Source organism: Schistocerca americana, chromosome 9 (assembly GCF_021461395.2).
Source record: "Schistocerca americana isolate TAMUIC-IGC-003095 chromosome 9, iqSchAmer2.1, whole genome shotgun sequence".
Classification (NCBI taxonomy): domain Eukaryota; kingdom Metazoa; phylum Arthropoda; class Insecta; order Orthoptera; family Acrididae; genus Schistocerca; species Schistocerca americana.
The window spans coordinates 172,521,033-172,665,211 of NC_060127.1; the positions used below are offsets into that span (position 1 = coordinate 172,521,033).

At 44.3% G+C, this 144,179-nt stretch overlaps 1 protein-coding gene and 1 non-coding gene across 2 annotated transcripts; both read left to right on the top strand.

Annotated features, from left to right (window-relative positions):
• The first annotated feature begins 3,030 nt into the window (after nucleotides 1-3,030).
• LOC124550784 (homeobox protein unc-42-like) lies at nucleotides 3,031-99,360 on the top strand. Its single transcript, XM_047125508.1, has 4 exons — nucleotides 3,031-3,066; nucleotides 27,509-27,694; nucleotides 33,837-33,942; nucleotides 99,254-99,360. Exons 1-4 carry the CDS (start codon nucleotides 3,031-3,033, stop codon nucleotides 99,358-99,360), a joined length of 435 nt encoding a protein of 144 aa, XP_046981464.1.
• Trnas-cga lies at nucleotides 63,460-63,534 on the top strand. The gene has a single exon. It is a non-coding gene; the product is annotated as a tRNA-Ser (tRNA).
• Nucleotides 99,361-144,179: the final 44,819 nt, after the last annotated feature.

Here is a 144,179-nt window from a genome sequence, read left to right on the forward strand (position 1 = left end):
ACACCACGGCGCATTCTACACTATGCTGGCGCTGTACGTGCTACCTCTAAGGTCACTGGCCACCGACTGACTTTGTTCGCGCCCGCCAAAGCGCGCCAAACGTTTCCGCTCCCACCGTCTTCCTACGCTTACACAGCTTTCCGTTCCTGACGGAACTACTCCATCTTTTATACTACACATATCTCATACAGCCCTAAGTGAGTGCCAGTAACTATTACATACATAATTACATTATAGCACCTTTTTACATTTAATAATTATAACAAATAGATATCTTTATAATATTTAATAGTAAATATTGCACCTTTTTTCTTAATATGCACATTCACTTTAGTCTTATCAAAGAGTTTCAGTATCGATTTCGCTTCAAACAAGATGTCTCTACTTCTACTTTAACAGTTTCAATAAAATATTTACAAAAAATTAAAAAAAAATACGAACAATAATGTCACAACCGTATGAATGGCCACCTGTACTTGAGTTTCGTGAAAAGTGTTCTACTTACTTGTTGAAGAACGTCCCCATGGGTGATCGTGAGAGGATGCGGATACCACATGCCGGTGCACCACCTCACTTCATTATGAATGTCCGCAACCATCTCAGTGCTGCATGTCCTGGTCGCTGGACTGGAAGGGGAGGTCATATTCCATGGCCATCGAGGTCACCTGACCTGAATCTTTTGGTTATTTCCTAGTCACCTGTGTAAGAGACCGCAGTGGATACATAGATGGAATTAGTTGCCAGAATTGTAGCTGCCTGCGATGTGATCGAAACATACCACGGATATTTGTCAGGGTGCGTCAGAATCTTGTTCGCCGATGTCATGCTTGCATTGGGGTTGATGGCCGTCAGATTCAGCACATTTTGTAAGATAGAGAACAAATGGTGCGTTCTTTGTGTCAATGATGGTATTTGCAGTTAACTGTAACTGTTGTTGTTGTTGTTGTTGTGGTCTTCAGTCCTGAGACTGGTTTGATGCAGCTCTCCACGCTACTCTATCCTGTGCAAGCTTCCTCATCTCCCAGTGCCTACTGCAGCCTACATTCTTCTGAATCTGCTTTGTGTATTCATCTCTTGGACTCCCTCTACGATTTTTACCCTCCACGGTGCCCTCCAATACTAAATTGGTGATCCCTCGATGTCTCAGAACGTGTCCTACCAACCGATCCCTTCTTCTAGTCAAGTTGTGCCACAAACTCCTCTTCTCCCTAATTCTATTCAATACCTCCTCATTAGTTATGTGACCTACCCATCTAATCTTCAGCATTCTTCTGTAGCACCACATTTTGAAAGCTTCTATTCTCTTCTTCTCTAAACTATTTACCGTCAATGTTTCACTTCGATACATGGCTACACTCCATACAAATACTTTCAGAAACGACTTCCTAACATTTAAATCTATACTCGATGTTAACAAATTTTCCTTCTTCAGAAACGTTTTCCTTCCCATTGCTAGTCTACATTTTATATCCTCTCTACTTCGACCATCATCAGTTATTTTGCTCCACAAATAGCAAAACTCCTTTACCACTTTAAGTGTCTCATTTCCTAAACTAATTCCCTCAGCATCACCCGACTTAATTCGGCTACATTCCATTATCCTCGTTTTTCTTTTGTTGATGTTCATCTTATACCCTCCTTTCAAGGCACTGTCCATTCCGTTCAACTGCTCTTCCAGGTTCTTTGCTGTCTATGACAGAATTACAATGTCATCGCGGAACCTCAAAGTTTTTATTTATTCTCCATGGATTTTAATACCTACTCCGAACTTTTCTTTTGTGTCCTTTATTGCTTGCTCAATATACAGTTTGAATAACATCGGGGATACGCTGCAACCCTGTCTCACTCCCTTCCCAACCACTGCTTCCCTTCCATGTCCCTCAACTCTTATAACTGCCATCTGCTTTCTGTACAAATTGTAAATAGCCTTTCGCTCCCCTATGTTTGCGTGGTACAGTAATGGTGGTGTACCCCTGACACCTTCAGAATTTGAAAGAGAGTATTCCAGTTAACGTTGTCAAAAGCTTTCTCTAAGTCTACAAATGCTAGAAACGTAGGTTTGCCTTTCCTTAATCTTTCTTCGAAGATAAATCGTAGAGTCAGTATTGCCTGACGTGTTCCAACATTTCTACGGAATCCAAACTGATCTTCCCCGAGGTCGGCTTCTATCAGTTTTTCCATTCGTCTGTAAAGAATTCGCGTTAGTATTTTGCAGCTGTGACTCATTAAACTGATAGTTCGGTAATTTTCACATCTGTCAACATCTGCTTTCTTTGGAATTGGAATTATTATATTCTTCTTGAAGTCTGTAACTGTAACTAATGTAAATAAAAAAGTACACAGTGATTTGATTTTATCTCCCTAAGATGGCTCCTCCGGCCCCAGTTTCAGTTCCTCAAATTGTTCAGTGGAGCATCTTCTACGTCCTGTTAAATTTTTGCACGCTCTTACTGAAAAACTCTGTATATGGTCCAAGGCGGATGTTCCATCCGTCTTCTATTATTGTCTTATACTGCGTTTGTAGTATTTCATCTGTGTGCATGGGGTTCTCTGCCAAGTAGAAAGATGCGCGTCCGGTGTAGGGGAGCGAAGCGCAAGCCACACTGGGGGAAGTGCCAGCAAAGCGCCTACCCGGGAACTGCGGGCGGCCCCACGTCAGAAGGCAGAGGCCGCCAAAGTGCTGTATCCGTCCGCCAGCCCTTCCTTGCCTCTTTGTTCTTATTTCGCCGCCTTTTTCTCCGGCGCGGGGAGAGACGTCCCCGGCGGCCGCGGCGGGCTGCCTCCGCTGGGACGGAGCGCCGGAAAAACAAGGAGGGGGCGGGGGAAAGCCGCGTCCCACAGGGCTTCGTTCTGGGGCCGGCGCTACGGCCTCCATCTTGCGGCAGAGGCGCTCCGCTCCGGCTCTGGCTCCGCCGAACCACCCCTCCCCCCCCCCCACCCCCTCTCGTGCCCTTCCATCCTCCATCCCTTTTCCAGCAGGCCTGGGGCGCCGCGGCGCCGCAGTCGATAACGGCGCCGTGACGTCACAGCATGGCGACGACGCCGGCGGGCGAGGCTCTCCGGCGTGTACAGCTCAGAAGCTGTACGTCCTGTGTGCACAATACTACGGCACTACCACTAGTGTCCTTTCCAAATTAGCAAACTCTCGTCTAATCGATTTCTGTATTCCTTAATACCGTCCTCAGACAACCGGGGGTCCACAATATACATGTATGGTCATTAAGCCACTGTACTATGCATAGTGGACGGTGCTTCGTACCAATGTCATCTGTTTCTCGTACTATTCATTTTCGCATTAAGCGAAAGAAAAACGACTTTATCATATTCTCATAATTCCTATGCGAGATGTAGGGTGTTTGGAAATTCCCGTTGTAGACTTCTAGGACTTGTCGAGCGGATTGATTACATAATATTTTGGTGAGGAACCAATGTGGAAACGTACCGTTTGCGTTCTACGGTGGTTTCAGTTCAGATGTTTCACTCATCCACTTCTGCTTGAGGAGTTGAATTAGGCGTGACTCAGAACAATTACTAGGCAACATTAAGAAAGGAAATGTAACCAAACATCCATTTATCACTTAATCACGTTGTTTTCGTATTAAAACTTAGACATTATGTGTTTACATTAATCCAAAACAAAAAGAAACCATCCTACTGTACGTACAGAATAGTACTAATGCATTACAACAGTGGATCGATGTGGCGACCACCAACATTGCCCCACACATCGTACCTACGAAGCTTGTTCCGGTACACACAGCCGGCCGGTGTAGCCGAGCGGTTTTAGCCGCTTCAGTCTGGAACCGTGCGACCGCTACGCTAACAGATTCGAATCCTGCCTCAGGCATTTCTGAAATCCATGAACATGTTTGACGTAATGCTTTTCGTCTGCCCAGACATGGCTGTTTCGAGAATTCAGTGAGCTTACATTCATCTGTGAACAGAACTCGAAGTGGAAACAGGGGTGTTTCGATGCAGCGGTATAGGAACCACGTGCAGTAGGGAACGCGTTTTGGAATCGGCTTGGTATTCGTATGATGCGGGCTGTAAATGGAAAGTAATAGCATACGCAGAAAAACGTGGAAACAGAGCGACTGAGAGGCATTTCGGCCCTCCACTAATAGAAAAAAAACCGTTCGCGACTGGCGGGCTAGTAAAGAAGAACTGAAAAAAATGAGGTAGAGTAAACGTGCAAATAGTGGACTGAATGCAAAATGGCTAAAGCTAGATGATATTTTCTGGAACTTTAAAAGTCAGTTTTATAAACTAATAATTTTTTTAGTCCGGCTTGGTAGTCTAAAAATAAAAATGGTAAATATATATATTTCTTTAATTGCTTAAAAATTAAGGTGCGTCTTACAGTCCGTGAAATACGTTAACATCGAGTCAATTTGACAAACAACTTTGCACTACGTACCCATTTGTCAGTATGACGTTGCACCCCCTCTGGCCCGGATGCGCGCACTTATTCGGATGGATAGGGTGTAGCCGGCCGTGGTGGAAGAGCGGTCCTAGGCGCTCCAGTCCGGTACCGCGCGACCGCTCTGGTCGCAGGTTCGATTCCTGCCTCGGGCATGGATGTGTGTGATGTCCTTAGGTTAGTTAGGTATACGTAGTTCTAAGTCTAGGGGACTGATGACCTCTGATGTTAAACCTCATAGTGCTCAGAACCATTTGAACATCACGTAACGCTGTAAAACCATCTGAGGTACATACTAGTAGAAGTTATTCTCAACTAAATTGAATTCAGTTTTTTCAGTTTTAAATTAAATGTGCACTGATCAGCCAAAACATTATGACCAGTGCCCACCGCTGCGTTGGATGCCGTCTGGTGTGTCGCGGGCATGTGCCGCGGTAACAAAAGTCCGTAAGTGGAGCAGACGCGGGTGGGGGATCACCCAGGAGAAAATGTGGTATGCAAATGGGGAAATCCACTGAGATTAGCGACTTTGACAAAGGGCGGATTATTACTACGGAGAGACTGTGAACGAGTATCTGGAAAATGACGAGACTGGTCGAATGTTCACGTGCTACCGTCGTGAACATCAATGGAAAAAGGTAGGACAGTGAAACTACCACCAGGCGTTAAATGATAGGATGTCTACGACACTTCACGCCGGCCGCGGTGGTCTCGCGGTTCTAGGCGCGCAGTCCGGAACAGTGCGACTGCTACGGTCGCAGGTTCGAATCCTGCCTCGGGCATGGATGTGTGTGATGTCCTTAGGTTGGCTCGGTTTAAGTAGTTCTAAGTTCTAGGGGACTGATGACCACAGCAGTTGAGTCCCATAGTGCTCAGAGCCATTTGAACCATTTTTTGACACTTCACGTGGGGTTCGGAGGCTTGTCTGCTCTGTAAAGTAGGACAGATGGTGATCTGTGGCATTTCTGCCGAAAGAGCACAGTGCTGGTGCTCGCACATGGGTTTTCGAGCGCACTGTTGATCGTATGTTGTTGAACATGGAACTCCACAACAGCCCACCCCTAAAGTTGCACGTGTTGACCCAGCGATGTCGTCAGTTACGGCTGCAGGGGACACGGGACCATCTGGATTCGACCATCGATCAGTGGAAACCTGTAGATTTTTGGACAACATGGTTGTGGAGAGAAGCAGCGATTAGTATGATTAATCAATAATTCAAGAACAGTCTTAATGGTTGAAATGGCTCTGAGCACTATGCGACTTAACTTCTGAGGCCATCAGTCACCTAGAACTTAGAACTTGTTAAACCTAACTAACCTAAGGACATCACACACATCCATGCCCGAGGCAGGATTCGAACCTGCGACCGTAGCGGTCGTTCGGCTCCAGACTGTAGCGCCTAGAACCGCACGGCCACTCCGGCCGGCCAACAGTCTTAATCGCATTTATTATTGTTATAATACCGCCAACCGGTTTCAACCCGACGTAGGGGCCATCTTCTGGGCGTTTACACCATTGGTCGACTGCTGGTTTCCTGCCGTTATGTAGATAGGAGTGGCACCACGAGCAGTCGACGAATGGTGTAAACCCCCAGAAGATGACCCCCACGTCGGGTTGAAACCGGTTGGCGGTATTATAATAATAATAATAAATGCGATTAAGACTGTTCTTGAATTATTGGGGAAACCTGTAGGCTCTTTGGGTGAATTACAATTTTGCTACACAAGATCGAGGGTCGTCTGCACATACGCCGTCATCGAGGTGAACTGCGGCTGGAAACGTGCAGCGAATCACGGTCACAGGTTGATGGAAGCAGTGTTGTGCTATGGAAGACATTCTCCTGCGCTTGCATGGGACCTCTCTGGTAATCGAACACGCGCCGACACCCGCGACCCACTTGCATCCCTTCATGCTTGATGCCTTGCCGTATGGAAATGTTACTTTTGAGCTGTATTATTGTCCATGTCTCGGGGCCAGAACCGTATTACAGTGTTTTGAAGAGTACAATGGTAAACTCACATATTGTCTCGGCCACCAAAGTCGCCTGATTTAAATCCTAACGAACTCCTCTGGATCGGTATAGGGTGCCATCGCCGCGTATGCAAATCAGCGGCCCTTTATTTACCCGAATTACATGACAGGTGCGTAGGGATCTAATGCTACATACCTTCACAATCCTACCAAAATACTGTCGGATCCGTGATACGCAGAATCAGCGATGTATTTCGTCCCAAAGACGGATGAACAAGGTATTAAGCAGGTGGCCATATTGTTTCGGCTCATCAGTGTTGTTAAAGTGTACTGTCTAATATCATTTTCCACATGGATAATTTCCGTATTCTCGACGTTGCATTGACTCCCAACACTCTGAAATAACGTACTTCATCACATAGATTTCGAGATCGAGATTCGTTTCGTAATTTCATTCGAATGGCAGTGGAGATTCTACATCTACAGCTAAATGGATACTCTGAAAATCACATTTAAGTGCCAGGCAAAGGGCGCTATTTCATAGTTTAGTGACAAAGAAATGGCTAGGAACTGTTTATTAGCGTCCGTGAAAATTTCATGAACGGACCTAATAGAGTTGTTACTTATTTCAAGCCGGCCGCGGTGGCCAAGCGGTTCTAGGCGCTTCAGTCCGGAACCGCGCGACTGCTACGGTCGCAGGTTCGAATCCTGCCTCGGGCATCGATGTGTGTGATGTCCTTAGGTTAGTTAGGTTTAAGTAGTTCTAAGTTCTAGGGGACTGATGACCTCAGATGTTAAGTCCCATAGTGCTCAGAGCCATTTGAACCATTTGAATTTGAACTTATTTCAATGTTCGTATCATTTGCTAAACAAACTTTATACCTGATAATATTAGGCATGAAAGGTGCTGTGTTGGCAGAAGAGCCAACACCGTGTCGCTAGAGGAGGCCGAAATGCACGCGTTTAATTACACGCAGACTGGCGTGAGGTCTGGAACAGTTAACTGTGATTAATATAGCCAAAGAGGTACGCTGTTGCTGGAATATTTAACTTTAATCCATAATTGGTGAACATCGCTCTTGACGGTACATTAATATGCTCAATATAAACTGGTAATGGCGCCTTGCTAGGTCGTAGCAAATGACATACCTGAAGGCTATGCTAACTATCGTCTCGGCAAATGAGAGCGTATTTGTCAGTGTAGCATCGCTAGCAAAGTCGGCTGTACAACTGGGGCGAGTGCTAGGAAGTCTCTCTAGACCTGCCATGTGGCGGCGCTCGGTCTGCAATCACTGACAGTGGCGACACGCGGGTCCGACGTATACTAACGGACCGCGGCCGATTTAAAGGCTACCACCAAGCAAGTGTGGTGTCTGGCGGTGACACCGCAAAAGGTCATCGATATACACAAGAAAAAGTAAGATGGAACATTGGAGGGTCACCACATGTAATTAGTTCCCTGCCTAGCACATGTAGGATGCAGCGTTTTTCCTTCAAAACAGATTTGGTATGGTACTGCACAGAGAGCGACGCAGAAGTTAAACTTTCGTGCATACCTTGTTCGTAGTGTGCAGGAACTAAAGGCACTAGTTAAAGGAAAGCGTTTGGCGTACTGTAAACGGTTTCGATCGTTTGTTGACACCGATGGCATCGCGAGAACTAGGCCATGTTTGCTTCACTGATGACGCGTGGTTTCGCTTCAGTCGGTACGTGAAGGCACAAAACACAAGAATTTTATCGACCGCCCACACGTCTGTCTTGGAAACACCTTGCACTTGTTGGTGTGCCGTATCGCGTCGTGGAACAGTGAGCGCTATTTTCTTTGAAACTGCAGTGAAAAGTGTTGTGTTGTGAGCCATCGTTATTTCGCCTCTGCAGATTGCTCTGCGAGTTTTCCCGACTAGCCTTTATAAGTAATCGACGCCAGTGGAAAATGACGTCGCGACCGCAAATCCGACGCCGCGCCGAGTGTTTGTGCGCCTGCGCTGCGCTAACGCACCCTGACCGCTGCTTCAGCCCCCTCGCTCGAGCGTAGGAGGGCGCGGCGCTCGCCGGATACGTTGCGTGTACGCACTTTTTTCCACGCACTCCGCGGCTGGAGACGCACTGCTTTTAGCTCGCTCCGGCTTACCCCACCACCGCGCTCGCGGCACACGCACCGGCACCATTACAGCGCTAATGGGCCAATCAGGAGCCGCTGACGTCACTGCCTTGCGTGGCGGCCTGAGTCACTCCGCCAGCTCTAGCAACACCAGCGGAACTTCTGAGCCTTCGGGTTCGGTCAGAGAAACCATTGGGCCTGAACCTCACATTCATTCATAAATTTAGACCGTAGACAGGATAAACCGTGCCTGACATCGTTATGCTCTGCAACTATAAATCATACATCCGTTTTGCAAATATCACAAACGACTCTGTGGTCGGGACATCCGCAGATTCTGTTGTACATTTTACGCCAATAACTCCACCAACAGCTTTATTTTGAACAAATTTTACCGGTTTCGGGGCTTGTCTCGCCATCAGTTGCATATAAACATTCAAACGTGACCGAGCGATGTGGCGCAGTGGTTAGCACACTGGACTCGCATTCGGGAGGGCGACGGTTCAATCCCGCGTCTGGCCCTCCTGATTAAGGTTTCCCGTGATTTCCCTAAATCCGTCCAGGCAAATGCCGGGATGGTTCCTTTGAAAGGGCACGGCCGACTTCCTTCCCCGTCCTTCCCTAATCCGATGAGACCGATGACCTCGCTGTCTGGTCTCCTCTCCTAAACAACCCCATCAAGGCGAAGAATACAGGTGGCCAAGCCTTCCTAGTTAAAATATTTAGGTCCACAGGGCGGACAGTCAATGAGTAGTAAGTTAGGCGAGGAAAAATCTGCGTGCAATCATTAACCCATGGTAAACAATATGCTTGGACTGCTATATTCTTCACCATGCTGTTTACCATAGTTTGATGTTTATATGCAGATGTTTTCCCTCGCGCAACCTGTTATTCGTTGACTGTCCGCTCTACGGACGTCAAGGATTTAAGTAAGAAGGTTGGGCATTCTGCGAGGGGAGTTCAATAAGTAATGCAAAACATTTATTTCTGAAAGCAGGTTGGTTTTATGCAGAATTCTAATACGCCATATTATTCTCGACTGCTCTCGCTAGAAAACCCAATTTTTCAGCCCTTCACAAGATGGTAACTCAGATTAGTGGCAGTCCAACGAATGACTAATGATAATCTTGCTGAAGCTACTTGACGTCCAATAAAACAAGTGCAAGAATGGAACAACACGCCAAAGCCGGAACCGGCAGACTCCGCTATGCCCACAGAATACAGTGCTCAGAGTGCCTGGAACGAGAAAGGAATTGCTACCACCAGAGTAGAAGAATCACCAACCAGCTTACAATCAAGAAAGCTGTCAAAACTACACGCCTTACCGGACAGCAGCGGCAAGGCGAGGAAACGTACACTGCCATTACATACACTAACCCCCAGGGCAGGTAACTGGGGCGTTAGCGGCCACCAGGCAGGAAAAATACCGCTGGTTGAACTTAACAAATTGTAACAAGCTGAATGCAGTAAATAGTAATAAGAAGTCGAGGAAGGCTAATCAGATCCGCCTTCCCCAAGCACTCCACTCGCTGCTCTTCGCCTCGGCGACACTACGAACAGCAGCAACACGAACCCGAGTCACTGGAGAATCGCGGGATATCACAATGGTGGAGGTTTCTCTACTTGGATTGAAATTCACTCATCTTAAAGCTTGCTGGATCCGGTTTACGACGAGGTCGTGCACCCTCGTGACCACAGGCCTTCCATCCGGCAGTCCATGGGCGCCGTCAGTGGTCCCGGCGTGTTCTCGCACTGCGAGGACCTGGCTCCTCCTGAGTCCCCAACCGAAATGGCACACTCACACGACACGGAAAAACAATGGTGTCGCCGCAAAGGTAAGGTAACAGTTACTACATATCGATAAACACCGCTGCTGCCACTAGCAGACAGGCAATGCTTGCGAAACCGAGTGGCGTCAGTCAACACGAGAAGAAGACAAAGAACCGCAACCGTGCCAACTAAACGATACCGTCTGGCCTCCAACAGGAAATCTAAAAGCAGCACCACAGCACGGCTCAACAATAGCAGTCAGATTGCATTAGTAATGCGTATTTTAGTAGTGAACTAGAGAAATCGATTGTGACATCACAAAACACGAAAATTACCAGTTAGATCGCTCCATATTGGGCACCAATATTTTTTAGAGAAATTTTGTTTGAGATGTAACATAAAACTTATTAGTGAGATCGCCCCGCACTGGGAGCCAATAATTAATGCATATCAATAATTGAATTAAATCAAACACAAAAGGCAAGAAATTAAGGGGTTGATGTATGAAGGTAAAAGGATTGTTTAGATGGTTCAAATGGCTCTGAGCACTATGGGACTTAACAGCTATGGTCATCAGTCCCCTAGAACTTAGAACTACTTAAACCTAACTAACCTAAGGACATCACACAACACCCAGTCATCACGAGGCAGAGAAAATCCCTGATCCCGCCGGGAATCGAACCCGGGAATCCGGGCGTGGGAAGCGAGAACGCTACCGCACGAGCACGAGCTGCGGACGATTGTTTAGATGATTAAAACACCAAAGAAATCAATTTATTTCAGTGCTGTTGACAGAACAATGTTACAAATCTCAGGGCCGCTTTGACTGTGCGTGGACACGACCCAGTTATTAAGAGGCAGGACGGGGGGGGGGGGGGGGGGGGGGCGAATCGTCTCACCACTATTCGTTACGGCTCGTCGTGCAGTGCTGTCCGCGTTGTCTGCCCGTTGTCGGTTGCACGGCCGAAGATGTGCTATCACCGTGTCGGAAGGCGGATATTGGAGGTGGACGGAAGAGACCTCACGTCCTCTCGCTTCCGCATGGTCTCATCGACTACCTCTTCGCTCCTCACCCATCTCTCATCTCAACGGTTCCTCGAAATTTTCATTCTTTCGCCTTTCTCATTGGTGGACCAAACTTTCAATGCAGCCCAATGACAGTTCGCCGTTTCGTGGCCACGCCCCTCCGAGCAGGGTGGAAATTTCCTATCTGGCGGAGGCTGGCGTGTCCCTCGTGAATCGGCCTCTTCCTCATGATTTCACATTCGTACGATGTTTTCCTGCATTCCGAGGCTGTTAGGAGAGCGGATACACATCACTTCTTTATAACCGCTCTCTCTCTACGTGAGGCCTGGGGGAGCCTCATGTTTGGCCTCCGTCTCAGAGTCTGCTAGCGTCCGTCATTTACAAGGAACGTCCTTACTGATTTTGACGCGTACACTCTTGACGTTCCATCCTAATGGCTGCAGGCGTCCGTCAGTTCTCGGCACGCTTGTCATTGTGAGCCAGGCTCTTCACAACGTGTCCCTTCTTAACATGGGCGAAGACGTCCGCCGGCTACGCTCGTGTGCTTTGCAGAGTCCTCTCGGGCGCTCGCCGCGTGGGGTTCGGCTGCCTTTCTGCTGCGTCGATGGCGGTGTGTGTCGGCGAACTAGGCCCCTTGTGAAGGTATCAGTATCGTACAATGCCTGCGGGTATACATCAGGCCAGTATAGGAACATACTCGTTTAATTCGAACAAAAGCAATCCCAGGCTTTCACCTTTCTTGGTTACAATCAATTTTACATATATATGAAAAATAAAAGTAAAGTTCAAAACCTGCCTTCCCTTATGATCTGTAACACAGTATCACCGCTAAAAAGATTTTAAGTTGCTCAGTCATTAAAATCGGTGAACTGGAACACATATTTTCCACAAACGTAACTAGGTTCATCTTTCCAGGTGAACCAGGCATTTTCAAAGTAAAATTTTAGCTTCCGGACTGATTTTATCAGGATGACAAATGTCGAAAAAATATAACAACTCAGAACCAAAACACATTTATTCTTGTGATAGTAAAAAAACACAACATTCTTCAGCATGAAAATGGAGATGGCTTTGACCTGGCACATAACAATATTTCATATAAGGCTACCTTCCACTCGGAAAGTGGGTGCACTCAGCGACTGTTACGTGGCTTATAAATTATAGAGTGCAGTAATCCGTCGTCCTTTTTTAGATTTTATTACGCATTTCGGCTAGTGGCTAGCCACTCTCAATGCACTGTTTTCTATTCTCCATGCTTGTAAGTCCCTGTAGTTGGGGCGTCAGTCACATTCAGAGAAATGTAATAAAATCTAAGAAAGGACGACTGATTGCTGCGTTCTGTAATTTATAATATTTACTGTATTTTATGAAGTTCACCGAGTATATACTTCCCACTGAATACAAATTATGTGCGAACTAGCAAAATACGAGAGGATGTAGTAATGTTTCGAAACAATGTCTGTAATGTATAAGGAAACACTCAGTCCCTTTATAAAGTGGTGATTTATGTGATTTTCGTGAAACAGGCGCTCTGTGCCAGTTACATGCGCATTACGACGCATCTGATAGCACTCAGCGTTCTGTAATATTTTTCTCCAAGTTCTGAAAAGCTTTTGCTAGGTGGTAGCAAGGGACACGTACACAGGACATACGTACACTGTAAGACGAAAAAAATATAAAAAACGGCACATCACGAAGGAGTTGTGCACATTGGTCACTAGTTCATATTCATACAGGTATCGACGGAAACTGGTAAACTAGAAGCTTTATCGGCCGATGGACGAATTTGTGACGCTACAGTGAGATTTCACTGCACTTCTGGGAAGGATAGTCAACAGGAGAGTTGTCGATACCGGGACACAAAGTCTTCGCAAATTTCATTCCATGTATTCAGTTGGATAGTAAATATGTCTCGCAGACACGCACATGAAGAATATACCCAGATGTCAGTATTGGACAGAGGACGTGTAGTTGCACTCAAAAAAGCCTGTTGGAATAATCGGCGAATCGCTCGACGTTTGAATAGGAGCGATGAAACTATTCAAAGAACGCCTCGAGAAGGAAGTGGTTCACCTCCACTCATACTCATTGCAGAATGTAGTGCCACACAACGAGGCACTACACAAAACTGGCGCTAATAGCATAGGCACACAGGAAACACACACGACACAGATCTGTATGTCCACGGTATTGGTGATAAGTTGAGAAAATCGTCCCGAAACACATGTGCTATAAAACGCCGCTGTTTTCTGCGCATGTACCCCGACATCAATATGTGATATGATCACCATGCACACGTTCACAGGCCGCACAACGGGTTGGCATACTCTGGATCAGGTGGTCGAGCAGCTGCTGGGGTATAGCCTCCCATTCTTGCACCAGTGCCTGTCGGAGCTCCTGAAATGTCTTAGGGGTTTGAAGACGTGCAGCGATACATCGACCGAGAGCATCCCAGACGTGCTCGAGGGAGTTTAGATCTGGAGAACAGGCGGGCCGCTCCATTCGCCTGATATCTTCGGTTTCAAGGTACTCCTCCACGATGGCATTTCGGTGGGGCCGTCCGTTATCATCCATCAGGAGGAAGGTGGGACCGACTGCACCCCTGAAAAGGTGGACATACTGGTGCAATATGACGTCCCGGTACACCTGACCTGTTACAGTTCCTCTGTCAAAGACATGCAGGGATGTACGTGCACCAATCATAATGCCACCCTCCCCACACCATCAAACCACGACCTCCATACAGGTCCCTTTCAAAGACATTAAGGGCTTGGTATTTGGTTCCTGGTTCACGCCAGATGAAAACCCGGCGAGAATCACTGTTCAGACTGTACCTGGACGCGTTTATGAACGTAACCTGGGACCACTGTTCCAGTGACCATGTACTGTTCTTGTGAGCTTTACGGGCTCTCCTGTGCCCAGGAGTCAGTGGAATGCACCTTTCAGGCCTCCGGGCGAATGAACCATGTCTGTTCAGTTGTCTGTAGACTGTCTGGAGACAAGTGTTCCAGTGGCTGCGGTAAGGTACCGAGAAAGGCTGCCTGCAGTACTCCGTGGGTCTGCGGGCACTGACGGTGAGATATCGGTCTTCTTGTGGTGTTGTACACTGTGGACGTCCGGTACTGTAGCGCCTGGACACGTTTCCTGTCTGCTGGAATCGTTGCCACAATCTTGAGATGATACTTTGTCGCTCACGGGGGGCCCGTGCTATGACCTGCTGTGTTTAATCAGCCTCCAGTCGCCCTAGTATTCTACCCCTCATAACGTCATCAATATGTGTTCTTTGAGCCATTTTCAACACACTGTCACCATTAGCACGTCTGAAAACGTCTGCATACTAACTCGCTGCATCCTACTCTGACATGCACCAACACACTTCTGCGTATGTGGACTGCTGCCAGCGCCACCGTGCGACGACCTTAGGTCAAATGTATGGCATGGTCATACTTCGAGGTGATTGAAACCCGCAACTCGCCAACTAGAGTGTTCCTTCATCGTATATCAGCATTATCCTTAATTTATAAAAATGAATGTAGACAGATGACAGAACGTAAGGACCGAGTAATCGTCGGAGAGACACTCAGAGACCCAGGTCCGTCACTGTCATCGTTCCGACGTGCAACTTGTACTTCAGTGACCAAATGGTTCACATGGCTCTGAGTACTATGGGACTTAACTTCTGAGGTCAACAGTCCCCTAGAACTACTTAAACCTAACTAACCTAAGGACATCACACACATCCATGCCCGAGGCAGGATTCGAACCTGCGACCGTAGCAGTCGCACGGTTCCGGACTGCGCGCCTAGAACCGCGAGACCACCGCGGCCGGCACCTGTCACGCACCGTACGGCCCGACAATCAGGAGTGCTTGTCTGCGGTGCCATTTCTTCTCGTAGCAGGACCCCTTTGCTGTCAACCGCGGCGTCTTACAGTACAGTAGTAGGTCGACGATATTCTACAACCCGTTCTGCTGCCCTTCATGAGAAGCTAACCTGGACGTGCAGTCCAGCAAGATAATGCCGGTCCAAACACGCTGTGAGTTTCTACCGCTTGTCTTCGTGTTTCCTAAACCCTACCTTGGCCAGCAAAGGCGCCAGATCTCTCCACAACTGAGAACTTTTCGAGTATTGCGGGCAGGGTCCTACAAGCAGATCGGGATTCTAACACGCTAATTGCACAGAATTTGGCGCCATATCCATCAGGACATCGAAAAACTCTGTAAATCGGTGCCAACAAGAATAACTGCTTCCATGAGGGCCAGTGGTGGACCAAAGCGTTATTCAATTGCGTTTTCTCGAATAAATCATCCAATTTTTCTAAAATTGTAACCATTTGTTCATCCGTACATCACATCTGCTGAATTCCGTCTCATACGGACAGTTCCTTCGTACTCGTCTTTTTGTTCCATAGAGTGTATTATTTAATACAACACATCCCGTCAACAACGAAAGGTTTATCTGCACGATCTGCCATTCATAAGTAAACTTTATTACACTTGTACCTGAATTATTGTATTCCGATTCCGTGGTGATTCTAATCGGCCTTTCTTCGATCTTCGCACATCTTTTATCTTATGCCTGCTACAATTAATTGGGTTCCAGCCTTTACACTTATGTATCTTTCCGATGCGATTGGCCGCGCTCTTTACATGTGGCAGAAACATGTGTGAGAGAGCAGAAGGGGGCACTCCGCGGACTTCACGGACTTCGAACATGGTCAGGCGATTGGGTGTCACTTGTGTCATACGTTTGTACGCGAGATTTCCACACCCCTAAACATCCCCAGGTCCATTGTTTCCGATGTGATAGTGGAGTGGAAACGTGAAAGGACACATGCAGCACAAAATTGTATAGGCCAACCGCGTCTGTTGACTGACAGAGACCGCCAACAGTTGAAGAGGGTCGTAACGTGTAACAGGCAGACGTCTACCCAGACCATCACACCGGGATTCCAGACTGCATCTTGGTCCACTGCAACTACTGTGAAACTTAGGCGGGAGGTGAGAAAACTTTGAATTCATGGTCGAGTGGCTGCTCATAAGCGACACATCATGCCGGTAAATACCAAACGACGCCTCGCTTGGTATAAAGAGCGTAAACATTGGACAATTAAACAGTCAAAAAACGTTGTTTGGAGTGACGAATCACGGTACACAATGTGGCGATCCGATGGCAGCATGTGGGTATGGCAGATGCCCGGTGTACGTCATCTGCCAGCGTGTGCAGTGCCGAGAGTAAAATTCGGAGGCGATGGCGTTACGGTGTGGTCGTGTTTTTCATGGAGGGAGCTTGCACCTCCTATTGTTTTGCGTGGCACTATCTCGGCACAGGCCTACATTGATGTTTTAAGCACCTTCTTGCTTCCCACTGTTGAAGATCAATTCGGGGATGACGATTGCATCTTTCAACACGATCGAGCGCCTGTTCATAACGCACGGACTGTAGCGGAGTAGTTACACGACAGTAACATCCCTGTAATGGACTGGCCTACACAGAGTCCTGACCTGAATCCTATTGAACACCTTTGTGATGTTTTGGAACACCGACTTCGTGCCAGGCCTCACCGACCGACATCGATACCTCTCCTCAGTCCAGCACCCCGAGAAGGATGCGCTGCCATTCCCCCAGCACCTGATTGAACGTGGAGTGGAAGCTGTCATCGAGGCTAAGGGTGGGCCAACATCATATTGAATTCCAGCATTACCGATGGAGGGCGCCACGAACTTATAAGTCATTTTCAACCAGGTGTCTGGATACTTTTGATCACATTAAGTAGGTAAGTGTTCACTTACACCGACTGTCTTCAAGCACTGATGTGGTCTCAGATCCATTGCGATTACTAACATCACTTGCGTAACGTACAGTTTGACTCACTCCTTGATCCAATGAGGTGACTAACATCGTTTATGTAACGTACAGTTTGACTCAGATCCACTGTGATGACTAACGTCACTTGTCTAACATTCAGTTTGACTCAGTCCCAGAGCCAGTGAGATGACTAATATCACTTGTAATGTAAAATTTGATTCAGTCCCAAATCCAGTGAAATGACGAACAACACTTGTGGAATGTCCTGTTTGGCTCAGTTCCAGATCCAGTGCGATGACCAACATCACTTCTGTAATGTGCAGTTTGGCTCAGTCCCAGATCGAGTGAGATGACTAACATCACTTGTGCATTGTGCAGTTTGACTCAGTCCCGGATGCAGTGAGATGACTAACATCACTCGTCTAACGTTGAGTTTGACTCCGCCTGACGGAGTCTATAAATGTCCCGACACACTCAATGAGATATGGGATTTTATTGAGGTGCTATCCTGTGGTACTGTTTACTGCTGGGTGTTTATGTCCATGTTTGGCGGCTGGATGTCCACTTGGGAATAGTTGTGTGATGTAAGGCGCATGCATAATATAGTCCTTGTCGTATGCGCCCCCTCTGGAGTTTGTCCTTAAATTTGTTGCTACTGAGTTGCAGCCAGCTCCGCGCTCTTCTATGTAGGACACATACAGGGCTTGGACGAAAATACGGAAACACCAGAGGAATGCATGCTTGAACATAGATGCAGATCCTAGCCTAACAGCTTGTGCTGTTGTATTTGACCATGAATGTCGTCTGTGCAGTGTCCTCAATATGTTTGCAATGTCAGCTGCGGTCAGAACAATGTTCTGTGTGGCTGTTAGTGCATTATGCTGCAGCTAAGTGCGTTGGAATGCGGCCGAATTGTTGGTGCTTGTATCATGAGTGCTTCCGTACCAAGGTTGCCGAAACTTCCTGGCAGAATTCCCGAGTTCGAGTCTCGGTCCGACACACAGTTTTGCCGGCACGGTAGCTCAGCGTGTTTGGTCAAAGAGGTGGTTGGCCTCTGTAATAAAAAACTGAGTAGAAGGATCAACAAAACCAACTGTAACGGATGTCATATGACGTCCGCAACGACCAAACCCAACTATCAACAACGAACAAAAATGCAAAAAAAAAAAAAAGCTTGGTAGAGCACTTGCCCGCGAAGGCAAAGGTCCCGAGTTCGAGTCTCGGTCCGGCACACAGTTTTAATCTGCCAGGAAATTTCATATAAGCGCACATTCCGCTGCAGAGTGAAAATTTCGTTAAGGTTGCGGAAGTTTTTGTTATTTCAAGAGGCACCGCTGAGCGACAACGCATACGTTCAGTGATCGCGACAGACGGCACTTGAAGAGGATTGTGGCGAAAAATAAGAGGACGAAAGCTGTGAGATCACTGCAGAACTGAAACTTGCTCTCGGGAACCCTGTCAGCTCCAAAACAACACTAAGAGGGCGCAGTCAGCATGGATATACATGGCGAGCTGGAATCCAAAATCACTCATCAACTTCTGGCCGAGTTTACGTCGCAAGACTGAAACAAGATCGGGGTTCGGTGATGATTTTGGCAGCCATATCGTGGTATTCCATGGGCGCCATGGTTACTCTGCAATATCGTATTACTGCCAAGAACTATTTAGGTTGATCAGGTCCATCCCATGATACAATGGTTGCTCCCCAATGGAGATGCTGGGTTCCAAACGACAGAGCCAATGTTCACACAGCGAACATTGTCCAGGACTGACTCTGTCAGCAAGAGGGTGAATTGTTGCATCTCCCCTGGCCACCAGTCACTACATCTCAGTATTATTGAGCCTTTGAGGTCTACTTTGGAGAGCTGCCTTTGTCCCTCATCTCTACCCAAACTTGCCATTATTTTGCAGAATGAATGGTATGAGATTCCCTTGAAAACCATACTGGACCTATATTTATCTCGTTTCCCGAGCATTGGGTCCCGAGTTCGATTCCTGGCGGGGTCAGGGATTTTCATCTGCCTCGAGATGACTGGGTGTTTGTTTTGTCCTCATAATTTCATTATCATTCATGAATGTGGCGAGATTGGACTGAGCAAAGGTCGGGAATTTGTACGGGTGCTGGTAACCACGCAGTTGAGCACCCCACAAACCGAACATCATCATCAGTCATCATCATCATCTGTATTGTTCCATTACGCGACGCTTGGAAGCCTTTTTAAGTGTTGACGGTTTACCTGCAGTGTATTAGGCGTGACAATGTGTTTTTGCTGCTTCCGAATTCTTGTCCATTTCTGTAGCTCTTGTTTTAAATTGACTTCGTCATTAATGCTATAGGCTCTTTCTATCAGCCTTCTGAAAACTAAATATTCCTCTGCAGGGTGGGGATAGTGAGAACCCTGAAGCAGGTACCTTGCACCGCGCGGTTTTAGACGCCATGTCACGGATTGCGCGGCACCTCCCTTGGGCATGGCTGTGTGTGTTGTTCGTAGTATAAGTTGGTTTAAGTAGTGTGTAAGTGTAGGGACAGATGACCTCAGTTTTTTATCAATAAGGAATTCACACACACTGAACATTTTTTGAACAGGTATCTTGCGGCATGAATACATGTCCTCTGTTCTTTGAGCCCTAATTTTCGGTTGTGACTTTGCAGCGATATTTCGCCAAAAGCGTAATCGATCAGTAGCGGAAAACGCCTCATTTTTTCCGCTGCTAAGAGCTGTTGTAGTTCGCCCTCGGTCTGCATCCCTTGGCTCAAGGCCATGTACGTACGTACAGCTTCTTTCGGCGCCGACGGGGCACGGCGTACGCGTTGGCTGTTGAAATGCAGAAAACGACTGCCGGCAGCTGGAAAGTGGGGGGGGGGGGGGGGGGGGGGGGAGGGGGAGGGTAGAGGTAAGGGAGGGGGGGAGGTAGACATTTACCCCCACCCTGGGCCGTGCTCGGCTCTCTGCGCCCGTCGCCGTTTCTGGGCGAGAAAACGCCGGTCTGAATTTTACATCAGCCAAGACAGTCCGCTCTCCGCGAGGGGCACGCGCCCAGAATAATTAACAGCTGTGGGGGAGGGGGAGGGCAGGAAAGAGGCGGGGGACACTGCTGTGAGCCACTGCTGCAAACTAATCGCTCAAAATGTCTTCTCCTCCACCGTTATTCGCCATTCCGTCTGCTTCTATCTGTTCGATCAGCCCTATCATCTCTCTCTCTCTCTCTCTCTCTCTCTCTCTCTCTCTCTCTCTCTCTCTCTCTCGTACACAGTTACACATATACAGGTTGTTAGCAATGTAAGTACAGATATCTTTATTGGTGCATGAGGATAGTGTACTAGACAACCTTACCTTAGTATTTATTTCATTTACTGACCAATAACACAGGCCAACGATGGAAAAACTTTTTTCCTGAAAATACCTTATTCTTTTTAGGGTGGGAAATCCAAATATGATACCTAAAAATCTGTATCACCGACCACTTCTTTACATTTTACAGTTAAATTTATTAAATTAAGCTGTTTTTTAAAGAATTTAACAGCATTTATATAGTTAAAATAATTTAAAAAGGAGGTGTAATGAAGGCAGATGACGTTGGTAGCACTGCTGAAAAACATTTGCTGGCAAAAGAAAAGGTCGATTCCGTTTTTGCGTTAACCGATGGTGTTTTGTTTGCTGTCAATCTAACCTCACTTTCCCGTTTCCTGCGCATGTGCTCAGTACAATGTCAAATCGTGGTTGTAAAAACTCTGCTGACAGTTTTTGTTGTATTTGTGGTGAATTTGTGATTAAAAAACACCAAAGAAACGTTACAGACTTTGTGAAAAAGGTTTATCTATCATACTTTGGATTTAAACTTGGGCGCTGCATAAGGTATGTTATGTGTGTGTGTGTGTGTGTGTAAGATCTGAGAAAATGGTCCAAAAAGGAAAAAAAATGCTTTAGATTTGCTGTTCCTATGATACGAAGGGAGCCAAGAAATCTTTCTGACGATTGCTACTTTTGCAGTGTTGGTATTACTGGTCATAATTCGAAAAACAAGAAGGTAATAAGCTACCCTAACCTTCCGTCCGCCATCCGACCAGTAGGGCATGGTGTAGATTTGCCGCTTCCTGAACCACCAGATGAATTAAATTCTATTCCAGCAGAAGTATTTTCTGATGTACAATTTGATTTAGATGCATCATATGATGATGATGAATTTGTGTACTCAGACCGAGCTTAACGATTTGGTTAGGAATCTGGGCTTAACGAAAGAAAAAGCTGAATTGCTTGGCTCTAGATTAAAAGAAAAAACTTATTGGCAGTTGGAACCAGCATATACATGTATAGAAAGATAGAGCAGCAATTTTGCAAGTTTTTTCAACAAGAAGGTGATTCAGTGTACTGCTCAGACATTCCCGGTCTGATGAATGAGTTTGATATTGAATACTGGGGGCTGGTTATTGATTCATCCAAAACTAGTTTAATGCTGTTTTATTACACAATGGTAACATGTATGCATCTATACCTGATGGACATTCTGTTCATATGAAAGAAAGCTATGAAAACCTAGTAATAGTGCTAAATAAAATAGGCTCTTCTGCTCATGGTTGGATGATATGTGGCGATCTAAAAGTAATATGCACGCTCCTTGGTCAGCAAGGTGGCTTTACCAAATTTCCAAGTTTCTTGTGTGAATGGGACAGTAGGGTTAGGGATCAACACTGGTGCAGAAAGAACTGCCCTGTGAGAGAATCTTTAAAACGTTCTATGCAAAAACCTTTTAGATCCAAAAAACATACTCCTACCACCTTTACATATAAAGCTAGGCCTAATGAAACAGTTTGTAAAGGTTTTACCTAAAGATGGACCATTCTTTAAGTATCTCTGCCAACAGATTCCACACCTTTCAGAAGCTAAACTAAAAGAAGGCGTCTTTGTCGGACCTGACATTAGAAAATTGATGCTTGATGTTAACTTTGAATCCACAATGGCAATAAATGAGAAAGAAGCATGGGTATTATTCGAGTAAGTCGTTACAACGTTCTTAGGACATGAAAAAGACGCAGAATATGTTTCTATTATAGCTACAATGTTAACGAAATTTAAAACTTTAGGATGTTTAAGAGCCTGAAATTTCAGTTTTTAAACAGTCACCTTGATTACTTCCTGGGCAATATGGGAGATGTTAGTGAGGAGCGAGGAGAGCGTTTTCACGGGTACGGATCTTTCGTAGAGTGAACGGTTGTAAATGATTGTTAAGTATGGAGCTAATGCATCAGCATACTCAGAAAGGAAACTAACTGGTATACAGTCTGGACCAGAAGACCTTTTATTAACCGATTTAAGTTGCTTCACTACTCCGAGGATATTTACTTCTACGTTACTCATGTTGGCAGCAGTTCTCGATTCGAATTCTGGAATATTTACTTCGTCTTCTTTTGTGAAGGCTTTTCGGAAGGCTGTGTTTAGTAACTCTGCTTTGGCAGCACTGTCTTCGATAGTATCTCCATTGCTATCGCGTAGAGAAGGCATTGACTGTTTCTTGCCGCTAACATACTTCACATACGACCAGAATCTCTTTGGATTTTCTGCCAGGTTTCGAGACAAAGTTTCGTTGTCGAAACTGTTATAGGCGTCTCGCATTGAACTCCGTGCTAAATTTCGTGCTTCTGTAAAGGATCGCAAATCATGGGAATTGTGTATCTGTTTACATTTGGCATGTTAGTTTCGTTGTTTCTGCAACAGTGTCCTAACCCGTTTTGTGTACCAAGGAGGATCAGCTCCGTCGTTTGTTAATTTATTTGGTATAAATCTCTCAATTGCTGCCGATACTACTTCTTTGAATTTAAGCCACATCTGGTCTACACTTATATTGTTAATTTGGAATGAATGGAGATTTTCTCTCAGGAAGGCGTCAAGTGAATTTTTATCTGCTTTTTTGAATAGGTATATTTTTCGCTTATTTTTCTAGGATTTGGGGATTATAATATTCAATCTCGCTACGACAATCCCTGTATTGGTTTTGATACTCGTTATTAACTCAGGATTATTTGTTGCTAAGATGTCAACCATTTAGTATTCGCATGAGCTCATGAACTAACTGCTCAAAATAATTTTCAGAGAATGCGTTTAGCACATTTCGGATGATATTTTATGCGTACCTTCGGAATTAAACATGTATTTTCGCCAACATATCTAGGGTAAATTGAAGTCACCACCAACTATCATCGTATGAGTCGGGTACGTGTTTGAAATCAAACTCAAGTTTTCTTTGAACCTTTCAGCAACTGTATCATCTGAACTGGGAGGTCGGTAAAAGGATCCAATTATTATTTTATTCCGGTTGCCAACAACCTCTGTCCATACTAACTCACAGGAAGCGTCTACTCCAATTTCGCGATAAGTTAAACTATTTCTAACAGTAACAAACACGCCACCGCAAACCGTGTTTAGCCTATCTTTTCGGAACACCGTTACGTTCTTCGCAAAAATTTTTGCTGAGCTTATATCCGGCTTTAGCCAGCTTTCAGTGCATGTATCTAGTAAGCAGGAGATCCTGGCTTCCCATCCCTGTCCGTTGCACATTTTCACTCGCCGCCGCTGGTTCCGATTAATGTCCCAGTGCAGCTGACATCAGTAATCTCTTTCCTTTCTATCCCCCCCCCCCCCCCCCCCCACGCCCCAATCCTCTGTCTTCAGTTGACATATATTATATCACAGCTGTGGAATATGCGTGGTGTCATGTCAGAAAGAGCAGACACCACACGTTCATATAACTGTTGACGTTTCGTCACTGGCCCATACCTATGGCTCGCAGTGGTCTTGTATGCTGCCTGTGCCTGCAACCCATTGGAGTGTTTTGATGTATCCATCCAATTTAGGCGGTACTGGCAATTAGAACGCCATCCGAACGTTGGAAAAGCGTGTATTTTTAAAGTTGTTGCCGGCCGAAGTGGCCGTGCGGTTAAAGGCGCTGCAGTCTGGAACCGCAAGACCGCTACGGTCGCAGGTTCGAATCCTGCCTCGGGCATGGATGTTTGTGATGTCCTTAGGTTAGTTAGGTTTAACTAGTTCTGAGTTCTATGGGACTAATGACCTCAGCAGTTGAGTCCCATAGTGTTCAGAGCCATTTGAACCATTTTTTAAAGTTGTTGTTGTCGTGGTCTTCAGTCCTGAGACTGGTTTGATGCAGCTCTCCATGCTACTCTATCCTGTGCAAGCTTCTTCATCTCACAGTACCTACTGCAGCCTACATCCTTCTGAATCTGCTTAGTGTATTCATCTCTTGGTCTCCCTCTACGATTTTTACCCTCCACGCTGACCTCCAGTATTGAATTGGTGATCCCTTGATGCCTCAGAACATATCCTACCAACCGATCCCTTCTTCTAGTCAAGTTGTGCCACAAACTCCTCTTCTCCCCAATTCTATTCAATACCTCCTCATTAGTTATGTGATCTGCCCATCTAATCTTCAGAATTCTTCTGTAGCACCACATTTCGAAAGCTTCTATTCTTGTCCAAACTATTTATCGTCCATGTTTCACTTCCATACATGGCTACACTACATACAAATACTTTCAGAAACGACTTCCTGACTCTTAAATCAATACTCGATGTTAACAAATTTTTCTTCTTAAGAAACGCTTTCCTTGCCATTGCCAGTCTACATTTTATATCCTCTCTACTTCGACCATCATCAGTTATTTTCTTCTCCAACTAGCAAAACTCCTTTACTACTTTAAGTGTCTTATTTCCTAATCTAATTCCCTTAGCATCACCCGACTTAATTTGACTACATTCCATTATCCTCGTTTTGCTTTTGTTGATGTTCATCTTAACCCCTCCTCTCAAGACACTGTCCATTCCCTTCAGCTGCTCATCCAAGTCCTTTGCTGTCTCTGACAGAATTACAATGTCATCGCCGAACCTCAAAGTTTTTATTTCTTCTCCATGGATTTTAATACCTACTCCGAACTTTTCTTTTGTTTCCTTTATTGCTTGCTCAATATACAGATTGAATAACATCGGGGAGAGGCTACAACCCTGTCTCACTCCCTTCCCAACCACTGCTTCCCTTTCATACCCCTCGACTCTTATAACTGCCTTCTGCTTTCTGTACAAACTGTAAATAGCCTTTTGATCTCTGTATTTTACACCTGCCACCTTAAGAATTTGAAAGAGAGTATTCCAATCAACATTGTCAAAAGCTTTCACTAAGTCTACAAATGCTAGAAACGTAGGTTTGCCTTTCCTTAATCTTACTTCTAAGATAAATCGTAGGGTCAGTATTGCCTGACGTATTCCAACATTTCTACGGAGTCCAAACTGATCTTCCCCGAGGTCGGCTTCTATCAGTTTTTCCATTCGTCTGTAAAGAATTTGCGTTAGTATTTTGCAGCTGTGACTTATTAAACCGATAGTTCGGTAATTTTCACATCTGTCAACACCTGCTTTCTTTGGGATTGGAATTATTATATTCTTGTTGAAGTCTGAGGGAATATCGCCTGTCTCATACATCTTGCTCAGCAAATGGTAGAGTTTTGTCAGGACTGGCTCTCCCATGGTTGTCAGTAGTTCTAATGGAATGTTGTCTACTCCCGGGGCCTTGTTTCGACTTAGGTCTTTCTGTGCTCTGTCAAACTCTTCATCTACCTCCTCTTCCATTTCCATAGTATTGTGCTCAAGAACATCACCCCTGTATAGACCCACTATGTACTCCTTCCACCTTTCTGCTTTCCCTTCTTTGCTTAGAACTGGGTTCCCATCTGAGCTCTTGATATTCATCCAAGTGGTTCTCTTTTCTCCAAATGTCTTTAATTTTCCTGTAGTCAGTATCTATCTTACCCCTGGTGAAATAAGCCTCTACATCCTTACATTTGTCCTCTAGCCATCCCTGATTAGCCATTTTGCACTTCCTGTCGATCTGATTTTTGAGACGTTTGTATTCCTTTTTGCCTGCTTCACTTACAGCATTTTTGTATTTTCTCCTTTCATCAATTAAATTCAGTATGTCTTCCGTTACCCAAGGATTTCTACTTGCCCTCGTCTTTTTACCTACTTGATCCTCTGCTGCCTTCACTATTTCATTCCTCAAAGCTACCCATTCTTCTTCTACTGTATTTCTTTCCCCCATTCCTGTCAATTGTTCCCTTACGCTCTCCCTGAAACTCTGTACAACCTCTGGTTCTTTCAGTTTATCCAGGTCCCATCTCCTTAAATTCCCACCTTTTTGCAGTTTCTTCTGTTTTAATCTACAGTTCATAACCAATAGATTGTGGTAAGAGTCCACATCTGCCGCTGGAAATGTCTCACCAATTAAAATTTGGTTGATAAATCTCTGTCTTACCATTATACAGGGTGTCCCAGTTATCTTGTCCACCCAAAATATCTCTGGAACAATAACAGCTATTGGAAAACGACTTTCACCTGTATCAGTGTAGGGCTGGGGAAACATTCTAAAACGAAAGCATATGTGTTTTTTAACACAAACTTATATTTTTTTAAATGGACCTCCTGTATTTTTTCTTCGGCAATCCATAGCATGACAAAGCACATACACAATGGCGTTGATTGCATCGCAATATTCCCATTACATCGCGAGATATTAAGACGCGAAGTTGACACTTGAAACACCCGACATGCGCTGCTAGCGCACGTCCTGAGGCTCAGGCGTGAACCCCATGCTGCCCGTAATCGCAGCAGGATGGCAGCAGACCGTATTATTTGTTTCGGACCTCTTGATAAGTATGGAATCGTGATTACGCATGTCAATCACATCGCGATTACGGGCAGCATGGGGTTCACGCCTGAGCCTCAGGACGTGCGCTAGCAGCGCATGTCGGGTGTTTCAAGCGTCAACTTCGCGTCTCAATATCTCGGGATGTAATGGGAATATTGCGATTCAATCAACGCCATTGTCTATGTGCTTTGTCATGCTATGGATTGCTGAAGAAAAAATACAGGAGGTCCATTTAAAAAAACATAAGTTTGTGTTACAACTTCCGCTTTAGAATGTTTCCAAATATGTACATTCATGGGCCCCAGCCCTACATTGATATCGGTGAAAGTCGTTTTCCAATAGCTCTTATTGTTCCAGAGATATTTTGGGAGGACAAGATAGCTGGGACACCCTGTATAATCTATCTGAAACGTTCTAACCAATATTAAATTAGTTATAGAGATACTGTTAGAGATTCGATTAAATCACCACGAAACCAGTTGTGTACGATCGCTTAATAAAGAACTACTAACGGCTAAAACGGCTGCCCAAAAGTTTTTTTAGAAGATTATCAGTATTTAAAATATTTCCATCATCACACAAAGGTATTTCATGGTCCACACACACACAACCAGACTATTACTTGACCTGTTAGGGCTGCACGTGTTGCTGAGTGCGGCTCCTGGACGGCTGCTGAGCGGACGCGTTGTTGTCGTGTGTCGGCAGGTGTGGTTCCAGAACCGGCGCGCCAAGTACCGCAAGCAAGAGAAGCAGCTGCAGAAGGCGTTGGCGCCGTCGGTGCTGCCGGCCTGCAACGGCGCCATGATGCGCAACATCTACCCCACGGCGTCGCGCGGCTACCAGCCCTACCCACACCCGAACACCATCAACACCATGAACAGGTATCCCCAGGTGAGCCTCAGCAGCACTGCGTCACCACGACGATGCATTCCCTAGCTACCAGCTTTACACTTTGAATCACCACAAGGTCCATCCGTGATGGGTATCATCTACCCCCCCCCCCCCCTTATGTCACACACCTGCACACAAACGCTATCTAAACTACGAACGGATGAAACACAGCATTCACTGTGTCATAAGCACACCATAGCCCTTGCGAACAAGCATTATACTCTGTTATACTTTAACTACAAAGAGATACGGCCAAACTTTCAGGAAACATTCCTCGCACACAAATAAAGAAAAGATGTTATGTGGACACGTGTCCGGAAATGTTTAATTTCCATGTCAGAGCTCATTTTAGTTTCGTCAGTATGTACTGTACTTCCTCGATTCACCGCCAGTTGGCCCTATCCGCACGCAATTGTGCAATCACGTCATCAACACAGATTTTCTGCGAACGTTTGGGCAGGCATTCTTGGTGATGACTTGATTGGGCCCCATGTTCTTCCACCTACGCTCATTGGAGCACATTATCATGATTTCATACGGGATACTCTACCTGTGTTGCTAGAACATGTGCCTTTACAAGTACGACACAACATGTGGTTCATGCACGATGGAGCTCCTGCACATTTCAGTCGAAGTGTTCGGACGCTTCTCAACAACAGATTCGGTGACCGATGGATTGGTAGAGGCGGACCAATTCCGTGGCCTCCACGCTCTCCTGAACTCAACCCTCTTGACTTTCATTTATGGGGGCATTTGAAAGCTCTTGTCTACGCAACCCCGGTACCAAATGTAGAGACTCTTCGTGCTCGTATTGTGGACGGCTATGATACAATACGCCATTCTCCAGGGCTGCATCAGCGCATCAGGGATTCCATGCGACGGAGGGTGGATGCATGTATCCCCGCTAACGGAGGACATTTTGAACATTTCCTGTAACGAAGTGTTTGAAGTCACGCTGGTACGTCCTGTTGCTGTGTATTGCCATTCCATGATTAATGTGATTTGAAGAGAAGTAATAAAATGAGCTCTAACATGGAAAGTAAGCGTTTCAGGACACATGTTGACATAACATATTTTCTTTCTTTGTGTGTGAGGAATGTTTCCTGAAAGTTTGGCCGCACCTTTTTGTAACACCCTGTATAACCATCTTCAGACCTGTGAATTAATTTTAGAAAATACTAGAAACCAATCTTAAAATAACATGAAGTGTCTAATGACGACAAATTTTAACGGGTCTCTGCATTGGATCTGAGACTGTGAGAAAATATATATCGGCCAAACAGGTCGAAATTTTGCAGTAAGGTACAAAGAACATACGTCGGGTACCTCACGAACAAAATCTGTTTTCGGCCATCACATAACATTCAATAATCATGCTGAAGGGACAGTACAACAGAATCTACAAGTTCTTCATTATGCAAATAAAGATTTACTTATGAATATCTTAGAAGAAATCGAGATATATGCTCATTTGAAAACCAAATCATCAATGCTGATCAATGAACAATTAGATTTTCGCTAAAAATATTTTTACGACCTTTTTGACGAAATTTTATAATTAAGGTGCACCTACTCTTTTGTTCTAAAATATAAGATTAGTTATACCCATGACAAAAGCTACGTATGAAAAATATGCTATATAACATATAAAATATTTATTAAATTGAAATTGATTATTATAAAAACTATTAGACCGATGAGTTCTAAATATTTAATCAGCTGTCTCATCAGTTATTCAGAGAAACATAATGCGGAACATACTCCTGGCTGCTACCCTACTGTTATAAAGAATGTTGCTATGCAAACTGCAGTTAAAGTAAGACGATTCTGCAACATCCATCAAAGATGCAATTGTGATGTAGGCGACACGGTATAGTCGATATATACCACAATTCCAAGGACTTTTACATCTTTGATTTAACTGACACTGTAATAGTATTAAGGTTGCCCATAGAGGGCACAGCTATTACACATCGTAGTTTACCGTTTTTATCTAAAATACAAATAAGTTCAGCACATACTAACTATCTCTTAATCAGACATTTTAAATGAATCAATTTCACGTTATTAGTGTATTTCGTATTTTTACGGTTTGACGATAGTGTCATATTATGAACGCTGATTGGCAGTTGTGAAGTAGTGTAAGTGCATATTTAAGCTCATGCTCAGCACTCATAACCATCAGTTGACTTCGTAGCAGCTGAGGAGAGCTCCACCTACCATCCGCCAGGGAAGCCATGGGATAATAAGTTTTATTTTATTTTGTTAAAATTTGTCGTCATTAGACACTTTTCATGTTATTTTAAGATTGGCTTTTAGTATTTTCTAAAATTAATTCACAGGTCTGAAGATGGTTATATAAATATAACCGAAACCGGTCACCTATGTTATTGAGACATAAGTGTTGTGATCAAGACTGAACTTTAGTTAAAATACAATAATCTATTGATCACTGTATTCCAAAAAATGTTTACCAATGTCATACTCTGTCATGGCATGGTCCACCGCTGATGCACAACATCTACTCTACACTGCTGTCATACATCTACCATCCCTACCTGCGCCCCACCATCATCAGATCATGAAGAGGTATCTACATCATCATCATCATTAGGATTTCCCTTCCAGATATCTGGGTAGGAACTTTGTGAACGATATCCCTCCATTGGTTTCTGTCCTGGTATAGCTTTTTTCCCTCCACAGCATCCCACGTTATTCCCCTTGGAATCCTCATTAACGTGGTCTCACCATCCCTTCGTTGGCCACCCAATCGCTCTACTTCTGGTACCTCCATATCCAAGTACTGACATGGAGTTCGGATCGGGTGCATTCGCTCCACATGACCCAACCACTTCGATCTCGAAGCACTCATTCGTTCCTCCATCGTCGAAATCACCTCCAGGTCTCTCCTTACATATTCTACTATGTCACTCCTGGTTTTTGCAGAGCTGACCAAAGGGACTTCATTTCACATTCTTGTATGTGACTCCCTTCTCTCTTATTTATTACACAGGACTCCAGACTATAAGTCATGACTGGGAGGAGATTGGTTTCATACTGGTCTGATCACCTCTTAGGGGAACTCCCGAGATTAGGTTTCGCACTTTTGCTGCTCTGTTGAAAAGTTCTGGCTTGGCACTTCCATCACTTGATACAACACTACCCAGATAACTGAACCTTTTTACACATTCATCCTTCTCCCTTCTGGTATGATGTTACAAGGTGTGGGTGTCCTACTCATCTTCATTGCCACTGTCATGCTCTTAGTGACAGTCAGCTTGAATTCTTTAAAATTTTATACCAGTAATCCAGTCTCCTCTGGACCTCCATTTCTGTCTCTCCCCAAGTGGCTATGCCATCAGCAATAAGCAGAAGCACTGAGATCTTCATTTTCTAATTCCTTGATTTCCTTCGTGATTGTGTCTACAAATTTAATGATGGGTAATGGGGAAAGCGAACTCCTTTGCTGAACACCTCCCTTTGTAAGAAACCTTTTTGACCTTCCATTTCCTACTTGTACACTGCTTTCACAACCTTCAATAATATCTGACTTTTTTATTTAATGAGTCAGGAACATTATTTTTTCTCAAGCACTGTCATATTTTACCCTTTGGTATTCTGTCGCACTTACGCTTTTTCCAAATCAAGAAATACTACTATCAGGTTCTTTCCTTTTTCCATAACTGACAACTGGAAAAATGAGGACTGCATTTGCCCTGTTACTTCTGAATCCACACTGTTCTTCCTAAAATTGATGTTCTAGGATTTTCCTCAGTATCTTTTATATGATATTTTCCGTTATCTTAAGGCAATGTGATAGCAGTGTGGTTCCTTGGTATTCAGTGCACTTCGTTTTACTTCCTTTCTTAAACAACTGTATTATAATTCCCTTTTTCCAATTATCTGGCACTTCGTTCTCTTTCCATGTCACCTCCAGCAACCGATGTAACCACGGTATTCCTTGGATTACAGCTGCCCAATCATATCTGATATCACTTCATCTACTCCTGCCGCCTTCCCACCTTTCATCTGTTTCAGGCCATTTCCAGTTTCTGCAAAAGAAACTGGATTAAAACGTATCCCCTAGTAAACATGAGCATGCACTGTGCCGTTACCATGTAGTGATCCTTAGGTACCACCGTTATATTCTAAGTCTCAACATGGTCCATCCTTGATCCGCATTATCTTATGTCAGATGCCTGCTAGCCCCAGCTGCACACCAACACCGTCAAAATCTGCACCCACCCATCACACAACTGCCAGCCCTTCCCACATCCTAACACCATCAAACCATGAACAGGAATCCCCACGGGAACCCTAGCATCTACTGACCATAACCACACAGCCGTACTTGCATATCGGAATTATACCCTGTTTCGTGAATGCATCATCCACGATCAACCATCAACACTGTTAACAGGTACTCAGAAGTGAACCACAGTATGCACTGTTTCATAACCACGTCACAGTCGTCCTCTAAAGCCATTATACTTTGAGTCATGACATTGTTCACCCATGAGATACAATACATAACCCCACATTGTCACTCACCTGCTAGACCTACCCAAACACCAACGACATCAACATCAAAAATAGGTACCACAGGTGAACCTCAGTGTGCCTTGTGCCATCACTACATTACAGCTATTACTACTGTCATTGTACTGCGTCGGTACAAAGACGTACAGGGACCTGTTGAACGACCACATTCACTTCTGTGTACCAATGTACTCAGAATTTTTCGGAACACAGCTCACCAAACCATTATCCCTGCATTGCGTAATAGTTCTTAAGTGATCACTGACAAATTTCTTGAATTTTCCATGCGAAGCACTGACGCTGGCTGAGGCATTAATTTAATCACCTGTGGATATCACTTTATTTCCTGCACTCCCCAATATGGTTTTATGTTCTGTAGTTCTTAGCACACCAGATCGTTTTTCCTCCCTATGTTTCAGTACTTCAAACTAGTACTGTACATGTGTTTATTTAATCGTTCACTGTTTACTGAAAGATACTGCAGGCAACATCCAACACTCTCCTCAATAGTGGACTGTGGCAGTGGTTTGGACTTATTTTCCCACCGGACTTTTTAGAAATTGTCAATGACAATGAAATTCACCAACAGCCATGTAACTCAAGATGTTATTTTATTTTATTTTATTTTGAAGGTTACCAGTTTCATCATTTCACTATGCCATAAAGTAAAATAATATAACGTCTTAAGTTACATGGCTGTTGATGAATTTCATTGACACTGACAGTTATTTAGCCAACCAAAATCCTCTGTCCATAATGGACTAACAGAGATTGACTTTTTGGAGTCTCTTCAACCAAGAATCTTCCTTCAGAATGTCAATTGGTTTCCTGTTCCAGTAAAATGTTGCAGCAGAATTTGTGGATGGCCTATGAGAATCTCATGGTATTTATCACCAGCTGTCTAAGACACAATGGGGTTCTCTCCCTTCATACTCCATACTTCTGACTCACTCTACAGTAGATATCCACAGCTGGTGGTTTTTTAGTTGAGCCACGAGTAGCGTGCAGCACTTATGACACCATCTTATCGCTTCCTTTTAACCCCACACCCAGTTACCCCGTTTTGTTATTTGAACTATAGAGTGTGACCAGCTGTGAAGATGAACCTCAACTATCCATAAAAGGTGTCAGCATGAGAACATTTTCATAAACTACCTGCACTGTCACTTAATTTGTGATCCCCATCTTGGTGTGCCGCTGACTGTGTAGATGAACCTTGAATTCTTCGAAAAGTGTGTGGCGACCACCTTCCTGGATCATCACACCTAGATGGCCCATTTTGTTGCTTGTGACTGGAGTGTGGCAGACTGTGGGATATAGTCACAAATAGCCCACAGTGCATACGACTGCACAGTAGTTTTGACATCATGTGGTCACCTTCATAGACACCCAGCCTGACTGCAACTAGCCTGTTTTGTTGTTTGCATCTTGGTGTGTGAGTGATTGTGTGGGTGCGTTATGAGCAGCTCGCAGGGATGTATCGCCGTGTGATCACCCTTGTGCGTCTTTCACACCCAGTTGGCTTGATTCCTTTGTTTGGACCTCGGCGACTGGCAGCCAGTGTGGACGAGCCATGAGTAGCCCGCAGTACTTGTGTCCGCAGATGACGGCCAGCTCGTACCCGGGCATGACGCAGCCCTTCAGTATGACGCACGGAGCCACTAACATGACCGCGGCTGCTGTCTCAGGGATGCGGCAGGATGCCATGGGTGAGTTCACTTCCATTCTTTTCGCTTTCCTTAAAATGTTACATTACAGATCGTGGGCCTACTATGGCTTTACAAGTAGGAACAGTAGCAGTGTTCAAGTAGTACAGCCTTAGAGTGCACACTAATTGAGCCCCTACCTGCGGAGATGGCGTGGTAGGGAAGGTCACAACGGTAGTGTGTGACCGCTCAGTGTCATTCAATACGATCACGACGACACCCCTCGATCGGCGTTAGCACTCGTGGTGACACTCGCCTTCATACATGGCAGTGGACGTTTGAAAATTCGTGACGCTAGCTCAATGGTCGTCAATTGATTTAAATGTATTTGCCGGCTGACTCTTAATTCAATTACTGCCACAGGGGTGAGGAGAAAGAACACATCCTGGTGTTACTAGGATTATGCGTATTTAGATGTTAGATTAATCTGAATGGTTTGCATTGTTCCAGCGATTCTATTCGAACTCTATGCTGATGTACCGACGAGGACCATTTTCGCAGATAAACATGCAAGTACGTAATGGATAATCAGTTTCTCAATATAGTTCGTCGTACTCACACATTATACATCCGCTGTAAGAACAATTTCATGCATTTACATTTTTGGTGTCCCACAATATTGGTTGGCTAAATATTATGACGATACGTTGCATACAACTCCCACAGATATTGTTTATCATGTAGTCAAGACTACGTAATGAAGCCAAAATCGTGGATAAAACTGAAATGTTGTTTGTTTATTATCACTTTTCTTTTCACTAACTAAATATGAAATATCGATCGGGATTGGGGGTGATGATCCTATCCTTCTTTCCAGTATTAAAATGCTCGATATCGTGTTCTGAATAACGCGTGTCATATAATGTCCAAATATCGACACCATCCCGGCTATCAATTCGGCACTTAAATATCTATTCTTCGCTCTTGAAATGTTCGATGCGATTGTCTTTCACACGCAGGGTTCAATTTAACGGTGTATGCGCTGTTTTTAGTACTTTAGGTCCCAGTTAATTAATATCTGGTAGTTAATAAGCGAACTATTTTTATGTTGGCGCGTTGTTTGTATCAGTTACCCCCGCAACCGTCCAAGGATAAGATTCTCTTAAAGTTGCGCGCACACGCGTTCCACAATTTTAAAAAATGCAGAATTACGTAAACTATAGCTTTCCGTTGCGTACAACTTTCGTGGGTTCCACAACCATAATAGTTTCCCGCCGGCCAAAGTGGCCGTGCGGTTAAAGGCGCTGCAGTCTGGAACCGCAAGACCGCTACGGTCGCAGGTTCGAATCCTGCCTCGGGCATGGATGTTTGTGATGTCCGTAGGTTAGTTAGGTTTAACTAGTTCTAAGTTCTAGGGGACTAATGACCTCAGCAGTTGAGTCCCATAGTGCTCAGAGCCATTTGAACCATTTTTTTGAATAGTTTCCCAAGAGTATTTTTACCAGCTAACACAAAGTTCGAATTATGTTATCGGAATCATTTTCACTTCACCCGGCAATAAACGCCTCTGATCACTTCGTAATACGTAATGTATTTTAAACGCGCTTGAAGAGTCTTTAAATAATCTCCTTAACGAATTTCGCAGTCGCGTACCACTTTTTCATCGACTAGCCCGATCGCGATAACTGAAGGTAGAGAGCTCAATAATGTGTTACATGTTCTTTTATATGTATTAAAAACAAACGCGCCCCTATATCTTTCTGTCCGGCTTGATCTTTGCTACTTTGCTTTTTACTACTTTTCATTATATTGCTTCTTAGTAATACTGTGCAGTTATAAAAGTATCGTATTACTTTCCCCTTTTTAATTCTTCCAAAATTAAGTCTATTTATCCCCGATTTTAATTAATATGATGCTAATTGACACGCCTGCCCGCAAAGTACCGTTATAAGTGACTGTAGTGTTGGGGAAGAGGGGCTGGGGGCTCTGTCTTGAAAGATCACTGCATGGTACGTGAGGTGTAGTTCAACAGCTGAAGCCTATGCGGAAACACGTGCCATACATCGCCTGTAAGCTATAGCTAGCAAGTCTCCAAAGCGTCATATTAACAGGTTGTGTCATTATGACCAATAAAGTGGCAAATATAGGATTCAAAGCTAACAGTTACTCGCAAGAGCACAAAAAAATAGTTGCGTAAACAACTAACAGAAGCGAAACAAATCTGGCCATATGCTATCAAATTGAAATCTCATGAAACAAAAACGAGGTACAAATGCAATGTATCAGACAATCCCATTAACTATAGTACTGACCTTGCAATAGAAATAACACATAGAGCATTACAAAACAATACCGAGGACATCGTTTGAAATCTCCAGTGTTTTTTTCTTATATAGGAGAAAAATAAACTGTGGATGGAAACCTGTCTCAGAAACGGTCATCCACCGAAGATACAAAGCATCACATCCATAGCAGACAAGGCCTATCTACACAGCAGTTAGCTGCATCTTCTCCACTGCCGATTACCGAATAACGAACAACATTTCGAGACGTTCCGCCTACCGTCCGCCAGCGTACACAGTCACATTTTCTGCTGACTGTGTGTACCAGTGACAAGTGTTGGCGCCTATAACTTCGATACTCTGTAGCGTCGTTCGATGCCATTTGCGGGCACGGATTCCTATCGTCAGTTTGTTCCTCACGACATCTTCTAAAGCCCCTCCGAGTTTGTAGCTACCGTTTCATAACCTGTTCAGGAACGTTATTGCTGTATTCTGTTGTAGGGTATACTCCATAAACGAGATCTCCAAGGCCTCGGTGTACGACAAGACATAACACACGTAAAAGTGATTATATCTGTTCTATCAATGTGGCTGCGATTAACAGCACTACTAAGTGACCGTTCAGAGTCAAAGTTCATTTTGTTTATTACGGAACCAATACTTAGCTCTTATATGGAAGAGACCAGACGTAAGGTTCAGTAGTTTCTGCAGTCTGTTGCCCGCCGGGACTCGTCGTAACTAGAATGCTGTGTGTAGGCTGTGGGAGTAGACCTGCCAATTGAATCTCTACTCGACTCTGCTTGCTGGGCCGTGCAGCCCACATAAATATCCGGCGAACGGAATGATGCTGAGCTACGCTCTGTTTCCGCCCACGTGACGGGCGATGTAAAATAGCGCAGCAAAGGTGTCGTCCTCTGTAGGCCAGTCCAGAATCACGGCTGTCTCGCCGCTTAACGCCTGCTGCGTAGACAACCCAAATGACACTGCAGTACAGCGTGGAGCCTCTTTCCTCGTGGAATATCCCAATTACATAAAAATAAAATTGTACTCTCCCTCTTCGCGTCTTGCTGAATCAGTGAAGCATTGGGAAGTTCTAATATGTTTTCCACTTCGCTTATTGTGCGAGTAGAGTAGCTAGTAGTTCCTGCAACTCAGTCTCGCAGTTTTTAAAGATTGTTGAGGCTCTCATGCCCACCTGTTGATAAACTACCCCTTGGTTTCTGTCTCGGATTCTTCGGCCGACGTTCGTTTGGTGATTTTTCTGACGTTCCGCCAGCACGAATGGTTGTCATTTTCAAACCTCCTTCTGGCGGACTGGAGTCGAGCTCGCGGCCGTAGATTATACGAGGGTTGTCCAGAAGGTAAGTTCCGATTGGTCGCGAAATGGAAGCCACAGTGAAAACCAGAAACGTTTTATTTGCAACAGTTAGGTACACCTTCCACCTACTTCTCTACATAGTCGCAGTTCCAGCTTCGAGTTTTGTCGTAGTGTTCCAATATCCTCCTCATAGAAAGCAGCCGCCTGTGCTTTCGGCCAGTTATCTGCACTGGTCTACAGCTAGTTGTCTGTGGAAAAATTTTGTCTTCATGGTTCTTGTGAGCAGATATGAGACTGTATTGTGGGTGATCGATCACTTCTCATCGGAAACGCTGCAGGAGCGTCTTCATTGCCCCTGCAGTGTGCGGCCGAGAATCGGCATGAGGAAGGAACTGCTCGACAGATGTGTTATGTGGGCTGCATGACACAGGCGAAATCTCTAACCAGCCTCTCATACTTGGCGACAGATGCTATTCCCTACACATCTTTAAGTGCTCACTGTTCACTCAAAACTGAAAAGAGCGACGCGACACGGTAGACGAGCATGTTAGAGACACTGCCCAACACACCTGTGCAAAGCTTTACCGAATTTTAGCAGTGGTTTCCATTTCGCGACCGATCAGAACATACTTTTTCCATAACCCTCGTACCATATATTCATGGCGCGCCATCGCCCCAGGGCTTTCCTGTGGTTATTACCGCTGGGGCTCTCTCCTTGCTGCCTGCAACCGTCATTCACTGCAGCTTAGACTTCCAGGATGTGGAGCCATAGTGAGAAACAGCTCGGTGACTTCCCTATGCCAACATAAAATTTACCATGGAGATAGAAAAGACAAACAGATACCCTTCCTAGATGTGCTGGTCAGGAAGAATGGTTAAATCCTGGGACACAGAGTGTATCGAAAACCGACACACACAGACCGGTACCTGCACTAATTGTCAAATCACAACCCGAAAAAGAAACAAGGAATGGTCGGTTAGTAGATTTGTGGGAGGGGAGCAAACAGCGAGGTCCCATCGGATTAGGGAAGGGCTGATGGGGAAGGAAGTCGGCCGTGCCCTTCCATGGGAATCATCCGGGAATTTACCAGGAGCGATTTATCGAAATAATGGAAAACCTAAATCAGGATGGCCAGACGTAGGTTTGAACCGTCGTCCTCCCGAATGCAAGTCCAGTGTGCTAACCACAGCGCCACTTCGCTCGGAGGCATGATTAGTGCGCTCGTATAGCGAGCGAGGCCAATTTGTGAGCCGCAGCGCCGCAGAAGCGAGATGAAACACCTACAAAGCGTTCTGAGGAACGATGGGGACTCCACCAGTTACATGAGAAGTGTCACAGACTCAAACATTCGGCGAAGTGACACTTCGGAAAATGAAAGGTCGAGTACGGCCTTTCTGGCATAGATTCCCAGAGTGATGAACAGACTCGGCCCTATACTGTGCAAACACAGAAACACACCGCATACCATGTAAATGACAGAACTATCAATCAATACAGGGGTCTCCGAATATAAATTTCTTCACAGAAATGTTCGCATATTTCCCGTTCTGCCCCACCTAGGAACAGTATGAGATAACGCAGCTTTTTGTTGATATTCTTCCATAAACATTGAAATTATTAAAAATACCATCTTCAAATTAAGACAGAAAGTTGTTTAATAAACAGTTTATACTAAGGAATATGGCATCTTCTATAAGAAAATATTTTAATATAATTTTAAAAGGTACAAACATTGTTAATGCTTATACCATGTTACTTTTACTTTATTGACTGCCACCGCTCGTGCTCCAGATGAATTTTGTAGATCGTGAATGGACAACATACATCCTGTAACCCTGTCGCGCCCAGCTAGACAAGTTTGTTTCTTAAATCTGTGTGGGAAGCCATTTACTTCCGCTAGTTGATAGGCTACTTATCTGAGATCTTTCATCATCAGACCAAAGAGTCTTTTCCCCACTGACTCCAGATACGACACTAATTCGACTTCTTGTGCTGCCGTGAACGGCTAGGTAATGCGCCAATGGCGTAGAGTAGTCTTTCTAAAATCGAACTGGGATTCCATCCGGACCCGGTAATTTATTTGGTTTCAAATCTTTCAATTGTATCTCTACGCCAGGTATGCTTATTATTATGTGATCAGTACGGGAATCTGCGCGATGGTCAAATGACTGCATGTTTGTACGATTCTCATATGTGAACTATTTCTTAAACGTGAAATTTAAAACTTCGCCTTTCGTTTTGCTACCTCCAATTGTTACACGAGACTGGTCAACAAGAGGCTGAATGGAAGCCTTAGACTCGTTTAGCGATTTTATGTAAGTCAGTTACGACGGTACGAACTGAAGAGCAACACAACACGCAGTCGCCGAGCGAAGAAATATCTCCGAACCGGCCAGGAATCGAACACAGGTCCTTTCGATGACCAATCTGCCGCAATAACCGCGCAGATACCGACGCTTACATCTCGGAATTATATATCGTCACGATTGTACTGCTATCGTCATTATTATTATTGTTCGTTTCGGAAGAAAGATGCTTCGCCGCAGTGCTCCAAGCGTTTGGCAGAAGATTAGGAAAAAAAGATGTGGCCTGAAAGCAGTGAGGGTGGGCAGACTTGCAGCCGGTTGTTGATGCTTAACACTTTCTTCATACTTTGAATCTCGGTTTTCGAAAAAGTTCAAGAAGTACATCGTAAGACAGCATCATTCGTTACAGCTATGTATGTACGACAATCATGGGAAAGATGAGCAAAATTTCAGAGCTGCTGGGTGTATGTTTCCCTTGTTAGCACCAGAATAATTAATCACGAATTGGTTGGCCAGTTAGTCTCATATTCTATGGGTCATTTGCACGATTAATAGTAAAGATATGGAATGAGTCATTTTACATTCACATTACACAGTCATACGTATATATAGCTACATGTTGACCGAATACAAATGTCTGTTGTCTCTTTTCTTAGCCATTTTTTCATCACAGAGGCAATTAGTAATAACTACACACCACCTTTTACAGATTACCAAACGTAAATTATTCTATGGAATAGAAAAAATTGTCAAGGAGAAACTTTTTTATTTTGCTTCCAAATTTAGCTTTGTTGTCTAGCAGACATTTTATATCGTTGGGTAAACAATAAAAAATTTTGGTGGAAGCATTATGCAAACCTTCATGAGCTAAAGGCAACCTTAATGTGGAATAATGAATGTCATTTTTTTTCTTCTGGTATTGTTATTTGTTCCTTTTGAACTGTAGAGGGCTACATACAAAAAACTACATGAGAGAATCAATATACTGTGAAGCAGTAATCAAAATGCCTAACTCCTTGAATGGATGCCTACAAGATGATTGTGGCTGAGCACCACATATTATTCTTACAGCACTTTTTTGATTAGTGCAAACTTTTTTAAGATGAGTTACCCCAGGACATTATTTCATATCACAAATGAAATACTCAAAATATGTCAACGTGCTGATTTTTCTCCCCACAAGTCTTTTAATGATTCCAAGTGTAACTGTGGATGAAGTAAGCCATTTTAGGAGTTTCAAAACGTTTCTACAGGTTAAATTTTCATCAGTGTGGATATTTAAACATTTGAAGTTTCCACCGTAGTTATTTCTTCTTCTCCCCGTTTATACTTATATTTGGTGTAGTACCACTTGATGTGTCAACTGAATGTGTTGTGTCTTTCCAAGACTGAGAGTGAGATCATTTGCAGAAAACTTTTGAGGATATTTTCACCATTTCTTCTGTTGCTGTATGTATCTTTGAACTGATTACAACACAAGTGATGGTTTTTTTGTGCTTTTTTATATTGGATTGAAGGTCGTTCAGAGATGTGAGAAACAATACTGGACCTAAGACTAAGCGATTCCTCTCTAGTCTGAAGTATCGCCCGTGCCTACCCTAGCCGAATTATTAAGTACAGCTTTCTGCATTCTTTTGGTGATATATGACATTACCCATCGGTTGACTATACCATCACTTCTGTAAAAAGAAGTGCATTTCCATGAGCAGTACTAAATATTATAATGTGTTAATTAATGGTAATTGTTGTGGTTGGCAGGAGAGCCAACACCGTGTTACTAGAGGAGGCCGAAAGGCACGCGTTTTAGCTCACACAGGCTGGCGTGAGATCTGGAACAGGACAAGGAAATTAGAATTTAGAAAAACGGACGGAGCTGGTGGAATACTTAACTTTAATCCATTAATGATGAACGTCGCTCTTGACGGTACATGATTCACATTATCAACAGTAACTGGTGCTGGCGCCTTGCTAGGTCGTAGCAAATGACGTAGCTGAAGGCTATGCTAAACTATCGTCTCGGCAAATGAGAACGTAAGTAGGCAGTGAACCATCGCTAGAAAAGTCGGCTGTACAACTGGGGCGAGTGCTAGGAAGTCTCTCTAGACCTGCCGTGTGGCGGCGCTCGGTCTGCAATCACTGATAGTGGCGACACGCGGGTCCGACGTATACTAACGGACCGCGGCCGATTTAAAGGCTACCACCTAGCAAGTGTGGTGTCTGGCGGTGACACCACATTAATCATGTATACACATCCTGTAAACTCACATCATTTCGATAGAAGAATCGTTCAAATGATCTATGGAACATCTAACCATCCAGCTAATTAACTATCTAACTAACTATGTAGGAGAATATTCTGATTCATACAGAGAAATGCCTTAGATTTGTAACAGAAAATAGCACCTGGTGCTATTTGGTTATCATCATTTCGAGAGAAGAATCGTTCAAATTATCTATCGAACATCTAACCATCCAACTAATTAACTATCTAACTAACTATGCAGGAGAATATTCTGATTCATACAGAGAAATGCCTTAGATTTGTAACAGAAAATAGCACCCGGTGCTATTTGGTTATTTAATGCTTGTAAAATTTGATGAATGAAAGCGCAAATGGCTTTGTTAGTGGAGAAACTCTTCTGAAGTGAAAATTGTGATTTACTGAGAATATTAATGTTGCTCGGGTAGGGTATTATTCTTCGTTTCATCTGCTTCCCATGATCAATTAACCTAATTCAATGTCCAACTCGTAAGCGGTGAAGAAAAAGCGATATGCTCCTTCACGAACCCCGTTTTGTACGACCTATAATCCTATAAAATCCGTGGGTGAGGCCCTGGGACTCACCTTGTTACCAGCTTGAGTAAACGAGGCTAAGTTTTTAATTCCTTCCCATTACTACATTATGACTTTTATTCTTCCGCATTTAACACATTAGCAGTGGCGGTGTCCACTCGCCGGGGCAGCAGGGGGGAAAAGAGAGAACAATTGAGTAGTGAGAGGTACTTGGAGGAGAGAGGGGCCGAGCGGGCGAACAGGACGGAAGAAAGAAAGTGGAACCGCGGAGATCATTGGCCGAATTGAATCAGTGCCTCCACCCCCACCCCCCGTACCACCTATACCGCCCCTTCCCCCCCCCCCCCTTCCCACCCTGCCCCTTCCCTGTACTCGCTTCTCTTTCCCCCAACACTTTGCTCTGTCGCACTAGCACTGTTCCTTTTCCTTTGCTCCTGAGCCGTTTGCGCCGAGTAATCAGTTTATAATCGTTACCGTCCCGCGGATTATTGACTTTTAACGGACGGAAGGCGGAGGAGAAGGTGCAGAAAAAAAGACGCAGCGGGAATTCCATCTCTAATAAACGCAATCAGCTCCGAAAGAAAAATCGTATTGTTTGCACCGGAGAGGACTCCGCTTACGCTGGTAATGGATCCCTGCCCTTGACGGCGTCGCGTCTCGTTAATCTGTTTCCCCGGCTCGGTTGCTCATTTATCACTCGTTTCATTTTTAGAGGTGGGTGGACGTCACAGACTTCGGTTTGTTAGGGGATGTAACTGGCAGTATATTGCACCTTTCAGACGCAAAACAGCAGCAAAGGTAGAAGGGTTGGATAAACTGAAGAGCCAAAGAAAGTGGTACACCTACCTAATATGTCTGTTCATGTCTGAGGAGTTTGATGGCCAGCGGAAGTGTCATTCTCAGAAGAGTATTTCTGGAGCAACTCTGTAGCAATTCTGGACGTGTGGAGTGATGCTTTGTCCTGCTGGAATTGCCCAAGTCAATCCGAATGCACAGTGGGTATGAATGGATGCAGGTGATCAGACATGATGCTTACGTACGTCTCACCTGTCAGAGTCGTATCTAGATGTACCAGGGGTCCCATCTTACTCCAGCTGCGCGCCCCATACAATTACAGAGCCCCCACCGGCTGGAACAGTCCCCTGCTGACATGCAGGATCCTTGGATTCGTGTGCTTATCTCCATACCTCTGCACGTTCATCGGCTCGATACAATTTGAAACGAGACTGGTCTGACCAGGCAACATGTTTCCAATTGAGTGCCTCAGGGAAGTGTGGTAGGTCCGCTGTTGTTTTTTATCTACATAAATGATCTTTTGGATAGGGTGGATAGCAATGTGCGGCTGTTTGCTCATGATGCTGTAGTGTACGGGAAGGTGTCGTCGTTGAGTGACTGTAGGAGGATACAAGATGACTTGGACAGGATTTGTGATTGGTGTAAAGAACGGCAGCTAACTCTAAATATAGATAAATGTAAATTAATGCAGATGAATAGGAAAAAGAATCCCGCACAATCCCGTAATGTTTGAATACTCCATTAGTAGTGTGGCGCTTGACACAGTCACGTCGATTAAATATTTGGGCGTAACACTGCAGAGCGATATGAAGTGGGACAAGCATGTAATGGCAGTTGTTGGGAAGGCGGATAGTCGTCTTCGGTTCATTGGTAGAATTTTGGGAAGATGTGGTTCATCTGTAAAGGAGACCGCTTATAAAACACTAATACGACCTATTCTTGAGTACTGCTCGAGCGTTTGGGTTCCCTATCAGGTCGGATTGAGGGAGAACATAGAAGCAATTCAGAGGCGGGCTGCTATATTTGTTACTGATAGGTTTGATCATCACGCGAGTGTTACGGAAATGTTTCAGGAACTCGGGTGGGAGTCTCTGGAGGAAAGGAGGCGTTCCTTTCGTGAATCGCTACTGAGGAAATTTAGAGAACCAGCATTTTAGGCTGACTGCAGTACAATTTTACTGACGCCAACTTATATTTCGCGGAAAGACCACAAAGATAAGAGAGATTAGGGCTCGTACAGAGGCATATAGGCAGTCATTTTTCCCTCGTTCTGTTTTGGAGTGGAACAGGCAGAGAAGATGCTAGTTGTGGTACGAGGTACCCACCGCCACGCACCGTATGGTGGATTGCGGAGTATGTATGTAGATGTAGATGTCATCAACAATGTCGGTGTTGATGGGCCAAGGCTAGTCGTAAAGACTGTCGACGTCCAGTCATCAAGGGTACACGCGTGGGGCTTCGGTTACGAAAGCCCACATCGATGATGGTTCGTTGAATCGTTTCCACGTCGACATTTGATGGCTCGACATTGAAACCTGCACCAATTTGCGGAAGGTAGCACTTATGTCATGCTGAACGATTCTCTTCTGTCGTCGTTGGTCCCATTTTTCTTTGTCCGACCTCAGCGATGTCAGAGATTTAATGGTCTACCGGATTCCTAATAATCACGTCACGTTCGTGAAATGTGCGTACGGGTAAATCCCCATGTCATCCCTATTTCTGAGATGCTGTGTCCCATCCTGCGTGCGCCGGCCGTAACACCACGTTCAAACTCACTTAAATCTTGTTAATCTGGAATTGTAGAAGTAGTGACCGACCTAACAACTGCGCACATTTATGTATGTACGAAAACCATGGGAAAGATGAGCAAAATTTAAGAGCTGCTGGGTGTATGCTTCCCTTGTTAGTACCAGAATAATTAACCACTCATTGGTTGTTTAGTTAGTCTCATATTCTATGGGTCGTTTGCACGATTAATAGTAAAGATGTGGAACGAGTCGTTTTACATTCACACCACACAGTCGTACGTAAATATAGCTACATGTTCACCGAATACTAATGTCTGTTGTCTCTTGTCCTATCAATTTTTTCATTACAGAATCAAATTAGTTCAAATGGCTCTGAGCACTATGGGACTTGACATCTGAGGTCATCAGTCCCCTGCAAATTAGTAATAACTACATACCACCTTTTACGGATTACCAAACATAAATCCTTCTATGGAATAGAAAAAAATTGGCACACACATAACCATGCTCGAGGTAGGATTCGAACCTGCGACCGTAGCGGTCGCTCGGTTCCAGACTGTAGCGCCTAGAACCGCTCGGCCACTCCGGCCGGCCTATATTTGAATACGTATGCCTATACCAGTTTCACTGGCGCTTCAGTCTGATATACCTTCTGAATTACTGAAATCGCTGTGTGAAGGGGCAAAAAAATACTGTTATTCTTGTTGGTGTGTAGAAAGTATAAGAGTGCCAATATACCATCAGACTTCCCAAAAAACATCATCCACAAAATTCCCATGAGTGTAACAGCCAAGAAGTGCGAGTATTATCACACAATCATCTTAACAGCTCATACATGCAAGTTGCTGACAAGATTAACATATGGGAGTCAGGATCTGTTATATCACTATCACGATGGCTTTAGGAAGGATAAAGGCACAAAAGGGGTGGTTTTGAGGTTACGTTTGATAATGGAAGCAAGACTGAAGAAAAGTCGAAATACGCTCATACCATTGGTCGATCTACAACACAATATAAAATGGGGAAGACGTTCGAAAGTCTGAGACAGATAGGAGTAACCTATAGGGAAAGAAAGGTAGCAGACAATAACGGCAGGAACCAATAAGGAGCAATAAGATTGGGCGAAGAAGAAAGAAGTGCTCTGATTAATAAGCGTGGAAAGCAGGAATGCAGCCATTCGTCCCTACTGTTCAGTCTACACATCGAACAAGCAATGACGGAAGTAAAAGTAACTTTCCAAGCTAGGCTTAGTACTTAATATTCGGGGTGAAAGAGTATCAGTCATGAGATTCATTAATGATATTGCTGTCCTCAGGCAAAATGAAGAAGAAGTACAGGATATGTTGAATGGAATGAACAGTCTAATGAGTACAGAATATGGATCGAAAGTAAACCGGAAAAAGACAGGCAACAGAGACGAGTGGAGCGAGAAACTTAACATCAAAATTGATTATTACGAAGAAGATGAAGTTAAAGAATTCCGCTATCTTGGAAGAAAGGTAACCCACGATGGACGAAGCAAGGGCGGCATCAAAAGCAGATTAGCCGGTCACTGTGGCCGAGCGGTTCTAGGCGCTTCAGTCCTGAACCACGCTGATGCTACGGTCGCAGGTTCGAATCCTGCCTCGCGCACGGATGTGTGTGAGGCCCTTAGGTTAGTTAGGTTTAAGTAGTTCCAAGTTCTAGGGGACTGATGACCTCAGATGTTGTCCCATAATGCTCCGAGCCATTTGAACCATTTTTGAGATTAGTACCGGCAAAGATTGCATTACTGTACAAGACAAGTCTACTGGCATCAAGCGTAGGCTTTAATTAGAGGAAGAAATTTCTAAGACATTATGTCTGCAGCACAGAATTGTGTTGTAGCTAATCGTGGACAGTGTGACATCTGCAACAGAAAAGAATCGAAGCGTTGGAGATGTGGTGCTATGGAAGAATGTTGAAAACGGGTGGGCTCATAAGGTGAGGAATGAGGAGGTTCTGCACAGAATCGGCGATAAAAGAAAACTATGGAAAACACTGACAAGAAAATGGGACATCTGTTAAGACTTTAGAGAAAAACTTCGGTGGTCTAGATGGGGCTGTGGAGGATAAGAACTGCACAGGAGACAGAGACAAGAATAAATCCAGCAAATAACTGAGGATGTAGGGTGTAAGTTCTACTCTGAGACGAGGAGGTTGGAGCAAGTGACGGATTCGTGGCGGGGTGCATCAAAAAAGTCAGAAGGACTGACTACTCAGAAAAAAGGAAACAGCACCAATTCTGCGTACCACGGATTCAACTAGGCCTTGGCAAATTTCCGGAGGTATGTAGCACCAGATGTCTACGTAGAGGTCGCGGAATTCCCATGAGTTACGAGTCAGTTGTTTCTCATGGGTGAAGTTCAAATGTTCAAATGTGTGTGAATTCCTAAGGGACCAACCTGCTGAGGTCATCGGTTCATAGACTTACACTCTACTTAAACTAACTTATGCTAAGAACAACACACACATCCATGCCCGAGGGCGGACTCGAACCTCTGGCGGGAGGGGCCGCGCAATCCGTGACATGGCGCCTCAAACCGAGCGGCCACTCCGCGCGCCTGGCTGTAGTGCCCAAGATGTGTTACATTGCGTGAATTTGGTGAAGAAGCGCGTGAGAGTGAGTTCTCCATTATGCTTCTCAAACCACTGTAGCAAGGTTCTGGGTTTGTGACGCCGACAGTTATCCTACTGGAATATGCCTTCGCCTTTGGGGAAGGCAGCAAGCACGAAGGGGTGCGGGTAGTTCCCAATAGCGTTCACGCTGTTTACACCTGTCGCGCTACCTCAGTCCCCAAGGAGTCCCATGTGAATGTCCCGCAACGCATAATGGCGCCACCATGGGCTCAGGTCCACGTTCATGTTTCGAGCGGCCATTCGTTTGGCTGACGGCGTGTCAGGACTCGACCTGAAATACCAGGGTCGTGCTTCTGCTTCCCATCTATATGCCTTACTCGCTACGCCAGCGATAATTTTGTTTAACAGCGCATACTTTGTGAGTATATACACTACTGGCCATTAAAATTGCTACACCACGAAGATGACGTGCTACAGCCGCGCAATTTAACCAACAGGAAGAAGATGCTGTGATATGCAAATTATTAGCTTTTCAGAGCATTCACACAAGGTTGGCACCGGTGGCGACACCTACAACGTGCTGACATGAGGAAAGTTTCCAACCGATTTCTCGTACACAAACAGCAGTTGACCGGCGTTGCCTGGTGAAACGTTGTTGTGATGCCTCGTGTAAGGAGGAGATATGCATACCATTACGTTTCCGACTTTCATAAACGTCGCAACATTGCTGCTCGCGTTGGTCGAGATCCAATGACTGTTAGTAGAACATGGGTTCAGGAGGGTAATACGGAACGCCGTGCTGGATCCCAACGGCCTCGTATCACTAGCAGTCGAGATGTCAGGAATCTTATCCGCATGGCTGTAACGGATCGTGCAGCCACGTCTCGATCCCTGAGTTGGGGACGTTTGCGAGACAACAACCATCTGCATGAACAGTTCGACGACGTTTGCAGCAGCATGGACTATCAGCTCGGAGACCGTGGCTGCGGTTACCCTTGACGCTGCATCACAGACAGGAGCGCCTGCGATGGTGTACTCAAGGACGAACCTGGGTGCACGAATTGCAAAACGTCATTTTTCCGATGAATCCACGTTCTGTTTACAGCGTCATGATGGTCGCATCCGTGTTTGGCGACATAGCGGTGAACGCACATTGGAAGCGTGCATTCGTCATCGCCATACTGGCGTATCACCCGGCTTGATGGTATTGGGTGCCATTGGGTACACGTCTCGGTCACCTCTTGTTCGCATTGAGGGCACTGTGAATAGTGCAGCAGGATAATGCACGACCGCATGTTCGACTGCTGCCCGGGCCAGCACATTCTCCAGATCTCTCACCAATTGAAAACGTCTGGTCAATGGTGGCCGAGCAACTGGCTCGTCACAATACGCCAGTCACTACTCTTGATGAACTGTGATATCGTGTTGAAGCTGCATGGGTAGCTGTGCCTGTACAAGCCATCCAAGCTCTGTTTGACTCAATTTCCAGGCGTATCAAGGCCGTTATTACGATCAGAGGTGGTTGTTCTGGGTACTGATTTCTCAGCATATATGCACCCAAATTGCGTGAAAATGTAACCACATGTCAGTTCTAGTATAATATATTTGTCCAATGAATACCCGCTTATGATCTGCATTTCTTCTTGGTGTAGCAATCATAACGGCAGTGGTGTACATAGACTGAGCCGATTTACCCCTGATGGGAGGAATGGGCTGGGGTGTTCTCAGCCTCGCGTTGCCAATTGCGGAGCTGTCCCATTGAAAGGTGGCGGCTCCAGGGTCAGAATATCGACAATGGGTCGGGAGTGCGTTGTGCTGACCCCGTGTCTGATGATGAATGACTGAGGATGACGCGGGATTCGGTCGACTATCGGAGTAATCTTCGTGGCCTTATCGCAGGGTTTCTTTTTTAATACTTTTCATAAGATCACTTTCTTGTCTCTTTGTCTGTTGCGTACAAATCTTGCAATTGATTTTAAACTAATTTCCCAATGATCTAGACACTGGAAACATTCAGCACAGCTCATAAATGAATGACAATGTTATATTAGCTCGCTTTCTTGTCTGGTACGTGGCGGAAGGTACTTTGTGTACCAGTACCACTTCCCCGTTTCACTCTTCCAGTCACGAATGGTTCACGCAAAGAACGACTGCTGGTAAGTCTACATGTGACCTCGAATCACTCCAGTTTTTATCTTCGCGGCATTTTCCGAGTCATATTAGGAAGGAACGATATATTGGTTGATTCAGGCGAAGCGAAATTGAAATAAACCTGAAATTTACCACATGACTGTTGTAATCTCGTCAAAATATTTGAAACAAACTGAAAAATTTCACACACACAAAACTTAAAAGATCAAAATAATAGTTAAAACGTCTTTTTTAATACAACCTTTTTCTAAAACACACTCAAAAGACTAAAGTAATTTCCCCTAGCCCAATATAAAGTACATTCCCAAACCCATACATGTAGTTCTAAAAGTTTGTGTTGTGATTTTTTTGACAGTAAGGACAATATTTGTAAAATTTAAAGGAAAAACTTGGGATACATTGCCGGCCGTTGTGGACGAGAGGTTCTAGGCGCCTCAGTCTGGAACCGCAGATAGATACGGTCCAGGTTCGAATCCTGCCTCGGGCATGGATGTGTGTGATGTCCTTAGGTTAGTTAGGTTTAAGTAGTCTAAGTTCTATGGGACTGATGACCTCAGATGTTAAGTCCCATAGTGCTCAGAGCCATTTGAAACCGTGGGGCCGGCCGGTGTGGCCGTGCGGTTCTAGGCACTTCAGTTTGGATCCGCGTGACCGCCACGGTCGCAGGTTCGAATCCTGCCTCGGGCATGGATGTGTGTGATGCCCTTAGGTTAGTTAGGTTTAAGTAGTTCTAAGTTCTAGGGGACTGATGACCACAGATGTTAAGTCCCATAGTGCTCAGAGCCATTTGAACCATTTGAACCAAACCGTGGGACACATACAAAACATGACAATAAGGAAATGACTTTACGGGACCATCTGCATGGGGTTAGGAAGCTATGAGGAGCTAGGATAAATTATTTTCCTCTTTTTAGTCCTCTTTAAACGTATGTTATATTAAAAAGCTTTTTATTTAAATAATTTTCCATCACTGTGATAACTGTAATTCTGTACATAATCCTTCGTAGTGAGCAAGTCTGCCTATTAGTGGAAACCGTTTCAAACTCTCTACAGTAGCTCCCCAGATTAGGAGATTTCACAGGAAGAAGCTGCAGCGACGAAATTCGGATCATACATGTAGAGGTAAAGAAATTATGTTTTGCTCAAGGCAGAATCTTCAATACATATTTACTATTGAAACTGACTCAGAGACTAAAAAAACTTTTCTGAAGAAAACATAACTGAAGCTGTACTTCGCCAGCTTTTCTCTGCATATCACCCAGTGAGGACCAGTTGCAATGAAATGGGTGTACTTTCTGGAAGAAAAAGGAATCATGAATAAAGGGAAAATTTGAGAAGGCATGGAGGCAGAATGAGATATGTTGCAGATAGGCTGGCTGCGGCGTGGAAATGTCGACCGTGACAGGACGGAAAGGAGAGAAAGTTGGGGGAAAGCGATGTATAGGAAGTCGCAGGTAAAGGGGTGGGACAAAGAGGGGTGAGAACACACGTCTGCCTGGGGGGAACCCACTGCTGAAAAGAACAAAGGTAGAAGACTGTTATCTAAAGACTGGCGTGCGGTGATGGAAGCGGAACAGGACTGCGGAAACACAACTTTCGCTCTCTCCCCTCGCCCTTCCCAGCTTGTGCGGTTACGAAATTTGTACTGTCGCAAGATTGATCATACTTTGTGAAGCAAACTAAGGACTGCGCTGCATAATTAAAGTAATGAAAGTAAACAGTGCTGTTAACAGGATGCTAGTGGCCAGGGAAAATGTATAGAAACAGTAACCATCCTTGAACAGACACTGAGATGAAGTAATCGAACGAAGAAAGAGAAATGGATGTGTATGTAAATACAACATTAAGAGTGCAACGGGAATTCCACTGTTAAATGCAGAGGAGAGAGCAGATAGGTGGAAAGAATACATTGAAAGCCTCTATGAGGGTGAAGATTTGGCTGATGTGATAGAAGAAGAAACAGGAGTCGATTTAGAAGAGGTAGGGGATCCAGTATTAGAATCGGAATTTAAAAGAGCTTTGGAGGACTTACGGTCAAATAAGGCAGAAGGGATAGATAACATTCCATCAGAATTTCTAAAATCACTGGGGGAAGTGGCAACAAAACGACTATTCACTTTGGTGTGTAGAATATATGAGTCTGGCGATATACCATCTGACTTTCGGAAAAGCATCATCCACACAATTCCGAAGACGGCAAGAGCTGACAAGTGCGAGAATTATCGCACAATCAGCTTAACAGCTCATGCATCGAAGCTGCTTACAAGAATAATATGCAGAAGAATGGAAAAGAAAATTGAGAATGCGCTAGGTGACGATCAGTTTGGCTTTAGGAAAAGTAAAGGGACGAGAGAGGCAATTCTGACGTTACGGCTAATAATGGAAGCAAGGCTAAAGAAAAATCAAGACACTTTCATAGGATTTGTAGACCTGGAAAAAGCGTTCGACAATATAAAATGGTGCAAGCTGTTCGAGATTCTGAAAAAAGTAGGGGTAAGCTATAGGGAGAGACGGGTCATATACAATATGTACAACAACCAAGAGGGAATAATAAGAGTGAACGATCAAAAACGAAGTGCTCGTATTAAGAAGGGTGTAAGACAAGGCTGTAGCCTTTCGCCCCTACTCTTCAATCTGTACATCGAGGAAGCAATGATGGAAATAAAAGAAAGGTTCAGGAGTGGAATTAAAATACAAGGTGAAAGGATATCAATGATACGATTCGCTGATGACATTGCCATCCTGAGTGAAAGTGAAGAAAAATTAAATTATCTGCTGGACGGAATGAATAGTCTAATGAGTACACAGTATGGTTTGAGAGTAAATCGGAGAAAGATGAAGGTAATGAGAAGTAGTAGAAATGAGAACAGCGAGAAACTTAACATCAGGATTGATGGTCACGAAGTCAATGAAGTTAAGGAATGCTGCTACCTAGGCAGTAAAATAACCAATGACGGACGGAGCAAGGAGGACATCAAAACCAGACTCGCTATGGCAAAAAAGGCATTTCTGGCCAAGAGAAGTCTACTAATATGAAATACCGGCCTTAATTTGAGGAAGAAATTTCTGAGGATGTACGTCTGGAGTACAGCATTGTATGGTAGTGAAACATGGACTGTGGGAAAACCGGAACAGAAGAGAATCGAAACATTTGAGATGTGGTGCTATAGACGAATGTTGAAAATTAGGTGGACTGATTAGGTAAGGAATGAGGAGGTTCTACGCAGAATCGGAGAGGAAAGGAATGTGTGGAAAACACTGATAAGGAGAAGGGACAGGATGATAGGACATCTACTAAGACATGAGGGAATGACTTCCATGGTACTAGAGGGAGCTGTAGAGGGCAAAACTGTAGAGGAAGACAGAGATTGGAATACATCAAGCAAATAATTTAGGACGTAGGTTGCAAGTGCTACTCTGAGATGAAGAGGTTACCACAGGAAAGGAATTCGTGGCGGGCCGCATCAAACCAGTCAGTAGACTGATGTCCAAAAAACAAAAATAAAAAATAAAAAAAAGCCAATATCAGTCTCAATAAGGTCCGTCTGGATGTTCTCACGAATGTCGTTGCAACACAGCCGAAACGTTAATTACTTTCGCTGGATATCGGGTCTCAGTTCCAATCGGGACTCGTCACCGAAGACAACTCTACTCCAGCCAATGAGATTCCAAGCTGAAGACGTGCTTGGAGACGTCACAGTCAGCTCCGCTCTTACAAACGTAGGGACCTTCCTCTCCTGTAGGAATATGTCACTCTTTTTTCTTTTTGGAACTCCGTTTATGGGTGCACATAACGCGAAAAGTACCAACATAAGGAGCCAGGAAGTTTCTTAGACCATTATCAGTAAGTAAATCATCCCCTTCCTCCTACATCTCGCCGGCCGCTGTGGCCGAGCCGTTCAAGGCGATTCGGTCCGGAACCGCGCTCTTGCTACGGTCGCAGGTTCGAATCCTGCCTCGGGCGTGGATGCGTGTGATGTCCTTAGGTTAGTTAGGTTTAAGTACTTCTAAGTTCTAATGGACTGATGACCTCAGATGTTAAGTCCCATAGTGCTTAGAGCCATTTGAACCATCCTACATCTCCTTGATGAGTGTTCTGTGGACACTCCTGTCTTCCAGGATGACAATAGCATGTACACTATTTGATCAAAAGTGCCCGGACACCTGTTAGTGGACAATAATATGTCGTGTGTCGAGCCTTCACCATCATCACGGCTCAAAATCCGCTGGAGACACATTCAGTGAGGTGTCCTAATGACTGTGGATGAATGGCAGCCCATTCCTCCTCAACAGCCGAAACCAGAGTAGGCAGTAATAATACTGGACGTTCGCCAAGGAAGGAAATCACTTCGAAGGTGTTCCATTAGGCTTATACCGAGCCTCTGGCCAGGCCAGTCCATTTCTGCAATGTCATTATCCGCAAACCGCTACCTCACAGATGCTGCTTTAAGTCAGAATGCATTGTCATGTTCATAAAAACGATCAAGGTCTCCAAACACTTCTCCACTGTGCACAGTACACATTGCTGTAAAATGTCCTTCCGTAGTTAGCTAAGCACAATAAGGAGACCACACGTCCCAACCGGGAAAAACACCCCCAACCTTAACACCAGCTCCTCCGTCCTTTAGTGTCAGTACTACATATGATGGCAGGTAACATACTCCAGGCATCTGACAAACCCAAGCCCTTCCATCGGAGAGCCACAGGATACTGCGTGGTTTATCACTGTAACTCACTCGTTTTCAGTCATTTAGTGGTGTCGCTCTTTACGCCACTTCCAGTAAAATTTAGCGTTGTCTGAAGATATGAGTCACTTATGTGGATCTGCTCGTATCTCATTCTTTTTAAATCCCTAGCCACAGTGGTTGGGCTAGTTGCACTCCTGGTGTTGTTGTTGTTGTTGTTGTTGTTGTGGTCTTCAGTCCTGAGACTGGTTTGATGCAGCTCTTCACGCTACCCTATCCTGTGCAAGCTTCTTCATCTCCCAGTACTTACTGCAACCTACATCCTTCTGAATCTGTTTAGTGTATTCATCTCTTGGTCTCCCTCTACCTACTCTCCGCGCTGCCGTCCAATGCTAAATTTGTGATCCCTTGATGCCTCAGAACATGTTCTACCAACCGATCCCTTCTTCTAGTCAAGTTGTGCCACAAACTTCTCTTCTCCCCAATCCTATTCAACACCTCCTCATTAGTTATGTGATCTGCCCATCTAATCTTCTGCATTCTTCTATACCACCACATTTCGAAATCTTCTATTCTCTTCTTGTTCAAACTATCTATCGTCGATGTTTCACTTCCATACATGGCTACACTTCATACAAATACTTTCAGAAACGACTTCCTGACACTTAAATCTATACTCGATGTTAACAAATTTCTCTTCTTCAGAAACGCTTTCCTTACCATTGCCAGTCTACATTTGATATCCTCTCTACTTCAACCATCATCAGTTATTTTGCTCCCCAAATAGTAAAACTCCTTTCGTACTTTAAGTGTCTCATTTCCTAAACTAATTCCCTCGCCATCACCGGACTTAATTTGACTACTTTCCATTATCCTCGTTTTGCTTTTGTTGATGTTCATCTTATATCCTCCTTTCAAGACACTGTCCATTCCGTTCAACTGCTCTTCCAAGTCCTTTGCTGTCTCTGACAGAATTACAGTGTAATCGGCGAAACTCAAAGTTTTTATTTCTTCTCCATGGATTTTAATACCTACTCCGAAGTTTTCTTTTGTTTTCTTTTTTTACTGCTTGCTCAATATACAGATTGAATAACATCGGGGAGAGGCTACAACCCTGGCTCACTCCCATCCCAACCACTGCTTCTCTTTCATGTCCCTCGACTCTTATAATTGCCATCTGGTTTCTGTACAAATTGTAAATAGCCTTTCCCTCCCTGTATTTTACCCCTGCCACCTTCAGAATTTGAAAGAAAGTATTCCAGTCAACATTGTCAGAAGCTTTCTCTAAGTCTACAAATGCTAGAAACGTCGGTTTGCCTTTCCTTAATCTTTCTTCTAAGATAAGTCGTAAGGTCAGTATTGCCTCAGGTGTTCCAATATTTCTACGGAATCCAAACTGATCTCCCCCGAGGTCCGCTTCTACCAGTTTTTCCATTCGTCTGTAAAGAATTCGTGTGTGCACTCCTGATAGTACTTTCGAAATCCAGCGTGGTTCCTTCCGCTGATTTCATGCGATTTTGTACGACCCCACTCCGAGGCACTCGACGATCCCGATCCATCAGTAAATGAGGCCTGCCAGATCTTGGCTTACCTATGGTTGTTCGTTCGCGTTTCCACTTCACAATCACATCACCAACAGCCGACTTGCGCAGCTTTAGAAGAGTTTAAATGTCCATGGTGGACTCGTTACCCATTTGAGATCCAAAGACTAGTCCACGTTTCAATTTACTGAGCTGCCCTGGCCATCGTACACTGTGGTCACAAAAGTCTTGGGATAGTGACGTGCGAATCTACAGATGGCGGTAGTATTGTGTACACGATGTATAAAAGGGCAGTGCATTGGCGAAGCTTTCGTTGATTCATGTGAAAAGGTTTCCGATGTGGTTATGGCTTCGCGACGACAATTAACACACTTTGAGCACGAAATCATAGTTGGAGTTAGGTGCACGGGACATTCCACTTCGGAAATCGTTAGGGAATACCACGCTCTTAAGAGTGCGCGCGAGAACACAAAATTTCAGGCATTTACTTCTCACCACAGACAGCGCGGTGGGTGACGACATCCACTAAACGACCGAGTGCAGCGGCGTTTGAGTGCCGGTGCTAACAGACAAGCAACACTGCGTGAACTAACCACAGAAGTCAATGTGGGATGTACGGAGAACGTATCTGTTATGACAGGGCAGTGAAATTCGGCTTTATCAGCAGACGACCGACGCGAGTGTCTTTGCTAACAGCACGACACCGCCTGCAGCGCCGCACCTACGCTCGTGACCGTATCGGTTGGACCCTAGACTACTGAGGCCGGCCGAAGTGGCCGCGCGGTTCTGGCGCTGCAGTCTGGAACCGCGAGACCGCTACGGTCGCAGGTTCGAATCCTGCCTCGGGAATGGATGTGTGTGATGTCCTTAGGTTAGTTAGGTTTAACTAGTTCTAAGTTCTAGGGGACTAATGACCTCAGCAGTTGAGTCCCATAGTGCTCAGAGCCATTTTTGAACCTAGACTACTGAAAACCCGTGGCCTGCTCGGATGAGACCCGATAGAAGGATAGAGAAACAATTAAAATCGCTCAAAAGAGGAACGGCCGCTGGACCTGATGGGATACCAGTTCGATTTTACACAGAAAACGAGAAGGACCTTGCCCCCCTTCGTGCAGCGGTGTGCCGTAGGTCTCTAGAAGAGCGTAGCGTTTCAAAGGATTGGAAAAGGGCACAGATCATCCCCATTTTCAAGAAGGGTCATCGAACAGATGTGCAGAACTATAGACCTATGCCTCCAAAGTCGATCAGTTGTAGAATTTTGGAACTCGTATTATGTTCAAATATAATGACTTTTCTGGAGACTAGAAATCTACTCTGTAGGAATCACCATGGGTTTCGAAAAAAACGATCGTGTGAAACCGAGCTCGCGCAATTCGTCCACGAGACAGAGGGCCATAGACACGGGTTCCCAGGTAGATGCCGTGTTTCTTGACTTCCGCAAGGCGTTCGATACAGTTCCCCACAGTCGTTTAATGAACAAAGTAAGAGCATATGGACTATCAGATCAATTGTGTGATTGGATTGAAGAGTTCCCAGATAACAGAACGCAGCATGTCATTCTCAATGGAGAGAAGTCTTCCGAAGTAAGAGTGATTTCAGGTGTGCCGCAGGGGAGTGTCGTAGGACCGTTGCTGTTCACAATATTCATAAATGACCGTGTGGATGACATAGGAAGTTCACTGAGGCTTTTTGCGGATAATGCTGTGGTATATCGAGAGGTTGTAACAATGGAAAATTGTACTGAAATGCACGAGGATCTGCACTGAATTGACGCATGGTGCAGGGAATGGCAATTGAATCTCAATGTAGACAAGTGTAATGTGCTGCGAATACATAGAAAGAAACATCCAATATCATTTAGCTACAATATAGCAGGTCAGCAGCTGGAAGCGGTTAATTCCATAAATTATCTGGGAGTACGCATTAGGAGTTATTTAAAATGGAATGATCATATAAAGTTGATCGTCGGTAAAGCAGATGCCAGATTCATTGGAAGAATCCTAAGGAAATGCAATCCGAAAACGAAGTAGGTTACAGTACGCTTGTTCGCCCCCTGCTTGAATACTGCTCAGCAGTGTGGGATCCGTACCAGATAGGGTTGATATAAGAGATACAGAAGATACAACGGAGAGCAGCGCGCTTCGTTACAGGATCATTTAGCAATCGCGAAAGCGTTACGGAGATGATAGATACTCTGTAGGAGAGACGCTCAGTAGCTCGGTACGCGCTTTTGTTGAAGTTTCGAGAACATACCTTCACCGAGGAGTCAAGCAGTATATTGCTCCCTCCTACGTATATCTCGCGAAGAGACCATGAGGATAAAATCAGAGAGATTAGAGCCCACACAGAGGCATACCGACAATCCTTCTTTCCACGAACAATACGAGACTGGAATAGAAGGGAGAACCGATAGAGGTACTCAAGGTACCCTCCGCCACACACCGTCAGGTGGCTTGCGGAGTATGGATGTAGATGTAGATGTAGATATCAGATGGTAAGAGTTGATGATAGGGTTCGAGTATGGCGCAAACCCCACGAAGCCATGGACCCAAGATGTCAGCAAGTCATTGTACATGTTGGTACTGGCCCCATAATGGTATGGGCTACATGGAGACCATAAATAACCATTCATGGACTTTATGTTACCAGACAACAATGGAATTTTCTGAACAATTCGAGCTAATGATTTGGCCAACGAGATCGCTTGCTTGAATCCCATCGAACATTTATGGAACATAACCGAGAGGCCAGTTCACGCGCAAAATTCTGCACCGCAACACTCTCGTGGTTATGGACGGCTGTAGAGGCAGTGTGGCTCAAAATCTCTGCAGGGGACTACCAACAACTTGTTGAGTGCGTGCCACGTCACTTTGCTGCACTACGCCGGGGAAAGGAAATCTGACCCGATATTGGGACGTATCCCATGACTTTTGTCACCTCATTGTAATAATGGTGCATGCGCCTCTCGCAACATGTAGTGTGCAGTTCCGCATTGCATGGGAGTGTACGGATATTTTTGAACGGATAAGGTACACATGCCTGGTTTGACAGACTACACTTCCTAGCGACAGCCGTGTACCGCAAGTCTCTAGAAGAACGGAAGGTTCCAAATGACTGGAAAAGAGCACAGGTAGTCCCAGTTTTCAAGAAGGGTCGTCGAGCAGATGCGCAAAACTATAGGCCTAAATCTCTCACATCGATCTCTTGTAGAATTTTAGAACATGTTTTTTGCTCGCGAATCATGTCATTTCTGGAAACCCAAATCTACTCTGTAGGAATCAACATCGATTCCGGAAACAGCGATCGTGTGAGACCCAACTCGCTTTATTTGTTCATGAGACCCAGAAAATATTAGATACATGCTCCCAGGTAGATGCCATTTTCCTTGACTTCCCGAAGGCGTTCGATACAATTCCGCACTGTCGCCTGATAAATAAAGTATGAGCATACGGAATATCAAACCAGCTGTGTGGCTGGATTGAAGAGTTTTTAGCAAACAAAACACAGCATGTTGTTCTCAATGGTGAGACGTCTACAGACGTTAAAGTAACCTCTGGCTTGCCACAGGGGAGTGTTATGGGACCATTGCTTTTCACAATATTTATAAATGACCTAGTAGATAGTGTCGGAAGTTCCATGCGGCTTTTCGAGGATGATGCTGTAGTATACAGAGAAGCTGCAGCATTAGAAAATTGTAGCGAAATTCAGGAAGATCTACAGCGGATAGGCACTTGGTGCAGGGAGTGGCAACTGACCCTTAAGATAGACAAATGTAATGTATTGTGAATACATAGAAAGAAGGATCCTTTATTGTATGATTATATGATAGCGGAACAAACACTGGTAGCAGTTACTTCTGTAAAATATCTGGGAGTATGCGTGCGGAACGATTTGAAGTGCAATGATCATATAAAATCAATTGTTGGTAAGGCGGGTGCCAGGTTGAGATTCATTGGGAGAGTCCTTAGAAAATGTAGTCCATCGACAAAGGAGGTGGCTTACAAAACACTCGTTCGGCCTATACTTGAGTATTGCTGATCAGTGTGGGATCCATACCAGGTCGGGTTGACAGAAGAGATAGAGAAGATCCAAAGAAGAGCGGCGCGTTTCGTCACAGGATTATCTGGTAAGCGTGATAGCGTTACGGAGATGTTTAGCAAATTCAAGTGGCAGACTCTGCAAGAGAGGCGCTCTGCATCGCAGTGTAGCTTGCTGTCCAGGTTTCGAGAGGATGCGTGCTGGATGAGGTATCGAATATATTGCTTCCCCCTACTTATAGCTCCCGAGGAGATCACGAATGTAAAATTAGAGAGATTCGGGCGCACACGGAGGCTTTCCGGCAGTCGTTCTTCCCGCGAACCATACGCGACTGGAACAGGAAAGGGAGGTAATGACAGTGGCACGAAAAGTGCCCTGCGCCACACACCGTTGGGTGGCTTGCGGAATATAAATGTAGACGTAGATGTAAGCTCCCTCGTTAACTAAGTCTGTAGGCTAAATGTCGCCGTCACACACACTACTGGTCAGTCTCGATGGTGCAACACGGCGACGTATGCTGCGCTAGGAATAACTGCAGCGATAGCTGTTTTCCTGTCCGCGGCCACAAGCAGCGGCCCAATCGCGGAGCGCATTAGCGAGCGGCCCGTCCTCCAGGCTCCGTTATTTCCGGCAGACTCCTCAGGAGTGCCGACGGTGTGGGGGCGGCAGGATGGCGGGGAGCGGGGGTGGAGGGCAAGGCGGCGCCAAGACGTCCCATCAGCAGCCCATCTCGACGCGGAAATGACGTCGGCTCGGCGCCTCTTCTCAGAGTCGCAGCACTTCAGGTGTGGGAGGCGTCGGCTGCTGCCAAGACGTTACCGGGGTGTCGCACTTGCTTTACAGCAACACTTCATACTTGCCAATACGAAGGTCGTAGGTGTAAAGTTAGTTTTTGGGCTACCATCAGGGTGATATACAGAGTGGTCCATCTGGAGTTTCGTATGAGATTATCTCGAAAACGATACAGCGGGTAAAAATAGTGGGTAAGACAAGTTCGTAAGCTCAAAGGGGGACATCAAATGATACTAGACGTGACCCCCAGCCCCCGCCCCCTTGGAAACCGCCATTTTTTATTTCAGATTCGGTTTCTCCATAAAAAAATTTTGTCTGAAACATTTTTTAAACCATTGAAAGATGGCGCAGAAAATTAAAATTGGGGAAGAACTCCGATTTATTTAGAATGATCCGAGAAGCACGCATCAAATCGATACAAAATATGCACCAATTCTTTCACTATGAAAAATTAAGCTATTCTTTTACACACTGTATCCTACCCGCCAGCCGGCCGGTGTGGCCGTGCGGTTAAAGGCGCTTCAGTCTGGAACCGCGTGACCGCTCCGGTCGCAGGTTCGAATCCTGCCTCGGGCATGGATGTGTGTGATGTCCTTAGGTTTGTTAGGTTTAAGTAGTTCTAAGTTCTCGGGGACTGATGACCACAGATGTTAAGTCCCATAGTACTCAGAGCCATTTGAACCTACCCGCCACAGTTTTTCATGGAGGGAGGCGGAATGGTATTATAATCTCGTTAGGAAACTCTGCAGAACTGCATTACTCGCTCCACTGTGGCACTACTGTGGCCAAACTGCGCACTATGGCTCGGTATAAAGCTCGGTGCAATGCGGTCAGACGTCACGTCACTTTCAGATTGTGAACCATAAACATCAACTGACGAAAGTAAATTATTCTTTAGTGAAACATGGCTGACTGTCCTCCTACAGAGATTGTTGATATGGTGTTAATTTTAGGTGAATGCCATAAAAGTTACGCTGCAGTTGCTCAATTGTATGCGGATCGTTTCCCATACAGACGACATCCAAGCGAAAACATTACTCGAAATTGAACTCAACGAGCCTGCCGCGGTGGCCGTGCGGTTCTAGGCGCTTCAGTCTGGAACCGCGTGACCGCTACGGTCGCAGGTTCGAATCCTGCCTCGGGCATGGACGTGTGTGATGTCCTTAGGTTAGTCAGTTTTGAGTAGTTCTAACTTCTAGGGGACTGATGACCACAGATGTTGAGTCCCATAGTGCTCAGAGCCATTTGCACCATTTTTGAGGCAATGTAAAAAATACAGAACGTTAACAACTGCAAGATTCATACGGTAAACAAAAATGTTCCTCGTTTTTTTTCCCCAACTTAAACGATTTACACATACATTCCGACAACAGATTAGTGTGTTCAGTATGAGGTGTGACCGCCTCTGGCAGCAATACAGACCCGACAACGACGGGACCTGCTGTGACTGATATCAACAGTCTCATGTTGAGGCAGTGGCGCCCATTCTTCCTGTCTTGGAGAGTGGTTGGTGGATGCTGACGTGATGCCACTCATCTCGTTGATGCATCCCACACGTGCTCTGTGGTATTCTGGTATTCAAATCGGGAGAGCGTGTAGGCAGCACCATGTGTGCAATATCAATACCTATATTACAAAGCTATATAGGGTAGTTATAAAATGTAATCGACCATTAAAGCGAAATCTGGGGCTCGTTAATGAAACAGACCACTGAGAGCCTTCCTCGAAGCGCACACATTACGCCCACTCAATCCATTCCAAGAAAAAATCAACCACCCATGCTGTGTTGAGGCCGAGCATTGTCGTCGATCATTACGAAGTCTGCCGCGCGGGATTAGCCGAGCGGTCTAAGGCGCTGCAGTCAAGGACTGTGCGGCTGATCCCGGCGGAGGTTCGAGTCCTCCCTCGGGCAGGGGTGTGTGTGTTTGTCCTTAGGATAATTTAGGTTAGGTAGTGTGTAAGATTAGGGACTGATCACCTTAGCAGTTAAGTCCCATAAGATTTCACACACATTTGAACTTCTTTTTTTTTTAACATTACGAAGTGTGGGTCCACAGCACCTCGCAGCAACCGCATGTGAGGTCCCAAGACCTCGTCACGATACCTGACAGAAGTTAAACCTTGCCGATTATTCACCCATAGAAGTTCAGGAAGAGCTGAAACTTCCTGACAGATTAAAATTGTGTGCCGGACCGAGACTCGAACTCGGGACATTTGCCTTTCGCGGGAAAGTGCTCTAATAGTTGCTGTCAGTTGGTAGAGCACTTGCCCGCGAAAGGCAAAGGTCCCGAGTTCGAGTCTCGGTCCGGCACACAGTTTTAAATCTGTCAGGAAGTTTCATATCAGCGCAAACTCCGCTCGAGAGTGAAAAACTCATTCTGGAAACATCCCCTAGGCTGTGGCTAAGCCATGTCTCCGCAATATCCTTTCTTCCAGGAGTGCTAGATCTCCAAGGTTCGGAGAAGAACTTCTGTGAAGTTAGGACACGAGGTACTGGTAGAAGTGAAACTGTGAGGACGGGTCGTGAGTCGTGCTTGGGTAGCTCAGTTGGTAGAGCACTTGCCCGCGAAAGGCAAAGGTCCCGAGTTCGAGTCTCGGTCCGGCAGTTTTAATCTGTCAAGAAGTTCCATATCAGTGCACACTTCGCTGCAGAGTGAAAATCTCATTCAGGAGGAGCTGTTCTAATGGTCAACATTATCCCTGCTCACACCATTAGGAATACTCCTGGATATCAGTCTCTCTCTCCACAATGTTTGGTCCCGAAATTGTGTTCCACATCCCCTCCAGATGCGAATCCGTCGAGAATCAGTCTCCAGACCAAATCAGGAGTCATCTGTGAAAAGACCATTGGCCCACTGTTCGATCGTCCAGGTGGTACGGTGACGACTCCACACCAGACGTTCCCCTTTGTGAGGACGCGTCACAGGCAGACATACAGCACGTCTCCGACAATGAAGGCCGCTCTGCCGATGCTTCCGGTACACAACACGCCCAGTGGATGCTGCGATATCAGGTGCCAGTTGTCTTGCGGTACTAAGGCGGGACCGTCGTGCCCTCACAGCCAACTAACGGCCTTCTCTTTCTGATGTCGCACGTAGTCGGCCCTGCCGTGCTCTTCGGGTCAAAGTTTCGGTCTCTACAAATTGTGACCACATCCGAGATTCGACAGGACGATTCACATTTAGCCATCGGGCCACATCGGTTTTCGAGTGTCCTGCTTCCATTCTTGCTGTGGCCCTCCACCGCAGAGAGTCTGATAGGTTTCTTTTTTGTGCCACTCTCCACCGTCTGCGACTGTGAACCACTGTGCGATTCGCAGGGGGGGATGGGGGGGGGGGATTTGCCCCCCTGTCCATCAGACCATCCCCTCCTCTGGCTTTAGTTTATGCATCCCAACCTGGGATGTTTATTTCCCACGCACTGGAGTAAAACTTTACATATAATTTAAATTTGTGGAGCCGAACACTGAAAGTTCTTAATACAGTCTTACTTTTAATACTATTAATATGTTTGCTTATTAATTTTGAAAAAGTGTTATGTAGTAGTTAAGCATTTCAAAACATTTAGAACTAGATCGTCATTCTCATGTTGTCATTGTTGCTTTCGTCAAGGTGCGTCATCCGTTTACTCGCGAGCTTGCGAGGGAAGTAGTGTGGCAGTCATTCCGCATCAGTCATACCGTCGAGTTGGGTGAGCTGGGGGCTGAAAGTCCCACCGTTAGGCCACCTTTTGGCAACGGTATGGTGCGGACTAACGCGCCTGGGACGAAAGCACACATTACTAAATGACGCACCATCGTCTGCTTCTAGTTCCTAGGATACTATTTCGTGGACCTTCTTCAAATACTCTTATTTTCCACCATCGTTTTCTTTTCCTTTGGTTTTCATTTCCGTTGTTAGCTGCATGTGCAAGTACCAAGTAGGCCGCCGCTGCGATACTTTATCATCCTTCATACTGCAAGCCCGACACACGTGTGGCACAAATTCTGTTGCTTTGGTATAAATTAACCTTCCGCAAGCAACGTACGCCACATTTCCGTAGCATGCCACAATGTTTGCAAGACGTCGCCCCAGCATAAACGAGGCTTTAGAGCCAGGTCTGTATTGTATGGTGGATGTGATGTGTTGCGTACGAAACTAAAACCTGCAATCAGATCCAAACGTCGTGGAAAACTGTGAAGAGGTGTCATCCTGCAGCAAGATAACGGTCGCCCACATTCTGCCAAACGGACAGCCGACGCAATAAAGGAGTTGAGATTCGAGGTGCTGGAACATCCACCATACAGTCCAGACCTGGCTCCAAGTGATTTTCACATGTTTCGACCCTAAACAGAAGCACTACACGGAAGAAGATTTGAAAGTGATGAAGACGTCATTGCTGCGGTGTAAAATTGGTTACACATGCAACCGATAAACGTATTTTCTGATGAAATAAAAAAAAAGAAGTCGTAAAACGTCGTGAAAACTGCATTGAAGTCCAGGGAGGTTACGTAGAAAAATAACGCATGTTTCAGTTTTCTATCATCAGAATAAGTACAGCTTTTCACAAATGTGTCTTTACTTTTTGAATACATACCTGTATGTAGATGATTTTGTAAATAAGCTTTACCTATAATGTACTTTTAGAGATATAACAAGGGATGGCTTTTCTGATAGTGCATACGCGTGAATAGTGAGTTTCGGTATTAATATCTATTTATAAGCAATTGGTTAACCATGGGTAACGCCACGGTCCAAGCTAGTAACATACGTAATTATACTAACCCCGTAAGACATCACCCCCCACTGGTATAAGCACAAATCGCACACTGCTGTGGACACAGCCATTGTGGACGTGGGACTACCCAGCAAACACTATCCCGTGTAATAGCTGCCCTGACGCCAGCTTTGGCGTGGTCGTCTGTAGACCGGAATGTCATCTTCCGTGCAAAGCACGATCGTACGGACTTCTGTTGAGAGCTTGTATGATCATATCGTGAATTAGACACAGGACCGGGAAATAGCGGTTTGTTGCTTTAATTTTTGGCACCTGTGTATCAACTAATACAAATAAAGCACGTCACGGAACATGTTTTACATGCTATAACTCTGTTTCCCAACGACTTTCATTTACCGTTCTTTACAGCTGAGGTCTTCAGTTGTTTCAGCTGATTAGTTCTGACGTCATTGACCTTGATATTCGTTTGTGTTATATAGCTGTGATATTTTTATCTTCCTTACTACAATTGCTTTTGTTTTCCGTTGCATGATTCCTTTCCTTGAGCTCTGAAGTTTGTCTATATTTTATATTGTTTGTTTGTCCACCCCGGTAGCTGAGGGGTCAGCGAGACAGAATGTCAATCCTAAGGGTCTGGGTTGGATTTCCGGTTGGGTCGGAGATTTTCTCCGCTCAGGGACTGGGTGTTGTTTTGTCCTAATCATCATCATTTCATCCCCATCGACGCGCAAGTCGCCGAAGTGGCGTCAAATCGAAAAACTTGCACCTGGCAAACGGTCTACCCAACGGAAGGCCCTAGTCACACGACATTCATTCATTGTTTGTTTGACTTATGCGTCAAATCCGTTAGCGAGGTTGTCCTGTAAACTTGTGCAATCGTTATCTTTAAATAACTCTAGTGCCTTTTCTACTCCGTTTTTCATGTTTCCTATTCGCTGTTACCCTTATCTGCTTTCACTGTTCTTGTGTTATGTGTTGTTGGTTTATTATTTATATTTTTGAAAGCATTATGTTCACTACATGTATTGATATTGAAGCATTTTCTTTTTTGTACTTCTATTTCTATAAGTTTTGCTGTTTTTACCCTAAGATCATTCTGTTCTCGAACTGACAATTTTGCCACGTATTCTGCAGCCTTAGTTGTAGCTATAAGACGTTTTATAGTTCCATTATATAGTTGGAGTTGTATATTATATTTAAGACCTTTGCTGAGCTGTTGTATTTCAACATCTGTGGACTGCATGGTACTAAGGTTTTTTACACTTACGAATGTTGGTTAAATGTTGTAATTCATGTTGGCTATTGACTTGTTGCTCTTCTATTAGCTATTAAATTTTCTTTTTATATTTCTTTGGTGCATAAGCTGGTAGTGCTATTCCGTAAGTTTAATAAACACAACAGATACATGTAACACAGACCATAGTAATCAATAATATATTGTCATCCACTATTAACAACAGCCTGCGAACGCTGGGGTAAGCTTTCAGGCCAGAAAATGTAGAAATTACGTGGTTTTGGGACGAAGAACTCGTCGAGGCATATTCCGAGCGCATGTTTATGAGCGGAGGAAGTCACTTGAAGGTTGATCGACAGAGAAGATCAGGTGAATAAAGTGGATACAGAATGCCTATCCAACCCAACAACCGTATACTTATATGGATATGGTGTCTGTTCTTTCGGACATGTCCGAAAGAACAGACATCATTGATGACCTGCAGCCATCTAGAACGAAATTAGAATTATATTAATACCTTTAGCTGCTGACTGGCGTTGATATATATCAACGGGGACAGGTGAAAATGTCTGCGTGAACGGGACTCGAACCCCGGATCTTCTGCTTACATGGCAGGCGCTCTATCCATCTGAGCCACCGAGGACACGGAGGATAGTGCGACTGCAAGGACTGTCTCGCGCACGCCTCCCGCGAGACCCACATTCTCACCTTGTATGTCCACACACTACAAGGTGCATTCAAGTTCTAAGGCCTCCGATTTTTTTTCTCCGGACTGGAAAGAGATAGAAACATGCGCATTGTTTTAAAATGAGGCCGCGTTCATTGTCAATACGTCCCAGAGATGGCAGCACCGTACGGCAGATGGAATTTTACCGCCAGCGGCGAGAATGAAAACTGTTTTAAATACTTAAAATGGCGACGTTTTCCTTACTTGAACAGCGTGCAATCATTCGTTTTCTGAATTTGCGTGGTGTGAAACCAATTGAAATTCATCGAGAGTTGAAGGAGACATGTGGTGATGGAGTTATGGATGTGTCGAAAGTGTGTTCGTGGGTGCGACAGTTTAATGAAGGCAGAACATCGAGTGACAACAAACCAAAACAACCTCGGGCTCGCACAAGCCGGTCTGACGACACGATCGAGAAAGTGGAGAGAGCCGGCCGAAGTGGCCGTGCGGTTAAAGGCGCTGCAGTCTGGAACCGCAAGACCGCTACGGTCGCAGGTTCCAATCCTGCCTCGGGCATGGATGTTTGTGATGTCCTTAGGTTAGTTAGGTTTAACTAGTTCTAAGTTCTAGGGGGCTAATGACCTCAGCAGTTGAGTCCCATAGTGCTCAGAGCCATTTGAACCATTTGAACCAAAGTGGAGAGAATTGTTTTGGGGGATCGCCGAATGACTGTTGAACAGATCGCCTCCAGAGTTGTCATTTCTGTGGGTTCTGTGCACACAATCCTGCATGATGACCTGAAAATGCGAAAAGTGCCATCCAGGTGGGTGCCACGAATGCTGACGGACGACCACACGGCTGCCCGTGTGGCATGTTGCCAAGCAATGTTGACGCGCAATGTCAGCACGAGTGGGACTTTCTTTTCATCGGTTGTGACAATCGATGAGACGTGGATGCCATTTTTCAATCCAGAAATAAAGCGCCAGTCAGCTCAATGGAAGCACACAGATTCACCGCCACCAAAAAAATTTCGGGTAACCGCCAGTGCTGAAAAAAATGATGGTGTCCATGTTCTGGGACAGCGAGGGCGTAATCCTTACCCATTGCGTTCCAAAGGGCACTACGGTAACAGGTGCATCCTACGAAAATGTTTTGAAGAACAAATTCCTTACTGCACTGCAACAAAAACGTCCGGGAAGGCATGTGCGTGTGCTGTTTCACCGAGACAACGCACCCGCAAATCGAGCTAACGTTACGCAACAGTTTCTTTGTGATAACAACATTGAAGTGATTCCTCATGCTCCCAACTCACCTGACCTGGCTCCTAGTGACTTTTGGCTTTTTCCAATAATGAAAGACACTCTCCGTGGCCGCACATTCACCAGCCGTGCTGCTATTGCCTCAGCGATTTTCCAGTGGTCAAAACAGACTCCTAAAGAAGCCTTCGCCGCTGCCATGGAATCATGGCGTTAGCAATGTGAAAAATGTGTACGTCTGCGGGGCGATTACGTCGAGAAGTAACGCCAGTTTCATCGATTTCGGGTGAATAGTTAATTAGAAAAAGAATCGGAGGCCTTAGAACTTGAATGCACCTCGTACATTCGTAGTGTCCCTACCCAACACACTCATTAGTCGTGGAAGACATTCTTACCAAGTCCCGTAAGATTTCGGGAAGTATGTGTGCATCCTCACAGAAGAAGAAGGTCATGGCCAGTATTGCCAGAACTATATACTTAAATGGATATGGTGTCTGTTCTTTCGGACATGTGTTCGGTCAGAGGGGTTAGCTACCCTCTGTAATAAAAAAACGAGTGAACGGATCAACGAACAACCTGAACGAGTGTCATCGGACGTCCGCCACGAACAAATTCAACGAACAATACAGAACAAAATGAGATCAACAACAAAAAATGGATAGAGCGTCTGCCACGAAAGCAGGAGGTCAGGGGTTCGAGTCCCGGTTGGGGTACACATTTTCACATGTCCCCGTTGACATATATCAACGCCCGTCACCAGCTGATGGTATTAATACAATTGTAATTTCAACACCCGTATAGTGGTCTTTGTCAGTCTAGCAGAATGCCGGCGGGCGTTATCGTGAAGAAGAACCACTTCGTGTAGACTTGCTGTTCGTTGTTCTTGGTCTGCGTGTGCAGGATGTCTCAGTTGTTGACAACAGTTGTCAGCAGCCATGGTTACACCTTCGGGGAACTCTTCGCTTTTTCACCAGGTGCATAACATTATCTTTTGTGGGTGCTCCGAGGTCTTTGTACGGGGATTTGCTGCTGGGTGTGCGCTCAGTCAACCACTTTCTTTTCGTTAGGTTAGCATGAAGATACCATTTTTCGTCACTAGTAACGATACAGGACAGTAATGGTCGGTGTTTTTCACGAGGCAGCTGATGACGAGCGAGCAAAGATGCAAATATGACCACCCGCTGATTTTTGTGATTTTGCCTAGGAGCCTGCGGTACCCATATATCCGCCTTTCGACCCTTCCTCATTGCACGCAAATGTCGCAAAAAAATGGTTCAAATGGCTCTGAGCACTATGGGACTTAACATCTATGGTCATCAGTCCCCTATAACTCGGAACGACTTAAACCTAACTTACCTAAGGACATCACACAACACCCAGTCATCACGAGGCAGAGAAAATCTCTGACCCCGCCGGGAATCGAACCCGGGAACCCGGGCGAGGGAAGCGAGAACGCTACCGCACGACCACGTGCTGCGATCAAATATCGCACAATGCTGGAATTATCACAGTTCATTTGCCTGTTCTCTAGTACACTGACGTAAACCGTTGTGAATTAATGCTCTTAAACGATCTTCGTCAAACACCGAAGGTCTTTCTCAGCTTGGAGAGTCACTAATGTCAAAATGATCCTGCTTAAAACGAGAAAACTATTTTCTTGCCATGTTCTGTCCAATGGCATTATCACCGTACTTTCTTTAAACCCTGGAAATTGATCCCAAGCACTCTAGATAGAACCCTGAGCTGCCGGCCGGTGTGGCCGAGCGGTTCTAGGCGCTACAGTCTGGAACAGCGCGACCGCTACGGTCGCAGGCTCGAATCCTGCCTCGGGCATGGATGTGTGTGGTGTCCTTAGGTTAGTTAGGTTTAAGTAGTTCTAAGTTCTAGGGGACTGATGAGGCTGGTTCAAATGGCTCTGAGCACTATGCGACTTAGCATCTGAGGTCACGAGTCCCCTAGAACTTAGAACTACTTAAGCCTAACTAACTTAAGGACATCACACACATCCATGCCTGAGGCTGGATTCGAACCTGCGACCGTAGCGGTCACGCGGTTCCAGACTGAAGTGTCTAGAACCGCACGGCCACACAGGCCGGCGGGGACTGATGACCTCAGAAGTTCAGTCCCATAGCGCTCAGAGCCACTTTTGAACCCACTACAGAGAGCACATCACCAAGCATTCTCATTAAGTTGCTGCAAGGAACAACATACTGCATAAGCTCAGTGGTACCACCTGGGGAACCTCTGCTGACTGTCTGCTTTTAACTGGCATCAGTCTTGTGTACTCTACTGCCGACTACTGTGCACCTGCCTGGTTGGAAAGTGTACATGTGAAGAAGGTAGGCACAAAACTGCACAATGCGCTGCATTACTGGTTCCATCAAATCAACCCCCTGCCACTGGTTACCTGTATTAAGTCACATCCCTCCACCTCACTTAAGGCGGAAACAAGCTCTACTGAGTGAGGCCAAGAAAATCTCTGCATCGCCCTCTCTACCACTGCACCAGGAATTCTGTCATCCGCCACAGCAGCGTTTGTGACTAAGAAGACCAGCAAGTGTTCTGCAGGACAACTCATTGCGGATGGTTTTGATCTAAATGAAAGCTGGAAGCATGAATGGTCAACAAAAACATTGGGAACGAGGGCCCATCACTCTCATCCCACAAAGAAGCCAAAAGGTTTTGATCTATCGAGGAACCTCTGGTGCCACCTCAACAGGTTAAAGACTGGACGTCGTTGTTGTAGTTACTTCAGGTACAAATGGGACTGGATCAGTTCACCAATATATGAATGCAATCAAGAAGAGCAGACAATTGAACACCTAGTCCAACGCTGTCTACTTCATTCAAACCTGGAATTCCCGACGACTTGTTCACCCTCACACCCAGCTTAATTAATTGGTTGAAAAACACGGACTTTAGGGTTTAATCTTGTCTTATATCACACGTATATTGTATAAAATCACTTGTCTTAACCAACTGTATATTGTATCAAATCACCATACAATTAAATAAATAAAATAAATCACCGTACACGGTGCAAATGCTTCTGGCTTCCTCCGCTGCTGTCACCCCTCTATTGAACTCTGAAGAATATGTCGGAGATGTTCCGATTTCTCGATTTTGTCTCCATTTCCTAGCGTCTACAGCTCCAACCACAACCTCCAAATGATAAAATGACAATATGTAGACTCAAATAGCATCAGTGAAGTATTATTTTTCTTGTGAGAAACATGTTGTTGTATCTTCGGATTCCCAAAAGTTTTACCATTTTAATTATAACATGTAAGTATTCAAGGTATTTCCCATGCTTTCTGTTGGTGTTAAATCCAGAAGTTTTCTTTCCGATGGGCCCAGAGCACGTAATAAGTCCATGAACGACATACAGTACTGGCCATTAAAATTGCTAAACCAATAACAAATGCACATGATAAACGGGTATTCATTCGACAAATATATTATACTAGAACTGACATGTGATAACACTTTCACGCAATTTGGGTGCATAGATCCTGAGAAATCAGTACCCAGAATAACCAACTCTGGCTGTAATAACGGCCTTCATACGCCTGGACATTGAGTCAAACAGAGCATGGATGGCGTGTACAGGTACAGCTGTCCATGCAGCTTCAACACGATACCACAGTTCATGAAGAGTAGTGACTGGCGTATTTGGACGAGCCAGTTGCTCGGCCATCATTGACAACACGTTTTCAATTCGTGAGAGATCTGGAGAATGTGCTGGCCAGGGCAGCAGTCGAACATTTTCTGTATCCAGGAAGGCCCGTACAGGACCTGCAACATGCGGTCGTACATTATTCTGCTGAAATGTAGGGTTTCGCAGGGATCGAATGAAGGGTAGAGCCACGGGGCGTAACACATCTGAAATGTAACGTCCACTGTTCAAAGTGCCGTCAATGCGAACAAGAGGTGACCGAGACGTGTAACCAATGGCACCCCATACCATCACGCCGGGTGATAGGCCAGTATGGCGATGACGAATACACGCTTCCAATGTGCGTTCACAGCGATGTCGCCAAACACGGATTCGACCATCTCGATGCTGTAAACAGAACCTGGATTCATCGGAAAAAATGACGTTTTGCAATTCGTGCACCCAGGTTCGTCCTTGAGTACACCACCGCAGGCGCTCCTGTGTGTGATGCAGCGTCAAGGGTAACCGCAGCCATGGTCTCCGAGCTGATTGTCCATGCTGCTGCAAACGTCGTCGAACTGTTCGTGCAGATGGTTCTCGTCTTGCAAACGTCCCCATCTGTTGACTGAGGGATCAAGACGTGGCTGCACGATCCGTAACCGCCATGCGGATAAGATGCCTCTCACCTCGACTGCTAGTGATACGAGGCCGTTGGGATCCAGCACGGCGATCCGTATTACCCTCCTGAACCCACCGATTCCATATTCTGCTAACAGTCACTGGATCTCGACCAACGAGAGCAGGAATGTCGCGATACGATAAACCGCAATCGCGATAGGCTACAATCCGACCTTTAAGAAAGTCGGAAACGTGATGGTACGCATTTGTCCTCCTTACACGAGGCGTCACAACAACGTGTCACCAGGCAACGCCGGTCAACTGCTGTTTCTGTATGAGAAATCGGTTGGAAACTTTCCTCATGTCAGCACGTTGTAGGTGTCGCCACCGGCGCCAACCTTGTGTGAAAGCTCTGAAAAGCTAATCATTTGCATATCAGAGCATCTTCTTCCTATCGGTTAAATTTCGCGTCTGTAGCACGTCATGTTCGTGGTGTAGCAATTTTAATGGCCAGTAGTGTATAATATAGTTTATAGAAGGTGTTAGGAAATTCCCGTCACTTCTAAACGTATTAGAATGGAGCTCTACGGCCATTTGAAAATATGTTTGCTAGGTAGGTACACTGATCAGCCAGAAAATTGTGGTCACCGACGCACTGTCGATGTAACTCGCTCAGGAGATAGCAGCGTCACCTGGCGAGGAATGACTGCTGTCCGTGTACAGAATGGGGAAGGCTCGCGTTGTATCTACGTCTGACAGCGGGCGGATCGTGATGGCCTGCAGGTTTGGCACGACCATTTCGTAATCTGCACGACTTGTTGGGTGTTCCAGTAGCGCTGTGGAGAGTGTCGTCAGCACGTGGCGAAACCAATCTGAAACGACATCCAGACGTCGTGGATTTGGGTCGCCACCCGTCATTACAGATGTCGGACGTTTTAGGCTGGGCAGACTCGTAAAAGAGGACAGGCGGCGAACTGTGGCACAACTAACATTAGACTTTAATGCTGGGCAGAGTAAGAGTGTTCCTGAACACACAGCGCACAGAACACTACTAACAATGGCCCGACGTAACCGTAGACCAAGACGTTTGCCGAAAACTCCGAAATATTCCTTCGAGCCGGCAGGAGTGGCCGTGCGGTTCTAGGCGCTACAGTCTGGAGCCGAGCGACCGCTACGGTCGCAGGTTCGAATCCTGCCTCGGGCGTGGATGTGTGTGATGTCCTTAGGTTAGTTACGTTTAATTAGTTCTAAGTTCTAGGCGACTGATGACCTAAGAAGTTAAGTCGCTTGGTGCTCAGAGCCATTTTATTCCTTTGAACTGTGGTGTTGGATGATACTTCTCAGAGTTCCATGGACTGCAGAGAGAACCAACAGATCAGTATTGGAGCAAATAAAACTAGATTTGTCCCTGGAAGGTCTAATGTTGAAGCAATAGCTGACCTACTTTGGACACCCAATGCGAAGGCATGCCTCACTGGAAAAAAACATTAATGCTGGCGAAGATTGAAGGAACTAGAAGAAAGGACGTCAGAGGATGAGATGGATCGATGGCATCACAGAAGCAATGTGTTCCAACCTGGAAGGTCTACGGGAGAAAGTGCAAGACAGGAAAAAGTGGCGTGATTTGGTTCATGGGGTCACGAGGAGTCGGAACCGACAAAACGAATAGAGAGAGAGAAAGAATCCTTCTGAATGGCGAAGCTGACGGTAATGGGAGAACTGCTCGTCGCCTTTGTCGGTCTCCATAACGTCCGACTCCATCTCCATCGCATAACCTTTTCGCTACATTTAGGCAACGGCTTCGAGGAAAGGTACCTTCACCGTCAGCAGGGGTAACTGTGGTGCTCCAAGGAGACGCAACACCCCGGAACAGGAAAAGGCAGTACTGCATCACGTTGAAGAGAACACATCAACGGGTACATGAAGAATTTGGCTATTAATTAGTGAAGTTGTAAAACAATTGACGTACTGGGTCACACCAAATCAGTTACTTGTAAAACTGATCTGTTACCAGCATCTCAAACTTATCAAGCGACACAAAGCTTTCCAAGTCCAAAAAAATTGCAATACGATTGTGAACTCAAGAACGACCTGAGGGGGCTGTTTAAAAATCTTGTTATACCATCTGCTGCCGGCCGGAGTGGCTGAGCGGTTCTGGGCGCTTCAGTCTGGAACCGCGCGGCCGCTACGGTCGCAGGTTCGAATCCTGCCTCGGGCATGGATGTGTGTGATGTCCTTAGGTTAGTTAGGTTTAAGTAGTTCTAAGTTCTAGGGGACTGATGACCTCAGAAGTTAAGTCCCATAGTGCTCAGAGCCATTTGAACCATCTGGTGCTTCCCAATATATTTATTCCTTAGTGCAATTTGTCCTTAGAAATATATATAGTTTTTCAAACTAACACTTGAGTTCAAGGAATCAATATTAGAAATAAATTTCACAAAGATTGAAAGTCACTTACTTTGGTTTAGAAAGGTATCCACTGTTCGGCAATACATATTTTCAATACCATCAGCCATAAAATTTTTAACAAATTATAAAGTTCAGTTTGAGAAGAGTCTAAAAGATTTATTTGTGGCCAGCGCCTTCTATTCCACTAATGAATTTCTTAGCAGAGCCAATTGATGGGTGTGTGTTATTAATAATATCAAATATTGCGAATATTGCGTACAATCTGACTTCTTTACAAATTTTGTGCAGTAATGCGATCATTGTAAATAAATGCTGTAAAGTTTTTTATTCTATTGTTTATTTTATGACGCGTGGCTACAATAGCCTAAGAATTATCACACGCAGCTAAGTATATTAAACACTTAATATTAGGCGACAAGGAACCGGGAATAGACAACATTCCATTAGAACTACTCACAGCCTTGGGAGAGCCAGTCCTGACAAAACTCTACCATCTGGTGAGCAAGATGTATGTATTAGGCGACAAGGAACCAGGAGTAGACAACATTCCAATAGAACTACTGACAGCCTTGGGAGAGCCAGTCGTGACAAAACTCTACCATCTGGTGAGCAAGATGTATGAGACAGGCGAAATACCCTCAGACTTCAAGAAGAATATAATAATTCCAATCCCAAAGAAAGCAGGTGTTGACAGACGTGAAAATTACCAAACTATCAGTTTAATAAGCCACGGCTGCAAAATACTAACACGAATTCTTTACAGACGAATGGAAAAACTGGTAGAAGCCGACCTCGGGGAAGATCAGTTGGGATTCCGTAGAAATGTTGGAACACGTGAGGCAATACTGACCCTCAGACTTATCTTAGAAAATACATTAAGGAAAGGCAAACCTACGTTTCTAACATTTGTAGACTTTGACAACCTTGACTGGAATACTCTCTTTCAAATTCTGAAGGTTGCACGGGTAAAATACAGGGAGCAAAAGGCTATTTACAATGTGTACAGAAACCAGATGGCAGTTATAAGAGTCGAGGGACATGAAAGGGAAGCAGTGGTTGGGAGGGAGTGAGACAGGGTTGTAGCCTCTCCCCATTGCTGTTCAATCTGTATATTGAGCAAGCAGTAAAGGAAACAAATGAAAAATTCGGAGTAGGAACTAAAATCCATGGAGAAGAAATAAAAACTTTGAGGTTCGGCGATGACATTGTAATTCTGTCAGAGACAGCAAAGGACCTGGAAGAGCAGCTGAACGAAATGGACAGTGTCTTGAATGGAGGATATAAGATGAACATCAGCAAAAGCAAAACAAGGATAATGGAATGTAGTCGAATTAAATCAGGTGATGCTGCGAGACGCTTAAAGTAGTGAAGGAGTTTTGCTATTTGGGGAGCAAAATAACTGATGATGGTCGACGTTGAGAGGATACGAAATGTAGACTGGCAATGGCAAGGAAAGCGTTTCGAAGAAGAGAAATTTGTTAACATCGAGTATACATTTAAGTGTCAGGAAGTCGTTTTTGAAAGTATTTGTATGGAGTGTAGCCATGTATGGAAGTGAAACATGGACGATAAATAGTTTGGTCAAGAATAGAATTGAAGCTTTTGAAATGTGGTGCTACAGAAGAATGCTGAAGATTAAATGGGTAGATCACATAACTAATGAGGAGGTATTGAATAGAATTGGGGAGAAGAGGAGTTTGTGGCACAGCTTGACCAGGAGACGGGATCGGTTGGTAGGACATATTCTGAGGCGTCAGGGGATTACCAATTTAGTATTGGAGGGCAGCGTAGAGGGTAAAAATCGTAGAGGGAGACCAAGAGACGAATACACTAAGCAGATTCAGAAGGATGTAGGTTGCAGTAGGTACTGGGAGATGAAGAAGCTTGTACAGAATAGAGTAGCATGGAGAACTGTATCAAACCAGTCTCTGGACTGAAGGCCACAAAAACAACAATAACATTAGGTGAGAAGTTTTATATCGTTTGAAACGGTAATATGGTTAACATTTTTTTTCGATTCCATATCCACAAGAGGAATTTGATTTGGGATCTACTGAAGGTACAATAACATATGTGTTGTTATTTTTAAAATATTTAGTGTGTATTATTGTTTTCTGGCATATGGCACGTCCCAGAGGGTCTCTGCACTGTGAAGAAATTAGAATGAAAAGTAAATGCAATCTAATCTAAAAAAAAAAAAAAGTTTTCAAATGGCTGTAGCATGAAAACAGTACGTTTACGAACATGGGTTCCACTTCAAGATATTATCTACTCACTCCCCTTTACAATTTCTGGAAGTTTGTAACGGGAATTTTGGAACACCGTGTATGATATTATCGTATACTTTCATCAATGCCAGGTTTCGTTGTTAATTACGATGCGACCTGTATACAACAAACAGTTTGTGAGCTGAGAGGTGCCACCGTGCCTACACTGGAGAAAGGACGGTGAAAAAAGTGGACGAAGGGAGTCGAGAGATGGGTCGAGTGTAGACGGAAGAAGATTTCGCCCACGTCAAGGTCTGTGTGGCGCCCGGGGCGAGAGACCAAGTTGATGGACCGCCGGCAGCGCAGGGGCCCGCCCCGAGACGAGGAGGAAAGGGGAGCGACGGAAAAAAGAAAGAGGCGGGCCGCGACGAGGGGAGGCCCGGGGTAGCAAAGTGAGGGAGGCGGCGCGGCCGGGGAAACTTGTCTGCGCGGTGCGGTTTCTGCCAGCGGCGGGCGCAGCCCTCAATTTCTGGGAAAGGCGACGTAGCGTGGCGTGGCAAAAAATAAACCCTCATCTCCGGCGCGCCGTGGGCTGCCAGGAAATGTGCCGCCGCCGCCCCCAGGAAGAAAGGAAGAAGGGCCTCCGCGCGGCGCCGCCTCCAGGCCCGGGGGCGGCGGACCCCGGCGGCGAGCCTGTTAAATCGCGCGATCCTGCCACACCCCGCCGCAGCCGCTATCCATTCGATGCCTCGTTACACCAGCCGCGGGGGTAGCTGGCGTCCGCTTAAAAAATTCCCGAATTAGAAAAAAAAAGTCTGAGGCGGGGGCGAAAGAAGTTATCGCGGAAAATTTTTCGATTTTGTTCCATTTCCAGTGAGGTGTCACAAGGGTCTTCGAGCTCTACCATTTTTTTTCTTTCCACTTGCGTCATTTTTAATTTCGGAACTGTTAAAATAACTACTGATGGGGCAACTAATGAGTAGGTACGGAATCGAATTCGGAAGATAAAACATTATGTGACATCTTTACTAAATACAGGGTGGCACGAAATGTGTTACCATTTTGTTTGAAACGTCCCCTTGGAGAAATTATAAATGACTGTGCTTAAACTGACACACAATATTTTGTAGCGCAACGCAATCTGACTTTCAATAATCCCTACAAAAGAATGGCCCTGACTAACAATAACCTATACCTTTCATGAATCACTTACCTCACAAAAATCTTCGTTATTAGAACTACTGCAATACAACAAGCGCCAATACTGCCAGCTAAATAAAAGATTCTAACTACGGGAGGCACTAACTACTGATAGGCATACTTAGCAAGTGAAAGATTTTGATAGAGCACAAACAATGTATTTACCTTAATAGTGTTCAAAAGTCATTATATATATATATATATATATATATATATATATATATATATATATATATATCAGTTCATGACATTCAGTCTTACAAATTTACTGTCTATGATGGACACACGTCCAGATCATCCGCTCTCAAAACTCCGCCATCTCTCTCCCCACATCCACCACTGCTAGCGGCTCACCTCCAACTGCGCAACGCTACGCGCTGTTAACAGCCAACTGCCCAATACTACAATAGCAAATTCCAACAATGCAAACCAGCCACAGACTGCACACAGCACAGTCAGTGATTTTCATATGGAGCGCTACGTGGCGTTACCAACATAAAAACCTAAACAGCCTACTTACATGTTTTGAATATAATCTTTATTGTCAATACAAGCTGAAAGGAAAATATACTACAATGAAGAGCCGTCCATGGAGATTTGTTCTAACTCAGTACATGCTCGATATGTCCACCATTTCGTTTCCTAACTTACTTCAAACGTACACTGAAGTTAGTGATTACCCTACGGCACATGTCTTCCGTAATTTCACTGCAAGCTTGAAGAATAAGTCTTCTGAGCTCCATTAAATCACGTGGACGTTTCGGGAAATTTTTTTCCTTTAGGTACCCCCAAAGAAAACAGTCACATTGATTGAGGTCTGGAATATTCGGAGGCCAATTTTGTCTGTCATTGAAGCGACCTGGAAACCTGAGTGAAATGATCCGCATGTCGAAATGCTCGTGTAAAAACTCCAACACAGTGTTTGCAGTATGTGGCCTTGCTCCATCTTGCATGAACCACTGCGTGTTGAAGGGCAAGGCAGTAGCAAAAAGCTGTGGAATGGAGCTATTGCGAAGCATGCTCAAATAACGCTCGCTGTTCACAGTTTCTTCAAAGAAAAAGGGTCCAGTAAGTCCGTGACTGGAAATTGGTGCCCACGCTGTAATCCTCGGAGCATAATGTTGTCGTTCATGAAGCACTTGTGGCTTTTCAGTGGCCCAAAAGCGTACATTTTGTTTGTTAACCTCACCGTCTAAATGAAAGCGCGCCTCGTGTAAAAACCAAACGTCGTTGAGAGTTTATTCCCTATCCTCCGCCCACTGAGCAAACAGTAGTCTCTGCTTATTCTGTTCTTCAGTGAGCTTCTGTGCACAGGTCATCTTGTATGGGTACAGATGGAGGTCACTTTTAAGAATGCGTTGAACGGAGCGTCTGGATATTCCTAGTTGCACTGCTGCCTTTCTACACGATTTCCCGAGACTTCTCTGTACAGCAACTCGTACCGCTTCAATATTCTCCGGCGAACGAACAGGCTTAGGCCGACGTCGCTTCGCTTCCAATACTGTTCCTTCCTGTACAAATTTATCGTACAACATGTGGATGGTCTTCTTGGAAGGGACCCATCGTGTGTTAAACTGTAGTTGAAAACGCCCCTGAGTCACAACAAGGTTTTTCGTTTCATGAAAAAGTAACGCAATTGCCCATCGTTGCTGTGTCGCCAGTCTTCCATTGTCAGCCATTGCTGCTTACTAGTCTCCTAGCGGCAGTATCGCGAATTACACGTCATTTCGATCTCATTTGTTTTTCCAAGCTCTGCTGGTACTGCTGTAGAGATCCCAGCGGGATATCTAATGTGCGTCGTAAATTGTGAAAGAAACAATTGGTAACACATTTCGTGCGCCACCCTGTATAGGAGTCAGTTGATAGGAAGACATCAAGAAATGGTCAAGTTGCTATTGTTGGGAAGTATGGTGGAGTAAAAATAGCACGGTGAGACAAAAACTTTACCACAGTAATCAGCTTATTCACTAAGGCGACAGAAGTGACGGGATGGCGATGTGCACATACGGGGTGTACAAAACGTCTCTCCGCAGTGCCGTATGATTGTTAGCCGCGCGTGCCGAAATGAAACTCAATGAAATACGAGTTATTTATTGAATATTCATTTCTACTTACAAACTTAAACATTAAATGTTGAAAGTGTCTCTCATGTTGTTGAATACGCAATTCAATTCGTCTAATCATGTTTCCAGACACAAGCTGTGACATTTCTTCTGTAACAGAAGCAATGAAAGTGGATATTGCAGTTTTCAGTTCCTCGATTACACGCTTTTTATAAACAGGTGCTTTCCCTGCAAACCAGAAGAAAAAGTCAGTCAGGCGATCGTGGAGGCCAAAGTCCCTGTGAAATTATGCGATCACCGAAAACATCAACAAGCAGTGACATTGACACGCGACCTGTATGCGCGGTTGCACCATCTTGTTGAAAATAACCGTTCAGTATTTCACTTAACACAAGTTCTCCTATGAATGGGTACAGAATATCACGGCAGTATCGTTGTGCGTTTATTATTCCGTTGAAAAATATGGGACCCACTATCCGACGTCTAGAAATTGCAATTCAAACTCCTATTTTCACAGAATGAAGCCGATCTTTATGAATACACAATGGATCTGCAGTACTCCGCATACGAGAATTTTGCGAGTTCATGTACCCGGATAAATGAAACCACGCCTCATCAGTGAAATACGTTTCATTAAGAACATCCCATTTTGTTGAACGAAGTTTTTGAACCATTGACATTAATGCAGTCTCTTGCCATGATCAGTATTTTTCAGTTCTTGCTCGACTGTCACTTTGTATGGGAAAAGTTCTAATTTTTCCTTACAGCTGTGTGGGCCGTTCCGACACTAACATCGATTTCCTGGGCGAGTTTTCTTACTGACTTGTTCGGACTCATGGACATCTTATCGGAAATATCGAGTAATTTATCCTCAGACAAAACGCAAGGACAACCACTTCTCGGTGCATCTGTCACTGAACCCTTACTTAGAAATTTGTTAATCAAATCTCGCACAGTATCGCGATGTGGGAGTGTTGTCTCCGGGAAAACTGAATTAAATGTTTGATGAACTGAATCTGTGTATTTACCGCAAGCTTTGAACACTTGTTCGACTAAAAACAAAAGTTCTTCAATGGTTAGCATTTTAACAGTGACAAAAACGAAACAAACGAACAAAGGAACTAAACTTAAACGTTCACGTCAACACGTAACGACACACACCAAAGATACTACTGACGCTGGCTGAGATAAACGAAACAGTGGAACGTTGGGAGAGTCCACTTGAAGGGAAGTAACCCAGGCAGGCGAACAATCATTCGGCACGCGCGGCTAACAAGCAATCACACGGCACTGCGGAGAGACTTTTTGAACTCCCCGTGTATAGACAGTGGTAGTATCACCTACGCGAGGTAAAGAAGGGCAGTGCATTGGTGAAGCTGCCATTTGTATTCAGGCGATTCTTGTTAAAAGGTTTCCGAGGTGATTACGGCGGCACAACGAGTATTAACAGACTTTGAACGCGGAATAGTAGTTGGAGCTAGACGCATGGGACATTCCATTTCGGAAACCGTTTGGGAATTCAATATTCTGCGATTCACAGTGTCAAGAGTGTGAATCCGCAGCTTGTGGTCTCGCGGTCGCGTTCTCGCTTCCCGAGCACGGTGTCCCAGGTTCGATTCCCGGCGGGGTGGGGGATTTTCACCTGCCTGGAAATGACTCGGTGTTTGTGTTGTCCTCATCATTTCATCATCATTCATGAACGTGGCGAGATTGGACTGAGCAAAGGTTGGGAATTTTTACGGGCGCTGATAACCGCGCAGTTAAGCGCCCCACGAACCAGTCATCATCATCAAGAGTATGCCGAGAATTGAGGGATTATCTCTCATCACGGACAACGCAAGGGCCGACGCCCTTCATCTACATCTACATTTATACTCCGCAAGCCAACCAACGGTGTGTGGCGGAGGGCACTTAACGTGCCACTGTCATTACCTCCCTTTCCTGTTCCTGTCGCGTATGGTTCGCGGGAAGAACGACTGCCGGAAAGCCTCCGTGTGCGCTCGAATCTCTCTAATTTTACATTCGTGATCTCCTCGGGAGGTATAAGTAGGGGGAAGCAATATATTCGATACCTCATCCAGAAACGCACCCTCTCGAAACCTGGACAGCAAGCTACACCGAGATGTAGAGCGCCTCTCTTGCAGAGTCTGCCACTTGAGTTTGATAAACATCTCCGTAACGCTATCACGCTTACCAAATAACCCTGCGACGAAACGCGCCGCTCTTCCTTGGATCTTCTTTACCTCCTCCGTCAACCCGATCTGGTACGGATCGCACACTGATGAGCAATAGTCAAGTATAGGTCGAACGAGTGTTTTGTAAGCCACCTCCTCTGTTGATGGACTACATTTTCTAAGGACTCTCCCAATGAATCTCAACCTGGTACCCGCCTTACCAACAATTAATTTTATATGTTCATTCCACTTCAAATCGTTCCGCACGCATACTCCCAGATACTTTACAGAAGTAACTGCTACCAGTGTTTGTTCCGCTATCATACAATCATACAATAAAGGACCCTTCTTTCTATGTATTCGCAATACATTTGTCTATGTTAAGGGTCAATTACCACTCCCTGCACCAAGTGCCTATCCGCTGCAGATCTTCCTGCATTTCGCTGCAATTTTCTAATGCTGCAACTTCTCTGTATACTACAGCATCATCCGCGTAAAGCCGCATGGAACTTCCGACTCTATCTACTAGGTCATTTATATATATTGTGAATAGCAATGGTCCCACAACACTCCCCTGTGGCACACCAGAGGTTACTTTAACGTCTGTAGACGTCTCTCCATTGAGAACAACATGCTGTGTTCTGTTTGCTAAACACTCTACAATCCAGCCACACAGCTGGTCTGATATTCCGTAGGCTCTTACTTTGTTTATCAGGCGACAGTGCGGAACTGTATCGAACGCCTTCCGGAAGTCAATGAAAATGGCGTGTACCTGGGTGCCTGTATCTAATATTTTCTGGGTCTCATGAGCAAATAAAGCGAGTTGGGTCTTACACAATCGCTGTTTCCGGAATCCATGTTGATTCCTGCAGAGTAGATTCTGGGTTTCCAGAAACGACATGATACGCGAGCAAAAAACATGTTCTAAAATTCTAGAACAGATCGACGTCAGAGACATAGGTCTATAGTTTTGCGCATCTGCTCGACGACCCTTCTTGAAGACTGGGACTACCTGTGCTGTTTTCCAATCATTTGGAAACTTCCGTTGTTCTAGAGACTTGCGGTACTTAACGACCGAGAGCAGCGGCGTTTGCCTGGCGTCGTCATTGCTAACAGAGAAGCGAAGCTGCGTCAAATAACTGCAGAACTCAAAGTGGGACGAACGACAAACGTATCCGTTGGACAGTTCTGCTGAATTTGGTGTTAATGGGCTGCAGCAGCAGACGACCGACGCGAGTGCCTTCGCTAACGGCACGACATCGCCCGTAGCGCCTGTCTTGGGCTGGTAACCATATCAGATGGACCATAGACGACTGGGAAACCGTGGACTGACAGCATCAGCCCCGCTTTCAGCTGGTAAGAGCTGGTGGTAGGGTTGGAGTGCGGCGCAGACCGCACAGAGCCATGGACACAAGTTGTCAACAAGGCGCTGTGTAAGCTGGTTCCATAATGGTGTCGGCTATGTTTACATGGAATGGACCGTGTCCTCTGGTCCAACTGAACCGATGATTGATCATCTGCAACCATTCATGGACTTCATGTACCCAAACAACGATGTTTCGAACGAACGGTCTCACCGCCCTGGTCGACCGATATCAATCATCATCTTCCTCTTCTTATTCTCTTCAGGTATTACGCAGGAATTGCCTGTTATGGTACCCATCTCTGTCGGGGTCTTCCTCCGTCTCTTCTCCAATGGCACATAATTTCTTGCGTTTAGGGGAAGTTTCTCACTCTTCATTCTTTGTAGATGTTCGTTCCATTTTCTTCTGTAATCTCGAATTTTATCATTGGGGCTAAAGATTAGCAGTTCTTCTCTAATATCTTGATTTCCTAGCCTGTCTTCTCTTGTGCAACCTTTAATACTTCTAAGGATTCTCATTTTTTTTTTTTTTTTGCCTGAATCCGGCTTCGTTGCTCCTGGGTAACCACCCAGGTCTTACTTCCATAGAACAGTGTGGGAACTGCAACAGTTTTGTAAAATTTAATTTGAGTGTCTTTTGTTTTTTATGTTTCTGTTAATTCTTCCGCATACCTGGCTGGATTTACTAAGCTTAATTTCAATATCTTGCGAGGTGCCGTGCGGTTCTAGGCGCTTCAGTCTGGAACCGCGCGACCGCTACGGTCGCAGGTTCGAATCCTGCCTCGGGCATGGATGTGTGTGATGTCCTTAGATTAGTTAGGTTTAAGTAGTTCTAAGTTCTAGGGGACTGATGACCTCAGATGTTAAGTCCCATAGTGCTCAGAGCCATATGAACCATTTTGCGAGGTGCCGGGGCGAGCACTAAATTCTTCTAGAATCTTCATATGGAAATGATGCTCTAAGCCCCCCGTTTTCTAACTCCGACTTTTTCTGTTGCACATGGATTAAGAAGAAACGCGAACTGACTCTAATCGACCCTGCAAGTGGAGTAGAAAAGAGTTTGGCTCCTGCAATAATTTAATTTGATAGAAATTAATATGATAAATAAGTTACATTAACGTGATGAGAAATGAAAGCTTTGCTCTACCGATCTACAGAATGAAAGTTCTGTCCAAAATAACAATTTCATTTATTATGACTAAACTCAAAATAATAAACGCAACACATGAAACATTTACAATACGTCAAACTGATTACTCAAATAAATGCTGTGAAGGTGAAGCTGTCCGTAAACTAGCTTGTGACGTTTATGACCAAGTGGTATGTGGAGCCAATTCCTTGCAACTCAAATCTTAAGAGAAACAGGCAGCCAACCCAACATTAATTGCTGTTAAAGTAGTGAGACCTCAGACAATGAACACCCAAGACTGAACCACGTAAGAAAAGACGGGAAAAGGCGCGCTCTGCTGAGCTCTGATTATCACAGAGCAAAATTCCCTAATCTGCCGGTGCTGCAGACATACATTACCAAGCTGCCTTCTTAGCTGCAAGGACACGATGTGGCGTACCAGAAGCGATGGCTGGTTGCTTCGACGTCCAGTCGTGGTGATGATAAAGTCGCGAGTATAGCCCAAAACAAATTATCCTGGTCTGGTTGTTCCAGACCAAAGACTTCCCATCAATACAAATGCGCTCTGAGGGAGAAGAGGAAGGCTCGCCACACAATCACTGATGGTACAGTGATTGATTTTAACAAGCGAAGTCACACAGTAACCCCGATACAGTCAACCTTAGCCAAAACTGCTCAAGACAAACAACATAGGCCGCTTGTATGCAGAACACTCAATTGCCAACTGTACTCGGAAAGTTACGTTGAAGTCGAAACTTCAGCAACTTCGTCAAACAGTTACAATTAAATGAAAGTATATTAGGCAGCCAACAGAAGGCAGGCTGTCCAGAGCAGCGAGAGCTCAGTCTTGTAAACTACTCTGACCAAAAGGCGAGCGCTGACTCTCTCAAGAGCACCCGTACAAGCCGAACACAGAACATTCCCACCCCCACGACAGTGGCCATGGTTAAACGTTCCAATCCGCAACTCGAAAACCGGCGGAAAATTCCACTCTATTGCCGACGCACTATTATTCCACCAATGGAGATACTTGGCGCCAATTTCTGCGCCGATTTTGCTACGTCATGGAGCTATCTCCAGAGCAAGCCAATCACAGTTGTGATTTCGCAGAAAACGCGGGAATTTGCCCACCAAGACTAGCTGGGAACACAAGTCATTCCCACGCCTCGCTGGTAGCCCGCCAGAAAGTGTTTTCACTACGTTTCTGCGAAGTAACGAAATCTCTAGCCCAGCCGCTCTGTCAGGCCCCTGTGGGCGTGTTGCCCCCGCACTTATGACAATGTCTGAGTCTGGAAAGCATCCACTCAACTCCCTCACACCCGCCGGCTTAACCCTTTCAAGATCAGCAGATCCCACCTGTCAGAAACCACCCGGGTGACGAGAGACGCTGCGTGGGAAGTCCGCTTGTGAAGGAATAGCAACTTTTCACCGCATGCAATTAGAGAGGAAAATCGAATTACTCAGAGTAAGATAGAAATATGAGAGGGGGCTCATGCCACCTCTCAATCTCCGCTGTAGCGATATGTTTTTTCACATCCGAGGTAATGGAAATGGTTTACTTGGTCTAAAATCTTCTGATCTATCACTATTTTGGTTCTGATTCTTTCTTTCTCCATGAAGGCCATTGTCTTAGTTTTTTTATTCTGAAATTTCCAAGTTAAATTTTGCACTTATTTGTTTTAGCAAGTAGATTCCTTTCTGAAGGTCGTCTTCCTAGTCTGTTATGATGACTGTATCATAGGCATATAGTAAATTATTTAACAGAATGTTCCTGTCTAGGCACATGCCTTCCTGAAATTCTGATTTCCATACATGTATTATTTCATTAATGTAGATGTCGAACAAACTTGGAGAGATACAGCAGCCGTGTCGTACCCCTTTGTTAGTTGGTACCTCTTAGTTGCTTTACCATTGAGATCTAGAGTGATATTTGTGCTTTGATATAAACTTTTTATCGCATTTACTAAATGCTTTGGATATCCGCAATTTGTCATTATTTCTCAAGGTTTCTGACTACTGACTTTGTCAAAAGCTGTTTTCAAGTCAATAAAAACAAAGTGTGTTTCTTTATTATACTCTCTCCGTTTTTCTATTACTTGTTGTAGAATAAAAACTCCTTCTATTTCCTAAAACCCATTTGCTCCTCATGCAGTACTGCTCCTGCTATGTTTTAAGTCTTGTATTTATAATCTTAGCATACACCTTATATGGTGAGTCCAGTAAACTTATTCCTCTGTAATACCATCGATCATTTACGCGCCATAGTAGAGATGTCAGTTCGTGCCCCAAATTCAGCACCGGCAGCACTTTCCAAGTTATGGACCGTCATAGAGGCATCATAGCTCAGTGTTTCTGCAGGGGACTTCCAACAACTTGTTCAGTTGATACCACGTCGAGCTGCTGCACTACGGCTGACAAAAAAAGATGCGACACGATATTAGAAGGTACCCCACGACTTTTGTCAGCTCTATGTAATGTCCGCTCTCAGTTCAAAATCTTTCTACAAATTCATCAAGAAACAGGGAAACTTTAAGATGGTGGTTTCAGTACTTCTCCCTCCACCTGAGTACGACGCACAGAGACTTCATACAAGAATGTGAAACTGTCATAAAAGTCATTTTCTTGTATGTTCTTCAACTGATGTGTCACTCTGGCCTTGATGTTGGTTATGTCTTGGAAGCCGTGGCCCTTCACGCGTAGTTCTGCACTTTCTTGTTTTGTGACAGGTTCATACTGCTAACACCAATTCTCGTCACCAACGATGACTTTTCCCGGAAAAGAATTGTGTGCGTTTTGCATTTCGATCAAGGCGTTCAAATTCAAATGGCTCTGAGCACTACGGGACGTAACATCTGAGGTCATCATTCCCCTAGAACTTGGAACTACTTAAACCTAACTAGCCTAAGGACATCACACACATCCATGCCCGAGGCAGGATTCGAATCTGCGACCGTAGCAGCAGCGCGGTTGCAGACTGGGGCATTTTGTAGCTTCGGAAATGTAGGATTTGATAATAGGGTTGCATACTTCTATTGGATCTCGTGTAAGATCTGGAAGGCGATCTATCAGATAATAACTGAATTGCGGTGCTAGGTCCGCTTCTGTTGCAGTTTGTTAATTAGTCCATTATCGCGCGCTATTTTATAATGCTCGCTCCTTGAATCGAATTTGTATCTTGTCTTCTTATAATGTGTTGCCTATCCACACTCATAGCCGTTCAACAAAAAAATGGCTCTGAGCACTATGGGACTCAACTTCTGTGGTCATTAGTCCCCTAGAACTTAGAACTAGTTAAACCTAACTAACCTAAGGACATCACACACATCCATGCCCGAGGCAGGATTCGAACCTGCGACCGTAGCAGTCTCGTGGTTCCAGACTGCAGCGCCTAGAACCGCACGGCCACTTCATCCGGCGCCGTTCAACAGTTGCAAGGAAATCGTTGACGGTGTTGATTGCCTTTAAACATCACAAAGCATCGTGAAAGTCTGCCCAACGCTCATGTGGCTAACACACTGATAAAAAAAATTGCACCGCCGAGAAGGCGTCGTGTGACGTAAACGAAAGTCGGTAATTGTGTTTCCAGATTTGAAAAATGATGTCCTAACTCCAAGCCAGCGGCGTAAGAGCGGCACTAGTAGCGCCGTAATGAGGATGGAAACAGGTTTGCCTTAAATAGACGTTGTAACGGTCTTGAGCGTTGGCTGTTGGGTTGGGTTGTTTGGGGAAGGAGACCAGACAGGGAGGTCATCGGTTTCATCGGATTAGGGAAGGATGATGAAGGAAGTCGACCGTACCCTTTCAAAGGAACCATCCCGGAATTTGTCTGCAGAGGTTTAGGGAAATAATGGAAAACCTAAATCAGGATGGCCGGGCACGGGATTCAACCGTCGTCCGCCCGAATGCGAGTCCAGTGTGCTAACTACTGCGCCACCTCGCTCAGTCGCGAGCGTTAGTTTCCATTGAGGTGTACGAGGTGAGCTGAAGCTAGTCTGCCTTTAAGGCGACAAGCACGCCATTATCAATACTTCAACGAGAACGTGCAGCAGCTCTACGAAAAGCTGGGTGTTTCTTCCACGACACCGCAGAAAGAAGTGACAGGAACGTAGCCACTGTATATGATTGCTGGAAGCGGTAGTCACGGAAATTTATGGTCACAAGAAATCCAGGCTCCGGCCGGCCATGTGGCACTATCGAGAGGGGTCACCATCGTGTTTGGTGTATGGAACCTGAGCAGCAGGTGGCACCACCATGACACGGCGAACTGTTACAAATCGGTTACTTCAAGGGCAGCTCCGAGTCAGATGCTCTGTAGCGTACGTTCCACTGAACCCCAAACCACCGCCATTTGCGACTTCAGTGGTGTCAAGCGAGAGCTCATCGCAGGCTAGATGCCTGTTGTGTTCTCCGATGAAATCTGGCTCTGTCTCGGTGCCAGTGGTGGCCGTGTGTTGGTGAGAAGGGGGCTAGCTGAGAGCCTGCAGCCAACCTGCCTAGGTGCTAGACACACTGCACTCACACCTGGGGTTACGGATTGGGGTGCGATGTAATGTGACAGCGGAAGCTCTCTTGTGGTTTTCTCACGCACTCTGAATTCAAATTCGTACTTCAGTCTGATTGTTCAACCTTTCGTTCTGCCGTTCATTAACCGTACTCCAGATGATGTTTTCTAACAGGATTACGCTCGCCCACATACCGCTGGTGTAGTCCAACATCTGTCTCCAATCGACCACATACGGGACATAATCGGACGACGCCTCCAGCGCCATCCACAACCAGCATTAATCGTCCCTCTATTGACCGGCCAAGTGCAGCAGGCGTGCAACTCCACCCCACGAACTCCATCACCTGTACAGCACAACACATGCACGTTTGCACGCTTGCATTCAAACTTGTAGCCGTTACACCGGTTATTAATGTACCAACATTTCACATTTGCAATGGCTTCGCGCCTAATTAACCTTTGATCTTGCAATGTTAATCACTTTAAATATGTTATCTAGTAAAAGTTCCCAAAATTTCATTACTCTACAATAATTACTTTTTAGTGTTGCGATTTTTTCCATTCAGTGTATACTTATATTTTAAGTTACTAGTAAGCGCATTGTTATTTCAGTTACGATCTTACTTTTCAGATTCTCTTAAATAGCCTGCATTGTTTGCATGCGAATTATTTTTATGCTCAGCATACTAGTTATGGGGAATTTCTTTACTGCCTGTTGCCTACTTTTCTGCTTGCAAATTTCATCAGCAGGCACTTCTCTCTGGATCTGCCAGATGCACAATATATGCTGCTATTAGCATGCATGGTGCTTTAGCGTGGCAGTTAATGGTATTATTAATACATGGAAGTAGTCGCAAAAATCTTTGAATCATACAGAACAGTGAATTCAATCTAGTGGGTACTTGTTGAATCAGCTTGAAGTAGGAGTCTTTTCTTAACTCATCACTTGCTGCTAGACTTTGTTGCAATCCTTTTCATGGCGGTAACCGACTCAAGGAGCTCATCACCCTCTTCAATAGATTTTTATTGCCAAATTGAGCATGTGGGCAAAACGCGATACATGACTTTTTCTTCCGAATGCTGTTTGTATTCCTTTAATCACTGTTTGTATTCCTTTAACCATTGCAGCGACGTCGTTATGAGATATGGTTGGAAAAATATTCATTTAAATGATGCAATAATATATACAAATAAAAATGTAAGTATTCGTTTGTTCAAAATTGTGTGCTTCCGGAAGTCTTCGCAGGTTAGATACGAGGTTGCATTTGAATGCGGACGTATTTTTCCATATCTACTGGAGCGCTATGTAGATATGTAAAGCATGCACATATTCTAATGCAATGTTGTCTTAAAATTTCAAACGAATTGGTGAAGAACTTTCGGGAATTTAAGATTTTGAGCAAATGAACATTTATATCTACATAATTAAAAATGTTAATGTTCGCTTGTACAAAATCGTAAATCTCCGAAACTTCTTCACTGATTGCTTTAAAATTTTGACACGACGTTGCATACAAGTAAGCGCCCTTTTCTACACCCTTACTGGACCGTCACATGGTGATAAAGGCCATATTTTGCTAGCCAAAATCTTATGTTCGTTAGTTCAAAATCTTAAATCTCCAAGGTTCTTCACCGATTTCTTCTCTGATGAACATTCGAACAGACATAGACTATATACTTTTAACATATGTAACTTTCATATATATAAAATTATTATTACGAAAATTACAGTTACGAACAGCTCAAATTGCGAAGAATATATAGAAAATTATGTGGGGGAAGGCAAACCAAAGACTGTGTTTTATAACCAGGACACTTAGAAGACGCAACAGATCCTGTAAAGAGACTGCCTACACTACGCTTGTTCGTCCTCTTTTGGAGTACTGCTGCTAGGTGTGGTATCTTACCAGACAGGAATAACGGAGTACATCGAGAAATAGGGGAGAGAGCGTCACTGACATGATACGTGATTTGGGGTGGGGATCATTAAAACAAAGGCGTTTCTCGTTGCGGCGGTATCTTGACACAAGCTTTCTCCTCCAGGTGCGAAAATATTTTGTTGACGCTGAGCTACATAGGGAGAAACTGTCCTCATAATAAACTAAGGCAAATCAAGCCTCACTCTGAAAGAAATAGGTGTTTCTTCCGCGGGCCGTTCGAGTTTGCAATAATGGAGAATTGATGTGAAGGTGATTCGATGAATCCTCTACCAGGCACTTAAGTGTGATTTGCAGAGTAGTAGCCATGTAGACATAGGCGTAATACGGTAAAGTGACGCTTATCAGAGAAGAGAGCGTCTCTCCAAGTCTCTGTTCGAAAATCACAAGCGTCTCAGAACGTGTAGACAAATCATGCGATCCGTACTGTCACATAGAATTAGTTCGCGCCTGCAGACAGGCAATCCAATGAACAAATTTCCAAAGCGGGCTGCCGTCGTCCCATCACGTGTCGGCGACTTCATTTAACAGCACAACCGTTTTGGCGTTTGCCGTGCCACAAATGGCTCCTATACTCGGAACCTCTAGTGTGGCTTAAGTAAACTAGGAGAGAAACTCATTCCACTGGTAGGCGTCTTTTGATTTGTGCATCACATGATCAGTTATGGTCTGCGATTATAAAAAGAAAACGGGTTTGTTTGTAAAATAAATTTTTCTACTACAAGCCACGATTTTCTTTTTGCTCATTTTTTACAGTGTGCACTTCTGCAAACGATTCTCATTTCCAGGTACGTTTTTCATGTATTGTGGCATTTACTCGCGATGTTTTCCACATGTGATGTGCTGCATAATTATGTTGCGTTTACTGCAATATATAAAATCGTGCAATTCCGTAATTAACGATCGATCTTTATAGAGAGTTAATGAAGAATAGGGGAAAAAAGTACTGCTTACCTTATTCTTGTAGTCCACTTATTCAGAAACTCTCACATATTAAACAGCATACTCAATTTACTGTGCACAGTGCACATGGAAAACAACAAACCCACAAAAACGAAACAAAAATATTTTTATACGAGGGCTATTCGGAAAGTAAGGAATGATCGGTCGCGAAATGGAAAATACAGTGAAAATCTGATGAAGCTTTGCACAGATTCGGGGTTAGGCGTGTTTAGTACGCTCGTAGATTGTATCGTGTCGCTCTTTTCAGTTCTGAGCCCACAGTGAGAACGTAAAGATGGCACGAAATTAGCGTCTCCCGCCAAGTATGAGGGCCTGGTGAAAGATTTCGCCTGAAGCTATGCAATCCACATAACAGAACTGTCATATTGTTCGTTCTACACAATTCTCGGCCGCACTCTGCAGGGCCAATGAAGATGATCCTGCAGCGTTTTCGATGGGAAGTGTTTGATCACCCACAATACAACCCGTAATTGGCTACCCCTGAGGTTCATCTCTGCTCAAATGAACCGCTGGCACAGACAACGAGCTGCAATCCAGAGTAGAAAATTGTGAAAAGCACTGGCGGCCATCTTCTATAACGAGGGAATTGAAAAGTTGGTACAACGCTATGACAGATGTCTAAGTCTGAGCGGCGACTGTGTAGAGAAGTAGCTGGAAGGTGTAGCTAACTGTTACAAATAAAACAGTTTTGTTTTTCACTGTGGTTCCCATTTCGCGACCTATCGTTCCTTACCTTCCAAATAGCCCTCGTATGCTAACAATATCAGCCCTCCACAGAGTATGTTATTATAGACTTTCGTAATTATCTGGATCATTATTTGGCGATGTATATTTACAAAGATAGTTCTTCCTGCGTAACAACTTTTTCCTATCCAGCAATAGGCCCACTTCTGGAGCATCTAAAGACACCACAGGTTAACTTTCCTATTTTTCATTTAATATTTAGTCTTTATATTTTTTGTGATGTGAATATATCTCTAGCAGGCATATTTTATGACCTTAACGTAGTTAGTTGTTGGAGTACTTTGACATTTTGCTCGACGTTTGTAAATGGGTGTCCAGCATTGTGTATGTGCGTCGCTGGTGCTGATGTTCTGTGTCTGTTGTGTAGGTACGGGCTTTATACACATTTGTTTTTATCTTTTTCTTGCTTGGTGCAGTTTGTATATGAGCCCTCCTCTGCTTTAACTAGTTCTAAGTCAACCATAGGATCAGTGTAATCATTCGCAAGTGCGCTCTGTTTCAGTATGGCTATTTCCTGTTGCATGGTTGTTTCAAAGGTATTTTCCTTGCCTTGTGCAGCGCTGACATAAATCCCATTTGTTTACGAATGTTCTGGTGACATGAAGTTGGAGAGATTGTGGTGTCATTGTATTTTTCCTTTATGGTGCAATGTATATGATCCTACTGCTAGGCCAACTCGCTGCTTCTAAATTTTTTCATTAAATGTAAAATAGTTGTAACTCAGTGTTAGCTAAAAGAGTTTCTTGAATTCAACAGACTTTTTGTATGCAAGCTTCCTATGTTTCAAATCGTTCTTTTGTATTACTGCTACAGCTTCTTGCGTAGGTTTATTTGAGTAAAAGCTGGTGATGTTCACTGATAAAAACTGAGCATCCCGAAGGAGTTTTGTAGCTTTCAGTTCTTCAGCTAGTGCTATTACCACATTTTTTTATTAGGTGGCTTTTTGTCTCTACGTCTGTTCGCTGCAGATTTGGCAGTTGATTTTAAGCCAACCTCCGAACTGATGAAAATTCGATATTAATTCGCTTTCTCGTCTGGTGTGTGGCGGAGTGTACTTTGTTGTCAGTCGGTTTGTCTGTTCTTTAAGTATTTTTGCAGTTGACTTTAAACTAACCTCTGGATGACCTACAGACCTGAAACTCTAAACATAGCTGATGACTGGAAGTGACTGCAATATCAAGCTGGTATCTTGTCTGGTGTGTGGCGGAGTGTACTTTGTTCCACACTGTCGTTTCCCACTGAGCTAGAGCAAGGGAAACTTTCAACATAACTGAGAACTGGATGACACCACAGTGCTGATTCGCTTTCCCGGCAGATGCGTGCGAGAGACTACCGTACGCTGTGTACCAGTGCCTTTCCCAGCTTTACTGTTACCACAATGTCCAGCCCGTACCGCGTTTGCTTTCTAACTTCAAACCCGAGAAACACCAAGTGGCCTTTACGTCCCGCCGACCCCTGCTGACCAGCATTCCTCTAAATATTTCTGTGTGCCTTGTAGTTTTCGCACCGTCGCCTATTGAAATCCCGGAAGTACCTACGAACAACCTTGCATTAAGGACAGGATGAGGGGTCAAAAAATTGCCCAAATTCAGGATTATTTTTCTCCGTACTGGAATGTAATAGACAAATAGGGTTTGCTGCAACGAATAAAGCATACATTGAAGATTGTATTGGCATTTTTATTGAAAAATATTAATATCTTCACAGTTTAATTGAGATTTTTCCGAGGCAGCTCCACAAGGAGGTGGAGCAAAGGTTGTCGCCGTAACTCCTGTTGTGGTTATCTAAACATGAAATTAACGTATCAGTCTGATCCTTACAGATGTAATTTGAGTTTGCCGTAGGGATTTGTAAAAACAATGTTTTGGCGAAATTATAGATATTTGGAAAAAAATACCATTTTTTTGGATCCCTCTTTTTTGGTTGAAAAAAATATTAGATATCGACATGAAAAAATAGGCTACGATGAACTCAAGAGAATTCAGTTTGCTTCAGGGAGACCAAAAATCATTAAAATCGGATGAAAATTTTAGCTTGGGTGACGACAACTATGCCGAAAAACACGGTTTTGGGAAAAATTCGTTTCAAGTTTGACAAGTATTTATAATATAAAAAAAAGATAAAGCTTGAAATTAGCGGGATATCATCGTTGCCTGGTCCATAATAAGTGTCGCCCCGGCTAGTGGATGGCCGCTTTCTCCTACTTTGGCCCGATAAGCCCTCATTTGCTTCTTCAAAGCCCTTTCCGTCACTGAGTGCATATCTTCACGGAATCGGTGCATTTCATCGTCGATTTTGATTTGAACGGTATTTTCCACGCGCATTAATGCGGTGACGCCTACATTGAATAGACATAAGGCCAAATTTGAAGCAATGTTCACAATTTCGCTTCGGCTGAATGCCATTTTTGGAGCGTATCTCCAAATGAGACTATTGAAACTTTCGTTCACGTTTTGATTAAAACCACCCAAACAACGCTCCAGCAAATCAGATTTATTCAAATGTTTCAAATGGCTCTGAGCGCTATGGCACTTAACATCTATGGTCATCAGTCCCCTAGAACTTAGAACTACTTAAACCTAACTAACTTAAGGACATCACACACATCCATGCCCGAGGCGGGATTCGAACCTGCGACCGTAGCGGTCGCGCGGTTCCAGACTGATGCGCCTAGAACCGCTCGGCCACATCGGCCGGCTCAGAGTTATTCACATCGGTATAAATAGGGAGTGTGAGCGCGGAACCCGTTCTCTAACGCCGAGGAGTGCCATGCACGTTCGGCTTCCAATGTTCACAGAATCGTTACTTTTTGGTGCTCGTTTGTAATATTTTGGAGAAAATGCTCGAATGTATGTACATTCTAATTCCGTAATAAAAAAATTCGAGTTTTATCGACCCTCACCATGTTGCGTCCCCTTAATGATAATCGAACGTAACTATTCCCGATGTAATCCTACGGCGTGTCTGGTCGCTCATTGCAGGAGACTGGAGACTTCAGTTGGTCTGCGAAACACACACACACACACACACACACACACACACAGCTCGCGGCGGACGCGTTCCGCAGAGCTTGCGGCCATTTTAAGGAAACATTACGCCCCGAAATCGTGAGATGGTCCTCGGGGCTAGCCTGATTGCCTTCGGTAGAGTGGCTCCGTAGCGAGCCCGGGGAAAATTGCCGGCGAAACCTCGTTTGGCGAGCTGCTCGCCGTAAGTAATGGTCCGGCGAGATGACCCCGCCCCGTCTCCAGCCATCACGCTGCATCACATCACATCGCATCACGTAGCATCGCATCGCGTGACATCGCATAGCCCCGGGTAAGGCCAAGCTGTCGCTCAGAGATTACTTAGAGTCCGCCAGCCTGCGTCACACAGCCCAGTGCCCAGAGCATTTCTAGGCTAATACACACTGACGGCAGAGAAACTGCACCAGCAAACAATAATGTAGAGCAATCTGTAGGAATCAACATGGATTCCGGAAACGGCGATCGTATGAGGCCCAACTTGCTTTATTTGTTCATGAGACCCAGAAAATATTAGATACAGGCTCCCAGGTAGATGCTATTTTCCTTGACTTCCGGAAGGCGTTCGATACAGTTCCGCACTGTCGCCTGATAAACAAAGTAATATAAATTGAGATTATAAATCTAGATTACAACATTGTTTAATATAAATTGAGATTATAAATCTAGATTACAACACAACTACACATTGATCTTGCCAAAAGCCGAGAAGCGATTCTTCTTAGTGTTGTAGTTCCCTGGGGCACTCTGGGATGCTCTCTGGGGTTCTCTGGGATTCTCTGCGTACTCTGGTATTCTCTGGGTACTCTGGGATTCACTGGGTACTATATCTGTCCTTTCTCTAAATTTTTATCTTTATTTTCTTATCTCTTTCTCTAGTTTTGTTCTGTGTACTGTCTTTAGATGAGATCAGTTCGTTCTATCTCGTGAGATTTTTTTTTAAAAAGCTCAAAACACTAATTCAGCTACTGAAGCATCTTCTATGGCTTGCAGGGGTTGCGACCCCTGGGGAGGTGGGTTGGTATTCACGCATGGCTGTCTTCACTTAGCCGCTGCAGCTAACGCGAACCATACGCGACTGGAACAGAAAAGGGAGGTAATGACAGTGGCACGTAAAATGCCCTCCGCCACACGCCGTTGGGTGGCTTGCGGAGTATAAATGTAGATGTAGATGTACAGCCATCCATCGAAAGTGTTGCCGGTGCAGGATTTTATGCACGAACTGATCTCTCGATTGCGTCCCACATATGTTCGACGCAATTTGTTGACAACTTGCCCCAAGTGATTTCCATATCTTTGAACCACTCAAAGACGCAATGGGAGGAAAGAAGTTCCGTTCTGATGAAGAGGTACGCCACGCGGTGCGTGAGTGGTTGCACGGACTACCAAAAGAATTTTTTTTCTAAAGGAATTTATGCGCTTTGTAAGCGCTGGACGACTTGTATTGAGCGTGTGGGAGATTATGTTGAAAAGTGATACAGCTTTGTACCACTTCTGCCCAATAAATAATATTTAGAAAAATATTTAAGGTTTTCATTTGACTCACCGCCGTGGATATACCGGGTGACCAAAAAGCCAGTATAGATTTGAAAACTGAATAAATCACGAAATAATGTAGATAGAGGGGTACAAATTGACGCACATGTTTGGAATGACATAGGGTTTTATTACAACCAAAAAAATATAAACGTTCAAAAAATGTCCGACAGATGGCGCTTCATCTGATCAGAATAGCAATAATTAGCATAACAAAGTAAGACAAAGCAAAGATGATGTTCTTTATAGGAATTGCTCAATATGTCCACCATCATTGCTCAACAATAGCTGTAGTCGAGGAATAATGTTGTGAACAGCACTGTAAAGCATGCCCGGAGTTACGGTGGAGCATTGGCGTCGGATGTTGTCTTTCATCATCCTTAGAGATGTCGGTCGATCACGATACACTTGAGATTTCAGGTAACCCCAAAGCCAATCATCATACGGACTGAGGTCTGGGGACCTGGGAGGCCAAGCATGAGGAAAGTGGTGGCTGAGAATACGATCATCACCAAACGACACGCGCAAGAGATCTTTCACGTGTCTAGCAATATGGGGTGGAGCACCATCCTGCATAAACATCGTACGTTCCAGCAGGTGTTTATCAGCCAGGCTGGGGATGATGCAATTCTGTAACATAACGGCGTATCTCTCACCCGTCGCGGTAGCAGTTTTGCTGCCCAGCGGAATCTGTCGGACATTTTGTGAACTTTGTTTTTTTTTTTTTTTTGTTCGAATAAAACCCCATGTCATTCCAAGCATGTGTGTCAATTTTTACCTCTCTATCTACATTGTTACATGGTTTATTAAGTTTTAAAATTTAGACTGACTTTTTGATCACTCGGTATTTTCGAAAAAATATTTGCACCGCCGGCCCTAGTGTGTACATATGCAGCTGATCGAACTGTGCTGCCGTTTTGTTCACAGGCATGACTGCCGAGGACGAGTGGTACAACAAGAGCCTCTCCGCACTGCGCATGAACTCGACACACCACCCCAACCTGGCGGCGCCGATGCTGCAGTACCAGACGTAATGACGGCAGGCCATCTCGCCCCTCCACCACCTCCAAGCCGACGCTGACGCCGACGCCGACGCCGACCAGCAGCTCCACCAGCACCTCGCCACCCTACCCCAGCACCAGTACACCGGCAGTGGGAGCGGAGGCCGTCTCTTCTGATGCCGCTGCCACCGCTCTTCTCCTGAGGGGCCACCCCTGGTGGTTGGACTCTGCTTCAGAAGCTCGTGCTTCGAGGTGGTGCTTCGACCACTGCGCCCTGGTAGGTCCACAGGAGTGACCGACGGTGGCGGAGGTCCGCTCTTTTGGGCCTGGTGTCGGGACCGCGTCAGCCGGAACTTTGGATGAGTCCAGGGGCGACTGTTCTCCTGCTGGGGATCTCACCTGTTTGGGCTCCAACGGCGACGGCATCTCAAAAGTTGATAACTGTCACCGACCTCCCCAGTCCAGTATCAGCTGCGGCCAGTGTGTGGTGTTGGTGTTCGACGCACGTCTCCTCTGCCTACCGGACTTTCTCTGACTTCAAAGTGACCCTGCGAAGATCCACTTTTCAGAAGCCTGTTCCATGTTGCAGTGAATGGAGCTCAAAGAAAGGCACTGGTCGGTCTCTGACTGTGCATCACTGTGCTGGATTGCACCCTCTTTCTGCAGGCACACTGGGCAGCCTCTACTCATGTTATGATATGTGGAAATATGGAACTCCCCACTGTGGGCGAAACTGTGAACCTACACTGTTTTAGCAGAGAGGAACCTGAATAATAATAATAATCAACTTTGTGACCGCCTCGTCTTACCACTACAATTACTTTCACATAGTGACATTGCCATAGAACTAGTGCAGTGCAAGTGGGGTATTACAAAAGCTATTAATGTATTCCACACTAAAACTTCATTACAGGTAAAGATTCCTCTGCTAGCTTCTTCCATACAGAATATTATATCAACCATATTTCCCTTTTAGGCATCCCACATTCCCAGAAACGTTAAGCAATTCTTTCGTCAAACTGATCTTCTTTTCTATTTTTCTGTCTCGCATGTTACAGACAAACCTACAGTGAAATGTATTCGTGTTTAGGAAATATACCTTACACCTTTAGCAGTGAAGGAGACTTCTGCAAATTTTGAAAAGAGACAAATCTAGAGCGTTTCACTATGTATCTTCCGAGATTACAGTTTTAATGTATTTACGCTCAACTAGATAGTTCAGCTTGCTGTTATGTAAAACGTATTGCCATACACCGAAGAGCAAAGAATAACTCGAACACTGAAGGGAGTAAATTCATTTTCCTTTACTGTTTAGCGTCTCTCTGTAGAACTAACAATAAAACCAGGTGGATTCAGTTTAGAGTTACATTCCCTTGGCCTTTACATTATTGAAAATAGTCTTACTGATTTCAAAATTTTTGCAAACCGTAACACAGTTGTTCGCTGATATACCCCTCGCTTCCTTCTGCCATTGCATTCAAATTCAAACAGATGACACATCACGTAACGTTAGCGACAGCCCCGGACGGTGCACAAGTCCCGCCCAATCACCCCCCTCCACACCAATCCATATCCTAAGCTCCGCCCATGGTCTGGCGCATGTTCCAACATCAAAGTTGTCGTATCACAGATATGCCAGTCGTAACAAGGGAGAAAATCAGTAGTTAGTACGAAATACAGTTTTTCCGGTACCATTGCGAAAGGAATTAGAAATATGTTCATTGAATATGTGAGTTGAAAAATCATCAATAAGAATGAAAAATAAAAATGGTATCAACACTATCTTTTTTATTTCATGAGCTTTCATGTGCACTACATCAACAAGTCTGATATTTGTTAACTGCAGTGGGCGCAAATTTCCGTCACCTCGCGTAGTGTAAGAAATTCTGTTGGGAAATATTAATTGGTAGTATCGCCAAGGATGCTGTCATTATCTCGATTGTCTAAAGTCAATGTTGTGCATAAACAAGGCAAAGTCGATGTCTTGGTTTGTTTCTGATTACCTCATGAAGACTAAAGAATATAAGAGTGGGATAATGTAGAAGTGCGTAATGCAAGCAGTCAGATATTTATACAGTGACATTCTTCATTAATATTTGCCTGTGTAATGGGTGAATTTTAACTTGTGAACTCTTATGACTGCTTGCTTATAGCAGACACGAGGTTACTTTGAGTTCTTCTTCAGTGTTTGAGAGCTTTAGGGCTGCCTATTGTTAAACATATGTACATAATTTCGTCAGTGTCATTCCAACACATCTTAGCGTACTTTAATGTTTGTTAGATATCGGTTTTGACAGCAGTTGGCCACAACAGTCAAGATTAGGTACATTGTGTATGATAACTTTATTTCGAGTGCATACCTATGTTTCATTTTGACAGTATTACACAAACTGCTAAGAAGTACTAACAGCACAATACTGCTAGTATGATAAACCGCGGTAAAACAAAAAAACGACGAACAAAAACACGACAGCGACAAGGACTACCAAAGATCATATTGATGCGCTCTTGGTTGGTGTGGTCGGGGGGGGGGGGGGGGGGGGGTAAGTGTGGAGGGGGGTAAATGGGCGGGGCTTGTGCAAATGTCCGGGGCTGTCGCTAACGTTTCCTTGACACATCTCACACTAATTTCTTATGTAATCTCTGGAAGGAAACGACTGAAAAAATTATTTGAGAACTCAAGTGGATTGATTTCCCTTACGATGCCATAAGCACCATTTTAATCTCGCTTTTTTTTTTTTTTTCGGTCACACACGTAGGACTAACTCCTAAATCCAGGAGTACGTTTCATACCTTGATAGCGTTGATAAGATTTATGGACATTTCGAAGTTATTTTATGTGTTATTGCCCCTAATACTTTTCGCAGTTTCAGAGATATTTTCTACTTATTCCTTAGCTTCCTTACTTCGTTTCTAATAGCAGCTATTTCATATTAGCTTAAAACCAGGAAGGAGAAAAGATTTTGTATGTATGAAATGATTCACCATAATCTTGAAAACTATACCAAAGTACTCCTATTTCGAATATTCTGCTTCGACTGTATTCGTGAGATGTAGGAACTGTTGATCTCATGTTAAAAGACCACGACTATTGAGAGTAGTCAGACAAGACTAAACATTACGGCAACTTATTCTCATTTCTCCCCGGTATCATTAGAATAACTATGCTTATCATCTGGTACGAACTTTATCTTATATAATTTCAAAGTTTCGAAAAACTAGACATGAAATCCGTTTAAGAATCAGCGTTCGCAAACAATTTATTCGACAACATTTTTATTTTACAGTCTACAGAAGCATTCGTATTGTAGTTAACCACTTTCACCAGTAAATTGCCATTTTCAGATCTGTGAAAAGGAAATCTAGTTTCTGGTGCTAGTGGAGTACCACGTAACGTTTTTCTTAATAGTTTGAGAATTCCAAAGTAACTATGAACGTTTGTATCTACATAATGTGTCTATGAGAAAAAAAATGAAGTAAACTACTTTTGCAGTGTAAGGACGGAATGATGGGATTACTGACAAAGCGCAAAGTTGCATTGTTGGGAAAGAGAACATTTACGACGTATTAATTGTCCTGTGTTGGTTCGTCCTTGAGATGAATAATTGACAGCATGATATTACTAAAGTAATAAAATAGTTAAAATTTTAAAGTGGGTTGAGGAAATTTGCATTATAAAGGCCATGAAAACAGGCAGCACAAATTTTTTAAAAATCCTCATTTTAAAATTTACTTTACAGTTCTTGTTTTATTGATATTTTAAGTTTTTTTAGTCTCTGAAATGTTTATTTTTTTATCTTTGGGCTACACATTATCTGCTTTCATGATTTTTATTGAGACAGTTTTTCTTTGATAAATTTTAGTATAACTTAAAACAAGCACAGTTATGTCGCCACGTCTCAGTATATTCAGAAAAAAGTCCATTGTGCTCCCTCACCGCTTACACTCGATTTTTCTCCCTTTCTACAGACCATGAGTTGGCTGTATACGGCGAAACCGGTAATGCTGACTGAAATGTTGTGTTTCGATCGTTGAGTGTAGGGAAAACAGTTATGAAGTATATTGCAGCGATTAAATTCGTTGCTGCTATGCACACGTACGTGCCGATATGCCAACCCTCTCTCTGGAAATGTTATGACCGTTAAATATTTTAAACTAAAGCATTTTCCGTAATATTTGATCGTGAGCCAACGCCACTGAAATTTACATCTTATTGCTGAAAGTTATAATTTGCTTCTTCCTAACCAATGGCAATTCTTGTAGTGACAGAATACAGGAGTTCTGCTCGTAGCGTACACACCAGCCCACCACCAACAATGAAAATAGTGGAAGTTTAAATTTTCACCTGGCGATAAGAGTAAAACCTTCGAACTGCATCGTGACAGAAGCAAAATTTATTACCTTCACAATCAAATTCCGTTTCATTTGAGTCACGTATTATATTACTGTCGTAAAATAAATTATCCTGTTAGCTACGATATCGTCAGAGTCCTGCTACTAAAATACAGGAAACACCGCACTCCTCTCAAGTTATTTTTACCTCCGGGATTGTCAACTACTTAAAAAGAAAAAAAAGAAACAATTCCCTCAGTTAGAAAAATAATTCAATATATTGTCTCGCGCGACAAATTTTATGCCCTTCAAGCATTTGCCTGTCAGATTATAATGAAATTAAGTGAAAACTGACAGCTGAGTTGGGACGCAGTGTACCAAATACCTTAACTCGCAGTCGACGTGAAATTTCAAAACTGTCGCATCAAACACTCTGACAGCTACATGGCTTGCGCTGAAAAGTCGGAGCGAAGGGTGGCGTAAATAGGTTACTGTTTTGACACATCGGAAATTTTTAACTTTAATTTTATTTGTGTTCTTCGTAATGCAATTTTTGCAACGATTACAAACATTTTTCGCGTGATAAAAAAGGATGTGGTTTCAAAATGCAAAGCTCAGAGAAGACGGCTCCATGTGTTACACACCATTTATGTGTAGACATAGACTAGGAATGTCTAGGGAGTGAGTCCACATTATAGAATTTTTGTCGCTATTATGCATTGCCTTCAAATGTTATTGTGACTATAGTCGATGTAGGAGATGCCCGTAAGATTTTATGTTGCTATATAGTTAGCAAGGTCAGGGCTTGTTCTAAAGTGCCATAGATTTTATACATGCGTTTCATGGGCCCCTTAAGAATTTCATTCGATATCCATAATGACCTCGGTTTAACTGTTGAAGGAGAAACGCTAGAACATTTCGCTCGTTTACATGACAACTGTGATAATTCAGTTGTTGCAATATTTATTTATTTTTATACCGAAAAGTAAGTGATAGCCGCCGATATTTTTAGGTTTGTACTGCAGATGGTCGCATCGTCAGTTCCATATTTTAATCAATTGTGGTGCAGCGGCATACCGAAACGGGCTCCTAACCCACAATGAAATATTTTTAGGAATTAAGTTTTTCCTATTTTCCTTCCTGGTGCCATAAGCTTAAACTTCGTTCATTTTTCGCAAGTTAAATTATTTACCGTACGTACTCATTCTGCATGATATAACAACTAGTAGAGGAAAGTGTTGTACGCTGGAACACTTTACAGAAGTCTAACCTATTTTCTTATTCTCCTTTTTAAACTTCATGAGCACTCTAATCCTTTCCTGAAATTAGAAAAACTGCTCCATGGTCATGTTCCCACGTACAAACTTTCTATTCAAACTTAAAAGTGTTGCAGGAGAGAAACACTTTTCAGTACTTTATTTAATAGTCTGTGTGTTATATAATTACTCTACTACAGACCAACACTTAGTAAGTAAAATGAAATCAAGAAGGAGTATTAGCAAAAAACCAGTTACAAGTTAAAAACATTCTGAAATAGAAGCTATTAACAGCTAAGTGGCGGGCTAATAAACTTCAGAAACTGTAGTGAAGGAACTGTTTTTCATTCCCGTTAGTAATAATCAGATCCGTTTGGGAACACACTCTTAGATATTCACTAGATGACACTGGAATTGTCTTGATCGCATCTAACAACGGAAGCAAATTTGTGAGATACTTTGGTTTGTTTTCAGGATTTCCACCAAAGTTCTCACAACTGTCAAAAACATACTCACGAAATACTTTAGTCGTATCTCGTTTGTTCAGCTGAAAACGAAGTGCAAGTTACTCGACGACTTTTTCCCCAAAAGTATTGTGTTTAATGTCTCTGGGTCAAGTTCTTGTGTCAAATACACAACTCTACGAGACGAACTGGCCACACCCATCTCCAATTGCCCGACACTGCCTATGTTCGTACCATATCTCAAAACCTACGGTTCTGTTTTCTTTTTCCGTCAGAGGTACCGGTCACAAGTACTGTTTAAACCCATATGCCAAAATATTATCATTAAAAATTGTTTGATGCCGAAACTGCAATTGTAAAATAAAATTCTAGTGGCTGAAAGCAAGATGACCCTGTTAAAAAAGTTACGTAACTAGTTTTAAAAAACACAGAATTTTACTTTTACGACGACAGAAGAGCGCCGGAAGCTGATTATGGCGGTCTCTAGTGCGCCTTCCTTTACGTGATTCTGAATTCAGTCACTAGCTTGAAACACCCGATAAGGAAACATCAAGTGTTCGTAGATACACTATCATCTGGGTACAACACTCTCCCCTACAATGGGTTCCTTTCCTGATCACTGAAAATAAGTGCAATGGTTTGAACATCCGTATAATCAAGAGTGTGTTGCATAAATCTTATCTGCAGATGAAAACTGCTAGAACTGTGGATATGGATCGAGTGGCAGCAAACTTCGACACTGAAAATTTGTTTAGCACTTGACTCATACCTACAACGCAATACACATAAATTTGGCATACAATATTGTCTCTTTATTACATTGCGTCTCCATATTTATCAACACATAAGCTGGCTCTCACTAGCATGACAGTTATAATTAACCTTTGTTGTACCTACATAAGAAAAGAAACTTTTCCTTCCTTGGAGAATATCCATTTGTATCTGCAACAGCAAAAATTATTCTCCTTTGCCGTTACTGATAAGTATGCGAAAACAGGGCATCTAAGTGTCGTATTAAACTTTATGGTGACCACAGTTTTCTTCATTCTTCAGTGCTCGCAGTTCTCACAAAAACTCGAAAAAACGCCTTTGAAGATTAAAAGACTTTCGAGCCATGTGAAGCATCAAACGTTTCGAGTTTATTTACATAACCACCGGTGCCTGAAAAAAAGATGTGGCCGTTTTGTCTTTTATCCATACAGTTACTGCTTCGAATGTCGCTAGTAGGAACATTTTTTTTTTTTTTTTTTTTTAGTTTGACTGAAGTTCTGTATTTAACATCATCAAGTGGAAACATTCAGTAACAAATACTGAATCGCATGTTTTTAATAAAAATTACATCTTTTTATTTTTAACAAGTAATTGCGTGAAAATGCGACTGTTCACAAGAAATTAAAATTTGTTACAAAAATGGTTGGACGTCAAGTGAAAAATAAAATTCTTCTTCATTTCTAGACCCCCTAAAATTGGTGTATTTCCCACGTCTATATCAAATTCTAAATTATTTTCTTGCGACCAGTAATTAAAAATAAACATAGTCATCTGATCAAAGCTACCCTTTTTTTCGAGTTTTTCTGAGAACTGTGTCTTACTGCTTTAGGAAACTGATGTTCAGGCGCTGAACACTGAATTTTGTAAGAATGAAGAAAGTCTATCAGTGCAAAAGAATGAAGAAAATAGAAGAGCGTCAATACTTAAGGACCGCGTGTTAGCAGACAATCTAAACGAAACAAACAGCGTTATTGTAAAGTCAGCCATCGGATTCTGATGTAGGCCAAATACGTAGTACGTACGCTACGCTCACTCCATAGGTATTCCTATACTATAAACATAGCAGAGAATGACAAATGCAGTATGGGAATAAGCAGTAGGAACAGGAAAATCTCTTTGAATTGTATTTTGTGATACATTCATCGCTTATTTAATCTCATTTATTAAATGAGACGGGATTCGCAAGTAAAAAATAGTAATGAATAAGAATATGGCCAGAGAAAGGCATTAACTCAGAATCTTTTTACGGAAACGTACACTAATAGTCAGCTCGTCAGAGTAAGTGTAAGAACAATATTCCATTTGTACATGGACAAGAACAATTATTTGTGAAATTGTATAGCATGAAGTCTCCACTGCACCTGAACAACTTCTTCCGAAAAAAATGCTGTGTTTGATCATATATCAGTCTCACTCAACTCCCACAGTTGTACTTTTAAAAATGTCCTAGCACCAACTTCTTGCACACCCTGTACTTGCACTGCTTTCGTATCTCAACATCATCTGTAATGACAGGTTGGAACATGCTAAGCATCTGTAGCCAAAAAAGCAATTACGTCCTCGTTTATTGTCCCATACACATATTAGGTCACCAAAATTAGGTAATACCTTCATTTATATGTTTATTATACTAACATAATTCCTCAGTTACTGCAAGATATGGAAGGTGTAATAAGCCCATTGGTGCATATTGCTAAGAAACTCTTTTATTAGGGTGGAACAAATGTGAAAAATATTGAACACCGATCGTGGACAATTTTGTGTGTAGGGCTAGATGGAAATTCTGTGATTTGTTCCGTGAGATGGAAGATTATCGGTTCGCAGTGACATTACTGATATCAAATATATAGAAACATATACAACAATCATCCTGTGCTTTGCTATCGACTCTCGAATCCCAACTTGCGAAAATCGATTCTAATACAGAGGATCAGACAAGACAGTGAGGCATGGGAACACACGTAAGCGAAACTATGTAGTTTCCCAGTACCTAAAAATGTGGAAACTGCACGGAAAACGCTTTTCGTACTACAAGTCTTGTTGTGTTGTTGCTACACTGATACAGACGATTTATACAACAGACTGGGACTGTTACTGACTGTGCAAGAGATGCTTCGCCATGTGCCGGGTGGCGAAAGCAAGAGGAGTTCTCCTCCCAAAATTCCTATGGTTACTGGTCTCCTGAACGTAGGACTAACACAAAGGAAGAAGAACAACAAATATAAACAATAAACTACTTCTAAGATGTTAATATTTTCATTCTAATGCTTAAAAGTCCTATAATACGTAATTAAGCGTTTCGTCCCTAGAGTAAGGAATATTTGTTGACTTAGTGTTCGTGAGAACGTAATGTTGAGTGTCCATTTTCTGTCCCATATCTTAAATGTTCGTGTAAATGGAGCCACTGTAATATAAGTGCCACAGTGTTTGCAACGTTTAGTTCGTTTTATGTGACAGAAGGACTTGGAACTTGCTGTTTTATTTCGTACGCTGTAAAACATATTACTGTTAAGAATCACCTGTCTGGTGATGACGGCATCTACCTTGCTGTACTTCACGCATGTTCTTGTCTAGCTGTTCTCTTTTATTTGTGTCCAATATGTAAGTTCATCCATCACTACTCCTCACTGCCCAGACACTTCACTATTAACTTACAACATACTTCAGCTGCCTAGCGAACTTTTCAGTGGAGCAATGCATTGTCCTTTAAGCATTCATGTTAGCATACGGAGTGCGCTTAATTTAATGTACATTGTACCTAAATCAGGTTGATCTGATGGCAATACATACTTGTGCATTCTTTTCCGTGTACGTGAGAGACACCAAGCCTTTTTATCCCGTCTACAGATTTGTCAGAGCAAACAGTTTTCAGTAGAGTTCTAAATAACATACAGCATATTTCTCAACAGGTTAGTAGCATACGGCAGGCATTAAGTAAACAGTGTTAACTGGACAAAACATACTTACTTTAACTACCAAAAAAAGCTCGTACTTCTATGCGTCTATTACCGACAATTAATGTATGTCATGTATTGTATATAATATATATTTAAGCTAATTAAATGGAAGGAAAAAACTTTTATTGTGTAATATTTGTAGTAGTTTTCTGTTATGGAGTAATAAAAGAAGTCAGAAAGCAAACAGATACCCATGATAGTTATTCTGTCTTATCTCACAAATTGTCTATGCTTTTCCCCAAGCTACAGACCATGTAGGGCCCAAAAAAAGGCTTTCCCCGTCACTGAAGAACATATGTCGAAGTTATTCGTCTTCAAAAGGTAAGTGCAAAGTTTCTAAGTCACTAAAAAAGACCAGGAGTGTCTTCTTCCACATTAGCTCGTCGTAAGAATTCCTTTACATGCAGAACCCAGTACGTAATTGTGAAGAGGAAATGTTCGTCAGAAACTAGTGTTACGTTGGGTGTATGATAAGAATGCGTATAAGAGACAATACTGATAATACTAGTTTTGAACCCTACTAAACAACAATAAATGTTCGTAATTCATGGAAAGATCTGACACTCGTCAGATTCTTTCGTTGTATCATTCTTAGTAATATAAAAATTCCTTTTATTTTCTCATCTGGAGGAGAAGTCCTGATGGAGTACCTGGACATAAAATGCATGTAGAAGCATTTGGTAAATGATCCACACCCTATTATTATCCACCTACAACGAATGACATTTACATTACGTCAGTGGCGATTCACAGATCCGACGGCAAGTATTCTTCGATATGTGCAGGAAGACAAAATTATATGTTTCATTTCAGAACAACAGAATAACTTAATGTTATTAAATATATGAATTATATTACATAAAACTACTATGATCAAACATACACTCCTGGAAATGGAAAAAAGAACACATAGACACCGGTGTGTCAGACCCACCATACTTGCTCCGGACACTGCGAGAGGGCTGTACAAGCAATGATCACACGCACGGCACAGCGGACACACCAGGAACCGCGGTGTTGGCCGTCGAATGGCGCTAGCTGCGCAGCATTTGTGCACCGCCGCCGTCAGTGTCAGCCAGTTTGCCGTGGCATACGGAGCTCCATCGCAGTCTTTAACACTGGTAGCATGCCGCGACAGCGTGGAAGTGAACCGTATGTGCAGTTGACGGACTTTGAGCGAGGGCGTATAGTGGGCGTGCGGGAGGCCGGGTGGACGTACCGCCGAATTGCTCAACACGTGGGGCGTGAGGTCTCCACAGTACATCGATGTTGTCGCCAGTGGTCGGCGGAAGGTGCACGTGCCCGTCGACCTGGGACCGGACCGCAGCGACGCACGGATGCACGCCAAGACCGTAGGATCCTACGCAGTGCCGTAGGGGACCGCACCGCCACTTCCCAGCAAATTAGGGACACTGTTGCTCCTGGGGTATCGGCGAGGACCATTCGCAACCGTCTCCATGAAGCTGGGCTACGGTCCCGCACACCGTTAGGCCGTCATCCGCTCACGCCCCAACATCGTGCAGCCCGCCTCCAGTGGTGTCGCGACAGGCGTGAATGGAGGGACGAATGGAGACGTGTCGTCTTCAGCGATGAGAGTCGCTTCTGCCTTGGTGCCAATGATGGTCGTATGCGTGTTTGGCGCCGTGCAGGTGAGCGCCACAATCAGGACTGCATACGACCAAGGCACATAGGGTCAACACCCGGCATCATGGTGTGGGGAGCGATCTCCTACACTGGACGTACACCACTGGTGATCGTCGAGGGGACACTGAATAGTGCACGGTACATCCAAACCGTCATCGAACCCATCGTTCTACCATTCCTAGACCGGCAAGGGAACTTGCTGTTCCAACAGGACAATGCACGTCCGCATGTATCCCGTGCCACCCAACGTGCTCTAGAAGGTGTAAGTCAACTACCCTGGCCAGCAAGATCTCCGGATCTGTCCCCCATTGAGCATGTTTGGGACTGGATGAAGCGTCGTCTCACGCGGTCTGCACGTCCAGCACGAACGCTGGTCCAACTGAGGCGCCAGGTGGAAATGGCATGGCAAGCCGTTCCACAGGACTACATCCAGCATCTCTACGATCGTCTCCATGGGAGAATAGCAGCCTGCATTGCTGCGAAAGGTGGATATACACTGCACTAGTGCCGACATTGTGCATGCTCTGTTGCCTGTGTCTATGTGCCTGTGGTTCTGTCAGTGTGATCATGTGATGTATCTGACCCCAGGAATGTGTCAATAAAGTTTCCCCTTCCTGGGACAATGAATTCACGGTGTTCTTATTTCAATTTCCAGGAGTGTACATTGTAATAATTACTGTGAAGATATTAGTGAAATAGGATTTTCCCAACAGAGCTTACATTCAATCCTAAGCTCCAATATATTTCTCACAAGATTCTGTTATCTATCAGGATGTTGATTACAACTGTACTACTACCTTCTGCATTAATGAGGAATCTTGCATATTGGCAATTTACTACAACAGCATCGAAACTGCGACATCTCAACAAGCCTCGTTTTCAGTGAGAGGTAGATAGCTGACATACTAACGCAGCATCATTCAGCCCCTTCTTATACATAATAAATTTGGTTACATAACAGTAGAAAGACGCCACTGAATAGATTTTGTTGGTTTATCGGGTCCTAAGTAATAATAATTGCACTGCTGAATGTGGAGGAGTGAGCAGAAAGGTGGAACGAGTATAAATGCTGAAACGCAAGGAATGTAAATGTCATTCGTTGTAGGTGGATAATAATAGGGTGTGGATCATTTACCAAATGCTTCTACATGCATTTTATGTCCAGGTACTCCATCAGGACTTCTCCTCCAGATGAGAAAATAAAAGGAATTTTTATATTACTAAGAATGATACAACGAAAGAATCCATCGAGGTGCCACAAGAAAACTTAGTCGATTTGGAAGATATGGGAAATCAGTCAGAGTTTCACAGAACTGTGGAATGGTTATTGTCAAACAAACTAGATACGCAAGATAACACTGTTCGGGATTTATAAAGTCATTGGGAATAGTAGCAACCAAACTACAGTGGTGCCATGGAGAGATACACTATGTGATCAAAAGTATCCGGACACCTGCCTGAAAATGACTTACAAGTTCGTGGCGCTCTCCATCGGTAATGCTGGAATTCAATATGGTGTTGGCTCACCTTTAGCTTTCAATCAGGTGCTGGAAGGTTTCTTGGGGAATGGCAGTCCATACTTCAAGGAGTGCTGCACTGAGGAGAGGTATCAATGTCGGTCGGTGAGATCTGGCACGAAGTCGGCGTTCCAAAACATCCCAAAGGTGTTCTGTGGGGTTTAGGTCAGAACTCTGCGCAAGCCAGTCCATTACAGGGATGTTACTGTCGTGTAACCACTCCGCCACAGGCTGTGCATTATGAACAGGTGCTCGATCGTGTTGAAAGACGCAATCGCCATCACCGAATTGCTCTTCAACAGTGGGAAGCAAGGAGGTGCTTAAAACATCAGTGTAGGCCTGTGCTGTGGTAGTGCCACACAAAACAACACCACACCATAAAATCACCCTCCGAATTTTGCTGTTGACACTACACACGCTGACAGATGACGTTCACCGGGCATTCGCCAGACCCACACCCTTCCATTTTGTACCGTGATTCGTCACTCCACACGACGTTTTTCCACTGTTCAATCGTCCAATGTTTACGCTACTTACACCAAGTGAGGCGTCGCTTGCCATTTACCAGCGTGATGTGTGACTATTAGCAGCCTGTCGACCATGAAATCCAAGTTTTATCACCTCCCGCCTAACTGTCATACTATTTGCAGTGGATCCTGATGCTGTTTTGAATTCCTGTGTGATGGTCTGGATAGATGTCTGCCTAGTAAACAGTAGAACCCTCTTCAACAGTCGGTGGTCTCTGTCAGTCAACAGAGGAGGTCGGCCTGTACGCTTTTGTGCTGTACGTGTCCTTTTCCACTTCACTGTCACATCGGAAAAAGTGGACCTAGGGATATTTAGGAGTGTGAAAATCTTGCGTACAGACATATGAGACATGTGATACCTGACCACGTTCGAAGTCCGTGAGAACCGCAGAGCGCCTCATTCTGCTCTGTCACGATGTCTAATGACTACTGAGATCGCCGATATGGAGTATCTGGCAGTAGGTGGCAGCACAATGTACATAATATGAAAACATATGTTTTTGGGGGGTATACGGATACTTTTGATCGCGTAGTGTACCTCTGCGCAAAGTCAGGACAGCTGTTTGGAACCTGTGAAACGTCTTCGAGGCAAGTAAAACATTATTAAAGTTCAATCTTTTATTCACAGTGCTAACTAGTCGTCTACACGTTGGATTCTAGCTTATTTAGAGTCAGCTCTGCATCTGTAGTGACCTCGGCACCACATCAGGTTACCGGCGAGAAGAAGCGGCCATTGCCCAGCGTGAAGCGGTCTCGTGCTGGCTACTGGAGTGTCCTCAGTCCCACTCCAGCGGTGTGGTGGTGGTGGTGGTGGTGGTGGTAATATTCCTATGCGACCAAACTGCTGAGGTCATCGGTGCCTAGGATTACACACTTCTTAATCTAGCTTAAACTAACTTACAATAAGGACAACACACACACATCTGTGCCCGATGGGAGTCTCAAGCCCCCAACGCGCCTACCCCGAGCGGCATCAGCTGTGTACCTACTGTCGATAGCTGTGTGATCAGTTGGTTTCATCCGTACCAGCTGGGCAGGTTTCAGCACCTGTAAGCTCCAAGAGGCCCTGTTCCTGGATTCTACATTGACATTCATGGCTGGCAGCACTCTGCGATATGCTGTTGTCAGAAGACAATTTCTCCAAACAGGAAATTAGTATATTATGAGCAACAGGGGGTTAATCAGGTGAAGCCCATCAATTCGAGTATATCTTCAGCTAGTTCATAGACTGTGCTGCAGCATCTAGAACATACAGCGGAATCACTACAGTATCGTAATCAGGGAATCAGGTGCTATTACTGTGAATGACACTGATCCCAGTGATCAACTCATGATGAGAGCTCGAACTCTGGTGTGTTTAAAAGGAGATAGCACGAGGTTGTGATGCATGGCTCAGTTTGTAATGACTGCCTGTGTCCTCCTCATTCCGCTACATCACTTAGTAAGGTGTTAACTACTGTGTAAATTACCTGCTAGGTAATCTTGCGTAAGAGAAAGTGTTTCCTGCTGCATGTATTACGAGCTAACGAATATGCTTGTCTCACTTCCTTTGGTTTCCTGTCACAGTCTTCTTTCTGTTGAATGTGTATTCTGACTCACCAGATGGTGTTGTAAAGTGTCGAGGGTGTGATCCACTTCCAACTTACCGACTCGCTTCCTGTTCTCCACCTCTGTCTCTGACATGATTTTACTTCTGGCAGTGCTAATGAGTTTTAATAAAAATATCTAATTTCCTGCCAATTACTATTGTGTACCATAAGAAAACTGTTATTCATTTTACCATATGATGTGCATGAGAATGGAGACATACAGTGAGACAGGAGTTTCGGAAGAACATCATCCGCCCATTTCCAAAAGATCTGAGAAAAAGCAGTACTTCCTATATCTTTATTATTATTTTACAAATAAGTGAAACATAAAATAACAGATACAAGATTCGTGAATTATTTGTCACTTGCCAATATAATCACCAGCTTCATCTACAGCTTTTCCCCATCTTGAAAGTGATGCTTCTGGTGAGCTTCTCTGAGTGTGCCAAACAGAAGTACATCCCACGTAACTTTTGATGGGCGAAATCACTTTCAATTTCTTGAGGTTGTGTGAAGTCACTGCAGTTGCTGGCCAGCCATGCTGCATCAGCCATCTCTGTTTGTTCTTCAGCTTCTCTGCAGCGGTGAATCCGTCTTCCAAGGGTGTTGAGGTCCATTCTAGCATCTCCATACACCTTCTGCAGCTTTTCACGAAGGCGGCTGGGCGATTCACTTTCTGCGAAAATGAATTTAGTGACAGAATGCTATCTTATGAGTACTTCAGCGTCTGCCATTTTGTAAATTTATAGAGCGATGTCATCTGTTACTGGGTTAAGCTACAGAGAAGGGTTAGTGGAAGTGCGCCAAATTCATGATTACTTAATGAAGGAGAAAAATAATAAGAGGAGTTTCTTTCTCACTGGCCCTCATAGCTATGGCATGTAAATGCGAGAACTATCACATAATCAGTTCGACAGATCATGCGTCTCAGTTGCTGACCAGAATAATATACGAGATGTGTTGTTTAAATAAGGTCCGTTTGAACATAAGTACACAACGAAAGGTTATTTTAGAAAAAGTAAATTTATTTTCAGAAAGTACATACTTCACTCTATTTTGCGACATAGTTGCCAAGTTTGTTCAAACACTTATCATACCTCTCAACCAATTCATAAAAACTTTCCACCTGCTACGATAACCAAGAGTTCACTGCCGTTTTCACGTCGTTGTCATCATTGTAATGGTTGCCACTGAGGTGTTGTTTGAAGTGGAGGAACAGACGCTAATCGCTCGGCGTACGATCAGGACTGTAGGGTGTGTGGTCTAAAACATCCATCCCAGCCAAAACTGTCAGATAAATCGCAGGTCTGACCTGCAGTGTGACGTCTTGCATTGTCATGCAGAAGGACAATTCCCTTTGTCAGCATGCCGCATCTTTTGTTTTTAATCGCTCTGCGTATCTTTCTCAAGGTTGGGCAGTATCCTTCTGCGTTGATAGTGGTTCCTCGTTGCATGAAGTCGACCAACAAAACACCATACCTGTCCCAAAACACCGACGCCATGATTTTGCGCGGGGACAGAGTCTGTTTGGCCTTCACCTTTACAGGCGAATGTGTGTGCCTCCACTCCATGCTATGTTACTTCGATTCGGGCGTGATATGCGAAACCCATGTTTCGTCTCCAGTTACGATCTAGCTCAAGAAGCCGGCACCTTCTTCATGATAACGAGTCAAGAACTTCATCGCACACTCAAATCTTTCGTTTTTGTAGGCCTCTGCTAGGAGTTTCGGGACCCAACGGGAGCACAGTTTCCTAAACTTTAGGCGTCCAGAAACAATGTTGTAAATCCAGTGTGCGATTTGTGCTTTTACCAGTGGGGGGGGGGGGGGATGTCCTAGGGGGTTAGTATAATCATATATGTTACTAGCTTGGACCGTGACGCTACCCATGGTCAAACAGTTATTTATAAATAGATGTTAATGCCGAAACTCACTATTCACACATATGCACTATCAGAAAAGTCATCCATTGTTATATCTTTAAAAGTACATTATAGGTAAAGCTTATTTACAAAATCTTCTACATACAGGTATACGAGGGGAATTCAAAAAGTAAAGGTACATTTGTGAAAAGTTGTACTTATTCTGATGATAGAAAACTGAAACATGCGTTATTTTTCTACGTTAACATCCCTCGGCTTCAATGCAGTTTTCCCAACGTTTTACGAGGTTTTTTTTTATTTCATCAGAAAATACGTTTATCGGTTGCATCTGTAACCAATTTTGCACCGCAGCAATGACGTCTTCGTCACTTTCAAATCTTCTTCCCTGTAGTGCTTCCGTTTAGGGTCCAAACATGTGAAAATCGCTTGGAGCCAGGTCTGGACTGTATGGTGGATGTTCCAGCACCTCGAATCTCAACTCCTTTATTGCGTCTGCTGTCCGTTTGGCAGAATGTGGGCGAGCGTTATCTTGCTGCGGGATGACACCTCTTCACAGTTTTCCACGTCCGTTTGGATCTGATTGCAGGTTTTAGTTTCGTACGCAACACATCACATCCACCATACAATACAGACCTGGCTCTAAAGCCTCGTTTATGCTGGGGCGACGTCTTGCAACACTGTGGCATGCTACGGAAATGAGGCGTGCGTCGTCTTGTCATTTAGTTCTAAATATTGTGAAATGCTTACCTACTACATAACACTTCTTCAAAATTAATAACCAAACATATTAATAGTAAGACTGTATTAAAAACTTTCAGTGTTCGGCTCTGCAAATTTAAATTATATGTAAAGTTTTACTCCAGTGCGTGGGAAATAAACATCCCAGGTTGGGATGCATAAACTAAAACCAGAGGAGGGGATGGTCTGATGCAAAGGAGGGGAAATCCCCCCCATCCCCCACATCTCCCCCCCCTGCAAATCGCACACTGTGTAAATCACTGATCTCGACACGTCACGAAATTCGTTTGAGAGGCATCTAATTGTGAATCGCCTGTTCTCAAGAATCCTCGCTTCAACTGAAGCCACCAAATCGTCTGTAATCAAAGAAGGGCGACCAGAGCGGTCCTCATCACAGACGTTGTCATGGCCATCTATGAATTCTCGTACCCACTTACGCTCTTTGCTTTCACTCATTAACAGTATCACTGTGCAGTTCACAAATCTGACGATAAATTTCTGCAGCATACAGGTTCCTTGCTGACAAACACTGTATCACTGAGCGAACCTCACACGTGGCGTGCGAGTTGATAGTCTTAAACATTTTGAAAGCACAGCACAGAACCGTACAGGTTAGCTACACAGCTGAAACTGAGCACAGTTGTTCCCGACGCATGCCGGTACACGACGCACGCGCTCGTTGCGGTATGCGCGCGAACTACTAGTGTCTGCAACAAAACGGACCTTACTTAAAAAAACACGCCTCGTACAAAATAGTGGAAAAGTAAATATAACTATCAGTTTGGCTTTAGGAAAAGTAAATCCACCAATGATACAGCTCTGATGTCGTGCTTAACAATGGAGGCAAAACTTAATAAAAATGAAGACACGTTCATTGGATTTGTGGACAGCATAAAATGATGTAAGTAGTTTGAAATTCTCAGAGAAACCGCATTCAAGTTCTAAGGCCTCCGATTTTTTTTCTAATTAGCTACTCACCCGAAATCGATGAAACTGGCGTTACTTCTCGACGTAATCGCCCTGCAGACGTACACATGGCAGCGGCGAAGGCTTCTTTAGGAGTCTGTTTTGACCACTGGAAAATCGCTGAGGCAATAGCAGCACGGCTGGTGAATGTGCGGCCACAGAGAGTGTCTTTCGTTGTTGGAAAAAGCCAAACGTCACTAGGAGCCAGGTCAGGTGAGTAGGGAGCATGAGGAATCACTTCAAAGTTGTTATCACGAAGAAACTGTTGCGTAACGTTAGCTCGATGTGCAGGTGCGTTGTCTTAGTGAAGCAGCACACGCGCAGCCATTCCCGGACGTTTTTGTTGCAGTGCAGGAAGGAATTTGTTCTTCAAAACATTTTCGTAGGATGCACCTGTTACCGTAGTGCCCTTTGGAACGCAATGGGTAAGGATTACGCCCTCGCTGTCCCAGAACATGGACACCATCATTTTTTCTGCACTGGCGGTTACCCGAAATTTTTTTGGTGGCGGTGAATCTGTGTGCTTCCATTGAGCTTACTAGCGCTTTGGTTCTGGATTGAAAAATGGCATCCACGTCTCATGCATTGTCACAAGCGACAAAAAGAAAGTCCCATTCATGCTGTCATTGCGCGTCAACATTGCTTGGCAACATGCCACACGGGCAGCCGTGTGGTCGTCCGTCAGCATTCGTGGCTCTCACCTGGGTGACACTTTTCGCATTTTCAGGTCGTCATGCAGGATTGTGTGCACAGAACCCACAGAAATGCCAACTATGGAGGCGATCTGTTCAACAGTCATTCGGCGATGCCCCAAAACAATTCTCTCCACTTTCTCGATCATGTCGTCAGACCGGCTTGTGCAAGCCCGAGGTTGTTTCGGTTTGTTGTCACCACGCAAATTCAGAAAACGAATGATTGCACGCTGTTCAAGTAAGGAAAACGTCGCCATTTTACGTTTTTAAAACAGTTCTCATTCTCGCCGCTGGTGATAAAATTCCATTTGCCGTACGGTGCTGCTATCTCTGGGACGTATTGATAATGAACGCGGCCTCATTTTAAAACAATGCGCATGTTTCTATCTCTTTCCAGTCCGGAGAAAAAAAATCGGAGGCCTTAGAACTTGAATGCACCTCGTATGTTATAGGGAAACACGGGCAATACACATTCAGACGGGAACAACAAGACCGGGTCACCAAAAGAGGAGGCCTCAGATCAAAAAAGGCGTGAGGCAGAAGTGTAGCACTTCTTTTCTACTGTTCAACCTGTACTTTGAAGGAGCAATGAGACGAGTTATTCAGCCACCTGGAATTGGTAGGAGATGAATTTGCTTGTGCGGCTTAGCGTTAGTTTGTGCAGGATATGGCGTGTCCGGATCAGTTAAGACGATCAGCAAGGCCAAGCCGCGAGTAGAAAGGCAGTTAGCAGCTTAGCCGGAAATAGGTAAACCAGGGAGCACGTGGACGATAGCGGCTTGCTTAGCTGGCGGACAGTACATTCACCAGAATGGGGGAGTTGAAGACAGTCTGAAAAATGGCTTACTGCAGCTCTTAGAAAATCTATAATAAATCACATTTAAACAACAAAGCAAATCTGTATACATCAGCAATCTCACAAAAATGAGGCACATCCAGTGACACAATAATATTCTCAATGTCTTTAAAAAATTACAGATGTTAATATTTTACAGTGACTAAATATTTTCACAGTGAACCCCAGAATTAGCAGCTTTTAACTTTCCATACGATTTCAACAAACGATATGTTATATGATAGCATTGCACTATAGCTATCATCCCTGAAAGCTACCTACTTGTACATGTAACTTCACATCTAAATTGGGGGACCACATACTGAAGGAGTTCCGCTACCTGGAAAGCAAACTAGTATGCGCCAGCCGAAATATGGAGGGCAAAAGAACTAGACTGGCATGGGCAAAGGCAGCGTTCCTCTCCAAAAGAAGCTTATTAGCACCCGACGGTGTCCTGCAAACTTCGCTCATTGATATTTGAGCCCAGTGAAACGTGTGCGCAGCAAAGTTCGAGGAAAGGTCCACTAATCCCGCATTAACTCCGCGACTTGCCCGGCAGGCAGAGCAGATGTACTGATGAAGAGCACTGAAGGTGCATGTACAAAAACTGTAATTCCAAAATTTTTACAGTCGAATGAGGTATATTTTTTTATTTTCTCTTGTAGGCCATCACAAATAGTTACTTTGTAACTACAGAAACTATATAGCGGTTATGTTAAAAGGGTTCTGTAAAGTGGTGCAATATTGCTCAAGACCTTCAGTTTGGGCAGAAGGACCATGTGGAATTTTGATGACATGGCAGTTTTCTGACATGGCACAGCGTCACACACTTGAAAATAACGTTCTTGTTAGCTACAGGCCGACGCCAAACGAATCATATGTGAGCAGAAGAAAACTCCAGGCATCTAAATGGTTCAAATGGCTCTGAGCACTATGGGACTCAACTTCTGAGGTCATCAGTCCCCTAGAACTTAGAACTACTTAAACCTAACTAACCTAAGGACATCACACACATCAATGCCCGAGGCAGGATTCGAACCTGCAACCGTAGCAGTCTCCCGGTTCCCGACTGTAGCGCCTAGAACCGCACTCCAGGCATTTGTTTGGCCATAGAGATTGAGTGAGGCCAGGAACACTGTTGAAACTGCTCGGGATGCCTCAGTGTGTTGGCCCAAGCAAGTGGGTTGTGTGTCGGTCCCAGGTCGCACGAAGTGTTGCATAATGTCTTAATTATTGTCAATTAAAGTCAATATCATCGTAATTTTTAAAAAGGACATGAATACGGTGACCGAGTACCATTGCATATTATAAAGTCTGATTAGGCACACTTGGATTCATGTGCAGTGTGGCATCAGTACTTGTTAATTGTTTCAGTACTGTAGTGTCGCAGCACTAGCAAACTAATTAAATCTGGCGTCCCTGAAATTTACTTGGAAGTGTTCAATGCTGGAGTCGAGCTCCGCAATGTCCTATGATCTTCAATTCACAGTACTACGTAATCCCAATGAGTCCACAACCTGGTGCTGTCAACTGCAAGGGTGTTCATTGTGGAGGCCAAAAGAGCATGCAACTTCAGCAGTATTGAGAATTCCACAAATACATGCAAAGCTCCATGGAAAGTAATAAATAGCGTTACTAAAGATGAAAGAAATAAAAATAATCAGTATGTGCTCTCAGAAATTCAACGATTTCTTTATTAAATCAGTACAAGAAATAGGAAATGCTATCACCAAACCCGTCATTAGTTCATCTGAGATTCTTTCAAAAAAATTCTGTAAACCACTAGTAAACATAAGTATGTTCAAATTCTCTGAGGGCCCACGAAGTCTCGTTCTAAAAATAGTTAAACACCTGAAATCGTCTGAAAGTGTGGGCCTATGTGACATTTCTTGTAACATTCTAAAAAAAGTAATATATTGTATTGTGTATCCTTTAACATACTGCATAAATCTACACTCCTGGAAATTGAAATAAGAACACCGTGAATTCATTGTCCCAGGAAGGGGAAAATTTATTGACACAACCCTGGGGTCAGATACATCACATGATCACACTGACAGAACCACAGGCACATAGACACAGGCAACAGAGCATGCACAATGTCGGCACTAGTACAGTGTATATCCACCTTTCGCAGCAATGCAGGCTGCTATTCCCCCATGGAGACGATCGTAGAGATGCTGTACGTAGTCCTGTGGAACGGCTTGCCATGCCATATCGACCTGGCGCCTCAGTTGGACCACCGTTCGTGCTGGATGTGCAGACCGCGTGAGACGACGCTTCATCCAGTCCCAAACATGCTCAATGGGGGACAGATCCGGAGATCTTGCTGGCCAGGGTAGTTGACTTACACCTTCTAGAGCACGTTGGGTGGCACGGGATACATGTGGACGCGCATTGTCCTGTTGGAGCAGCAAGTTCCCTTGCCGGTCTAGAAATGGTAGAACGATGGGTTCGATGACGGTTTGGATGTACCGTGCACTATTCAGTGTCCCCTCGAAGATCACCAGTGGTGTACGGCCAGTGTAGGAGATCGCTCCCCACACCATGTGTTGGCCCTGTGTGCCTCGGTCGTATGCAGTCCTGATTGTGGCGCACCTGCACGGCGCCAAACACGCATACGACCATCATTGGCACCAAGGCAGAAGCGACTCTCATCGCTGAAGACGACACGTCTCCATTCGTCCCTCCATTCACGCCTGTCGCGACACCACTGGAGGCGGGCTGCACGATGTTGGGGCGTGAGCGGAAGACGGCCTAACGGTGTGCGGGACCGTAGCCCAGCTTCATGGAGACGGTTGCGAATGGTCCTCGCCGATACCCCAGGAGCAACAGTGTCCCTAATTTGCTGGGAAGTGGCGGTGCGGTCCCCCACGGCACTGCGTAGGATCCTACGGTCTTGGCGTGCATCCGTGCGTCGCTGCGGTCCGGTCCCAGGTCGACGGGCACGTGCACCTTCCGCCGACCACTGGCGACAACATCGATGTACTGTGGAGACCTCACGCCCCACGTGTTGAGCAATTCGGCGGTACGTCCACCCGGCCTCCCACATGCCCACTATACGCCCTCGCTCAAAGTCCGTCAACTGCACATACGGTTCACGTCCACGCTGTCGCGGCATGCTACCAGTGTTAAAGACTGCGATGGAGCTCTGTATGCCACGGCAAACTGGCTGACACTGACGGCGGCGGTGCACAAATGCTGCGCAGCTAGCGCCATTCGACGGCCAACACCGCGGTTCCTGGTGTGTCCGCTGCGCCGTGCGTGTGATCATTGCTTGTACAGCCCTCTCGCAGTGTCCGGAGCAAGTATGGTGGGTCTGACACACCGGTGTCAATGTGTTCTTTTTTCCATTTCCAGGAGTGTATATCTGAGGGTTATTTTCCGGAAGAGCTAAAAGTGTCTAGGGTAGTCCCTATATATAAAAAAGGAGATATTGACTCACCTTCAAGTCACAAACCAATTTCCATAGTATCAGCTCTCTCTAAAGTGTTTTCGGAGAAACTTGTCAGCTGTTGATGCTATAGCCTCAGTAGTGTTTGAGGATAAAGGATTTCCCAGGTCGCCTTTTGTGATCTAAGTAAGGCTTTTGACTGTGTAGAGCATAGTCGGCCGCGGTGGCCGAGCTGTTCTAGGCGCTTCAGTCTGGAACTGTGTGACTGCTATGGTCGCAGGTTCGAATCCTGCCTCGGGCATGGATGTGTGTGATGCATTACGATAGTTAGGTTTAAGTAGTTCTAAGTTCTAGGGGGCTGATGACCCCAGATGTTAAGACCCATAGTGCTCAGAGCCATTTTTTTATAGAGCTCCTAGAAAAGATGGAGTACTACAGCATTGTAGGTAACAGCCTTAAACTATTAAAATCGTACCTACAATATCGCAAGCAATCTGTTTGTATAGGTAAAGAAAAGTTCAGTATTGAATCTGTTAAAATAGGTGCACCACAGGGATGTGTACTGGGGCCTTTTGTGTTCATAATAATGATTAATGATCTACCATCATTCATCGAGTCCATGACAGTGCTATATGCAGATGATACACCTTTCCTTCATTGTAGTAATGGTTTCAGTAGCCTCAAAGCCTGTGTTGCAGAGACAATGGCTCAAGCATCCTACTGGTTAAAAGCAAATGGCTTCGTACTGAATAATAACAAAACGCAGCAGATGGTTTTTAGTCTTAAAGACAAGCCTCCATCAGATGATCCTAGTTGTGTTAAGTTTTTAGAGGTATGTACAGATGGAAAATTATCCTGGGGTCAACATGTACGATATATTACTGGTAAATTGTCTAGAGTGATGTATTGGCTACTGTGACTTATAAACTGTGTACCTCAAAATTATGTTCGAACGTCGTATTTTGCGTTTTTCCAAAGCATCCTAACATATGGTATTATTTAATGGGGGAAGTCGAGTTCAGAGCGTGACATCCTAATACTACAAAAGAAAACCATTAGGATAAAGTGGACTGTAAACCATTGTTCTGTGAACAAAAAATCATGACTGTACTAAACCTAGATATTTACTACGTTTTACTCCACATAAAAAAGAAATTACTGGAAGCAAAACATAGAGAAAATACACATTTTCACAACACGAGAAGGAGCATTTATACTCCTTACCACAGACTATCAAAGTTACTTAACAGCTATGAACTGATGGGGCACAAATTATTTAATAAGCTTCCATAATTTATACAAGAACTACCTGAACAAGCATTCAAACAAAAACTGTATGAATGGCTAGTTGCTCACCCATTCTATGACATAAATGATTATTTCAAATGTAATATAATTTTGTAATATTAATGACATGCCTCTTGTTTTCTTTGAATTAACAGGTATATTGAATTCTATGTGTAACATTGTCTATTGCTGTAATGGCCAAGTGACAATAAAATTACTACTATTATTATTATAGAATATGTCAGGTAAGGTTTCTCTATACAAGCACTCTTGGCAAGGAGCGACGGATGTACACATCTCCAAACACAACTCACACATTACCAAAATAAGGGAAGTGTTTGAACTACAATGGAAATCACAAACACTAAATTTCATACATGGGGTTTAAAAATCGTATATTTTCTGCTAGACAAAAATACCTTAAAATAAATACAAAATAAAGAATTCTCAATATCTGTGGATCAGCGTATGGTACATGTAACATACATAAGATGTATTGTTCTAAAAATGAGCTATAACAAAACCAAGGTCTTGATGATTGAATAGACACTGGAGAGAAATATACATGTTGGAAGTACCTAGCAGCAAAACATCACAGAATACAGGTATGTCCATCTGGGTCCATCACTTTCTAAATCTGATAGAATACTTAAAACCAGAAATATTTCGAAGAATTGGAATGGACTTGGAGGCTTACACAAGATACTCTTCAGTTTTCAAATCTAAGCTTTCGGCTGAGAAAACAGGTTTTCTTCGATGTATTTTATGAGAAATAACTTATGGCTGTCAGACACAGACATTGAGTTATTTGGTAGAAAACTCATAGCAGCTCAAAGAAGAATGGAGAAGTCAATGTTGGGCTACACAAAGAAAGACAGAAAGAAAGCAGTCAATATCAGAAGCACAACAAAGTTCATGACATAATGGAAACATAACTTAGGTAGTGACATATCGTCACGCAGGAGGTCTGTGACAATGATGTAAAATTGAGAGCGCTTCTATGTCAATACTGAATGGGCAGCATGAAATTGAGATGTAACCTCTTCCTACACTAAAATGTATTTCTCGGCAAAGAAAACGATGTAACATGTTTCTTGTGATGTCCATTTTTCCTGATGTTGTATATGAATTGCAATAGTTCAAACGAAAAACACCCTTTGCATTCTTCACGTTAAAAATAAAAGAAATTTAAAACTAATTTTTCTTTTGAACTGTTGTAAAATGATATAAGTTTCTTGCAGTTTAAACTTGACGAAATATGAACAACTCAGATGGCTGATGTAACTCAAGTACTTAACTTCTACTTATTCAATGTTCTGGAATTCTCATAAGAACAGGATTTGGATATATGTCCATTAAGTGTGCCAGATGAACTGAGTAAAAGAGACGTCTTCATACTATTTATAATATTTTATTACTCACAGCGACACTGGTGCTTCATTGCGAATACCAGATCAATAGTGAACTATGTATTCATCAATTCATGCCCTTGTAAACACATTCAAACAGATACTTAACTGTTGAAATTACAATTCTTGATATCAAAATTAAAAATACAATATCAAGCTATTTTGACATATGTGGAGAAATATTAAAATCGCTAATGTTCGTTTCATACATACGAATCATCCAGAAACCAATGTTATCACTTGAGTTTACATGAAATATGCAGAACGAATAATGATCTTAACAATTTCAATATTTATGCAGTAACAAGATTAAGTGTAGTGTTCCTACCATTTTTTGGGTATACATTTGACTAGGCCTTTTGGCCAATATTAACAGTAATTTTGTCTTTTACGCAGGAAGTATCTTTTAAAGACTTTTTTCCCTGTATTGAATTTCATTATGTTGTAAAGTCTTGTAATTATCTTAAAAATTGGTAAATTTTTTTTATCCATTAGTTGCAAAGATGGATAATAGCAGTTCTCAAGTTATTCCAGTTATTGTTTCAACTATTTTGGCCGACAACTTAATAATGAACAATATGGCATAAGACAGTTTCATTATTTATTATTGAAAACAGAGTACAGTTTCAGATGTCACTACCAACTGACCAAGTTTCACTGGTTTGCTGTGTTGGTATTTCATAATCATTTACATAATACATTATCAACAAGGTAGAAATTACTGGTTCTAATGTAACTATCTTGTTAATTGAATTCTTTTTTATAGCTTCTGCTCTATCTCCTAATTCTGCCCTCAACACATGACTTAAAAAAATGAAAAACAGTTTTCTTTATCCTCCCAATTATAATTCTGAATATCATTGTTATTATTGGCAGGTGGAAGATATAAATGCACATTTTAAATTTGTGTACTAAGTTATGATATTTTTCAAAAGGAGAGAGCAAGTTTCATAATTCATAATAATAAACAAATACATTTTCTAAAGCGATAACACATAACATGATTTTTTTATATTAGGACAGAGTGCGCACGGTACAAGATGGAAAAACATTATTTAGACTTTAAAAGAGATAAAAGCAGTGCAAAATGTCTGTGTAAGGCGTGAAGTCTATATTTTGCACATCATAAGAATAAACCTGATGTAAGCAAATACAAGCATGATGGTTGGTCAGCAGTTGTAGCTCTCATACACTGGTGTTGTTCCGCTCTTGGAAGTAGGTCCAACTTATGTATTACATATCTTATTACTGTGTCACTGTAAGTGAAACTTTAAGAAATTCTGGTGTGTTAACAGACATCATCGTTTTTCTTAATCATGCTATAGCTACAAAACTTTTATTTCAAAAATCGTATATAGTCACAGTCTGTGTAAACACTACTTGTGCTCTGAAACGCTACTTGTGCCTTGACTGTCTCGCTTTCCATATGTACTGTGAAAATGGATGATACTGTTTCGTTCTTCGTAGAAAACACGTCCGCAGAACACCGTCAATGGAGAGAAACAAGTTGTTGTTAATGTTTTTCAAAAGATTGATGATAAAAATCGGCCTTCACGTTTTTCAAGAAACATTATGTAATAAAAATAAGAAAGAATATTGTTAGCTGGATGGCGTTATCAGTAACAAAAAATGGCTCTGAGCACTATGGGACTTGACTTCTGAGGCCATCAGTCCCCTAGAACTTAGAACTAATCTAACCTAATGACATCACACACAACCATGCCCGAGGCAGGATTCGAACCTGCGAACGTAGCGGTCGCGCGCTTCCAGACTGTAGCGCCTAGAACCGCTCGTTATCGCCGTGGATTGATATTCGGGCGTACTAGCGCACGACGGTTCGAAACTCGATGTGGTAATTTCTTTTTTGTTCGGTTTGCACACCTGAACATTTAAATATGAAATTAATCAAATTATGATACGTAACTCATACTTAACCATAGTTTTTAAAGAAAAATGCGCGTCTTCTAGTTTATAAGTACATATCGTGCGCCAAATTCTAGTTTTCATTGCAAATATACGTCTTAATTATCGATATTTTATAAAAGATTGTTGAAGTTAAGGAAACGTTACACGATTAAATTTTATGGAGAAAAATGAAAAACCAAATACTCTTTGTTTGATAATGCCCATTGTTTTGTAGGACACATGTGGTCTCACTCAGGCGAAAGTGATTAGCGTTGTAGAAACGTGGAAAAAAGAATTTTCACTCTGTAAAAATGCTGTATTTTTAAAGCTGTCGCCTTAACAATGCAGTCTGAACCCAACAAAATTTATCTGGAGCCAAGTTCAGGGATTTTTCACGAAAAATGACGTGTCATTTAAGCTGCCAAACGTACTGGAACTAGTGCACGAAGCTTTGTCACACGCCACTGCCGAACGATGGTGAAATGCAGAACAGCACGTTATAAGAGGAGGAGGAAATGTGGACTCTTTGGTGACTTGGGACTCTGTTGCTGATCGCCTCGTTATCAACGTAGCAGTTCTAAAACGTATTCCTCGGAGTCCGATATGTAAGGAGTTCAGAGATTACCAGACGTCTGACTGCAATACCTTCGCCCTCATCTCGTGGTCGTGCGGTAGCGTTCTCGCTTCCCACGCCCGGGTTCCAGGGTTCGATTCCCGGCGGGGTCAGGGATTTTCTCTGCCTCGTGATGGCTGGGTGTTGTGTGACGTCCTTAGGTTAGTTAGGTTTAAGTAGTTTAAGTTCTAGGGGACTGATGACCATAGATGTTAAGTCCCATAGTGCTCAGAGCCATTTGAACCATTTTTTTGCAATACCTTCAGTGACTTCAATATTTAACTGCATGGTGAAAACCCAGCAGTACGCCCTTACACCACACATAGCTCATGCAGAAAAATTACCCTTTTTAAAGTCACGAATCAATCTTGTTTGTAAGTACAATACTAGGATAGCTAAGATCGAGAGTATGTTATGTTTCCTGTCCGGTCACTTAAGAGGCGTATCACCTGAGTTTTGCCATGTATTATTTATATTGATATACAGGGTGAGTCACCTAACATTACCGCTGGATATATTTCGTAAACCACATCAAATACTGACGAATCGATTCCACAGACCGAACGTGAGGAGAGGGGCTAGTGTAATTGGTTAATACAAACCGTAAAAAACTGCACGGAAGTATGTTTTTTAACACAAACCTACGTTTTTTTAAATGGAACCCCGTTAGTTTTGTTAGCACATCTGAACATATAAACAAATACGTAATCAGTGCCGTTTGTTGCATTGTAAAATGTTAATTACACCCGGAGATATTGTAACCTAAAGTTGACGCTTGAGTACCACTCCTCCGCTGTTCGATCGTGTGTATCGGAGAGCACCGAATTACGTAGGGATCCAAAGGGAGCGGTGATGGACCTTAGGTACAGAAGAGACTGGAACAGCACATTACGTCCACGTGCTAACACCTTTTTATTTGTCTTTTTCACTGACGCCAAGAAACCTTCCAGCAGCTGATTGAACGTATGCCTGCGAGAGCGAAAGCTGTGATCAAGGCTAAGAATGGGCCAACACCAGATTGAATTCCAGCATTACCAATGGAGGATGCCACGAACTTGTAAGTCATTTTCACCCAGGTGTCCGGATACTTTTGATCACATAGTGTATATCAGTATCAAACATAGAAATAAACTTGAGAAAGAAATTTCTGAGAATGTACACTATCGCTCAGACGTTTTCGAATGACCAGAAAGTAAGACAAAAAAAGCTAGTTATGAGATTTATACACAAATTATCTATATTGTTTCCCCAGCGTCATGCTCAGTATAACGTTTAAGATAAGTGTTCGTTCAAAACAAAACTTTCCGTTGTTATACTGTTCATATTCCAAGCACTGCGTGCTGCTAATTTTGTATTGTGATGGCATAATATAATCTTTCCTCACTAGATAACGTTCATAGGACGTCAACAAGTCTGTAAACACGGTTAAGATAAGAAAGGTGCATGTAGTTGTGCACTAGATATCAGAGAGTGAACCTCAGTGAGTGCTCAGTGTAAACATCGATAATGGGACGAAGAAAGAAGCTTTCAATACAAAAACGTTCTACAATTGTGTCTTTACGTGCAGTCGGTCTTACTATGCGACAAACAGTATGCCAAGAACATATTTCCTTGAGATGCATCCACTATACCTTGCAAAGGCATGCGGATACTGGCCAGAATATCGTCCGACCTCGAAAGGGTAGGCCTAAAATCACATCAAAAAGTGGTGACAAATGCATAGTAGTGACAAGTAAACGCGACAGCTTCAAAACAGCGCCAGTTCTAGTAGCAGAACTCAACCATTATAGGGAAAATCCGGTGAGTGTAAGTACTGTGGAAACACGTCTTCAGGCAGTGAACGTTAATCGGCGTGTCGCGGCAAATAAGCCACTATTGATGGCTATTATTAGGCAAAAGACGCTACACTGGGCAAGAAAATATGAAAGCTGGGCAGTAAATCAGTGGAAAAAGGAACTGTTCGCTGACAAATCCAAAATTTGAGGTCTTTGGCACAAAGCGACGCAAGTTTTTTCGCTGGTTGCCAGGTGAACGAATGTTACGCCAATGTGTATCTCCAATATTATAGCATGGAAGAGGTTCCCTCATGGTCTGGGGATGTTTTGGAGGTAGTAAGACTGGTGATCGTGTACAAATAAACGGCACAATGCAGAGAGAGGGCTACCATCGCGTTCTACACTATCATGCAAAGCCATGAGGAAGACATTTGATTGCCAAGGGACTCGTCCTACAGCAGATAGCGACCCTAAACACGCTTCAGAATAGTGTTAAGCGTATTTGGCAAATTTAGAACAAAAGAATGAACTGGCCGTCCCAAACCCCTGGCTGCAGCCCTATTGATGTTTGGGATGACTTGGATAGAGCAGTTAAATCAAGGCCTCTTACCGACGTTCGTCACTTCTCGACCAGCCTAGAAGAGGAATGGCAGCATATCACCTAGAACACCCTGATGACTCTGATGCAAGAAGGCCTCGCGTATGCAGAGCAGTGAGTACAGGCAAAGATGCGTGGTGTAGCCACGCGGTCTAAGGGGCCTTGTCACGGTCCGTGCGGCTCCCCCCGTCGGAGGTTCGAGTCCTTCCTCGGGCATGGGTGGATGTGTTGTTCATAGCGTAAGTTAGTTTAAGTTAGATTAAGTAGTGCGTAAGCTTAGGGGGGACCGATGAGCTAAGCAGTTTGGTCCCATAAGACCTTATCACAAATTTCCAAAAATTTAAAGCCAAAGGAGGCTACTTTCAGGAGAGCAAAATTTTTGTAGTTTCAACAAAAGATTACGCCAAATCTGACTTATAAGTATTTCTAACATTTCTGGTTCCAATTTGCATTTTTTTCCTCAAAGTCACTCATGTTCAATAACTTTTGAGCGATAGCGTACGTCTGGAGTACAGCAATGTGTGGAATTGAACCACAGACTGTGGGGAAAACAGAAAAGAAAAGGGAAAAAAAGGTTCAAATGGCTCTGAACGCTATGGGACCTAACTTCTTAGGTCATCAGTCCCCTAGAACTTAGAACTGCTTAAACCTAACTAACCTAAGGACATCACACACATCCATGCCAGAGGCAGGATTCGAACCTGCGACCGTAGCGGTCGCGCGGTTCCAGACTGTAGCGCCTAGAACCGCTCGGCCACCAGAAAAGAAAACAAACCATCGACACAGTTGAGGTGTGGTGCTATAGAAGGATGCTGTGAGGTTTATATTTCTTTTTAGAGGGTCCAATTGTAGGTGAATATTTTTGTTCTGAAATTCAGATCAAGTCTTAATTTAATAAGTCCTTTATTTATTCAAAATCTTGACATACAGGCGACAGGCAAAATAATGTTAACATTGCTAGTAATGGGATGGCTGTGTTTGATGTCAACAACGCAGGTGTATCGCTGGCTCTGCGTGTTCAGTACGGACTAGGCATCAGTGTAGGTTGTTTACGAGTTGTGCTCACTTCGTATTTGCATTCAGAGGCGGAGGTCGACGTGCAATGAAAGACCTAGTTCCAAAGAGGGCAGATTGTGAGGGCCGGATCAGCTGGAGCGTCAGTAATCACGACAGCCAACTTGTTGAATGTTTCCAGAGAATCTATTTCAACAGTCATGACAATCTACACAAAACATGGATAGACATCATCGTGTTAACTTAATACTGGGCGCAAATCAAAACTAAACGACAGTGATCGTCGTACGCTAACACGAATTGCGTCAAAACAACAAAAAACTACGGCGGCTAAAGTGACTGCAGAGCTCAATAGCCGAGACCCTTGCGAGGTGCCGGGGCTAGCAGTGTATTTAACACTAAATTCTGGAATCTACATATGTAAATGATGCTCTAAGCCCCCCCCCCCCCCTATTCTAACTCCGACTTTTGCTGTTGCACAAGGATTAAAAAATGTACGCGAACTGACTGTAATCAACCCTGCAAGTGGAGTAGAAAAGAGTTTGGCACCTGCAATAATTTAATTTGATAAATAAGTTACATAAAGGAAGGTTTCATTAACGTAGTGAGAAATGATGGGTTGCTCTACCGATTAACAGAATGAAAGTTCTGTCCAAAGTAACAATATGATTTATTAAGACTAAACACAAAATAATAAACAAAAACACATGAAACATTTATAATACATCAAATTGGCTCAAATTGGATACTCAAACAAACGCTGTGAAGGTGAAGTTGTCCCTAAACTAGATTGTGAGGTTTATGACGAAGTGGTATGTGGAGCCAATTCCTTGCCACTCAAATCTTAAGAGAGGCACACAGCTAACCCAACATTAATTGCTGCTACTCAAGACAGAACAAAGTTACAAAAAGACGAACAGGCGCGCTCTGCTGAGCTCTGATTATCACCTAGGAAAATCCCTACCTGCCGGTGCTGCGGACATACATTACCAAACTGTCTTCTTAACTGCCAGAACACGATCTGGCGTACCGGAGGCGACGGCTGGTTGCTTCGACGTTCTCGACCGAAAGGCGAGAGCCGACACCCTAGAGCACCCGTACAGGCCGATCACACAACATTCCCGCCCCCACGACAGTGGCCGTGGTTAAACGTTCCAATCAGCAACTCGAAAACCGGCGGAAAATTCCACTCCATTGCCGGAGCACTACCATTCCACCAATGGAGATTCTTGGCGCCAATTTCTGCGCCGATCTTGCTACGTCACGGAGCAATGCCCTGAGCAAGCCAATCACAGTTACTATTTTGCAGAAAGCGCGGGAATTTTCCCGCCACAACTGCCTGGGTACACAAGTCATTCCCACGCCTCGCTGGTAGCCCGCCAGAAAGTGTTCTCGCTAAGTTTCTGCGAAGTAACGGAACCTCTAGCCCAGCCGCTACTTCAGGCCCCTGCTGGCGTGTCTCTTGACAATGTCGGCGTCTGGAAAGCATTCACTCGACTCCCTCACACTCGTCGGCTTAACCCTCTCGAGATCCGCAGAGCCCGCCTGTCACCGGACCACCTGGGTGACGAGAGACGCTGCGTGGGAAGTCCGCGTGTGAAGGAATAGCAACTTTTCACTGCATTCAATTAGAGACGAAAATCGTAAGATAGAAATATGAGAGGGGGCTCATGCCACCTCTCACCCTGTATCTATCGACACTGTCCGCCGAGAACTCCATAAAGCGTATATTCATGGACAAGCTGCTATAGCGGAACCATTAGTGACGACAACCAACGCAAAGAAGCGTAAAAAATGGTGTCAGGAGCACAAATCCTGGACGGCAGATCAGTGGAAACACGTCATATGGTCCGATGAGTCAACGTTTTCGTTATTTCCAACATCGGGCCGGGTTTACGTCTGGAGAACGCCAAAAGAAGCCTGCTTGATTCCAACGGTGAAGCATGGTGGTGGAAGTGTGATGGTGTGGGCAACCACATCATTATATTCTGCTGGTCCCATCATTACTCCCAAAGGCTGTGTTACACCCAACGGTTATTTGAACATTTTAGGTCATCCGGTACACCTCATGAATCAAATGTTGTTCCCCAACAATGATGGCATATTTCAGGACGATAATGCACCCATTCACACAGCAAGGACAGTACAATCGTGGTATGAGGAGCATGCATCTGAACTGCAGCGTCCTCACCGGCCAACACAATCCCCAGACTTGAACACTGTCAAAACCTTGTGGACAGTATTGGAATACAGACTCTGGAGCAGCTTTCCGGTTCCCTCGTCGCTACAGGAGTTAGAAGAGGTTCTTATCAAAGAGTGGCATAATATTCCACTGGAGACTATACAATCATTACATGCCAGTATTCCAAGAAGAATCACAGCTGTATTATGGGCAAAGGGGGGGGGGGGTCTACAGCCCCTTATTAACAAACCATTCCCACACAGGTACAGGTGTTCACATTATTTTGCCTATCCCTACATACCACACTAAAATGACAGAGAATAACTTTCCAAGTATATGAACATAAAACCTCGCAATGTTGACTGTGAAATTGCTCCAATACAACGAGCACAACGCCATCTAGAATACCTCTCTAGAAGCTCAATTTAATCATGAATGTCTCGCTAACACTGTGGGAAGTACCTCATCTACATGGAAGACTACTTGGGAAACGCCGAAGCTTTATTAATTCGTGCAGCTCGCAAATGCACAGCAAACGAATCCGAGATAGAAGAAACAATACAATGAGTCAGGCGATACAAGTTGCATAGCGTGGTACCGCCCAGAGATCGTGATGCCCAGCAAATTAGGCAGCACACACCCATACCACAGACATCAGAAATGTCTCACTGTAGTCTGCAACGACGTGTGGGAGAAGCTGGAGAAGACACGCCCTCTCTCTCAGCACAGTAGCGCCCTCACACAGAGGTCCATATAGAACCTTGTGTGGAACTGCTCTGCTCCAGTTTGTGATGTCAGCTGAAGGAGTCAGCATCATCAAGTAGGACTTAAGAGTTAGTCAAGTCCCAGATTGAAATTTACTTTTGTATGCACATTATAGTTCGAGAGAAGAGTTTGTTAACTAGTGCATCAAGTGATACTTAAATACTCACTGACAGCTGTAAGTTAGCAAGCATTCCTGTGGCAAAAGACTGTTCAAGTTAATCATTTTATTCATTCATGTAATAAAGTGAACTAATGTTTCGTATGTTGTGGATTCAATGACAAATCTCCCAGACGGTCGAAGGACCCACAGCTATGACCATATGATTGTACTTCAGTCTGGTCATAACACGTAGAAAATCCCACTAATTGTGAGCTGCTCAGAAAATGAATGGAACTAATGCAAAATGCGGCAATTAAACATAATCTGGCAAATATGTGCCCCAATTGGGACACGACCAGAAATCTCTGTTCCTCCATGCCAGGACCACAAGTCTCTCTCCCTCCATGGCAGGGCTGCAAGTGCCCAAAATTATCTTCCTCTAAACGTAACTCCCCACTTTTAGAAAAAATACTACATGAAAGGGATGGTACACAGCGATTGCAACAGAGGCCAGCGATAATTTCCCTTTGTTTATGTGAATACAGGGTACCCTGCAGAAATTTCCCATTCTTGGCTTATTGAATGCATCTTAACATGCAAGAGGTTGGTACTGGCTACTAGCAATGAGCCACTCATTGATCGGGGACTTGGCGCCTAAACATAGTGGTGGGTGAGACTCAATTGATTGGATAACAAGATTTGGTGGGAAAGGCAACGAATTTTCTGATGGTGGACGAGCAGCTCCATGGCGAATTGTTCTTACATCTGCGTACAGGGAGGTGAATTCGTCACATGCAGTTATACTCTAGGAACTTGCGACGGTACAGTGGCAGCTACCTTGAAAGGAGGAAACCGCATTCGCCGCCAAAGCGACGGGCAGGGGCATATAGCAACCGTTTCCACGACCCACAGTGCCCTGGGACCCACTTTTCTTCCCCAGAGCTCTGTGTTTGACCTCCTGTAGTGAAGGCAGACCATATGACCAACACCTGGCCCAAAGCGTTTCTTAACAATATAATCTGAAGCCTTCCTCCAAAGTTAGTACGCCTTGTGCTCTCTTTAAAAATAGTTAACAAATGAATAGAAAAATAATGAAACTTTTCTCAGCAACATCTGATAGTCATGTTGTAATGGGCCCAAGGGATGGTTACATATGTACAAATACTCCCTAAGCACAGGAACTGGTGCTTGATATTTTATGGCCGCGTGCCTAAAAACAATGTAGCTGGTTTTCCCGCGGCGATTTGTCTTCTCTCCTTCACTACCTTCTTTGATGTGTCCAATAATGACTGTTATCTAACAGGATACGGAGGCACTGACACAATCTGGTAGAATTCAGTATCTTCTAGAGATGGCAACAATAGAATGAAAATAACCAATTCAGTTGGTAACTGGAAAACAATCGACTCATTAGGTTGCTGCTTTACTTACCGGTGGAATTATTCATTCTTTCTTGTCAGTGAAACCATGTCTGTGGAAGCAACCGACTAGAAACAATCGAATCAGTTGTTCGTAGTTTTATGCATCGGTTGGATCATTATGCATCCATTTCTTTTACATGAAACCAGTCTCTGCTAGCAAGTGAATGAAAACAGTCGACACAATTGGGTGGTCTTTAGCATACTGATTTATTCTTCCTTTTCAAGTGACACCAGTCTTTTGTTTATCTGTCGTTTGAAGCATGTATTCGTTCGCCCATTCAACTGAAACCACTCTGTAGTGGTTTAGTTGATTGAGTTATCCAGTTATTCTTCTGAGTGAAATCAGTCTGTAGTACTTTCACTTGCTGAAGTAAAGCAGTGGTATACCATACAAACTGGGATACACACACCCAGAGAGTAGCCCTACCCCCAGGTGAACACAAGGACATTTCAGTGGCTATGCCAAAGTTAAAATAAGCAACATACATATTCATTTAACTATGTACTGGAACACGAATTCTTCTTTCCATCATTTAAAACTCATAAATTGATCGCTGTCCGTTAAATCGTTCTAGGTGCAATTAAATAGAGTAGTACAAAGTAGAGCAAGCATAAAAGTTCTCTTAGGGTTACTTGAAGAAGAAAGGAACACTGCCAAATTTTAGCGACTGAGTGCAATCTTACTGAAAAGATGCGATGATGTCCATTAATTAAAAACCATTTTTAATCCATCTTTGGAGCCTGCGTCCCGCACGCACTGCGTCAGCTTCCTATAGCTGGGAAGGCCAGGGCGGCAGCCGATGGGAGAGGTGTCCAAACGCCGCTAGCGCAAGTCCCGGCAGTGCTGCGCTCTCGCCGACCACTGTGCCACCTCCTAGCGCCGGTGTCACCCTTGTCCAGGTCCCAGCAATACGGCGCTCGCATCGGTCACCGCGCCACCTCCTCGCGCCGGCTGAAGCCCTGGCCCAAGTCCCAGCAATACTGCACAGCGCTTGCCTCTACCACCACGCCACCTCCTCGCGCCGGTTGCCTCCCTGGTCCTGGCAGTAGCAGGAAGAGGCTACGGCGGCGATGCAACACGCTTCGCTCCAGCGCAGCAGAAAAAGTGAAAAAAGTATGGAAATGAAATCACTACAAACCCAGCAAATAAGTGAGAACATTCCATGTAACTGACGTAACCGACAGACACTTGTGTCAGTCGGTTGTCTCACATTAAGTGAAACCACTCAAACCTGGAGAAAGATGAGGCAACAAACAGATTAGTTTCCAGTTTTTTCATTCAACTGGAAAAACCGACTGGCCATACGGTTGCTGATAAACAGTCGGTTGCCCCATCAGGCCATCGCTAGTATATTCTGTTAAACACACCATTGTTTCAATTAGCATTATTCCACAACTGACATACTATTTGCATTCCAGTTGCGTAATTCACTGTGACATGCTAAAACTGTTGCTGAAGTAATATTACACAATTCAAATGCATGCAACACAGAACACACATGAAATTCCCTGTTGGGAATGTGTTTTAGAAGTCGATCGATGAAAACTGCAGTCCTTCCAGTCACTATTAAACAGTTACTTCGTTCTTATAATTAGATTTTCCTTGAGACATTTGTTGAGTCCATGATAATGGAATCTGAAGGAACAAATTAAAATATCTGCTAGCGCTAGGACTTGAACCCCAGTCTCACTATCTAACAGACAAGAACGTTAACCATTACACCACAACTGTACTACAGCAAAATGGGTCCAATGGGGTACTCATATGCAGTGCCCTCCCCAACACAAAGTTCAGTCCATACCTTCAGCTTATTTTCCCCTTCTTAGATCGTCACTACTGCCGAGTCTCTCCGGCATTGGAATAGGACCCCAGCGTTGGACATAATGGGGAAATCCTGTACCTCAGATGTAGGTGATCTAATCATATTAGTTAACGGTTAGCATTCCTTCCTAGTAAACATGGAAACGAGGGTTCAAATTTTAATTCATTTTTTCAGATTCCACCAATTCCTTTGTTTATTACATGAGTGTGCACATGATCGTATTGTGATACAGATGTTTCAAAAAGTCGGTGTGCGATATCCGAAATGAGAAAGTACTCACTTTCGTCATAATCAAACACTCCAACCATACATGTTTCTTTCACTTGGAACTTGTAATTACAGTCAATCTAACCACCTCATAATGATGGAATCTGAAGGAACAAATTAAAATTTCTTCTACATCCAGGATTTGAACCCCAGTCCTATTGCTCGTGGAAGAAGAACGCTAATCATCACACCAGCACACCACTAGAACAAACAGCCCTAGCTGGAGTACAGATTTCCAGTGCCCTCCCCAACACAAACTTCGATCCACATCTTCAGCTTATTTTCCCCTTCTTAGATCGTCACTACCTCCCAATGCAACAGATGAGGACTAAAATCGTCTCGTTTTAGACAAACATTGATATTGAACTTTAAAACTGATATGAAACGTACGTTTTTAATCACATCACAATAACTTGAGAAATGCACGCTGCACCCACAGCATCAGCACTGAATGGTGCCAGTGGCAGTAACTCAGCTACGACTCGACAGATGCCTTCTACCCTCACCAGAGACGCCATCAATAGGTCAGTGATACAACAGTATGCTTACAATGTCTCTACTAGATGTGTCGTCCTTCACTTCACATTACATGTGTTAACACCAAGAGCAAGTACTAGAGTATAAACCTGCCCCATAACTTCGAAGGACTTACACATTGGCACAGTTTCAGAAATATCTGTGGCCATACCCCTTGAACAATGTTACCTCAGCCTCCGAGACTCATTCAGTACCTACCACAGTCTACTGTTTATAAAAATTTTTAGCTATAATCTTAGAGATGTTCCCACTCCTATCCTCCATAGCCACTGTTCCTTATTTTACCTTCCTCTTATTCTTGTGTAGTCTTAAAGTTAGGTTTCCACACGCAACTATACTATCCAAGCGTATTAACGCAATCACTTGCCAAAAGCCTGATTAACTATTTTTTTCAGGATGGACTGCAGTGAGACCAGTAGGAAGAGAGTCAATGATCTTCTCAAAGGTACCAACATCGATGTGGAGCCATGCCAACTCTAGAGTCATGGCCAGCTGCGCTAGGTTTCTTGGTTGAGGATCTATGGCACATACAGCCCAATCGAGGTTGTTCCACAGATTCTTGACTGGTTTTAATCTGGAGCGCTTGGTGGCCAGGGGAGTACATTAAACTCATCCTGGTGTCTCCACTGAAAGCTGTATGACACATTCCATTGTCACGGTGGTAGATGTCGTCAAGCCCAGGAAAAACAATCTCCATATACATGCGGTGATAGTTTCGAAGGATAGATGCATACTTATGATGAACCACTGTGACTTCCACAAAGGGGAGATGACTCACAGCATTCCACGAAAACATTCCCCAGGCAATAACACTCACTCCCCTAGGGTGGACTCTTCTGAAGATTGTTGCAGGATAATGCGCAATTAGAGGCTTTTCCAGCGTATATGATACTTCCGAGGTTCTTGGGTGTAATGCCGGATTCTATAGTCGAAGGTCCGCAATATTTCGCTGAACTACCATTCTGCCATCAACAGGTGGTACTGACTGAGTATGGAATTCCATCAGTACCACCTGATGATGGCAGAATGGTTGTTCACTGAAATGTCATGGACCATCGACGATTTCATCTGGCAGTTCACTCGAGAACCTTGGAAGCGTTGTTGCAGGGTGTTTGCTTTCAGACGTCTCACGATGCACACACAAATGACCATGTTTGATGGCTCATAAAACGTGATTCATCTGTAAAGGACACCTGCCGCCACTCGGTGCACATGCAGTAGCGGTACTGCCATGCAGATCGAGGCCTTCATTGCCAATGAACAGTCACTGGGGCTGCATGAACCAGGAGCCTGCTGCAGAGGCCCATACGCAGCGACATTCGCTCAACGGTCGTTGAGGAGACGCCGTTGTTTGCCCCCTTGGTTCATCTGGGTGGTGAGTTCTCAACACTTTCACGTCTCTTCCACGTTTCTGCCGCGTCATTCTCCCTTGTCATCTATGACCTGTGGTGTTGTGTGTGCTGTCCTTAGGTTAGTTAGGTTTAAGTAGTTCTAAGTTCTAGGGGACTGATGAAAAAATGGCTCTGAGCACTATGAGACTTAACATCTATGGTCATCAGTCCATAGAACTTAGAACTACTTAAACCTAACTAAGCTAAGGACATCACACAACACCTGGTCGTCACGAGGCAGAGAAGGGGACTAATGACCATCGATGTTAAGTCCCATAGTGCTCAGAGCCATTTGAACCATTTTTGACCCGTGGTGCACCACACTTGCCTTGGTGCCAGTTTTTGTAGCGCCATTTTGCCATGCACAGTAGCATTTAACCATGGTGGTACATGAAAAGTTTACAAACTTTGCCGTTTCGGAAACACTTCTACTCTCGACCTGAAAGCCAATGATCATGCCATTCTGATCGTCTCTGTTCCCTCATTATGATAACGATAGCACTATTTTCTTTATCCCTAACACGTTTTATGTATCCTCCACTGTAGTGCTGCGACCTGCTGTCTGTGAATGGTTATTGTACGACCGCGTTGAACATAGGCGTTGGTCACATTAACGTGACTGGACTGTGCAAAATGACGTCCATAGTCAGTTGCGTGACAGCTGAGATTGCAGTTTCCACGTGCTGAAGGCAAAATTCTAGTGACACAGTTTTCAGTATGGACTCAAATCAACTGCGGCAAACCTGGATCGTGTACTCTCTTCTGACAATGCGCCGCTATTGTTGTCTGATGTTCTTAGAGTGGAACGACAAGTAACTCATTTTCTGAAGTCCGTAAGTCCTTTTGCAGATTCCCTTAATTCGTAACTCTTGTGGCTATACTCACCTTTCTCACGTCGTTTTGCTATAGGTGCAGATCGGTGACTTCTTTTGATGTCTGAGGCTACTGCAATGTTGCGTTACCAATGAATAACGACAGAAGCTTCATGCAGCGTTTGTTTGTGTTTCACTTTTTTAGTTTTACTGAAGTCTCAGACTGCGTATCTATAAATTATCTTCACAAATACAGATGTGGTGGTGGTGGTGTGTTGGGTCTTATGGGCGCTCAAAATCGAGGTCATCAGCGCCCGGACACACATTAAAAGGAACGAATGTGGACAGATCTAAGAAAACTAAAGCACACACTCAAAGAAAGCAGGAAAAGAAGGAAAATGCTACATAAGAAAGTAGGGAACATAGCAACAAGAATGTCACAGGAAATTGTTATTGGCAAGCCACTTACATGAAATATGGGCGAGCTTGTCACACAGTGAGCAAATTAAAATCCTCTCCCTAAAATCTTTGTAAAAACATTTGACAGGGCACAGAACTTTAAAACTTTAACCACATTCGTCCGAGTGTTGCCTACAAGAGACGGCAGGTCCGCTGGCAAGTCAGCCGCGACCCGCTGGTCAGAAAATAAAACGCAATCCAATAAAACGTGGCGCACAGTGACCTGGACGCCGCAAGCACCACACATTGGAGGGTCCTCTCGCCGGAGCAGGAAGCCATGCGTCATAGGGCTGTGGCCTATTCGAAGCCGCGTGAGTAGAACCTCGTCCCGTCGACGGGGCTGAAAGGAAGTACACCACACACGCGTTGTGGGCTTGACTATACGGAGCTTATTGTCAGTCACTTCCAGCCACTCATCCTCCCACCGACAAATACAGACATTAATAACTTTGTACTAGATAATATGAGGGGCGTCGAATAACTTTTTTTCTGAAAGCAGGTTGGTTTTGTTCAGAATTCCGGTGCACCACATTATTTTTGCCACAAACCAAATTTTTGGACAAAATCTCCGTTCTATGCGACGGCCTTACGGCACCTAATTGGGAGGGCCTGCATACCTAGATGGTACCACCACACTGGTGGAGCCAACGTCTTGCTACATCAATAACTGCCCCATCGTCCACATACAAAAAAAAAATAGTTCAAAAGGCTCTGAGCACTATGGGACTTAACATCTGTGGTCATCAGTCCCCTAGAATTTAGGACTACTTAAACCTAACTAACCTAAGGACATCACACACATCCATGCCCGAGGCACGATTCGAACCTGCGACCGTAGCAGTCGCGCGGTTCCAGACTGAAGCGCCTAGAACCGCTCGGTCACCCCGGCCGGCTCGTCCACATACAGGTTTCCACAGAGTGTACCCTTGATTGACCCAATGTTTATAGTTTTTCATATACACTCCTGGAAATGGAAAAAAGAACACATTGACACCGGTGTGTCAGACCCACCATACTTGCTCCGGACACTGCGAGAGGGCTGTACAAGCAATGATCACACGCACGGCACATCGGACACACCAGGAACCGCGGTGTTAGCCGTCGAATGGCGCTAGCTGCGCAGCATTTGTGCACCGGCGCCGTCAGTGTCAGCCAGTTTGCCGTGGCATACGGAGCTCCATCGCAGTCTTTAACACTGGTAGCATGCCGCGACAGCGTGGACGTCAACCGTATGTGCAGTTGACGGACTTTGAGCGAGGGCGTATAGTGGGCATGCGGGAGCCCGGGTGGACGTACCGCCGAATTGCTCAACACGTGGGGCGTGAGGTCTCCACAGTACATCGATGTTGTCGCCAGTGGTCGGCGGAAGGTGCACGTGCCCGTCGACCTGGGACCGGACCGCAGCGACGCACGGATGCACGCCAAGACCGTAGGATCCTACGCAGTGCCGTAGGGGACCGCACCGCCACTTCCCAGCAAATTAGGGACACTGTTGCTCCTGGGGTACCGGCGAGGACCATTCGCAACCGTCTCCATGAAGCTGGGCTACGGTCCCGCACACCGTTAGGCCGTCTTCCGCTCACGCCCCAACATCGTGCAGCCCGCCTCCAGTGGTGTCGCGACAGGCGTGAATGGAGGGACGAATGGAGACGTGTCGTCTTCAGCGATGAGAGTCGCTTCTGCCTTGGTGCCAATGATGGTCGTATGCGTGTTTGGCGCCGTGCAGGTGAGCGCCACAATCAGGACTGCATACGACCGAGGCACACAGAGCCAACACCCGGCATCATGGTGTGGGGAGCGATCTCCTACACTGGCCGTACACCACTGGTGATCGTCGAGGGGACACTGAATAGTGCACGGTACATCCAAACCGTCATCGAACTCATCGTTCTACCATTCCTAGACCGGCAAGGGAACTTGCTGTTCCAACAGGACAGTGCACGTCCGCATGTATCCCGTGCCACCCAACGTGCTCTAGAAGGTGTAAGTCAACTACCCTGGCCAGCAAGATCTCCGGATCTGTCCCCCATTGAGCATGTTTGGGACTGGATGAAGCGTTGTCTCACGCGGTCTGCACGTCCAGCACGAACGCTGGTCCAACTGAGGCGCCAGGTGGAAATGGCATGGCAAGCCGTTCCACAGGACTACATCCAGCATCTCTACGATCGTCTCCATGGGAGAATAGCAGCCTGCATTGCTGCGAAAGGTGGATATACACTGTACTAGTGCCGACATTGTGCATGCTCTGTTGCCTGTGTCTATGTGCCTGTGGTTCTGTCAGTGTGATCATGTGATGTATCTGACCCCAGGAATGTGTCAATAAAGTTTCCCCTTCCTGGGACAATGAATTCACGGTGTTCTTATTTCAGTTTCCAGGAGTGTATTTTCACCTTTCCAAAGGATCACTGAGACGGCGTTGCCGCAGTGATAACAGCGGTTCCCGTCGGATCACCGAAGTTAAGAGTTGTCGGGCTGGGCTAGCACTTGGATGGGTGACCGTACGACCTGCCGAGCGCTGTCGGCAAGCGGGGTGCACTCAGCCCTTGTGAGGCAAACTGAGGAGCCACTTGAGTGAGAAACAGCGACTGCGATCTCGTAAACTGACATACGGCCGGAAGAGCGGTGTGCTGACCACATGGCCCTCCAAATCTGCATCCAGTGATGCCTGTGGGCTGAGCATGACACGGCGGCCGGTCGGTAACGTTGGGCCTTCCAAGGCCTGTTCGGATGGAGTGGAGATTAGTTTAGTTTCAGTGATTTCACCAAATCGCATCAGACAAATGGCGTAATGGGTCCTTTGAATCGGCACGGCCGACTTCCTTCCCCCTTCTTCCCTAATCCGATGACCTCGCTGTTTTGTCCGAAACAACAGACCAACCAACAGCTGATTATCTCGAGAAGTAGAAACCGGAATCGACAACCAGTTGCGG

Bases quoted from the DNA above. Each gene is read 5' to 3' on its own strand.
- LOC124550784 (XM_047125508.1), top strand. From the start codon at position 3,031: ATGGCGACGACGCCGGCGGGCGAGGCTCTCCGGCGT. The intron at 3,067-27,508 runs GTACAGCTCAGA...GTGTGTCGGCAG, and splicing joins CGGGCGAGGCTCTCCGGCGT to GTGTGGTTCCAGAACCGGCG. The intron at 33,943-99,253 runs GTGAGTTCACTT...TTTTGTTCACAG, and splicing joins GATGCGGCAGGATGCCATGG to GCATGACTGCCGAGGACGAG.